Here is a 122,873-nt window from a genome sequence, read left to right as displayed (position 1 = left end):
TTTAAAGTGCCAAGTTGCTCTTGGATTTGTAATATTGGTCTAGAATATATGCAACTAGTTCAGTCGAGGAAGACATTTGATACTTTGATTAAACTATGTTTAATGGGTTTGAGCAATTTGTTACAAGTATTATTTTCAGTAGCTACAATTATGCATAATCTGTTTGTTCATATCGTGTCAAGAACCTATGAATGCATCTACATTGTGTAGAGGAAAAAAGGCAAAACAAAGTTCATATCTGTGAAATCTGCAGGAACTAAAATGGTACTTGTTTTATCCTTACTTGTATGTGTGGGTTACTGTCGGTGAGCATGTGTTTTGGGTGGAGGGAGAGGGTTATTTGTGTTTGATTTCTCTTTGGAATGTCGGTGAGAAAGGAACTTGCTCTCGTTGAGGCTCGTGTTATGCCACCACCAATGGTAAGTTGTTGCACATCTTTCTTGTGAGAAACCGAATGCCTCAAGTTGTTGCATTATGTTTTTTCTGGTTTCAGCAACTAATGTATGCCATTGTTGCAACTTAAATATCATGGAAGTGGTCGAGATGCGATGATTGGTCCGTTGATAGGGCAATGGAATATGATCAACAAGGCGAGCAACTGATGTATGCCATTGTTGCCTTGTCTTATTGATTTTCTTAATACTTACATGCAAAGATATTTATAAGCGTGTCTGTGTTGTTGGTCATGATCCTAAACATGTTGAGTCACCAATTGAGCCTAAATGGTCTCCAAAAGGTACTTTTGTCTTTTGGCTCAGATCAAAATTACTGAATGGTGCAAATTGATTTCTCATTCAATGGTACAAGTCCATTTGTCACCGGATGTTCTTTGATGCTGAAGAAATGTAAGATCTAGTATTACTATGTTGTGAATGAACAAAAGAGGAACCTGATCCCCGAAAATAATCGTCGAATGTAAATGGCTTATTCCCAATTCTAGCCGATCTACCTGAATAACAAATAAGGGTCACCTTGATGAATTTTTTTTATTATGTTGCTTTCATGATGATTTAAGCATGTTGGTCTTATTTTTAACAAGTTGAAAAAAATGACACTACAATTTTTTCTATTGGTACTTTCATGTTATAATGTCTCTTAATCATGTATTATCCATGATATGTATATGGAGTCATCTGGTATGTCTCTTCTTACTCGTGAGGTGATCTATATCCAACATTTTTGCGAATTTTCTTCTGTCTCGCTCTGCTTGGATGATTGAGTCTGGCTTGCTAAAGCTATATTACATTATAAGTTGTGGACATGTAATGTCTCAGTGAAAACGTAGAAAGAAATTTCATAGCGAAGTGGCTTGAAATTGTGCTAGACATCACATTGTGCTTTGAACACATGCATGTGAACTATTTTTCATTACAGATAGACATAATGGATTTTGGAATCTCTATAAGTGGGTAAGATCTTAACCCTGGGCCATTGCAGTTCATGCTTATCGACTTTGAATAGTCTAGATATTTTAGGTGCTTCATGTCATTGAAGATCTTTCCTAGCGATCATTTTTTTATGGTAACCATTCCAAAGCAGGTTTTCCACATGGTGATTTATACCGTAATTATGGTTAATCTCCATAATTTCCATATCAAACTCCATCCAGACTTAGACTGCATTAGTCATATAGTATGGCTTTTGGATGTCACACCGTGAAAATTATAAATGAGGATAAATTATTTAGTTATAGATTTTCTACAGGTGATTGAATAATCGTTACATATGTGAGCTCTTTTTTCAACTGCTACTTATACACTCATAGCATTATCAATGATGTGGTTGGAAAGGAACTGAATTGTATCTTTTATGTGCTTCATGATTCAACAGATTGAATCTACAAATGAAGTCCTGCCTCTTTATCCGTCAAATGCTGAGTTTGCTAGGCCATTATGGGTTTTCGGTATGAACTCTTATGAAGTTATCCAGAGCAACAAATAGAAGACCCTGATTGCTTGCAGCTACAGGTGAGCTTTCTTCCATGTGATGATCTAAGGTGTTAACATTATCGAAATACAAATTATTGTATGATTCTCCATATCAATTATTTAGAATTTGCTTGCAGGCAAAGGGGAAGGTCTCATCTTGCAATTATTGACGTTCTTCAGAGCTCATTATCATTGCTTGGCATTCCATTCACAAACATACAAGACATAGTATGTTCAATACCTTCTTTGTGACGAATTGCTGTTACTAATTTTTTTAAGCTGATGGATTGGTATATTGTGCACATTCTTTTTTTGCAGACTTCAAGAAACAATTGCCTATAGGTTGAGGGAGCATCAGGAGTACTTCCAATATCTGTGGCTATGGTGCTTGCAATACTTTACCATAGTAATCTCCTCATATTTAGTGAAGTGTGGACTGTGCTGCAGTAATTAGTGTTTCTCATTGTTGTTATAATTTCCTTTTGTTTATTGTCTACATGTGACTTTTAATGACGAAAAGTCAAAAGTCATTGATTTTTGGATTATATGGTCCTCTTCATCGGACAGTTTGAAGTACCAGTCTTATTTCAGCTTGCCAGAGCTGATTAAATTTCCAACTGAAGATCTTGGTCAAAATGCTTATGCATACTTCTATCCTCCATCTAATAATGTTTATCAAGCTAGTCAGGAAGAAAAGCCTCCACTGTTGTTAAAAAGCCATGGTACTTCAATAATTGCAGCTCAATTCTTGTCATATTTCAATTTTTATGCAAAACAGGTTCCAATATAAATAGGCTTAACCCTATTCCCAAATCGGAAAAACAAGGTGGGTCGGGAACAAGGTCTAATGCAAACAGGGTCTAATGCAAACAAGATCTGGTACAGGGTCCAAAAAAAGAGAATCGGTTATAACAGGGTCGAGTACAGGGTCCAGGTCTAGACCCTACCCACCCTGGACCTGATCACCCCTATCCGACGCTCTCTCCCCTATCCTACTCAAACTCCTTGGCCTATCTCCTCTTATCTAGCCTAACCTCCTAACCTCGCTCCGTCCTTTTTTTTGCCCACCAACTTGCTTTTATTTCTTTTTCCCCTTCGCCGCCTCTCCTTTGACCCCAATTACTGTGTCCCAACCTAACTTCTCTCTCGATTGAATTCCTCCCGCAATAGACGTGCAAATCCTCTTTACATCTATGTCAAACTCCTATACTTATGTTTCTTTTCTTCCCACTCATTCTATTCAGATTCGTGACAAATCTAGAACTTCTAAACCCAATTTTTTTTTATTCACTCTCACTCTTTCACTAAGGAACATCAATGTGCCACTCTATTGCCATTTTCTTTTGACCCACTATGAATTTTTGAATGCCTTGTTTGTCAACCATACATGGGATCTTATACAAACTAATCCTTCCAAAAGTTTAGTTGGTTCTAAATGGATTTTAAAGTTAAGGAAAAATTCAATGGAACTATCCAACGCTTCAAAACTCACCTCTTTGCACAAGGCGATATATTGAACATGTACATACAGTTCAGAACTAAATTGAACATGTACTAAAGTTTAGGAACAACATTAAACAAATTAAAAGTTCATGAACAATATTTCATATTAAACTAAAGTTCAATGACCATATTGAGCAAACTTAAATTTCATGGATCACATTGTACGTTAGATCAAAGTTCAAAAATCATTTGTATCATTTACCCTTACTTCTAATGTCAATTAGGAATTCTCTTTTACTTTATTGCCCAAAACCCAGATAATGGGAGGACTCCTTCCCAATACAAGCCCAGAATTAGTCAGATAACCCTCACAAACCCAAGAGCCAATAGGCCCAACCTTAAACCTAAATCATCGAACCCCAATGTCCAAAAGAAAGTCCCAAGCTGAATTACAAAGCCCAACACCCAGAATCCCCTTGCAAAATGGCTTGATGGCTCGAGTCCCTTTTTACATATTAGCTGAGGAGAAAAACTAATACTTCTACAAGAACAAGGAAATGCAAAGCACAAAGGCTCGGATGACAATCTAATCCAGGATTCTCCATTTAAAATATAGATTGTTAACTTCATCCGCTACTCTCCTTCCATCACTTATTAAAGCTTCAAAGGCAGGTCTGATCCATAAGCAAATTGCCTGCCAAAACCTTGTTTACATGGAGTGGTTTGCCCATGAAGAACCATATTTTGCTCCTTCCAAATGCTATATATAGTGGCACAACATGCTAGTTTTATTAGGACAATCTTTAAGCTTTTGCCCTTTAAGAATGGAAGAGCCCAAGAGAGCCCATATGGCCAATCCTCTACTTGCCTATTCATATGCAACAAAACCATGACTCTATCCCAAACCTGCCTTAAAAAATGAAAATACAAATAAAAGAACAGATGATCACAAGATTCATCGTCTTGCTTACAGAGCAAACCTACACCATTAATAGAACTCCACTACTTCATTCTATCTTTTGTTTGTAGCTTGTTTAATATGACAAGCTATAAACGCAAAATTATGGGATATTAGGGCAGCACAAAATGAGCCTATGCCACTGAATTTTGGTCCCTTCAGGTTTTAGCAGCTTCTGAGCCTCCTTTTGGTTAGATCTTCCATGTTAGCACCCAGGAAAATCACTTTTTCTTTTGTAGCTGGTGGAAGCACAACACAAACTGCGGCTTGGATTTCAAGCAATTCATTTGATCTTGGGGATGGTCATCTCCATTCATCCTCCTCTATTACTGCGGCAACCTCTGCATCTTTAATGAATGAAGCATCATAAAGTTGTGGTGTTTGGTAAAAAAATTTGAACCATTTTATCTCAAAGCTTGCATTAGCAAAAGCCCAAAGCTAAAGACAGACCATCCTTGCTTTGTCTTTACGACATTCTCCAAAAGCTCCTCTTAAGGATTAATGGATTTTTTTCAGTTCCCTTTCTTATCCTCAGAAACTAAAATTTCGCTTTTACTCTTTGGTTTTGCATTATTCATAGTCTCTTACCTTTAGACCTAGGATTCATTGAGGTAGCTTGGAGGAGCAAGAGGAAGTCTGATGTGCGATTGCTTAGGTTCAGGTGGCACTAGCGTCACCTTGCCTAAGGTCACACAACCTTGGTGGCCCATCGCCTAGGGCATACAACTTAAGTGGCCCTTGTGTGATGCTTGCATCTTGTCTAGATCTAGTTTGCTTGAAATTGTGCAACCTGTGCATTTTTTCGCTTGGGGTCATGTGACAAAAGGATTTGTTAGAGACTACGAGTGTAATAGGAGCATCCGTCAACAAAAGGATCACCCTAAGATGATCATCTCATGGCTATTGAGAATGAATCAAATCAGATGGTTCTATTTCTAAATCTTTCTGACTTGCTCCTATGGAACTAAGGTCAATAAGATTGGAAAAAAAAAAAAATCGACTCCAAAGATCTTTGACATCAATAAAGTCATGCACTTTCAATTATATATATATATATATATATATATATATTAAAATCTTAGTAGGTTTACCCTAAATAATATGTGACCAAGTTAGAGATAGGATTAGAGAAGAATACAAAGTGATCGAATACCTTATGATCTACTTTCATACGAAGAAATAGTCTCTTACGTTTGTAGATACTAGATAAGGAACACAAATGTGTAATGAAATCAAATTACAAAGACAACTCAAAGAAGAACAATCTTTTAGAAGTTTAGGAGATTTCTATGCCCAATACGACCCTTCTTATAATGAAAAGTCAAAATCAAAATGCAAAAGAACTTGTCCTTCTTAAAAGAAAAAAAAAAAACACTGTAACAAATCACAACTTCACAAAAATAAATGAAGACACCAAAATAGACCATAAACTAATAAGAAAATTTTTAAAGATCTTAAATGTTACTAACATGGTAGAAAAGGATATATTTCAAAACATTGTAGAATTAGTAAAAGATTAAATGAACTCTCATTAGATGATAATACTTTATACCAATTAAATGACATCCTTATAGAAACTGATGATACCTCTTATGGTGAATTTCTTGAAGAAGAATGTCTTCAAATAAATGAAATAGAAATCTCTTCAAAATCATAATATGAAGATGCCTCTCTTGATAAATCTAATCCTGAAATAAATATGTTGACAAAAGAAAAAGAATTCCTCCTCAGCACTACTGATGAACCGAAAGCCAAAATAGAATACTTAGATAGATTTCAATTTTCAATGAATATTACTTCTAAACCTAATACTTCTCATAATCTAAAAGCTATTCTTAATAGAAATAATAAATAAATAAATAAAACCAGTCTAGGCCAATAAATATTAATGATCTCAAAATTAAAATAAAACAACAAAATTAGAAATACAAGCCTTGAAGGCTGCACAAATAGAATTGAAACAAGAAATCTCTTATATAAAATCTCTCGTCACAAAGGGAAAATCAAAATTAGAAGATCAAAATGAAATCACTAATACTTCTAATCAAAACATTTTAATGCTATTAACAGAAATAACATCTAAATGGATAATAAACATAACGATAAGAATCAATAATGAAGTTATTATTGAAACAACAATACTCTTTGATACATGGGCAAATCTCAATTGTATCAAAGAAATCCTTGTTCCAACAAAATACTTCGATAAAACATTTGAATCATTAAAATCGGCCTTATGAGACAAGTTAAATATTAAATGTAAATTGTTAGAAGCCTTAATAATAATTAAAAAAATCAAATGTCTTACAAAAAAAAATCAAATGTCTTATAAAAAAGCACAGGAAGTAATTCTAGAAACACCCTTCATACAATTAATTCAACATTTTACAGTAACAAATGAAGGAATTGAAATTCATGCTTTAAATAGGAAAAGCACATTTGACTTTATAACAAAATCACAAATGAGAAACCTAAATATCTTATAAGAACATTCAATTTTAGAAATAAATTGTCTTATAAAAGATAAAGAAAACTAGCTTAAATTTTTAAAAGAAGACTCATAATTAAAATAAAAAAAATAGAAGAAAATCCTCTAAAACAAACATCAAAGATAAAATAACATCCCTACAAAAACATGTAGAGAAAACTATATGTTCCACCTTACCTAATGCTTTTTGGGAAAGAAAAAAAAGCATATTGTAGATTTATCTTATGAATAAGATTTTTCTGAAAATAAAATACCTACAAAAGCTCGTCCGACACAAATGAATCAAGAAGTTTTAAAATTTTGCCAAATAGAAATACAAGATCTTTTGAGCAAAAAAACTCATTAGGAAAAGTCAATAATCATGGAGTTGTTCTGTTTTCTATGTCAATAAAAATGTTGAATTAGAAAAATGTGTTCCCATTCCCAAGTTAGTTATTAATTATCAAACTTTGAATACAACCCTTAGATGAATAAGGTATCCAATACCCAACAAAAAGGACTTGTTAAACAGATTATGTAGATAAAAAATATTTTCAAAATTTGACATGAAATTAGGATTTTGGCAAATACAAATCAATAAAAAGGATCAATATAAAACAGCTTTTACTGTCCCTTTTTGTCAATATGAATTGAATGTTATGCCATTTAGTCTCAAGAATGCCCCTTCATAATTTCAAATAATCATGAATGAAATTTTCAATCCTTATTTAGATTACATCCTAGTCTATATGGATGATGTATTGGTTTTCTCCCCCAATTTAGAACAACATTTCAAACATATATCTACCTTTATAAAAATAATCATACAAAATGATTTAATAGTATTTCCTACTAAAATTGTACTCTTCCAGACCAAAATTAGATTCCTAGGTCATTATATTTGTTTAGGCACCATAATTCCCATAAAAAAGATCAATCTCATTTACTGATAAATTATAGGATGAGATTAAAGACAAAATCCAATTGCAAAGATTCTTAGATAATCTCAATTATATTATAGATTTCTTCTCCAATATAAATATTATTTATAAACCTTTACACTAAAGGTTACAAAAGGATTCTCCACCATGGACTTCAATCCATGCAAATATTGTCAAACAAATAAATATTCATGTTAAGGAAATACCATGCTTACACCTAGCTGATCCATCTACTTTCAAAATAGTTGAAACAAATGCTTCAAATATAGGATATAACAGTATTCTTAAATAGGTCAAGAATACTAAAGAACAAGTTGTCCATTTTGTCTTAAAACATTAGAACTCAACCCAGCAAAATTACTCAACAATCAAAAAGGAAATTACTTTTGTCCATATCAAGAGGAAGATCGTGTTGGCATAGGGGATTCTACTAGAAATTCCAAGAGTTTCAAGGGACGATGGTGAGGTAGAGAGGAAGCTTGTGAGGCTTTGTGAGATTGCCCAATTGTTGGTGTGCATGGAGGTGTTGGAGGATACGCTTCAACACAAGCGAGGACAAGAGAAAGAAAGGTGGAAGAGAAAGAAGAAATAAATTCAAAAGAGGATCCCACATGGCCCCTACATTTGACCATGTGGAGTACAACATTTAAATAAGGAAAAAGCGATGGGTAAGATGGACAATACACTATTAAAAAAAAAAGTGTTTGAGCTGGACGAGAAGTGCAAAAAGCGTGACTCATTGTCAAGTCACTTTTCTTAAACATAATTTTTCTCCCTTAAATCATGTCTATTTTGCTAATAATTATTATTATTAGAATGTAAGGTAACCTTCATTTAGGGAATCACCAACTTTTTTCTAGGTGCAAATTTCTAATGTGATGATTGCCCAACAATTTAAGTTTTGAAAAGAATGAACCAAGGTGCAATTTGGTAGTTCAATCCTGCATAATTCTACTTTCTTATATGCTCTTAGGTTGATTTTACGCTTTGTGGTCATAATTCCAAACTCAACAACCCTGCTAGATGTTCAATCATTGTCTAGTCTACAAGCTCTTTTGAAATCCAACACAAACAATGGGTGGAAGATGAAAAGCAAACTCACATTGACATGATACTTGGTAGCTCCTGATTTGCTGCAAATCTGACTCATTATGTGAAATCTTGATAAATCTGTCAAAAAATATGAAAATAAGAAGGAGAAGAAAAGTCTTGATTTTAATTGACACCAAACATTCCAAACGGATATCCCGACCACCTGATTGATTTGTATGATGTCTCATTTTTCACTCATAGTGGACATAACACTTGGGAACTCCTGTTTTGATGCAAATCTGACCTTTTTGGTGAACTTTGTAATAGAGGGGAGCTTTCCCTGATACTTTCCCGAAAAGAAGAGTGCTTATTTTATCAGACATAGAACAAACGAACTCACATAGATACAACCTAGTTATGTTGGGCTCTTTAACGATTGTTGTAGCTCACTGTTGTTGGATTAAATTGGGCTGAACCAACTGAAGAAAGTAGGTTAACTGAGGGATTGGAACACCGAAGCATGAATGCCGAATAAGTGGGCCCTACGCTTCGATTGAATGAACTAGTCCGCAACAACCCTAAAGAAGACCACCCTGTGCTTTTCTTTATGATAGACATGAGAAAGAAGTTCATAATCTATCTACTTGCTAAAGCCTTTTTGTCATTAAATTGGGATTTGGATCATGACTCAATTTTTTTCCTAGGATCACATAAATGAGTCTTTTTCCCAGAATCCAGCCAGGCATGTTGCTTTAGGTGATCAACTCTTGACTAGCCACCTGCCTTTCTATCAAAATCACTCTTGTGTACAACGATGACACCCAGTATTTTTCCCAGCCCAGACCCTTTTCTTTTCTTTATCTTTTTTTTAGGAATCTCGAAAAATATAGGCGAAAAATTCATTGAACTTCCCCCATCTCTAACCCTATATATGTATATGCCCAGTCCATCAACCATCTCAATAAACTTGTCATAGAGAGTTTAGAGGTAAAGAAAAGAGGAAGCGAAATCATGAAGATTCCTATTGTTAGAAGTAAGAAGGGTAAATGGGTCTTTACCACTTTTAGGGTTTATTTTGATGTGTGTGTGTGTGTGTGTGTGTGTGTGTGTGTATAACTTTATTGAATAATATGATGTACGTTTTCCTCACATGGTATCAGAGCCTAGGGATTAACCCTAGTCGACCGAGCAGCCACTCGCCGCCGTTGACTCGCCGGAATAGTCGGCCGTCGCCACCGTGGTTTGTCACCGTTGAGTGTCTCATTCTTTCTCTCTTTCTTGCACTATTCTTTCTTGACCTTTTGTGCGGCTCCATCGCACGGTTTGTGCGGCTCACGCAACTTGTGCAGCTCGCATAGCTCCATCGTGTGACCCACGTCGCTCGTGCGGTTGGTGCGGTACCCTCGCATAGTTGGTGCGGCACCCTCGCACAGTTGGTGCGGCACCATCTCGCAGCTCCATCGCTTGACCCACACCACTCGCTTGGTCGCTGATTTTGGTCGCACAGTTCCATCAGATCTCATACGACTTGCTAGGCAAATTTTGGTTGTTGACTTGCTTGATTTGCATGAGGACAGACAACATATAATGGAGCGCAAAGCACAGGCACTAGTGCCCTCATGCAAGAAAGGATTCTAAGGTGTTTTCTTTGTGACTGAAAGGAGAAATTATTTTTTGTCCCTTTACATTGATCTTCTAGAGTTTCTATGGCTTGTGTTGCTTCATCTTTGATGGCTGGGAAGTTTACTGACCATTTTCAGATTATACATTTGTTAATTTGAGGGTCTGTGAATTGGTGGTAGTCTCTATTACTTTATGTGGGTTGGGGAGATCTTGTGTGGTAATATTGGGTTATTAAATTATTGAGGCTGAGTTGTTTGACGAAAGTTAAGGTCAAAGTTTGCTTATTATTATTTGGAAAATGGGTGATCACTCGAAGAGTACAATTGAAGTAGATCCTGAGAAGAATAATACTATAGTGAGTAAGGTGATTTCCTCTTCGTCTAATCGAATTATTGATAAGAAGCTCGCAAGTAGTGCTAACTTCCACCAATGGAAGAAAATCGTGAAGCTTACTTTGACAGGCAAGAATCAACATAGACACTTAATTGAGTTTAGGCCCAGAGATGATGTAACTTGGGATGGTGTTGATGCACGTACTCTTGGTCAAATGCTGAATTCTATGGAGAATAATGTAGTTGACATGGTAACTCATATTGATACGGTTAGAGAACTATGGGAGTATTTGAATGTGTTGTATTCTGGCCAAGATAATTTGTCACGGATTTATGAGCTATCGTAAGAGTTTTATCAATTTGAAAGGAAGGGACACTCTATTACCAAGTGCTTTACAGACTTTAAGAGATTGTATGAGAAGTTGAATGCCGTTCTCCCTATTTCAACTAATGTTCAACAAATGCAACGTCAAAGGGAACAATTGGCTGTAATGGGATTCTTAGGAAGTCTTGGTTCTGAATATGAAACTGTTAAGTCTCAGATTCTTGGACGAGAGAATATAGCATCACTCATAGATACATTTGCTCGAGTTCTTTGAGTATCTCATGAGTCTTCTCAGGATACTACATCTATGGTGGGGAGTTCAGCTCTTGTGTCCTAGACTCGAACTGGTAGTGGTAATAGGAGTGATGGAGGAAACTGTGGTGGATATAGTGGGTGTGGTGTCCGACGAGGAGGTCGAGGCATAAGAATAGGGAAAGGTCAAGGTAATCAGCATCCTTATGGACAATTCCACATATCTACTGATAATTCGGGGACTACACGAGTTTGTCATTATTGTGGCAAACCTGGTCATATTCAAAAATTTTGCTACAAGCTACACGGGAGATCAGGGCAATAGAACCAGTTCGCTAATACAGTGTCTAATATTGACTCTACTCCACAGTCATCTGAAGACAAGGTTGTGGTTATGTCTAGTGAGGAATATGCTCGGTACAAACAATCTCAAATCTCACAACTTGTTTCTTCCACTACTACTTTGGCACAGACAAGTAATGCTACTGCATGCCTTTCGGCTACTTCTCATCCTTGGATCATTGATTTAAGGGCTTTTGATCACATGTCAGGTCTTTAAGGTATATTTTCCTCTCTTTCTCCATCTTTATCCATAGTCACTCTAGCCAATGGATCACCTACACATGTTAAGGGAATTGGCACAGTTAACGCAACTCTTTCATTGCCATTGTCCTCAATGCTTTATCGTCCACAATTTTCATTTAACCTCATGTCTGTTAGTAAGTTAACCAAAAACTTTCAGTGTTTAGTAACTTTTTATCCTAATTCTTGTATTTTCCAGGATCTGGTTATGAAGAAGACGATTGGTAGAGGACGTGAGGAAGGGGGATGTATGTCCTTGAAGATGCTTCTTCAATTGCTTGCTCAAGTGTTGCGTCCCCACATCAAATCCATTGTCATCTTTGTTATTGTCACGCCCCGATCCTCAAACGCGTGCCCATCCCTCACCTGGTCGATTAATAGCGACATCCCAGGACACATCGCCGACCCATTCATTTTAATACGCATGCGGAAGCATAAGATAATCCCTAGACAACATTGGGATAGGAAAGTAGGCCACGATTTTCATAATGAAATTCACAACCTTACTTCTATACATAGCACAACCCATAGTATTTTACAATACCATCAACATAGGTCTGACCTAACACCTATCCACAGAAACACAAGGTTCACACAAAACAGGATAGGATCTCAGTCCTCATCCGGATTGTACTCAGGATCCTCCTTGTGGTCATTTTCTTCTTCAAAATCTTCCTCCTTCTCAGGTTTCACTTTAGGGTTCTCCTCTTCAGATCCCTCCTCCCTAGGCTCCTCATCGGGGTCCTGAAATGGTTATTCAATATCTATTGAGACCATGTCTCAACAAGTTCTACCCTCTAAGACTCGATTAGTAAATCAATATGCTAACTGGGCTACTTATGCACGCACGGGTCGGAGGACTTACCTAGGCCTCAGATTCCACCTGCATATTAGCACAGTTCAATAGGCACCCAAGCAATCACATCACAAATCGATATCTCGATCAATCGACCTAGTTGATTACATGTCAGTCAGACCATTCACCGGTCATTTCAATTCAATCAATCAGCTCACGACATCATATCAAAGCAATGATCAATCGACTTAGTCGATTACATGTCATCTTGACCCTTTCTTGGTCGGCTCATCTCATACTATCTATAAAGTTTGTTCATATCATGACTACTCACTGCTAAGCTGATAAATAGATAGTATAGCTTGCTTCTGAGATGATTTGGTATATTGCTCTCTGCTAAGCTGCCATATCACCCTTAGGCTAATATAGTATACCAACAGTGCTCAATCTAAGCTGATAAAGTATACTGCTCTCTGCTAAGCTGCCATATCGCCCATAGACTGCTATAGTATACCAACATATTTCATCAAAACTAATAAGTTATACTGCTCTCTGCTAAGCTAACATATCGCCCGTAGGCTGATATAGTATACCAGTATACTGCTCTCTGCTAAGCTGACATATTGTCCGTAGGTCGATATAGTATACCATCCTAATCATACAACCAATTCCATCTTTTTATCATACCCAATAAAATATCGTGCATGGGCACATGGTTGGTCTTAGCTAAAATATAATATTTTGCTTTCCATAACTCCCACATTTTCTATAATCCACTCAAATATTTTTGGCATTATCAACTGATGCCCGGTTATCTTTCAATTAATAACTAAAGATTATCCAATTAAAGAATAATTCTTACTTTCACAAATAATTCAATTCAGCACGAAATAAAGCTCAATTAAATAAACGGACTGCACCACAACAATCAGTCATTTCTATAATTTTGCTAAGGAAAAAGTCCAAGTAATTTCTATAATTCCCCATCACCAAATGACTCGGTAAGGAGGCCAAAAATCCATTCAATTTGGGCCATCCGAATTTCCGATGTTCTTCGAATCGTTCGAAACGATTTTCCGTAAAAATCCCGAACTCAATGGAATTTCTCTGAAAGACAAGACGATGTCCTATAAATGAACCGTGACATGCTCGAATGTCCGATTTTCGAAACCGAATTCAATTTCGTGGTTAAAATAGATCGAACGCGATTTTAGTCTAATCCGACCTACCGAGTAGCTTTTAGGGATTTTACTGCAGTTATATCGCTTAACGGCTTTGCCCAATAGATTGGTTAACTCTTGAGTAATCAGCTCAGAGAAAAAAGACCATAGGCACGGCGACGAGATGCCCATTTCATATATTCAAGATGGGTCGAAAATTCAGGATGTCACAACTCTTCCTCTCTTATAAAAATTTCGTCCTCAAAATTTAAACCTTTACCAATCCTTAAACAAATAGGTGGGGGTATCGTCGTCTCATCTAGTCTCACTTTTCCCGGTTGCTTCTTCAGTCTCGTGGCGTTGTCAGACCACTTTGACGAAGGGAACTATCTTGGTTCACCGAATCCGAGCTTCTGATTTACAATTTGAACCGGGCTTTTCACATACGGCACTTAGTCGTCCACATCTAATTCTTCCAGATTTAGCACGTGGATCAGGCCAGGTTCATACGTCCTCAACCTCGACACATGAAAGACGACATGCACTTGTGCCTACCTCGGCAACAACACAAGACAATACATTAGGATCTTGATTCTTTCAAGAATCTCAAAGGAACCTACATACTTCGAATTCAATTTTCCCTTTCTTGACAAAGCATGAAGTACCCCTCACTGGTGATACCTCCAGAAAGATGTAATCACCAATTTAGAACTCTAAGGACCTTTAATACTCAACGATACAACTTTTCTGGTGGCTTTGAGCGGTCTATAATCTGATTCTGATCACAACAACTACAATCATTAATTGTTAAACTGACTCTGGGCCTATGATCTTTCTTTCTCTGATCTCATCTCAACAAAGCTGAAGTTCTGCACACCATGCTCTATTCTGCCTCAAAAGGAACTATCTGACTATTCTATTGAAACAGGGAACCTCGGCTCTAGATCTTATATAAGTTCGTCACCAGTACTCCACGCAAACGAACTATCTAACACACATACACTTCTGCATGCCCATTCCAATCAAGATCCTTCCATATGGCGATAAAGTGGGCCGACTTCATCAGTTTGTCGTCCACTATCCCAAATAAAAATCATTACCTCTCTGATTCCTAGACAAGCCCATCACATGTTCCATCATATACACTTCCACTTCCACTCAGGACTCTCGAGTGATTATACAAATCCTCCCGATTTGCATTACTGAACTTTCACTTATTAACACATCTGACACTTGCAACTTGTCCGGCGATAACTATCTTCACATCGGTCTACCATTCGAGCTAACCTCGATGCTGACTTACCTCGCACTATATGTCGAATATTGCAATTGCTATTGTGAATTCCTGACCACGTCTCTTCCCTGAGTGCTACATCATCAGGTACACTCAATCTCTCTCGGAACCTGAGTATTCCATCCTTAGAATTTTGAAGGTCAACCCCTCTCTTATCCATATCCTTTCACAAGACCTTCTGAACCTCTCGGTCAGTCAACTGAAGCGTCCGACTCCAACTTGAATATCCAGTCCAATTTTTATTTTTATTTTTAAGGGTAGCCATAAAATTCAAAGGTGGCCCACCTCAAATTTGAAAATCAAATTTCGACTTTCTCAAGTAAGGTCCATACTTTAACCAGCATATGCACAAATGAAGACTCTCAACTCAATGCATCGATGACTTTTTTCATCATTCTAGGGTGATACCAAATACTACCCTCTTATCCTTCAAAATTTCTGATTCACAGCTTTATCTCATGTTCAATCCATTCTGGGAGAATAAATACTGGAGACTTTGTTGGTCAGTGAAGATCCATAATCTTTCTTCACACAACTAACATCTCCAAGCCTTCAGCAAGAAAATTAATGTTACGAGTTCCAAGTTACGCGCCAAGTAGCTCAACTTATGGGGTATCAACTAATAGGATGTGTATGTAATACTCTACCACATTACATCTACACGCAACCCAATCCTATAAGTGACGTGTCACTAAAAATTCCGTATCCTCCCAAACCATAAGAAATTGTCAACACAAGTGCGGTAGTCAACTTCTACTTAAGCTCTTGGGAATTATCCTCACACTCATCTATCTATATGAACTTTTCTCCTTTCTTTAGGAATCAAGCTAATGGTGACACTGATGATGAGATTCCCTCCACGAACCTCCTATAGTGACTTGTCCAACTTAAATGGTTTTTGATCTCTAATACTGTTGCCGGTCATGGTCCACTGATAACTGATTCGGTCTTGACCGAGTTCATGGAAATTCCTTCACCATTCTCAGACATCTCTCGTGCTCCTTAGCATCCCTCGAATACACCAGAATGTCATTACACGACACGATCACAACTGACCTAGACATTCTTTGAACACTCGATTTCTCAAATCCATGACCGCAGTTGGAATGTCCGTCAGACCCAATGGCATCACATTGCACTAACAAGGGCCATATCGAGTACGAAACACTATACTTGGTATAACCTCCTTCCTAGTTCTCCACTGATGATAACCTTACCTCAAGTCGATCTTTGAAAGTATCGACACTTTTTGTAACTGATCACATAATTTGTCGATCTTTGGCAACTAGTCAAACCCAACTATAGCTAGCATTTCCCCTTTCTTCCACTTTACTTCAACCAACTGAAATTCTACAAACGCAATCCAAGGCTCTGTTGCGCTACTCTGATAAAATCCCCCCATGAACATTCTTCTTTTGATTGGGGCAGGGTCGATTCTATTGTTGTCCCTTTTGCCATCCTAGTGGCGTCCTAGTTGCAATAGCGGTGTCTATGCTACCTTAGACTTTCACCGACAGTCCCTCACTTGATGGCCATACTAGTCATCATCACAGCATGTTCTAGCCATACCTGGACATGGGATTTATCTATGCTCCCTTCCATACGTTTGGCACCCATCTAGTGAGTCCTCTATCTCCGGTCAAGTGACAACATGCACTTTTTCTGGTTGTCCCATCGGTCTGCTAGGACCACTCTTGTCCAGATATCCCTTTTAGCTACACTCCAAACAATTTCTCGTCCTAGGAAGGACATAAGATCGATCTCCGTCATCACGCTCAGAAACAACATGATACATTTGACTTGATGCTAACCTGACTATCCCACCCTTCCTGTTGGGTGGAATAGAACTTTTCTCTCGAAATCAGTCTTCTCCCTGACCGATTTCCATTTCTACATGTACTGAATCTTAACTCAAATACTAAAGTCTGATCCCTGACCACCAATCCAGGTTGGACCTCAACAGACACGGCAACAATAGCGGCTTGGTCCAAGGTCTACTGACTCAAACGGTTCCCAAGGAACACTAGTGCCTGAATGATCCCGTCGAACAAAGGATCGTTCGATGCCACTACACTAGTACTGACCTACAGCGGTACTCTTACACTAGTGCTGCTCTGAACCTGCGCTTAAACTCAATCGCCTTGGGCACTGATCCTCGTCGGTGTTCCACCCTGAGTCACAAAGGTTACAACACTCTTACCAGGAGTCCTCAGCTCCTGCTCACTCATGATTCAACCTTTACACCGAAACTTGTCTTCCAAATCCACACTGGATTAGAAGATGAGCGATTCACACACGACAAACAATTTTAGCATCCAGCTAACACAAACATGCACCAGCATGAATTTAAAGGCCTTGCTTATTACTATCCCAAGACCCATCGCTCCTTATTACTCCAATCTTGAACTTCGCTCTGATACCACTTAAACGGGATGTCACGCCCCAATCCTTGAACGCGTGCCCATCCCTCACCTGGTCAATTAATAGCGACGTCCCATGACGCATCGCCGACCCATTCATTTTAATATGCATGCGGAAGCATAAGATAATCCCCAGACAACAAAACATTGGGATAGGAAAGTAGGCCACAATTTTCATAATGAAATTCACAACCTTACTTCTATACATATTACAACCCATAGTATTTTACAATACCATCAACATAGGTCTGACCTAACACCTGTCCACAGAAACACAAGGTTCACACAAAACAGGATGTGATCTCAATCCTCATCCGGATCGTACTCAGGATCCTCCTTGTGGTCATCTTCTTCTTCAAAATCTTCCTCCTCCTCAGGTTTCACTTTAGGGTTCTCCTCTTTAGATCCCTCCTCCCTAAGTTCCTCATCAGGGTCCGGAAATGGTTATTCAATAACCATTGAGACCATGTCTCAGCAAGTTCTACCCCCCAAGACTCGATTAGTAAACCAATACACTAACCGGGCTGCCTATGCATGCACGGGTCGAAGGACTTACCTTGGCCTCAGATTCCACCTATATATTAGCACAGTTCAATAGGCACCCAAGCAATCACATCACAGATTGATATCTCGATCAATCGACCTAGTTGATTACATGTCAGTTAGACCATTCACCGGTCATTTCAATTCAATCAATCAGTTCACGACATCAGTTCAAAGCAATGATCAATCGACATAGTCGATTACATGTCATCTCGACCCTTTCTTGGTCGGCTAATCTCATACTATCTATAAAGTTCGTTCATATCAGGACTGCTCACTGCTAAGCTGATAAATAGATAGTATAGCTCACTTCTGAGATGCTCGGGTATATTGCTCTCTGCTAAGCTGCCATATCACCCTTAGGCTGATATAGTATACCAATAGTGCTATATCTAAGCTTATAAGGTATACTGCTATCTGCTAACTGCTAACTGCTAAGCTGCCATATCGCCCGTAGGCTGATATAGTGTACCGACATATTCCATCAAAACTAATAAGGTATACTGCTCTCTGCTAAGCTGACATATCGCCCGTAGATCAATATAGTATACCATCCCAATCATACAACCAATTCCATATTTTTTATCATGCCCAATAAAATATCGTGCGTAGGCACACGGCTAGCCTTAGCCAAAATATAATATTTTGCTTTCCATAACTTCCATATTTTCTATAGTCCACTCAAATATTTTTGACATTATCAACCAATGCCCGATTAATTTTCAATTAATAACCAAAGATTATCCAATTAAAGAATAAATCTCACTTTCACAAATAATTCAATTCAACACGAAATAAAGCTCAATTAAATAAACAGACTGCGCCACAATAATCAGCATAAAATTCCGGTCGTCAGCTTTCCTGCCTAATTTCCAGAAATTAAATAATTTCGAAAATTAATAAATAAATACTAAAAATCCAATTTATGCATGTAGTGCCTGATTGAAGCCCAAAACAAGTCAGGAAAAATCCCTAGATGCATTCAATAAATAGACGTACGTCTCTACTTGCTAATTGCACAATTCAATTGCCTAACATGCATCACAATTATCTAATAATCACTAAACTACTCTAATCTAACCACATAATTGCACTTAATTAAATCTAACCAACCCTTAAGCATAATTAGCAAACTAAGAAAGCATTAGTGAGTAAAACTCACTTGATTAAAAGCAAAGACCGAATCATCGCAACGACGGCGTGACGATGGTCGAACTTGGGCTCACGACAACACCAACAGGCTTGAACTAAGCTCGCTTGGCCTAACAAATCTCAGTCCAAATGAGATTTGTTATTGACTTGGACCGGGCTTGCTTTGCAGGTTGTTGGGCTGACTTTAAGTGGGCCAAAGTTGGATGAAGCGGGCTTCAAAAACAGGACTGCTGGACTTGAAACATTCACGTGGACTGAACTCTAAAGCCAAAGATGGGCTGTGGGCTTGGTTGAAGATGGCTGCTAAAATCCATTAGGTTGGTTCTCAACTTTACTGGACACAAAACAAATTCGCTGGACTAAATTTGTGCGGGCCAAGTTGCGCGCGAATAGATTGGCGAAGGAGCAGCAGTCTTCGTGCGTTGCTACAGGGGAACGGGCGTACACGGAGTCAACGTTGGTGGGATGGATCAGCTACTGTTGACTCGGTGGGCTGGCGTTGGGGCTTCGTGGGTGGAGGCTAGCACGCAGCAACTTGGGGAATTGCTTCGCCGCTGCTGGACTTCGATGGAGCTGAGGAGAATAAATCGTAGTGGAGTAGCCAAGGGGTTCTTTCGGTCAACCATGGGGAAGGGGTTTCGTTGGTTTGACTAAGGGAAAGACGTGGCAGCAAATGGTTTCTGTGGATGGAGAAATATGTGAGGCTGTCGTGAGGAAAAATGGAGGGATTCAGTTGCTTGATGGACAAAGAAACATGAAGAAAAATGAAAAGGAAACAGGAGCAGAGCTAGACATGGTGATGGAGGGGCTTCGCACAAAGAAGAAGAGGGCAATCAGTCGGTGGCTTGGCTTGCGAGAGAAGCCAGAGAAGAGGAAAATAAAAGTCCAAAAACAAATATCTAAAACCATCATTAGACTGTCCAATTAGTCTTCAAGCTTATCCACTTGTTCCCCAATACTTTCTTGCTCATTTAATAACAAATAATCCAATTTGATGACAAATGTTGCACCCCTCCATGCCTAGCTCCGAATTTCCCTTAATTTTTTTGGACTTCACTTTCTTCTCCAATTCTCCAATTTGATGTCCAATTTTACTAAGGAAAAAGCCCACGCAATTTCTATAAATCCCCATCACCAATCGACTTGGTAAGGAGGCCAAAAATCCATTCGATTTGGCCCATCTGAATTTCTGATGTTCTCCGAATTGTCCGAAACAATTTTCCATAAAAATCTCGAACTCAATGGAATTTCTCTGAAAGACAAGACGACGTCATATGAATGAACCATGACATGCTCAAATGTCCGATTTCTGAAGACGAATTCAATTTCATGGTTAAAATCAATCGAACGCGATTTTAGTCTGATCCGACCTACCGGGTAACTTTTAGGGATTTTATGGCGGTTATATCCCTTAACGGCGTCAGCCAATAGATTGGTTAACTCATGAGTAATTAGCTCGGAGAAAAAGGACCATACGCGCACTGACGAGATGCCCATTTCATAAATTCGGGACGAGTCGAAAATTCAGGATGTCACATCATCCTTCTCTATGTAGTCTTCAAAAGTTAGATTCTAGTTTTTAATCTCTTTCTAGTCTAGAATGCGAGTCATGCCAACTTTGCAAATTGCATCGTGTTAGTTACACACCTCGAGTCATCAAACGAACAGTATCTCCATTTTTATTAGTTCATTCAGATATTTTGGGTCCATGTCATATGGTTTCTAATTCGGGTTTCAGATATTTTATTACTTTTGTCGATGACTATTCCAGAGTTTCTTTGTTATATTTAATGAAAAATCGTTCATAATTATTTCCTATTTTTCGTGCATTTATATCTGAAATTTATACTCAATTTGGCATGTGTGTTAAAGTTCTGCGTTCTGACAATGCTAAGGAGTACTTTTCCACATCTTTTTCTGATTTTATGGCTCAACATGGTATGATATATGAATCTTCCTGTCGTGATACTCCACGACAGAATGTTGTTGCTAATAGGAAGAATAGGCATTTATTGGAAGTTACTAGATCCATGTTATTTGAGATGAAGGTCCCGAAAACCTTTTGGTTTGATGCTGTTCTAACTGCATGTTATCTCATTAATCGCATGCCTTCTTTTGTTCTGCAAGGTGGTATTCCTTTTTCCACTTTGTTTCCTAATGAACCACTATTTTTCCTACCACCTCGTATCTTTGGTTGTGTTTGTTTTGTTCGTAATCATCGACTTGGAGTATTAAAATTTGATTCCAAGGCAATCAAGTGTATGTTTATGGGCACTCAAAAGGGATATTGCTATTATTCTCCATTACTGAGAAAATATTTTATAACAGCTGATGTTTCATTTTTTGAATCCACTCCTTATCATAATGTTTCCATTGATGTGTCTGAGTTGGATGAAGACTTGTATGTGACCACCATTCGGTCTACTATTACAATTGTATCAACAGTATCTATAGAGAAACCACCTCCTTTCCAGGCTTATACTCAACGTCCTCGTGTCACTACTACTGCTCCCCTGGCTCCTCCCATCGCTACTACATCATCTTCTGCTCTAGATCCGCCATTAGCTAACCCTCCTCTTGTATCTGATCTTGATCTTCCTATTGGTCATCGCAAAGGTACACGTACTTGTACTCAACATTCTATTGCAAATTTTATTTCACACTCTTTTGTGTCTCCTACTTTTCGAGCTTTTTTAACTACTGTTGAACAATATCATGTCCCCAAGTCTGTCACTGAGGCATTACAAAGTTCTGGCTGGAGGACAGCAATAGAAGAAGAATTAAAGACTCTCGAGATTAATCAAACTTGGGACTTAGTACCACTTCCTCTAGGCAAAACTGCTATTAGTTGTCGATGGGTATATGCTGTAAAAGTCAACCCCGATGGTTCTCTTGCTTGTTAAAAGCAATACTTGTTGCCAAAGGGTATGCTCATGTGTATAGGGTTTTTTTTTTTTTTTTTTGGTCAGTCCTACTTTATTCCTACTCTACACTCACTTGCAGACTTGTGCCCTGCCTCATGTGTATAGGGTTGACTATCTAGACATATTTTCTCCAGTTTCCAAACTTACTTATGTTCGTATTTTGATCTCTCATGCCGCAACATATAACTGGCCTTTATTTTAGCTTGATGTTAAGAATGCTTTCTTGCATGACACTCTTCATGAAGAAGTTTATATGGAGCAACCTCCGGGGTTTGTTGCTTAGGGGGGTCTGGACTAGTTTGCAAATTGGAAATGTCTTTATATGGTTTGAAACAATCTCCACGAGCATGGTTTGGAAGATTTTCTGAGGTTGTACTATCTTTTGGGCTATCAAGATGTGGAAATGATCATTCTTTCTTTTATAAACAATTAGGAGGAGACAAACTATTCTTGATTGTGTATGTTGATGATATTATCATCACGAGAGATAACTTGGTTGATATAGCTGAGCTAAAAACCTATCTTCAACAATAGTTTCAAACTAAGGACTTAGGAAAATTAAAATATTTCCTAGGAATTGAAGTGGCGCAATCACAGAAAGGTGTTGTTTTGTCACGGTGAAAATATGTATTGGATTTGCTCACTGAGACAGGTATGTTGGGATCAAAGCCTCTTGATTCACCCATGGAACAAGAGGTTAAATTAGTTGCTGATGGAGAAGAAATTCTTAATTATTTTGAGAGGTATAGAAGACTGGTAGGTAAGCCGAATTATCTTATAGTTACTCGACTGGACATTGCTTTTCTTGTTAGTGTAGTAAGCCAGTTTTTGTCTTCCCCTCATACATCTCACTGGGATGCAGTTATTCAGATATTGAGGTATTTGAACAAAGCTCCAGGGAAATGAATTGTCTACCAAAACCATGGTCATATTAGAGTTGAAGGTTTTGTTGATGCTAATTGGGCTAGGTCTCCAGATAATAGAAGATCAACTATTGGGTAGTGTACCTTAGTCGGAGGAATTCTGGTATCATAGAAAAGTAAGAAACAAAGTGTTGTTGCCCGCTCCAGTGTTGAGTCAGAATATAGAGCCATGGCACAAGTGACATGTGAATTAGTGTGGATTCAACAGTTATTGAATGAGTTAGGCTTTAAAGATTTAGTACCCATGTCTCTATGGTGCGATAATAAAGCTACAGTGCATATAGCTTCTAATCTCATGTTTCATGAGAGAACAAAACACATTGAGATTGATTGTCATTTTATCCGAGAGAAATTGCAAAAGTAGAGTAATTCTTCCCAGTCATATTTGAACCAGCGAACAACTTGTAGACATCTTCACTAAATCCTTGGGTAATGGGAGGATAGAACAACTTGCACCACTGCCTTTAGCGGCGTAGCTGGCTCAAGCTCTCTCCCCCTCATGAAAGGGAAGAGTTCAAATCCCAGAAGCGTCGTTAGAGATTCTTACTTGGAGTATTGTGGTGGTGGGTCTTTCAGTTGCTCCCCCAGGATTTGCTCACCGGTTGTCGGCTTACAGGGTTCCCTGGGTTACCAAAATATATATATATATATATGCTCCAACTTGAGGGAGAGTGTTAGAAGTAAGAATGGTAAATGGGCCTTTACCACTTTTAGGGTTTATTTTGATGTATATATATTAAACTTTATTGAATAATACGATGTACGTTTTCCTCACACATATGATAGATTTGAGTAAGCTTGGTGGTGAGAACAGAAGCAAAACAATGGCAATACTTCACCATGCTTGTGAGAAATGGGGTTGCTTCAAGGTAACGATTTGTGATTCATCATCATCATCAAGGAACTTCAATCTTTTTTTATCAACCCAATTCACTCTCTTATCTTAAGAAATGATTACGATGATGATGCTTTTCTTGCATATTAAGAACCATGGGGTTGACCTTGAACTGATGGAGAAAGTGAAGCGTTTTGTCAACACCCACTATGAGGAGAATTTGAAGGCAAGTTTCTATGTGTCAGAAACTGCCAAATGCTTGGAACATGCCAATAGTACTACACCCGATCTAGACTGGGAATGGCCCTTCTTCATCTGGCACTGCCCGAAGTCAAACATCGAGGACTTCCTGAACCTCTCGAACGATTTTGGTGCGTGAGAAAATTAGTCCCAATCGCAAGTTTACAGCTCCTGATCATTTGAGAACTTTCATTATCCAACCTTGCTATAGTGACTAAGTAATCAGTAAAGAGAATAGCCCGGTATACTGAACTGATTTAAAAGGTGATTTGGCAGATTAACCGCTTAGAATTCGTAATATCGCATTGGAGACCAATTTAGTCCACCTACCTTAGTATCTATAATGTTTACCCGGTGACTGACTAATCCTCTGTGCAATATTCCTTTTGGGCGGTAATGGATGAGTACATCACTCAGGTGATAAAGTTAGCAGAGAAGCTCTCAAAGCTCATTTGTGAGAACCTTGGCCTAGACAAGGACCACATAAAGAGAGCATTCTTAGAGAGAAATGGGCCTTCCCTGGGGATGAAGGTGGCGAAATACCCGGAATGCCCCTACACTGAGAGACTGTGGTAACACGCCGATGCAAGTGGGATCATAGTGATGCTTCAGGATGACCGAGTCTCGGGCCTTGAGTTCATCCATGAGGGGCAATGGGTGCCAATCCTACAATCCAACTACGCTAGCATATGCGGCAACACCGAGGACCAACTTAAGGTGGTGAGCAGCGGGCAGTACAAGAGCATTTTGCACCACACCATGGCTAAGAAGAATGGGAGCCGGCTCTCTGTGGCCACATTGTACAATCCCGCGGATGATGCCATCATCTCGCCAGCAACAAAGCTCCTGTACCCAGAGAAGTACGCCTTCGGGGACTACTTCCATGCAACCGCAAAGTTTCAAGGGAAAGAGCTAAGGCTTGAATCAATGAGGAAACTCATGGGCAATGGATGCAGTGGGGCTACCTAAGATAGGAGCCGAGTTTTGTGGCTGTGACTAGTAAATAAGAGATGGTACTGAAGTCTCCTTGAGTAATTTCATAAGACTACTAGTTAGCTTGTGACGTCACTTGAGTATTCCTATTGGGGACTTGACAGTTGATCCTTGTAGAACTTACTGGAAAGTGAATGCCAATGATCTCAAAATCTTTTAGCCTCTTATTATCTATTAGAAATACCTAAAACCGACACAATATACGTACAACATAAATGACCCTTTTAATCAATAACACCAAAGTTGCCTTCTCTTCCTTCAAAATTTTCTCACCTACTAACTAGCAAAGTAGTAGGGAAAATTATCCAAAAAGTCATAAACATGTTACTCTTTTATCATTCAATTGTGAACCTTTCATTTATGTTAAACGAGTTTTAACCATTTTCAAGTATTGTCAATTAAGCTCATGTAGTCAATTTTAACTAGAAATCACTGATGTAGATGCTTATGATGTCTCATTGGACAACCCATGCTGTGTTAACAATATTTTTATAATTTTTTAAAAGATTGAATTTCTTTTTATTATTATTTTTTATTTTCTTCTTTCTTTTCCTTTTTATTTTCTCCAAGTCTCGATGAGGGCTTCACAGCAAGGGTTGGCCATGCGACCCGCTGGGCTTGGAAAAAATGAAAAAGAAAGAAAGAAGAAGAAGAAGAAGAAATAAATAAAAAAAATGCGAAAATATTATAATAATAATAATTGACCATTGGATGTGCCATGTAAGATGGCCGAGGTTTATATTAGTGATTTTTAGCTAAAATTAGCTAGATGGACTCAACTAGCAAACTATGAAAATATTAAGAACTCAATTAGTAAAATTAAAATGTTTATGACTAAATTGAAAAAAGTGTAATACATTTAGGATTTTTAGAAATATTTTTCTCAAAATAGTATTATTTCTTTCTGTTCGAAAGCAAAATAATGCTATGTTGAATGATATCTTATATAGTAGTTGAAGCAAACGTGTGATTTGATAGATATAACTAATTATTGTCATGAGCTAAATAGTACTCTGTTGAATGAATTAATGTCCTTGCATATTATCCAACTACTGGTCGAAATGTTAAGCATCATTTCACTTGTGCCAAAGGAAAGTTAAATTATTTACCAAGAAAAAAGAAAAGTGAAATTAGATCTAAACTATTCTACTAAATCATCAAATTTTTATAGAAGTGTCAAAAGAACAAAAGAACCATCCCATTAATTTTGCAGTCACAGTTGCAGCTTTTGTTGTCCTATACCATGGTTTTTTTTTTTTTTTTTTTTTTGACAATTGTCCTGTACCATGTTCACCGATAACAAAATCTCAAGCATATATTTATGTAATATATTTACTCCCACTAAAGTTTTGTTACTGAAAACTATTAAAAGATCTAACTACATGGATGTTGGAAAGCAAACAATATTGAATTGGCACCCATGTGGCTTAAATAAAATAAAAATAATGAGTTTAAGGTAAAATGAATAACAGTAGGCATAATTTGGGGTTTTTGATATCCATGATGAGGTTAAAATACATCAGCATGAAAAGGTAATTATTATCCTACATATCTGAACTTGTGATGTCAAACATCAACCGAAGTTCATATTACTCAAAGAGCTGCAAGTTCAATTCCTGCCAACTCAAATTTCAACTTTTATTCCTTGCTGAAGTTGAGTTCTTACTATTATGCTCAGCTGCTGCCATGAACTTCAAGTCATTATGTGTTGCCTAATTTTATCTCGAGACTCTGTCAATTGTATTGCGGTACATGTGAGATCAATTAACACAACCATCTAACGAAGAACTGGCATTGATTTTCCTGTTTTGCCGATGCTATATGGTTCCGTTTGATTCATGGACTTAGGCAAAGTGCTATCGGTCTCACTTGAATGGGTCGGTGGCCCCGATGCTCGTTTGACGAAAGGCCTGGCACTTGAAACCTGTTGGAGAAATTCCTCTTGAAGTGTTTTGAAGTTGACAAAGCATTTCCATCAGTCTAGTCTGAAGGCTTGCAGACTCTACTATTTAAAGTCTGAAGACCTCCGGACAGCCAGACTCAAGACTCAAAGTCTATCCCCATTGACAGTTTCTAATCCGTTGAAGAAAGACTATCCAGAACTGGATGTTTCATTAAGGATGAGGCCTTATCGACTGGAGAAGATCTCTTGGCTGGATATAACAAAACGGAATTCTTTATTTGATCATAATTGATTTGAAGATTAAGGATCCAATGATTGGCGAAGTATACTTGGAAGTTTCTACTTATGGAAATTGAGATCCTGATTGTATGGACGAACAGGATTGATGGGCTATCGACATGTTCCTTTAATAACTCGAATGATCTTCCTAATTGATTCCGTCCAATGGGTAGATTGGAGGAATTCTTTTGGTAAGTGCCAACGGGTATGATGGCATGAAGGAGTATATAAGGAAGACGTTATAGTTGTTCGAGAGTGTGCACGATAGAAGAATTCTAAAGTCTGAAGCTCCTTGTTTCTAGTCAATTCATTTGTTGAGCAAAATCGTGTAAACTAAAGAGAGTCTATATTCGTGAGAAACCTTGAGGAAGTGTGGTAGAACATTTACACTGTAGAATCAAGGAAAAGCTGTGCTGTAACTTCTCTTTTGTTCATAGTGAAATCCAGCCGGTGAGCTGTCAGTGCGGAAGAATGGACGTAGGCTTGGAATAAGCCGAACCACTATAAATCTTGTGTTCATTTCTCTCTTCCTTATCCTTTACTTTACTTTGATCGTATTTTTCTTTCTATCGATTGCCTAGAATTGCTTCCATATCTCGAGAATTTGTTTGCGCACCTATTCACCCCCCTCTAGGTGATTATACTAGCTATATCAATTGGTATCAGAGCCTGCGTACTCACTTTTGTTGAAGTATTTTACTTCAGAGTTAAAGATCCATGGCTAGTATGTTGGCTCCAGGGCTGGTAGAAGGGCAAAGCAATACCAGACCACCTTACTTTGATGGAAAGGTTTACAACATATGGAAGAACAAGATGAAAGCATTCCTAAGATCAAAGGATCCTCCGAATGGGACGTTGTAGAAAAGGAATTATTCCTAAAGCTGCATCTCTCTCGAAAGAGGAAAAGATGCCGTTGAGTCTAGCGAAATGACTCGGGGAAGAGAAAATCAAGAGACAAGCTCTTGATGCAAAAGCAATTTATTCTTTATATTGTGCTTTATCCCCTACTGAATATAACAGAATATCTTCTTATGTTACAGCTAAAGAAGTCTGGGATAGATTACATATTACCTATGAAGGAACCAATCGAGTGAAAGAGACTAGAATCAACATTCTCCTCGATCAATATGAAGCCTTCAAAATGAAATCAGGAGAATCTATAACTGATATGTTTAGTCGTTTTACGATATTGTGAACGGTCTTGAAAATCAAGGTCAACCAATTTCGATCCCATGAAAGTAAACAAGCTACCGCGTGGACTCTCCAAGGATTGGAATCACATAAAGACCTCAATCGAGAGACCCAAAGAATCATGCCTCTATCTCGTTGATGAGTTGGTTGGGACTCTTCGAGTCTTATGAAGTGGAAACGAATCAATGAAGACGAAGACCCTAAAGGTAAGAAATCCATTGCATTAAAATCTAATGATGATTCTGATGTTACGTTTCAAGACGATATGGATGATGAGGAACTTGCTCTTATGATAAGAAGATTGAAAGCTGAACAGAAAATGAAGAAGATTCAATCCAAAGAAACAAAGCTTTCAAAAGCAACAGACTAAGTCTATTGAGGATGATGAATCAAACAAAGATGTAGTCTGCTTTGAATGTAAGAAAAGGGACACATCGTACCCAACCGTCCTCTTCGAGGAAGAAGAAAGGAAAAACTGAAAAGTACCGAAAAGCTCTTAAAGCTGAAACATGGAGTGATACGAGTGTGAAGAAAGTGATGATGATTATGCCAATATATGTCTGATGACACGATCGGATTCAGATTCAAATTCGAGACAGTTCGACTCGAAAAGCAAATTTGAGGTAAGTAACTTCAAAATCCCTATTAAGGTTTCAAAGTATATTGATGAATTGTGTTTCAGTCTTAAGACTTTTCTTAAAAGAATTTCCGAACTCAAGAAAGAAAATTCTGCTCTAAAACAACAGGAAAATATTTTAAAAGAAAAAGTGAAAAGTTTAGACAAGAATGTTTCTTCTCTTAAAGAAAGTGAAGATAATTTGTTAAAAGAAAATGCATTCTTGAAAAGAGATATCTCAAATATTTCCAAAAGATTTTCTATAGGATCGAGAAACTAGAAAAAATTCTTTCTGTTCAAAGACCTTATTTTAATAAATCTGGTTTGGGAATGACTGATGAAACCATTCCTTTAATTGATTTTCCTAAAGTGAAAGAAAGAATCAAACAAAGACCCACAAGAGATGCTTACAAAAATCATTTTAAAAGAATCTTTGTAAAACCAGTAGGTCACAATGCTCTCAGATGCTCAAAGTGCAATAGTGCAGATCATTTTGAAAAAGAATGTCCTATGATTTGGAAACCTGTTAAAAAGGTATGGGCAAAAACCGCATATCATACTAACACCAATGGACCCAAGAAAATATGGGTACCAAAGAAGGCTTGAGTTTCTTTTTTAAATGCAGGTCACTATCAAGAAAAAGGTAAAATGGTATCTGGATAGTGGATGCTCAAGACACATGACAGGAGACTCAAATTACTTCATAAAGCTTAATCGAGTAAATGGTGGAAAAGTTTCTTTTGGAGGAAACAGCAAAGGAAAAATTGTGGGATTTGGATCTGTAAAGATTGGAAATCTCAATCAGCAATATTTCCTTAGTGGAAGGGCTCAATTACAATTTGCTCAGTATTAGTCAGCTATGTGATACTGGTTTCAAAATCAACTTTCAAGAGGGAATATGTTCTGGAATTAGTAAAGATTCTACTCAGTCATTCATGGGTCGAAGACATGGAAATATCTACATTTTGGATGTGAAACCAAATGAATCACAATGTCTAATCTCAATCCAAGACAAAGCAAACTTATGGCACAGAAAGCTTGGGCACGTCAATATGAAGCAAATAGCCAAAATCTCAGCAAAGAAGCTTGTTCGTGGTCTACCAAATTTATCGTATCAAAAGTCTGATCTATGTACACCATGTATATTGGGAAAACAGGTAAGAAATTCATTTAAGCCAATAAATCAAGTTTCCACTAACCGTGTACTGCAACTTCTGCATATGGATCTTTTTGGACCAACTAGAACGCAAAGCATTGGAGGTAAGAAATACTACTGGTAATTGTGGATGATTACTCACGATTTACTTGGGTATATTTCTTGGTAAGTAAGTCTGAAACCTTCTCTTATTTTGAAAAATTTGCTAAGAAAGTTCAAAATGAAAAAGGGTATGTTATCTCGAGTATAAGAACAGATCATGGAGGTGAGTTTGAAAATCATGATTTTACAAAATTCTGTGATGAATCTGGTTTTCAGCATGTATTCTCCTCTCCATATACTCCAAAGCAAAATGGAGTTGTGGAAAGAAAGAATAGATCTCTTCAAGAAATGGCTAGAACTCTTTTTTAATTGAAAGTAACATCTCTTCACGTTTTTGGGCTGAAGCAGTTTCTACAACATGTTACATTATAAATAGAGTCTTTCAAAGGCCAATTCGGAAAAAAAACCCTATGAACTATTCAAAGAAAAGAAGCCTATTGTTTCATATTTTCATGTATTTGGATGCAAATGTTTTATACTGAAAATGCAAATGATCGAGTTGGTAAGTTTGAAGAAAGTCGATGAAGGCATCTTCCTTGGATATTCAACCACAAGCAAAGCGTACGAGTCTACAACAAGAAGACTCAAACAAAGTGGAAGAATCAATGAATGTTAAATTCCAAGATTCTATGCAAAATGAATCCATTCGAGACTCATCTTGAAGAATCTGAACTCCGCTTCGAGACTCTACAAAGTCTAAAATAGCTCGAGACTTTGAAGGACCAAAGAACAAGTGATCGTTGAAGATTCAAGTGAAGGAAGTGACCATCAATCTGAAAAATTAACCAACAACTTGAAACATAAGTCCAGTCATCCCAAAGATCTTATTATTGGCGACATCAATGAAGGAATTCGCACAAGATCCAAGAGGCGCGAAGAGTCTAGTGCTGTGGCTCTTATTTCTGAAATAAAACCCAAAAGCATAGAAGAAGCTTTATCTGATGAAAGCTAGATTGAAGCTATGCAAGAAGAACTCGGGTAATTCAAGATTAATGATGTTCAGGAATTGACTCCTAAACCGAAAGGTAAATCTGTTATTGGAGCTAAATGGGTTTTCGAACAAGATGAACGAAAGGAAAAGTCATAAGAAACAAGGCAAGACTCGTGGCCAAGGGATACACTCAAGAAGAAGGGATAGACTATGACGAAACTTATGCACCAGTAGCAAGGTTAAAAGCAATTCGATTATTACTTGCTTTTGCTTGTTATAAGAATTTCAGGTTATTCCAAATGGATGTCAAAAGTGCCTTCCTAAATGGATTCATCCAAGAGGAAGTCTATGTAGAACAACCTCCCTGGGTTTGAAGACCCAAGGAAACCAGACTCGGTATTCGAGACTCAAAAGGCTTTATACGGCTTGAAACAAGCTCCTCGAGCTTGGTACGATTTGACGAGTAAGTTTTTAATTGAAAATGGATTTGTTAAAGGTAAAGTAGACACTACTCTTTTCATTAAAAGAGAAAGCAAGAGTTTTCCACTTGTTCAAATATATGTCGATGATATTATTTTTGGATCCTCTAATGAAAGTCTGTGCAAGAAATTCTCTAAGACTATGCAGGATAAATTTGAAATGAGCATGATGAGTGAGTTAACCTTCTTCCTTGGACTTCAAGTGAAACAACTGAAGGAAGGAACTTTTATTCATCAAGAAAAATATACTAATGATATTGTGAAGAAGTTTGGACTGGACAATTGCAAAAACGCTGATATACCAATGTCAAGCTCCTTGAAGATAGATAAAGATGAAGGAGGAAAGAAAGTCGACCAAAAGTTATACAGGAGTATCATCGGTTCACTTCTTTATCTTATTGCTTCTAGACCTGATATTTTTTTTTAGTGTTTGCATTTGTGCCAGATTTCAAGCAGACCCTAAAGAATCACATTTAAATGCTGCAAAGCGTATTATCAAATATATTGCATCAACTTCAAGCTTCGATCTCTGGTATCCTAAAAGGGGAGACTTTACTCTTCTTGGGTACTCAGACGCAGACTTAGCCGGATGCAGAGTTGATAGAAAGAGCACCTCAGGTACCTGTCAACTACTTGGAAGCAAGACAAAGACTGTCTTGGTTTTCAAGAAAGCAAAAAAAGAGCTCTTTCTACAAAGAGCGAAATATGTAGCTCTTGGAAGTTGTTGTTCACAAATTTTGTGGATAAAACAACAGCTAAGAGACTTTGGAATTGAAGATTCATGCACGGAGATTAAATGTGACAACACCAGCGCAATCAATCTCACCAAAAATCCAATTATTCACTCAAGAGCAAAGCATATAGAAATTCGACATCACTTCATTAGAGATCATGTTCAAAATGGAGAAATTTCGATTCAGTTTGTTGACTCAAAGAATCAACTGGCGGATATATTTACAAAGCCTTTAGAGAAAAAATCAATTTGAAATTATCCGTTCAAGACTCAACATTTTGAAGTTTGAAGAAGTTAAAGTCTAGAGACTCTCAGACTCAGACTATAAGGCTTTGACTGCAAGACTTTGTCTGTAAGTTATTCTCTCTCTAATCTCATTTTGAAAAAGTACGTTCATCAACCATGTTGATTATTGTTATCTCAATCGCTATCTTTAATTGACGAAATTATTGCATCGTTTCTTTTATAAAAAGAAGTTATTTTGATGTGATCATTTTTCGAAAAAGGCTGTTATTTTTTAAAGGCATCTTTTCACTTTCCATTACGACGGTTGGTATCCTCTCTTTACGACGGTCTTATATACGGTCGTTTTCTCCTCGCTTAACTCCAAAAACCCTAAAAAGCACCAATCCTCCATTCCTGTTTTCTTCTCTTGTTTAATCTTCGAAAAAAAGTTGTCATCTTTCTTGGGAAAGTCAAGCAAGGAATCTTTCAAAGACTAAGAAAGATGTCGTCTTCAAGAAAGTCTTCAAGAATCGCAAACAGGGGACCGCGGCGAATGAGTGAGGAGCCTACGCACTTCGATCTCACTGAAGAAGAAATGTCTCCAAATCGAGCAGAGCCCACAACATTCTCGTAGCGTCATTCTCCTCCATCTAGTCCTCAAGATATTGATCTTCATCAAAATGAAGAAATCATTGAAGATGCGAGACCCGTAAGAGTTCAAAGGCCCTCTTTATTTATAAGTTGTATCGTGCTTTAAAAGGGACCGGTACTCCATTGAACTATGTGGATGATTTTCTTAAGGACAAAGGATATGGAAATGAATACATCTTTTTTGCGAAAAATGGAAAGTTTGGGAATTGCTCATAAGGGTGTGGCAGAAGAATCCCTTGCGAATATCCCAAGTGACCCTCGTGATTGGGGAGTTAATCCAGTGGATGGAAATGATGATGACAAATTATACAGCAAATTTCAGCCAAGAATGGGAGTTGCGGCGGAAAATCGAGGAAAAAGGGGAGAGTTGTTTAGATCGAAGGAACAGATGAATCTATACTCAAAATTGTTGAAGCGTGGGGTGATAAACCCTAGGAGTGTGGATTTTGACTTTCTGGATGCTGTAAATGTGAACTTGAGGGAAAAATTCGGTCATCTTCAACTTGAGAAATTCTGCTCTGACTCCACAAAGGCCTATCCTCAACTAACTGCATATTTCTATTCAAATCTTAGTTTCTTGGATGCGAATAGATTCTCCTTCAGTGTCAAAGATCAAGACTTTGTTGTGGATATGGATATGCTAGCAGATGTGTTAGGAGTTGAGAGAGGAAAGTATCAACGGATGAAAGTTTCTATTGCTCGTACTACTGGAACTTGTTAAGGACAGGAGTACTGAGGGAAAGATTTCCTATTCAAGGATGAGTGCATTTAACATCTTGCTGCACAAAATTGTAATTAATTGCCTCAAACCGAAATCAACTTCCAAGACTGATGTCTCGAGTTCAGAGGCAAAGGTAATGTATGCTATCATCACAGGGAAAAGGTTTTCACTTCCTCACACTGTTATGTTCCACATGTATAGAGCTGTGATAAAGGACAGAGGACAACTTCCTTATCCAGTCTTGTGACGAGTTATTCCGGACATCCGAACATTCAGCCTCCGCAAATTCTTTGTGCTCGATCGTGTGATCATATGGTGGTAGGACTGAAAATGGTGACCAAGATGCGTCCGAAGGAACTAAGCAAGGCATTGGAGAAATTTAAGGAGAAGACTCCACCAAATCTCATCAATTCTCTTAGAAAAGGAAAGGGAAGGAGCCCATGGATGCTCTATCTAAGAGAAGAAGAGCTCTCCTTGTTGATGATGAAGATGATGAGGAAAACATCACTATTTCTGCTTTGAAGAATCTCAGTCGATCTATTTCAGAGAAAGAGTCAGAACATCAGACAGAAGAAAGAGCAGAGAAAGAAGCAGAGGAAAAGAAACGGAGGAAAGAGAAGAAGAAGAAGAAGAAAGAGATGCTGAGCAAGAGAGAGTTGAAAAGAAGAAGAAGAGAAAAGAGATCAAGAAGAATGAGAAAATCAGGAGCACTCTCCACCTCGAAGGCATGGACACGGGGAGACCAAGAGAAAGAGGAATGACCTCAAATCCTGCAACCAGTGAGGGAGTCAGTCGATCCCCAGCAGATCCAGAGGAAGTTTTTGCCTCTCAGTTTCCTGAGGAAGGTCATGAGGTTTCTTCGCCAAATCTGCGTGATTATGCTAATCTACCATCGTCTGCATTTACTCCATCAGATCGTGCTAATGCCAGTACGCAGACCGAAAATTCAGCAGACTTTCGCAGAGTGATGGACATTCTCTTGGAGATGCAAGGTCAGATATATGCATTGGGATATGAAGTTCAGAACTTGAAGAATGCAGGACAAGTCTCTTCGGGATCATTAAATGATCAAAACTTGGTAAGTGCCAACGGGTATGATGGCATGAAGGAGTATATAAGGAAGACGTTCTAGTTGTTCGAGAGTGTGCACGATAGAAGAATTCTAAAGTCTGAAGCTCCTTGTTCCTAGTCAATTCATTTGTTGAGCAAAATCGTGTAAACTAAAGAGAGTATATATTCGTGAGAAACCTTGAGGAAGTGTGGTAGAACATCTACACTGTAGAATCAAGGAAAAGATGTGCTGTAACTTCTCTTTTGTTCATAGTGAAATCCAGCCGGTGAGCTGTTAGTGCGGAAGAGTGGACGTAGGCTTGAAATAAGCCGAACCACTATAAATCTTGTGTTCATTTCTCTCTTCCTTATCCTTTACTTTACTTTGATCGTATTTTTCTTTCTATCAATTGCCTAGAATTGCTTCCATATCTCGAGAATTTGTTTACGCACATATTCACCCCTTTCTAGGTGATTATACTAGCTATATCAAAACCAACTTCCAAATCCATATGATAACTTACTCCAATCTTTGTAATTTTTTTGACAATTTTCTAAACTTTTCCAAATCAGTTTTTGTTACCATCTTTCATTTTTCTTCACGTTGTCGCCTCCACTCGTAAAGAAAAAAAAAACAAAAATGTAGTTGAAGCTTCTTCCTTTAGTTTTCTTTTTTGGTTTTAGTGTTAAATTGGTGTCTTGGCCAGTTTTTGTGCATTTCAATTGTGTTAGGGAAATCCCTTATGATGTTTTGAAGATGACAAAATAAATCAAAGGCTACTAACATGTTTGATGGTTAAGTAATAGACCATGCAGATAATAGAACATGTAAAGGATATTATCAAAGTCCGAAGACCGCGACTCGAGACTCAAAGTCGAAAGATCGCGGACTCGAGACTCAAAGTCTGAGACCGTCGACTCAAGACTCAAAGTCTCAAGACTGCCGACTCAAGACTCAAAGTCTGGAAGACGACTCTATGCTGAAGCCGAACCGGGTACAGACTCGAGATTGTAAAGTCTAAAGACCCAGTTGTAAAGTCTCAAGACTCATATCGTAAAGTCTCAAGACTCGTACTTTACATCCGCATTCGATGAATCGTAACTCAAGCCCAATCATACAACGGCTAGTGATCTGGTTTGGATTCCACATCAAGATTGATTTGATTGATTCAATCTATTTGATTGACGATTGGATCTTGAAGACAAGAACTTTCTATACGAAGAAGCTTTACTTATGGAAACCAAGATTTCGTTTGTATGGGCGATCGGAATCAATTTGGGATTTTACCTTTGTCACTCAACGGCTACCAAATCTTCTAGATACAGAGCTGTCCAATGGGTATATTGGAAGACGATTCTCTGGGATGCTGTCCAACGGTAGTTTGGAAGTGGAGGAGTATTTAAGGAGATCATGGACCGATGAGCAAGTAAGAGACAGAGCGTAGAATTTATAATTCCAAAGTCTAAGCGACTTTAGATCATATACTTGTCTCTTGAGAGCTTAAACGTTTGTAATCGTGAGAGAAATACCAAGAGAGTGACTTAGTGAGATAGTGTGATCTACTAAGTGTTTGCACTCGGAGTTGTAATCTCTTGTTGATTGCATAGTGGAATCCAGCCAAGAAGGCTGTTATCGGTGGGAGAGTGGACGTAGGCTTGGATTAAGCCGAACCACTATAAATCTCGTGTTTTTATTCTCTTCCCTAACTCCTTTATTTTGTTCATACTAGCTATTTCAAATTGATCCACCACTCCAAGTGATATTAAAGGAGGCACTCCCAGACATCGGCCTACTGCACTCAGGATTTTACTTCTGGAGCACTTCCAATAAAATTTGAACCCAAGACCACAAAGATGAAGATTTCACTGACATATTATTTGAAAACTGAATCAAGTTTTGTATGCCAACATTGTGGAAATGTGTTATTTGTTTTCACCACCACAGGTGGATAAAATTAATGCGTGATCATTGAATTTGTCCGTGGAGCCTAAGATTGCAATTGTCCATGGAGCCTAAGATTGCGGAGTTGTGGTTTGTAACCTTTAAGTTGAATTCCAACCGCTTAGGAGAGTTTACGTCTTACAATAGAGTTATATAAGCCGTGTTGAATTATTTGTACAAGGGATACAAGATCATCAGTACGAATTATGTGTCTTTTAATTTGTCGACTTAATTTTCTAGTTCCTGCATTTTAACTTTCCGGTTCTTGCATTTGCCTTCTTCTAGAGTAATTAGTTATGGTTCTTGGTCACACGTGCCACTTTCTATCCGAATTGCCACAGAACACGATTCGATAGAAAATCAAATATTATCTTTTGGTGAAAGGAATTTCATTGGGAGGATGGATTGATCACATGGGCTTAGTCTCCTCGTCGCCTAGAGAATAATGACGCTGGCATAATTTTTTGGCATTAATCTAATGCAGCCGAAGTAATGTAGTCAGACGAACAACGACACATGATATTCTTTGTCCTTTCGAAAAGAGTGATCAAATCACCAACCATCTTTTGAAAGGGAAAAGCTGCAATCAAGCCTTTGTCATTCTTTAGCTCGCTTTCATACCTAATTAAACTTGATTTTGCTAGAAACTTACATCTCTGGGTGATACCATCGTCATCATTAGATGACGGCTGATATGCCTTTTTTCCCATTAAAGGAACAAATTCTCTTCCCTTTTTTTATGAAAACCATTGAATTTTCTCCCATGTCGGGTCCACTCTTGCCATCATTGGTGGCTTCGTTTATTCTATGGTGTCGCTACCATTTTGCGCGTGTTTTGAAGTGCACACGGGAGATAGGACAAAACACTTCAGCTTCAGCATCTAGGGGCCTTTAAAAAGTCATCTATGGTTGCCACATTGACTTCAAAATCGAGAGTATCTTTCCCAGCCCTCTGTACCTGCTTCGATATTAGCCGATATAAGCCAATAGGCAAACCTCTCGACTTTGGACTTTGAACTTTGGACTTTGGACTTTGAACTTTGAACTGATCGCTTGCTTTATCAAGAAGCTTTCCCTAATCCTCAGAAGTGCACCCCAAATGGTGGTCTCTCCCCTGATAAAAGAGAGATATCAACCATAGGGCGAAAGAGGGCACGACATCCCCACATGCAGCGATCGCAAGGCCGGACGATGAAGCTACCCTGCCGGGGTTTCGATTTCACCCCACAAACAAAAATGAAATATCATCAAATTACCAGACGATCCATTCATTTAATAATGTAATTAATGAGTTCTCGCACAAAATGTTTCTTTCCTTTCATCTGATATTTTTAAAGATATTAGTGCTAAGATATATGAGAAATTAATTTTTTCTCCCTCTTGTCAAAACTGATACTAAGTAAATTAAAGGCCCTCCGCCTTGTCCCCATACTCTGTCACCACCACAAGGTAACGCTGCACCTAGAGGCTGGCCACTAGGAGGAGTAAATTGATCATCAAATTTCCTAATTGTGCCATTGATGATGACATTTTTTGACTTTCTCTATCGGAAAAAAGCAGGGTTGAACATTCCGTGCCCTCCGAACACGCAACGTAGATTGGATTTGAAATTTCCCTCTCTCACGTTTTACGAGGAAGCATGACCTAATGTTGACCTCCACCTTTATATTGTGAGCAACTCTGAATATAATATTTCATTAGACTAAATTAAAGGAGGAGATGTCGATGATGGATTCGTGATTCAAGGAGGAGATGAACCTACAACGTAGATTGGATTGAAGTTTTCCGTCTTCATCTTTTTCCCGAGAAAGCATAGCCTAATGTTGGTTTCCAACTTCAAATTGCGAGCAAAGATGACATCATGTAATGTTTTATTAGGCTAACTTAAAGGAGGAGATGTCGATGATGGACTCACGATTCAAGGAGGAGATGAACCCACGGCATAGATTGGATTGAACTCTCAATTTTTCAATTGACAAGAAGTAAAAAAGTTTAAAACTGAATTGGTAATGTTGAAAGCAAAAATACAATATATTTAGGATTTTTTGGACAATTTTCCAAGGATGAGCACACTTAATTAGAGTTTTTACGCTCCATTTGGAAGTCCAAATGGGAAAAGAGAAGGGAAATCGACATAGTGAAGGGACATATGTTAATGTCATTGGCGGGATACTAATAACATGACCTCAAGAAATATTTGAATGGGGAAATATATCTAGGAATCGGCTTAAGAGGATGACTTTGCAAATGAAAACCCACGAAATCGGGGAGATGAGTCCGGAGTTCTACTTCCCTAGACTAGGTTAATTTACGCCCTCTTTCAGGAAAAAGGGGCAGGAAAATACAGAGCAATCCAAGCCTGAAGAACCCGAAAAGGGCCAAAGAAAATGCCCGACGCATTTTCATGCATCGACGAAGATGCATGAATGTGGATTCCTCGTATAATGTGGCAAGGATGATAGTGACACGACCCAAGGCTATCCACATATAATGCGGCAAGGATGATCGTGACACGACCCAAGGCTATCATGCGCCGCCCGCCAAGGTCACTATCATAATTGAAAAGCTTTCTCGATTTTGGTTTTTTTTTTTTTTTTCTCAGACAGAAGAGATATACAATTTAGTCTCAAGCACCATCGGTAAAATTTAAGGTCAGAGGCAAGGAAAAGCCCTAAATTAACTAGATTTGGGCAATCAGACACACTCTATCACGGAAATTTCATGGATAGGAAGCTTTTCTCTAACAAAGCGCGGAAATCAACCCTTTAAAGTTGGAGAGATACGATCTGATGGATCTCGTATAAAACATGGACACAGAGTTACTTGATTAGGATTATTCCATAGAGTCGTCGTGGGGCTGGAACATATAGTTGTCATTTGTCAAAGCGGGAAAGATATGCGGAAGCCGAATATTCAGGAGCTTTGGGATTTAATTGAAGTACTGGATTGAAGTATAATGGAGAATTCCAAGAAAAGAGAAAGTGGAACGAGGAGTAGTTTGCATCAAAATTGAAGACGAAGACGAAGACGAAGACGAAGATGAAGTTGAATGAAAATGAAATCTTGTCAAGTCTCTATACCATTCCAAAAGAAGCAATGACTAATGGTAATGGTTCGCGAAACCTATCGTCAATCAGAGGATGATGTGTCAAGATGTTACAAAGGCGAGGGAAGAGTACCAAAATAGTCATAAACATTTTTGTATTGATACCAATTCAGTCCATCCGACTAATTTAAGCTCCGGTAGTCTTACGTGGCGCCACGTAGACAAATTTTATGATTATTTATAATTTTTTTCAGATTTTTCAAATTTTTTTCTTTTTTTCTTTTTTCTTCCTTTTTTTTTGTCTTTTTTTTTTTATCTTTTCTCCTACCCTTGGCCGGCGAGGTCGTCGGCCGACCGGCCAACCATCGCCAGCCACCGGGGCGGCTGGTCAGGCGAGGGCCCGCACCCTCATCGGCCACTGGCAAGGGCCAAAACCCTCGCCCATTGGCCGATGAGGGCCTCGGCACCCTTGCCCAGATCCAAGCGAGGGCCCTCGTGGGGGGGCAGAGTCTTCGAGCAGCGAGTGACGGAGAGAGATGCTGCGAGGAGAAGCGCTGAGCACGTACATGCCCTTGCTCGAATCTGGCGAGGCCACCGTGCCCTCGCCGCCACAAGCAGGGCTGCCGCACCTCGCCTATGGTCGACAAGGGTGCCAAGGCCCTCGCCTGGATCTCGGGTGGGGCCGACGCCCTCCTGTGGCCGGCAAGGACGCTGGGCCCTCGCCGACCAAGGGTAAGGAGAAAATAAAAATAAATAAAAAAGGAAAAGAGAAAAAAAGGAAAAATTTAAAAAAAATTAATTTAAAAATCTGAAAAAAAAAAATTATAAAAATCATAAAAATTTCATGTGGCACCACGTAAGACCGCCGACAGCCATATTAGCAATTTCCGGCTTAAATTAGCCATATGGATTGAATTGGTACCAATGTGAAAATGTTTATAACTAAATTACCAAATTGAAAAGTTTAGAACTGAATGATACCAATACAAAATGTTTATGACTATTTTGGTACTTTTCCTCAAAGGCAAAGATAAAGTGGTTGTCAAAATGTGGAGTGTGAAGCATTCGAGATATAATAGGCAACCATCCAAACTTTTGAGAGGTAATCATCCGTGCCTTTCAAATTTTTAAAATAACAAAAATGGGAGTATGTGTTTATACCAAAAAATAGCCAAATCTTTATAATCGACATGATCCTGATCCGAGCAAATATAACTTGGCATCAAATGTGGTGTGCTATCGACAATTAGCCAATTACGGGAAAAGCGATATCTCCCATATATCTCCCATATACCAAGACGACAAAGCCATATTTCCATATTCCAAAAATAATTTCTGGAGAAAAAATTGAGAAAGCGATATTTCCGTGTACCGTGTACCAATGGTAATCTCCGGAGAAAAGATGAGAAAGCGATATTTCCGTGTACACACCAATAATAATCTCCATGTGTGTGAGCAAACTCTCACTTGTATTATCCATCTAGAGATGTAGTGATTTTGGAGAAAAGATGAGAAAGCAATATTTTCGTGTACATACCAATAATAATCTCCATGTGCGTGAGCAAACTCCCACTTGTATTATCCATCTAGAGATGCAGTGATAACCTTTTAATCCAATACAACAACGAGAGCGGAAGTAACGTAGCCATATAAACAACTGACATATGATATAGTCTTTATCCCTTCCGATAAGAGGATCAAATCACCTACCATGTTTTGAAGGGGAAAAAAATGCGAACAAGCCTTCATTATTCTTCAACACGCTACTATAGCTAATCAAATTTGAGTTTGCTAGGAACTCAAACATATGTGTGTAATACCTATGAGGTTATTATTAGACACTAGAAAGACCATTGTCATTTTATCATTAGGTGACCTATGACATGCTTTCCTTTTTAATTAACCAACCAAATTCTCTTCCCATATTGTGAAGACCCTCGAATGTTTCTCCCACGTCGGTTCCCCTCTTGCTATTATTGCTGGCTACGAGTGGCCTATGCTCTAGATTGATCATATTGATAGGATTCACTAGGAAAATAGAAAAACGCAAATGAGCATCGATCTTTTGGCAACGAGTTCGAAAGACATTTTGCTGACTCCATGCCGACCTCACATCCTGTTTCTCTGTCCCTCCTTTACATCCTTGCATGCATGTCGACTTTCCACGATACCCAATTTTTCTTCTTTACGTGCATTTAGATGCAAACAATGCCGCTCATGTGCACTTGGATGAAACGAGACCTGTAGGGGTTTCATTTGATTCCAAACCGCAAAATCATACTTTTAACATGTCTGTGTTCCCACGAGTCCAGTTCCACGATACCAGCCCTCTCTTCTGAATTTTTGCTGTATATAACTCCATCTACAGCCATCCCTCAGGCTTCCCTGCACCTATCACTTCATTCTTCTCTTGGCCACTCTAACCACACCGACTCTAATTCCTTCTTCTCAATTCCATTATCCAACTCTCTCTCTCTCTCTCTCTCTCTCTCTCTCTCTCTCTCATGGAGAATCCAAACAACCAGATCGTCCATGCATCCATTGATGTCCCCCCAGAAGATGGCTCCGAATGCTTCAATGACGACCGTCGTCCCAAACGCACAGGTGACTTTATTTTTGTCTTCATTTCTTTCCTGAAAAGAGTGAAGTGAAAATTACCACGACTTGTTATGAAGGACTTGGGCCAGCTACCACAAAGAATCACCTGTCTTCAAGATCAATGGCATCATATCAATACCGCCAACAAACCAGGGAATAAAGCAACAAAAGTATGAGATATTCTTCACAGGAAAAAAAGGACTATTTCTATAAAACAGAGTCAGTGAAAAAAGAAATTTATCTCGCCAGTAGCCTAGCCCCGCAAGCATTTCACGTCAACCCGTGTTGTGATCTCAGGAGAGTAGCTGAAATTACGACCTTTTTTAAAAAAAAAAAATGCTTAGAGATACTTTCCACGGTACCCTCCTAATTATACATCTCCAAGTATGTTGTCTGGCAGTATATTCTATTAATAGTAAATTTGAAGATGTGTGGTGAGGATGGTACACTTTTCTTGCTTTAGCTAAAGCAGCAATTCTCTTCTCTTTTCCATTTTAACGGAGTAAATTAAAATGGAAAGCTAGAATGTTTAGTGACATGTTACATTGGGTGCATCATGTGATGATTGACAAATGCGACACATGTTCAATGGGCCCAACTTGTCTAGCTAGCAAACTTTAAGTTGAGCGTCCTCTTCCTCCCGCCCCGACCAAGAAATTATCCCCTCGCAAGCTCTCTCTCTCTCTCTTCTGTCGCCCTAGTCTCTCTCTTCCGCCAAGCCTTCGGAGGACCGACGAACCACCGCGCCGCCCCTCTGGTCCGGCGTCGCCTGCGCTCACGGCCGGGTCGCGTCCCTCTTCCTCGCTGGCAAGAACCTCTTCGGCTGCATCCCCTTTGAGCTCGGCCTCCTCGGCTGGCTCAGACGCCTCAACCTCACCGGCAGTGACTTCTCCGAGCCCATTTCCTCCCGCCTCTTCAATGTGACCTCATTCGTCTCTCTTCATCGATCGGCTGAAGGCTCGGTGGGGAAAGAAGGGGTGATCACAGTCCTTCTTGTTTGTCACGCTGGCACACAAGATGCACTGAATATTTTCTTGGCTTGTGTGTGAATAAATGCAGAGACGGTATGGACAGCGAGCGCTCTCATAATCACAGCACTGATCGGATCTGGAGGCCCGTCCCTGGCTTGGGCCATCGCGCAGCTTGGCTGGATTGCTGGCCCCACCATCGTGCTCCTATTTGCCTTTGTCACTTACTACACCTCCACCCTCCTCACCACCTGTTATCGCTCCGGCGACCCCACCACCAGCAACCGTAACTACGCCTACATGGGTGCTGTCCGTGACAATCTTGGTATGTCACATTTGTATCTGTGTTCATGTTCATATTCACATACTAATGTCCGAGTCAAGTCCAATCATGTTGTGTTGGGTGTTAAAATCTTATCTTTGATTAAATTCTCCAGGTAGCCTCAAAATCAAGCTTTTTGAGCTGGTTCTATACGTGAACCTCTTTGGGGTTGCCATTGGTTATACCATTGCATCTTCCACCAGCATGATGTGAGTATTTATGCAGTGAGAATTCTAGTGATTGCTATTTCGATGGTGTCAAAAGTTACGTGAGTTTGATTTTATTGGCTTCCATGGTCATTGCAGGGCTATCAAGAGGTCTAATTGCTTCCACGAGAAAGGTGAGAAGGACCCGTGTCACATCAACAGCAATCCTTACATGATTGCGTTTGGCTTCGTCGAAATCATTTTCTCCCAGATCCCCGATTTCGATCAGGTGTGGTGGCTGTCGATCGTCGCCGCCTTCATGTCCTTTACCTACACCATCATTGAACTTGGCCTTAGTATTGCCAAACTTGTAGGCGCGTGAAATTTTTTCTTGCTAAACTGCTCTATTTACGTTTCTAAGCTTTCTCCATTGGTGATAAAACCTAGTCGAATTATGAAGTTCTGATTTAGTGTTCTCTTCTGGTTTGTTTTATCTTCAGAGACAGGGAAAATTAAGGGAAGTCTCACTGGAATCAACATCGGGGCCTCGACCTCAACGCAGAATATATGGAGGAACTTCCAGGCTCTTGGTGACATCGTCTTTGCCTTTTCGTACTTCCTTCTCTTCTTAGAAGTTCAGGTGAACAGAGCTCTCTCAAATACATGACACAAGAAAGTACTAGTTATGGTTAATAGTTCTGATGAATTGAAATCATTGATATGATGAGTTTATATTTGTTTTAGGACACCATCCGGTCCTCTCCATCTGAATCAAAGACGATGAAGAAGGCGAGTCTTATCAGCATAGCAGCCACAACCCTTTTCTACATGATCCGTGGGTGCATGGGCTACGCAGCCTTTGGCGATGTGGCACCCAAAAACCTCCTCACTGGGTTCGGCTTCTACAACCCATACTGGGTGGTCGACATTGCAAACGCCGCAACCGTGATTCACCTCGTCTGCGCGTACCAATTCAACTGCCAACCCCTATTCGCCTATGTCGAGAAGACCTTGCTTGAGAAATTTCCCAACAGCCAGTTCATCATGAGGGAGATCGAAATCCCCATCCCCGGGTGCAGCCCTTACCAGCTCAAACTCTTCCAGTTGGTCTGGAGGACGGTCTTCGTGATCGGGACCACCTTCATCTCCATGCTCCTCCCATTCTTCAACGACATTGTTGGGCTGCTCGGAGCGCTAGGTTTTTGGCCCTCACGGTCTTTTTCCCAGTCGAGATGTATATTAAGCAGAAGAAAATACCCAAGTGGAGCACCAAGTGGGTGTTCCTCCAGATTGTAAGTGTGGTTTGCCTTATCATCACCATTGCTGCAGCCGCTGGTTCTGTCGCCGATGTATTTCTCGACCTCAAGTCCTTCAAGCCATTCAGTACCGACTACTAAACATCGTGCTACTGATAGGCATGTCGCAAGTAAGGAAAGGACCGAGTGAAGGCGCAAGAGATTATTTTTCGTGTTCATGTTCGCAGAAAGTTTATTGTGTTTGTGGAATTTGCTGTGTGATAAGTTTTAGGGTCATGTTTCAGTTTCACTGTATAATCTATGTAGGGACAGGAAGGGCTATGTTAGGTCATGTTGATCTTGGGGGCTATACACAAGCAGATTTCATTTATTAAAAAAAAAAAGTATATGATGACCGTTGAATCATGGCAAGGACAAAACCGACAGAGTTTTATTCCTATCTTTACCACCAAAATGTCGAAAGCCTCTCTGAGAAAGGCATTCGTTCGATTTAATTTCTCATGATCTTGATAGTGTGAATTCGACGGAGCACAAACTTAGTCTAGTTAGATCTTGAAAGCAAAGAAACTTGTTTTTTTTTTTTTTTTTGGGTCCATCCTGCCCCAAATCACCATTAATTCATGAACTTACGTATGGAATCGGTGATTATCCCAGAGTCGTTATGCAGTTTCTGGTCATGCATAAAATCTCATTTGCTTTTAGCAAAAATCAAAACCAACATAACAAGACTTGAACTCCTCTCTTATTTGAGGCTATCCCAAGGTTGAAGACACAAAGACTAGGGCATTGGAAAAAGTAAAAGAAAATGGCCCCGTTCACTCTAGTGTTCAAAAAGCTGCTCGGTGTTGAATAATTTTGTTTTAAACAATTTTTGTGTCGAGGGCGGCCTCGCGTTGGGCAGCGAGGGCGAGCCCCACCAACTCGACACAAGGCCAGCTCGGCACGAGAGTAGCTCCAGGCCGCCCAAGCCACGAGGGTGGCCTCGCGCTGGGCTGGCGAGGCTCGCCCTCGACCTCGCTTGCCATTGCCTTTGGCCGGTCGCCAAGATCCGACGACCGGCTAGAGGAAGAAGGAAGAGAAGGGAAAAATTAAATTAAAAATTAAAATTAAAAAAATTAAAATATTATTAAAGCTGTCCACGTCAACGCTGATCAAGCCACATCAGTTAGCTGACATCTAGTCAACAAAATCTTACCAAAATTAGTCAGAAATAACTAAATTGGCACAACATAAAAATGTTTAGGATTTAATTGGCACCAAAACAAGATTTAGGACTAAACCCCGGCAGAGGAGCTCCAACGTCTGGCCTTGCGTTAGCGGCATAGCCCTATAGTTAATATCTCTCTTTTACGCTCTCAGGTTCATTTCCTAAATCTGATCAATGGATCAGAACGCTTCCGGTAGAGGCCGCCCTTCCAAGAACGATCTGAAAAGGATTGCGGGGTGGCGATTACGTCTTCTTTTTCATGGTTCTGTCTACCTTCTCTTTTTTTTCCGGTGACTGATGCGAAGAACCCTACTCAGAATTCAAATTGGAGTTTTGGGTTTTTAAGTTTTACCCTTTTTTAACCAAGTTGCAAATTTTGGACAAAATTGCCTTCGAACCGGTGGAAATTTGGTAGGCCGACGCGTTTGAACCTCTGAGCGCCTTATTTAGAAAATGGCTCTATTTCAAGTGTTCATTTAAAATTTTCCCCCAACATAATATAGTAGCATTAAAATAAGAACTTAAAGTGGGACTGTTTTCTCAAAAAAAAAAAAAAAGACTCGTGCTTTTTAAATACATTGTATGGAAAGTTATAATTACTTTACAAAATATTATCAAGTCTTAAAATATTTTAATTGGTACAATCAAGTCATACACCCACGTTGGAAAAGAGTAACTTAAAGATTCCTATCTTGCCAGCGCGAAACCATAAGCCATTTCCAATAATGCTCGTCGAAAGAGTTTGATTAAAGTTCTAACGAGAGGTTTAGCACTTGATTTCACCAATTGAAAAGTTAATTGCAATTCACATGTAAAGTTTATGTATTTTTTAACCTACGATATGAAATAAAAAATTTGCCTGTTGTTCACTATCTTTAATTACATTCAGATCCATGAGTCTAACCTATAGATACATTTTTTGGGGAAAAAAAACTTGCGAATAATGCAGACCAACTATTTCTAATGCAAGATTCTCTCTCTTTACTTCCCCGACAATTTAAGTTTTGACAAAATTGGATTCTTAATATGGTGTCGGGGTGCACATTAGAGGTTCAAATCTTACATAATTCTACTACTTTCCTATCTGCTCTTAGGTTGATGATTTACATAAGGTCTAGTTTGATTGATTTTACCCATAGTGGTCATTATGCCAGACTCAACAACCCTACTAAATGTTGCATTTCAATTATTATCTCGTCTCCAAGCTCAACTGATTTGTAGGACAGAAAGTGGGAGGAAGATGAAGAACAAACATTTTGAAATAATACTTTGGAACTCCTGGTTTGCTGCAAATCTGACTCCTTATGTGAAAACTTGATAAATCTGTCAGAAAGAGGGGAAAAAGAAGCTTAGTCTTTGACTTTGATTGAAATTAAACATTCCAAAGGACACCGTTGCAAGACATAGAAGACGCTGAATCCCATGCTACTGAGACACTGATGAAAGAAGTTGGGCTCGGAAAGGAACAGCAATTCTTCAACCCAGGTTATGCTTAATTTGCAACTGAACTTATTTATATATATTTATCTAATAATGACATTGACCTCACAAATGTAAGCAAATAAAATCACTTAAGTTTCCCATTGCGAACCCTATAACCATCTCAATAAACTTGTCAGAGAGAGTTCGGAGCTGAAGAAGGAGGAAGGCAATAGCACGGAGATTACAATGAAAGATTTGAGTGAGTTTAATGGTGAGAACGGGAGCAAAATAATGGCACTACTTCACCATGCTTGTGAGAAATGGGGCTGCTTCAAGGTAACATTTTGTGATTCGTTATCATCATCAAGAAAGTTCAATCTTTTTTATCAACCGAATTCACTCTCTTATCTTAAGAAATTATATGTGGATGATGATGCTTTTCTTGCAGATTAAGAACCATGGGGTTGACCCTGAACTGAGGGAGAAAGTGAAGCATTTGTCAACGCCCACTGTGAAGAGAACTTTAAGGTAAGTTTCTCTGAGTCAGAGACTGCCAATGGTACATCTGATCTAGACTGGGATGCCCCTTTTTCATCTGGCCCTCCCGAAGTTAAACATTGAAGACTTCCTGAACCTCTGGAGCGATCTTCGGTGCGTGAAAATTAGTCCCGATCACAAGTTTAAAGCTTTACAAGACTGCTTTGGGCCTCCATGTCCTTTGAGTAAGTTGTGGTGTTCCGTAAAAAATTTTGGACCACTGTTACTCAAAGCTAGCATTAGTATTAGCAAAGCGTAAAACTCAAGGCAGACCGTCCTTCCTTTGTCTTTACTACATTCTTGGAAGGCTCCTTATAAGGAATAATGATTTTTTTTTTCTTTTCCCTTTTTTATCCTCCGAAGCTTACTGAAATTTCGCTTTCACACCTTAGTTTTGCATTATTTATCGTCTCTTACCTTTAGATCTAGGATTTGTCGAGGTAGCTTCGAGGAGCCAAAGGGACTCTGAAGTGGGATCACTTAAGGTCGCATGACACCAGCATCACCTTGCCTGGGATCACACAATCTTGGTGGCCCATTGCCTAGGGCATGCAATGTTAGCGTCCCTTGTGTGATGCTTGCCTCTTGTCTATATCTAGGTTGCTTGGAATTTTGCAACCTCTGCACTCACTTGGGGTTGCGCGACTCTAGCATCTTTGATGTCTATAAAGTTGTTTTTTCATGCACTTTCAGTTACAGTATTATTTCTTTTACCAAGTACTATTTGCTTGAAGTCCTATGATTTACCAAAAGGGTTTTCTAAAATGCTCTCCGAAACGCACCATCCCATTTTACTATACCAATTTAGTTTTGCAAATAAGCTTTGAGTGTAATGCAAATGTTGAGAGTTAAAGCTATTTGGGAAATGCAAATTGTGTTTGTTAAAACTCTTTGTAAATGGACTTTTGAGTTGAATGTGTGTTTTGCAATGGGCTTTACGTGTGTGTGTATATATATATATATACCGAACCCTTTGTCGGTCCAGTGGAGGGTTGTCTCCTTTTTTTCAATAAAAGAAAATTTAACCGGGGACAAAATTGGAAATTTGAAGTATCGTGAGAATATTTTTGGAAGGAAAAAAATAAGTTTTGGCATTTGACTAAATATTGAAAGCCCAATGCTAGTCCATACTAGCATTGGGTGTCAGTTTTTCCAAGTCTAGCATTTGACTGAAAGCTCATTCAAAATAATTGTCAAATCTGTTTGAAGATTTCTCCAAGAGATTTTTGGAAGCCAAAACCCCTTGGGAATGCTAAATGAAACGCACTCTTAAAAGGATGGATTAAGCTCTTAGAATTCATTGCATGGCTTTGTAGACCAATTTAGTCCACTGGTCTTACATATGATGGGGTGACTGACTAATACTTTGCGATATCCTTTAGGGAGACGATGGATGACAGGATGAGTACATCGCTCAGGTTATACAGCTAGCAGAAGAGCTCATTTGCGAAAACCTTGGCCTAGAAATGGACCACCTAAAGAAGGCATTCTCAGGGAAGGATGGCCGTTGTGTGGGAGGACAAAGGTGGCTCAATACTCAGATTGCCCGTTCCCCAAGAGAGTGGAGGGGCTCAGGGAACACACTAATGCGTGTGGGATCATAGTGATGCTTCAGGATGACCAAGTCTCCGGCCTTGAATTCCTCCTTGATGTGCAATGGGTGCCGATCTGGCCGTCCGACGATGTCATGTATGCGTCAACAGTGGGGACCAACTCAAGGAGCTGAGTAACGGGTGGTACAAGAGCATCTTGCACCGTGTCATGGTGGAGAAGAATGGGAGCCGGCTCTCCATGCCCCCGTTCTACACTCCCGATGCCGTCATGTTGCCAGCACCAAAGCTCCTGTACCCAGAGAAGTACACCTTCAGGGACTACTTGAAGCTTTATGCAGCCACGAAGTTTCAAGGAAAAGAGCCAAGGCTTGAATCAACGAGGAAACTGACGAGCAATGGATGCAGTGGGATTGCATAGGATAGAAGCCGAGCTTTGTGATTGGGACTCCTAAATAAGAGATGGCACAAAAATCTCCTCTTTCTTTCAAAGCTGGACTTTTAAATGAAATTTGGATACTGTAATTTCCATCCCACGTTATATGTAAGAGGCCTTCTCGAGTAACCCATATTACTAATTGGTCATTTTGTGAGGTGATTTGAGTATTTCTACTGGAGGCTTGATGCTTGATCCTTGTGAAACGGATCTGGAAGTATATACAGAGATCTTTAGCCTCCTATTATCCTTCAGAAACACCAGAACCCGGCACAATATATGCTCTACATAAACGGCCTTTTTAATCATCACCACCTAAGTTACCTTCCTCTTCTTTCAAAACTTCTCATCGCGAGTTCCTTGTCGAGAATTGATCTTTGTCATGTAACTTGCTTTTAAAACCTCCAGCAAGCAAAATGACACTATGTTGAATGATATTTTATGTATCATTTGAAGCAAAACGCGTGATTTGACTAGTCATAATTGTCATGAGCTATATAGTACTATGTCGAATGAGTTATTATTGTCTTTGCATATTGTCCTTGCATAGAATCCAACTACTAGTCAAATTGTTTTAACATCATTTCACTTGTCCCAACGAAAAGTTATATTAGATCTACATTATCTTCTATAAAGTTTTTCTGCCGACCATCAAATATATAGAGAGATGTACTAAAATTCAATGCCAATTGTAATTTTTGTTGTTTGAAATAACTTTTGTCCTAGTAATATATATCTGTACATGAAAAAAGCTACAACCCCCCTTGTTCAAGGCTATACAAGTTAAAAGGTCTGGATTTCATTAGTTAATGAGGCTTGCGGAAATTTCACAGGTCTCCAGTTGGTTGGCCAAGTCTCTCTTTGACCACCTTGGATTATCAAAAAGGAAAGAAAAAGCTACCATCATGAAACATATTATATTTATTTGCTGTAAGTATTTCATAAGTCCCAAAATTCATCGATCAAATCCTAAAATTTTAAAATAATGCAATCAGTTCTAAGACTTGTTAGAAAGTACAATTAATTTCTTTTGTTAACTCCGACCAATTTAAACGGTGGAAATTTTGATATGTCAGTTTGTAATATGTCATAAACAAATGGGACATTGATGTGGTGCCCAGTGCCCACGTAAAAGAAGACGCAAAGGATGAAGGAAAAAAGTAACGAATAGAAAAGCTGGATATAGAGAGAACGTAAGAGGATGAAAAGGTAGAACCTTATCATTTACGTTTGGAGGTGACCTATGATGGCGCTATCGTGAGGGCCAATGACCTGGGTCGCGGCGGACCGGAGGCCTGCAAGTCAAGTCCTTACCCAAACCTCCCATGTCGCGAGTTTTCTCGGGGTTGATTCTTGCATTGAATTTTCGAAGAGGTTTGGTTGAAGCGACTCACCGTTTTGTCCCAATTTCTCTTTTTCTCCACGACTCCATCGTCATCTTGTCATTCATCGCTGTCTTTTCACTCTCGACTCAAAAGACTTTTAAGACCAGATCGTCAAAGTCAATGGGTTGGGGAGGGCGGACTGGGGATTGAAGTTCTTTTGCCCTAAACAATAATATACAAGAGGAACACGAATAAGTTCTTAATTGATGAGTTCAAGTAGATGGACTTGTGTATTAAATTACATCCACGTTAATAACAAGGGCAAATAAATGTTCATATATTGTTCTAGAAATATTATACCAAATTAAATGAAATGATTAAGTTTTTTTTTATAAGGTAAGATATGTATTGACTTTTAACCAAAAAGTTATATAGCAAGGGGTCTCGATACCAAAAACTTACACTCAAGATGATAAACATGTCATAACGAGTGAAAGGATGTCGAGAAAAAAAATGAAACACAAACAACCAAACAACGGCAACCAAATGGCCAAACAATGGCAACCAACAAGAAAGGAAAGAGGAAAAAAGGAGGGAAACCAGACAGCGAAACAGCGGCAACCCTCATAGCATTACAAGGAGGAAACTAACACCTCTGAAAAGAAAAAGGTGGGAATAAGTCCTCAACTTTTTTAAATCCTCTTGTTCTTCGGTGTGTCCACAACGCGGTTGAGGGTCAATCAACGACAACCTCCAAAGAGAAAATAGCTGGATCTAGCCCCCAACTTCGCTGAAGTTCTCCTATTTCTTGGTGTATCAACAACCTAGCTGAAGGTGAGAGCCTTGTCCTTTACGACTTTGAAGAGATGATTTTTCAAAGCAGGCACAAAAAGAGCTTGGCCCCGAAACAAAGTGTTGTTCCTTGTCTTCCAAATTAGGTGGCAAAGGGCTCCAAAAGAAAATCTCACAATACATTGAGAAAAATCATTGCTTGAGAGACAATCTAAGGCCTAGTGTAAAGTGTCTATCCATGACTTATTTTGCCAAGTAAGATTGCATTTCATAGCCCAAAATGAAGCAAGGCTGGAAGTAATCCAACAACCAAAGAAAAGATGATCAATAGAGTCCGGCCTCGAATTACAAAAAACACAATAACCATTCACTATCCTACCATAGGAGAGTAAAAAAACTTGGATAGGTAGCCAGTTCCCAGTGATGAGCCAGAGATGGAACTGGTACCGTGGGGTAAGAGTTTTGTTCCAAACAAAAGAGAACCATGGGACCAAGTTTCTCTTTGGTCGAATGGCTTTTCAAGCCAAAGCAATCGAGAAGATAACTGAGGTGTTCTCTAGGCAAATAAATTGATCATGGTTCTACGAAAGGTTTGGGAGAGGGTGCCTCCACAACTCTAGATTAAGTTTTTCTTTAGTTAATGTAAAATAATGTGTCTAATTAATGTTAAGGGAAGTGAGAGCAATTTGAGTTTTGCATGGCTCAACCACGAAGTTCTATTATATCTCAACTTAGGTCTAGTCCCAATTCTACCTGATTTTTTTTTTTTTGTCGGATAAAAAAACTATCAATTTTTACTTGAGCCCATGATCTACCACCATTAGCCATTCATCTAAGATTTTTCTTAACAACCCAAGATGTTCAACGTCCCGAGCTGAGTATCTCGAGTGTGAGCTCTCTGACCACAAGAGATGGAAGACTCCTGAACATAAGAAATGAAAAACTGAGCGCAAAATTGAAGATCACTAAGTGAGAAAGAAGAAAAACTCTAAAGAATTGAAGAAAGCCAACCTCAATCACTCTATTTTTTACCCAAATTTTACATCCAATAAGACGCCGTTTAGGCTAATGTGGAAATTAATCTCAAGAAGACGTTTTATTGAATATGTAATTTGGGAAAAAAACTAAAGTAATGACAAGAAAATGCCACATCACTAAGGGCAATGTTGGACAAAGGGTTAAGGAAGCAAATATGGGATTCAAGTAAAAGTTAATGATTTTTTATAAAACAAAAACAAAAAAAAGGTTCAAGGTAGAATTGTGACGGCACCTAAAGTTAATAATTTTTTATGAGACTAAAAATAGTTCAAGGTAGAAATGAGATTAGATCAAAAGTTGGAGTTTTCTATAAGATTAAAAAAGTCTAGGATAAAATTGGAATCGGAGTTAAAGTTGTGATTTTTTTAAAGATATTAGGGTTCAACTTATTTGTTATTTATAAATATGGAAAGGATGCTCTCCTTTTTTCTTTTTCACCGACATTCTACGGGAAACCTGCCGCGACAGTTCTTGCTGTCTTAGCAAGACACTTGGACGGTGATGGAGCGACCGATCGGCGCCGGACCGTCGTGATGGGTCGAAGGAAACTAGTTTCTTAAGATTTGATGGAAGTCAAATAGCTTCGGTTGAAGAAAGAGTTGACCTCGAATTAGGCAAAAAATGGAATTTTTTATCTATCTATTTTATTTATTGGAATTACATTTCCCTGCCTTCAAGATCTTCATCCGACCGACCCAAAAAAAATATAGAAGATCTTCATCAGATTTTGTGCCCCTTCCCCCATCCTGAATTCAAGTAGCTTAGCTTAACCTGGACACAAGAAGGTCAAGTTTAAATTAGTGTTTTGCATCTAGGCATGTGTTCATATGCTTCCCCTCTCCTTTAAGCATCCTTCTTTAACTGAAGTTTCTTGGGAAATGTATGTCTCATTAAAATTGATTGTTTTTAGTCCACATGCAAGTCAGGTTTCTTGCATGAATATGCAGGATTCTGCAGAAGTTCCATGCATGTCTCCAGCGCCAAACACAGCACCTTCTGTTTCAAGTGTTCTGGTGTCAATTTTTTAATGCCTTGAAACTGTCTACAACAAGAAAAAAAAAAATTGATATTAAAAAAGGGTTTTGGCTTTACAAAACTGTTAGATGTCAAAAGGGGCTTTTTAAATGACAAGTCAGTTCATGAATAAAGTATAATTGAATCTTAAGTCTTACGATTGGTACATTCAAATTCTGCACCCACATCAAAAAGGGGCAGTTGATGACTTCTATTTAGGGATTTTTTTTAATACCATATGCAATTTCCAATGATGCTCATTGAAAGAGCGGATTGCATTTTTCACAAGAGACGTAGCACTTGATTCCACCGGTCAGAAAGTTGATTACGTTCACACGTAGACATTTGTTGTTTAACTATGATATGAGGTTAAAGTTTCGCTAATTGCTTACAATCTTATATATTTGTTTCTCGGAAGAAAGACTAGTAGATCACATAAACCGACCGTTTCTAGTGCAAGTTCCTTATGTGTCTACTTCCTTGACTTTTTCCAATGATGCTTATCGAAAGAGCTAGATTGCATTTTTCACAAATGACGTAGCACTTGATTTCATCAGTTGGAAAGTTGATCATATTCAAATTTAAAGATGTGTTATTTAACCTATGATCTGTAGATAAAGTTTTGCTAATTGCTCGCAATCTTTGATTAGTCATTGAGTCATTCAAATCTGTGAGTCTCTTGTATTTGTGTCTTTTGGGGGGAAAGACTTGCACATCACATAAACCGGCTTTTTCTAGCACAAGTTTCTAATGTCACGGCTTCCCCAACAATTGAGTTTTGACAAAATTGGATTCCAAATATGGTATTGTGTTAGAGGTTCAAAATCTTGCATTAATCTACTTTTGTATCTGCTCTTAGGTTGATGGTTTTACTTAAAGGTCCAGTTTGACTGATCTTAGTCTTAGGTAAGAATTCAAAACTCACCAACTTTATTAAATGTTGCGTTTCAGTCATTGTCTAGTCCATAGGCTCTACAGAACTCGAACACAAACAATGGGTGGAAGATGCAGAGCAAAACCGCTTTGACACTGTGATTAGGAGCTTTTGATTTGATGCAGATCTGACTTTATGAAGAAGACGAGATAAATCTGTCAGAAAAGAAAAAGGCAAGAGTCTTGATTTTGAATCACCTCATATAATTCCAAGAGTAAGGGACATCCCAACCATTTGAGCAGTCAAATCGCCCATTGGGAACTGGAAATGGCGTGGAGCTTCCCCTAGTTTCGATTGGGCTGTTTTGGCTCCAGAGAACTGCCCACAGATTCTTGTCACTACCCAATGATTTGCGGTTCAAGAAACCGTGAATGACCCAGAAAAGGGCCTAATTGGCATATTATAATTATAGTCCTGCGTATAGGTGCATATCTATGTCTGTCCATGCATCTGAAATTAGTCAGCTGGAGGGAGAGCTCATTTGTTGATTTTAGTGCTATACAATAATATCAATGATTTGCTTCTGCATCACAGATTGAATTTTAAAAAGGGCCACCATGCCGAGGGAGACGTAGATCTTCGATTGTCGACTTTGGATTTGTGTACCCCATTTCTGAATTGGTTCCAATCCATGTGTCGAGTTTAATGCGTGAAACTGGATCAACGTGAGATTAGCGTACTAAACAAGCACTCCGCGGAGGTTGTAGGTCTGTTTCATAATAAGTTGAACGAAGTAATGCTTTGCCAAAAGGACTAGTGCTTAGAATACAAGACATGGAAGACACAGAATCCCATGCCCCTGGGGCACTGATGAAATGAACATGGACCGCTCAGCTTTGCCTTTTTAAAGGAACAGCAACTCTCCAACCCAGGTTACGGTTAGTTTGCAACTAACCTTATTAATTAATTATATTTATATAATAATGGCATTGACCTCACAAAGGTGGGCAGAAAAGAAAAACCCAAATTTTCCACATCTCCAAGGCTATATATACCCTGTCCATCAAGCATCTCAATAAACTTGTCAGAGAGAGTTCAGAGGTAAAGGAGGAAAGAAAAAATGGAGATTCCTATGATAGATTTGAGTGAGCTTGATGGTGAGAACAGGAGCAAAACAATGGCACTGCTTCACCATGCTTGTGAGAAATGGGGCTGCTTCAAGGTAACAGTTTGTGTTTCATCATCATCATCAATGAAGTTCAATCTTTTTCATCAACCCAATTCACTCTCTTATGTTAAGAAATGAGTGTGATGATGATGCTTTTCCTGCAGATTAAGAACCATGGAGTTGACCCAGAACTGATGGAGAAAGTGAAGCATTTTGTCAACACCCACTATGAGGAGAATTTGAAGGCAAGTTTCTATGAGTCAGAGACTGCCAAATGCTTGGAAAATGCCAATGGTGCCACATCTGATCTAGACTGGGAATGCACCTTCTTTATCTGGCACCGCCCGAAGTCGAACATTGAGGACTTCCCGAACCTCTCGAATGATCTTCGGTGCGTGAAAATTAGTCCCTATCACAACTTTACAGCTCCTGATCCTTTGAGAACTTTCAATTTCCATTCTTGCTGTAGCGATTAAGTAATACCACTAGCGATGCTAATCCCAGTATACTAAACCGGTTCAAAAGGTGATTTGGCAGATTAACTGCTTAAGGGTTGGTCAAATCGCTTTGTAGATCAATTTAATCCACCGGTCTTTGTATATAGTGACTAACTCATTCTTTGTGCAATACTTTTTCAGGAAGACAATGGATGAGTACATTGCTCAGCTGGTTAAACTAGCAGAGAAGCTCTCAGAGCTCATGTGTGAGAATCTTGGCCTAGACGAGGACCACATAAAGAGAGCATTCTCAGGGAAAGATGGGCCCTCTGTGGGGACGAAGGTGGCGAAATACCCGGAATGCCCCTATCCGGAAAAGGTAAGAGGACTCAGAGAGCACACTGATGCAGGTGGTATCATACTGCTGCTTCAGGATGACCAAGTCCCAGGACTTGAATTCCTCCATGATGACCAGTGGGTTCCAATCCCACCATCCACAAACGACACCATCTTCGTCAACACCGGAGACCAACTTGAGGTGCTGAGCAACGGCCGGTACAAGAGCGTCTGGCACCGTGTCATGGCTGTGGAGAGCGGGAGCCGGCTCTCTGTGGCCACGTTCTACAATCCCGCCGGCGATGCGATCATCTCGCCTGCGCCGAAGCTCCTGTACCCTGAGAAATACACTTTTGGGGAGTACCTGAAGCTTTATGCTACTACCAAATTTCAAGAAAAAGAGCCCAGGTTTGAGTCGATGAAGAGTGTGATGAGCAATGGATACAATGGAGTTGTCTAAGAGCTGCCAATAACTAAATGGATCAGGCTCATTTGTCTCTGTTTGGATTTTGTTTTTACTTTTTCTTGCTTTGATAGAAACATGGTCTTGTGGTTATATATGCCAGTTGTCTCTTTTACAGTGAGTTTTGTGTAACTCCTAAAGAAGAGATGGTATAAGTCTGTCTTTATCAGCTTTCTTGGCTCTCTTTGTGCTGATGTTGAATGGGCTCCAATGAAACTTTGGTCCTTGTGTTCACTGTCCATTTGATTCAAATAAACAAAAAATAAAAAAATACAGCGTAAGTCCTTGTAATCACCGTCCATTTCGACTTAAATTGAGTGTTTGCCCTGGCTTTCATCTTCAGATTTGACCACCTACTTCCTGTGTTATGCCACAGTGACCCCACAAAATACATTTTCACATGCTGTGGTCTTTGATTGATTACTTGAGTACTTATTTAGCCATGTGAGATTCCAACAAACACATGGCCTTCAGCTCATTACATGATTTGATTTTTTTTCCCCTCCAATCAGATGGCTTTGTGCCTTCCAAGAAGACAGAATTGAGGAATACTTGAAGAGAACAAAACATTTCATTGAATTTGCACTTAAACAAGTGAAAAACGATCTTGAATTACTTAATTTCGGAAATATCTAATTTTAAGAACACTCACGATCCGGATAAGTAAGTTTCCTCAAGTCCACAGTGATGCCAATCATGTTAAAGGAGAGGAATTGTTAGTGACATGCAATAAAGACCTAACTGATCCATTTCTAGCTCCAGCCAGCTACTGAAAAATATTACCATAAACTTCACAATTCATCCCTTTTATGGTATCGAAAATTGCCATAGAGAGAGAGAGAGAGAGAGAGTTATGTCAAGGCAAGCATCTTTAATCGGTAGACCTTGCTCTGCCTTATCATGCGACTTGTTGAACTTTCTGGTTTGATAATGACTTGTAATTTACTCTTTTGGCACTCACTAATATGAAACCAATAAAGAATCCTTTGCCCCACCGCGTAGCCAATCCCAACATCAACCAACCAACGCATCCTCCTCACTCTTTTTCACACAGCACCCCTCTCCCCAAAGTTCTATTTCACATCCTCCTCAGAAAAATTCCCAGATCCCATCTTCTCAAATCTCTCACTCACTCCCTCACAATATTCCCAATTCTCTCAGCATCAGCATCAATCCCATGGGTGTGAGCAACAAACTCACAGCGCTGCTCAACTTCGTAGCCCTCCTCAGCTCAATTGTCATAATTGGTGCAGGCTTCTGGCTTTCCTCAAAGGCAGACAACCAGTGTACCCACTACTTCAGATGGCCAGTCCTCATCCTGGGCATTCTGCTTTTGCTAGTCTCTCTGTGTGGCTTCGTCGGTGCTTTCTGGAACAAGAAAGGGTTCTTGGTCTTCTACCTCTTCTGTATGGCACTGCTTATAATCCTCATCCTTATACTCCTGGTGTTTGCCTTCGTGGTGACAAGGCCTGATGGTAGCTACTCTGTGCCTGGGAGAGCGTACAAAGAGTACAGGCTTGGTGGGTTCTCTTCTTGGTTGAGGGACCATCTGACAGATTCTGGGAATTGGGGAAAGATCAGGAGTTGTATTGCTGAGTCTGATGTTTGTATGAAGTTGGATCAGGAGTACGTGACTGCTGATCAGTTCTTTGCTGCTCATATCTCCCCTCTTGAGGTGAAAGGCTCTGTTTTTGCCCTGTTTTGGGTGATTTTAATGACTGTGCAACTGCTTTCTTTGCCTTGAATCTTGGATTTCTAGGGTTTCGGCTTAGAACAAGAAACACTCTGATTTAAAGCTGCACTTTTGAAGTGCAGGTCATGGTAGATGACTTTACCTGCTGTTTTTCCTGCATTGCATGAGGATTGTAGATTTACATTGTTTCAAGATTTGACATTAGAGTAGCTGTAATTTTTAACCCCAAAGATGAAATTGTTTCTTGCTCATTCTTATCCCTAAAGTGGCCAGGAAAGAAAATGAGATAAAGAGACAAAAAGATGGGTGCACGTGGCATTGAGTTCTGAGGACACCAGAGTCAAGAGACACTGACACTACCTTCTAGTTGCACACAGCCACATAGCACCATGTGATTCAGTGAATTCTAGGTAACAGACTGTCCTTAGGAATCAAAACAGGGCCTACCAAAAGTCTAGATTCTAGCAACTGCAAGTGAAATTTTCACCTTTCTTATTTTAGTTAATACAAATCATGGAAACAAAAGAGATAACTGATTACTTGGTTTTTACCCCCTTCATGCAACCCTTTAGCTTCTCTACTGTGGATCAAGGAATAACAACAATCAGAATATCCGAAAGTGTGAAACTATGGAAATCATTTTACCTCACAATCACAAGTCATAAACAAGTATTCTGGGGGACCACTTGTGAAAAATATGGAGGAAAAAGAACGATATCAAGATAAGATTTTATTCCCCAAGTTTTTCCCTATTGACACTGTTTCTTTTCTTGTCCTTTTTTCTTTGGGCACAGTCTGGGTGCTGCAAGCCACCAACGGTGTGTGGCTACACATACACGAACCCAACAATGTGGATGAACCCGGTGAACCCCAATGCAGACCCAGATTGCTTCCTGTGGAGCAATGACCAGACCCAACTCTGTTACAATTGCAATTCATGCAAGGCTGGTCTCCTGGGCAACCTGAGGAGTGAATGGAGGAAGGCCAATGTCATCCTAATTGTCGCCGTGGTCATCCTCATCTGGGTTTACCTCATCGCCTGCTGCGCCCTCCGGAATGTGCAGACTGAAGAGCTCTTCCAACGCTACAAGATGTAGTTATGGAGTACTGTGTTGTATATTCTTGATCCTTTTCTGTCTAGAGTATACAAGCCAGAGCAGAAAATAAGCCAAGGATTGATTTCGACCGAGTCTGAATTTTGCCCTGGATAATGTAAAGCAAGAAATAGTGGCATGCCAATCGCGCAAGCTCTTAGTTTTACTGCCACATGCTAACGTTTCATGTCTGAACTCTACCATGGTTCTGTCTATAAAATCTATGCAAATGCACGCTGCAAATCGCGACAATCCGAAGATACTGCTCAACGACGCATTGTTTAAACCCTCTGTGATTCATCACTTGGGAGAGATCTTCGTGGTTTTTCCTTAAATCTTTTTGGGGGCAGAGCAATGAACCGACTGCTAACGTGACCTAGACTCGACCGGTTTGCTGTGTCGTTAGGACGACCATATATAGGCAAGTGGAGTACGAGACCTTTGCGCAGTTTCAGCTAAATCTATGTGGTTTTGCACGTTTTCAGCTAAACCTCTGCAACTTTGCACACCTTTCTCGCTCCCTCCCTAAAAACAGGAACAAAAATCCTCTCCCATCCTTGTCCCATTTCTTTCACTCCCAAATTCAGAAAAACAAATGACAACTTATGGAACCATACCATCAGCTTCGTCACCCCTGCCATCGTCCAACCTCGAGTTCATCTCCCATGCCAAGGCGCGGATCAGGACCGGCCTCGCCACCCGCCAGCCATGGAAGGAGATGTTCCGGCTCTCCGCCATGGCCCCTCCGGATGGCCTCGGCGCATCCGTCGGGCGGATCCAAACGAACGTCGCGGTCTTCCGCATGAACTACGCTGTCATCGTGCTCACGATCCTCTTCCTGAGCCTGCTGTGGCATCCCGTGTCGCTGATCGCGTTCATGGTGATGATGATCTTGTGGCTGTTCCTGTACTTCCTGCGGGATCAACCGCTGATCTTGTTCGGCCGGGAGATCGACGACCGGGTGGTGATGACCACGTTGTTCGTGTGCACCATCCTGGCGCTGTCCTTCACTCATGCGACCGATAACATAATCGTGGCGCTGTTTATCGGAGTCATGGTGATCGTAGTGCATGGAGCATTGAGGGGGACGGACGATCTGCTGGTGGATGACGATCGACAAGCCGCCGGATCCGGCGGCGGAGACGCCTTGAATCCGCAGTTTCGGGATCCTATGTATTCTTTGTCTTAGGAAATACTGATTATACTCTGCACATTTTCAGGTAGTCTCCGAGGAATAGTGTATGACATTTTCAGGTAGTCTCCGAGGAATAATGTATGATTTCCATAAATATAACTCCAGACTTTTTATTATGGTATTTACACGGAGTTCAAACAGGAATTATTGCAAAAATTATATGTAAAAAGAAATCTCTTCGTTTATTGATAAGGGGGAATTAGTGGTATGAGTTTTTGCAAGTGAATTTGAGGAAAAACATTAAAAATACAAAGATTCTCATTCTTCTTTTGATAAGCAAAATAAATGTCCCATCTGTCCATTGTTTTGTGATTGGAAAAAAGAATGAGATTTAATGTAAATAAAATTCTCATGAAAAATGTGAAAATTTCATAGAAAATTGATGATTTGAAAAATATTTTTAAAAAATGGTCGCTTATGTCGCTTATAAAAATGAATGAACAAAATATATTTTCATCACATACAAAAATACTTTATATATAAATTGGTCAATGATTTGAAAAAATATTTTTCATTGAAAAAATTTAGATGGACAACTAAAATGAAAATAATTTAGGACGGACAACTAATGTTTTTTCTTCAAATCATTCCTTCTTACATTGAAGAGGGGGCATTGTTTATTTATATAGATCAAAGAGTACTCGATAATCTCTTAATTATCCACTCTAGCTCCTTTTGTTTTGTCTCTCTAATTTTCAAAAAATAATAATATTATGATCATATGTTTTACTACAAATTAATCAAGATTTGAGAAAATTCAAAATAAAAATTGAAATATCCTTGTTTTTTTCTCAAATAAAAGGCTTGAAGAACTATATTAGTCTTAAAAAAAGTTATTGGCCCTTGCCTGAGGGCTGGCGACCTCACCGGCCATCACTGTTGGCCCATCGACAATGGGGCATTGCCAGAACCGGGAGGGAGCCTCCCTTCCATGCATGTTCATCTTTCTTCTTCTTTTTTATAGTTTTTATTTGAAAGGAAAAAAGAACAAAAGAACAAAAGGGAAAAAAAATTAAACAAATTTAAAAGATGAAATTGCCCTTCAATAGACAATGAGTTTGGGCCATTTTTTTAGATTGATATGACCACTTTAAGCCCTTATTTGAAATAAAATTCATTTCAAGTCTTTATTTAAAAAAATGAGAATAAAACAAGCATTTATTTGGAAAATTTTTTCTTATTTGGAATTTTCTAAACTAAAGGTGCCCGAGCGAATATCCCAACTACTTGAATGATATGAAATAGCCTGCAAGTCTCATAAACCAATTAAATCTATACTTTTGTCTTGTCCAAATGGTCTCGACCTAAAGAAGCCACCATCTAATTAATAAGATTCAAACATGTGACCTCTAATTTTTGAGCTAGAATTCCCCCAACATCGAATCAACCACTTCAACCCTAGGTGCCTAGAATTAAGAATTTCTTAGGCTCCACTCGTTTTTTGAAGAATGGATAATTTGAAAAAATATTTTCCTAAAAAATGATCACTTATACATTGCTTGTTATAATTATTTAATGAAAAATATTTTTGTTATTGCCAATGATACATGTTTAGTATTTTCATGAACAATAAAAATATTTTTCATCTATTTATTTATATAAGCAACATAAGTAATCACTTTTAGAAATATTTTTCAAAATATTTATTTTTTCTCAAAACAAACGTAGCATTGATCCACTCCACCGTCTCATGCAAAACACATTAGATTTAATTTCACCTTTAAATAAATTATTCATCCGTACAAAAAAATTAATTTGTTTTCTTTTTTTCGGTCGATAGATTAATTTATTAATTAGTAGAAAATATCGTTTCTTGTTTATCTTGCTTTTCTTTTGTCCAGACTGTTCCTCGTCCTCCTTCCTGGGAAGAACTGCCGCGCCTTCTTCTTACACTTGCAGGCAAGCATCCGTAGATCCCTCATCTCTTTCTCCATCGCTTTCGATTCATCGTATGTGGGTCGCTCTCTGTTCTTCGTGGTTTTCACTAAATTTTAATACCCAAGTGGACAATTCGACTCGTCCATGCATGTTTGTGGAAATTATTGGAAAAAGTTCGATCATTTCAGCCTGGAAAGTGTTGGGTAGATAGGCCTGATCGTGCAGGGTTGCTCATTTGATCGATTCGTTTGTCCAATCTGTGCCTGCCCGCATTGTTCGTCGACCGTTGCGGTGATGCTAGATGGGTTTCAATGAAGATGCACATCAAGTGTTTGACGAAATGACCCTTTAGGCAGTGATTCTGTGTTGACTGTGTTTGTAATTTGGAAGAAGTGTGTGGAGACTGATGTGTGCAATATGCTTCTTACTGTGCTTATCTTCAATTGCTATTCCTATTCTCCAGCTCGGTGATGATTAACGTGTGAGGCGGGTGAGCATGACGAGTTATCTATGGAGGAAGTATGCGGATTACTTGTACACCAAGTGGGAAAAGAACATCTTGTGGACCATGGTCGATCCGTATCGACGGCCTAAATCTTTCACACCTCTGGTCGCCATCTATACTGCTGCTTTTTATACTGGTGTCGTTGGGGCGGCAATAACTGAGCAACTGTACAAGGTGCTTCTCAACAGCCCGAAATTAGTTGTGCTGGAAATTTGTCATTAGCTTCTTGATTCAGTGGCAATTGTGCAATGAGTCGATGTTTAATTCTGAGTCCTCATAAGTTCTCACCTATCTTGTAATAGTAGAGTCAATGCTATTCTTCGACCTTAAACATAATTTTGAAGCTTTTAAAGAGATTATCAATTAGGCAAGATCTTTGGATGGCTACATCAAAAGTCTCTGGATTGAAATGGACATTGATGGACATGATTTTGGAGAGCAGGGAATTAGACTAGAAAAGAGAAGTCGCCGTTTTTTACCTTCTTTTTTTCGTGGCACGCCTGAGACTTTCTTGTATTCAATTTCTCTAGGTTTTGACTAAAGCACGTGTTATGATGCTGAACAGGAGAAGTACTGGGAAGATCATCCTGGGCAAGAGGTTCCTCTCATGATGCCAAAGTTTTACAAGGGACCCTGGAGGGTGTACAGAGGCGAGGCCATTCAGACAGACAAGTGAGAGAAGTTGGCAAATGCCTGGGTTCTGTGCTTTACATCTTCCATGCCACACTTCTATTGTCTCTCAAGTCCGATGATTTTACAGATATGGTTTCTGTAAATAATTTAGAGCATTGACGAAGTAACACCTGCTGTTGCTATGTTGGAACAGACTGAAGGTGCTTTAGTAGGAATTGGTTTGTGCATCAATAAACAGACTTATTTCTCCTTTCTCAACTATACCCTTTATCTTATATCCATTTATAAATACATAAGCCTAGCTCGCCACAGATAATGTAACTTGTATGTACACATGTTCCTGCTTTAAGATTATGATATCGATTAGGTTTTTCGAATTGTTGTATTTACTATTTAGTTTTTCTCTCATTTAAAGTTTAACTAGTAAAAACTCGCAGATATGTGCGTAGAGTTAAAACACAAGGCACCTTTCAAATCTCGATCCACCAAATGCGTAATAACTTGATAAATACTAGGAACTAAACATGTTTGCTAACACAATTAGAAAATGACTAACTGAACAGTCGTGAAATGAACACCAGATCTCTATCATCTCACCTAATCGTAGGAACTACACATGTTTGCTAACACATTTAGAAAGTTACTAACTGAACAGTAATGAAATGAACACTGAATCTCTATCATCTCATCTATTCAAAATCGTTAATCATTATATTATCCCCGTAATTGGGCAACCCCATCCAACGACAGAAAGACCTCACTCACACGAAATATACTTAAGATTGATTTCCTCATCCCAAGAGGTCATCTGTATGGTCGACTTGAGTTGTCACCAAAGGGTCTTCGAGATAGAGGCACAATTTCATTTTCTTCTTCATGCTAATTGTATATTAACTACCATAATTAAATAGTGGGTAATTTAATCAGCACTATATATATCAACGAAACGATGGAAGACAAAAATCTTCAAAAATGGTCGGCTAACAAATGGATTCTTTAGTTGAAAGCTGGTCATAAAGAACCAATAATACAGTTACTTGACTTCACTGCAATTCTCATAAGTCACATTCTTTATTTGCTCTTTGCTATAACCCTATAACACAGACAGATATATCACAGAGAATATTGAATGACAAAGGACTGCAATGCGCAGAATTTGCCATCAAGTCCTCTTACAAAGAGCAAAGACATTGTGCAAACACCAATCAAGAGTAATCCTTTTATGTGCAATATGGACAGGGAGGATGCCCCATATGGCTAAATAACCATTATAAAGTCCTAGAATGAACTAGATCCTGTTTGATTGTCCTTCAGAAGAGACCCAACTTCAAGATTGAGATCTCCAACTCCCTTTGGCGGGCCAGTGCTGCTCCAAGCTGCGCTGTGCTTTTCAACTGCATCCTTTATCTTCTGAAACTGCGCATTATCACACAAAGAAATGATAAAAATGTGAACATGAAAATCATGAAAATCACCACTGAGCTGCTTCAGTTGTTTTTACCATTATTCTAGCAAGTCGAAAGAAAAAAAGAAACACTATCGTTGATCCTACCATTTGCATACTCAACTTTTAAAAGTGTTAATTATTTTCTCCATATTTGCAAGAATCTTTTGGCATCCTTTGGATGCAAATATTTTAATCCCTGAAAAATTATCAGCCAGTCAAGGGCTCCGATTGAGCTCACCATCTAATCTTTTTCTTCCTTTCAAAAACTACACTGCTTTTTTCCTTAGATTTGTAACTCAACATATACCAAAACCATCTCAAGAAACGGTAGTGTTCAAATATTACAAAATTCATTACATAAAAAATATAAACATAAACTGCAACTTACCTTAGCAAGGGAACATGAAAAGGACTCCACCTGACAATTAGTGCCACGATAGAAGTGGAAATACGGCAGCACCTTAACATTCAAGCTCTTGCACATTGGCTTATTCTCATCGAAATTAACTTTCAAGAATAAAATCTCAGGGTGTTCTTGAGCTGTCTTGCAGAGCTGATAGACATAGACAATCAAATAAATATATCACAATGATGCTTGATTTATCAAAAGCAATTCCAACAATAGATATTTCTGAGGCCAACGGCAGTCAAGACAAATTTAATAACACAACTTTATGGGAAAAAGAAAAATTGCCCTTTATTTTCTTTCCCAAAACCAAGTGCCTACTTGGTTATCAAGAAGCCATCTTCATCTTAAATTCAATAAGTTCCTTAAACTTTTTTCAAGATCCCGAATTTTCAGAACATGTTTGTAGAAATAAAAGTCTGTCCACAGGTGCAGATCGAGAAGGCTATTACATCTTCATTCATTGTGCTCTGGTCATGAATGCTTAGAAATGCAATCAAACACCCCAATAAACGTTAGGGCAGAATGAATATCAAATGGCAAAGATCACCTTATAGTGTTAGCAGTCTGAGATATGCATGTACATGCACACCCCGCGCACGCATGCACACAACATGGTTACATGTATGTATCACCCATCAGACTTTCCTATCCCAATGCTATTTATCCAGGGATAAAGCAAAACAAATATTCCTCATATGCTGGCTGCTGGAAGGTAACTTGCGAATTATATAAAGAAGGAAAATAACAGAAAAGTTGAGAATTACCTTTGGAAATAATGCTCGGCAAGAAGCACACCAAGTTCCATAAAATTCAACAATTACTAGTCTATCTCCAGCTTGACTTAAAGCACTCAGAAATTCTTGTGTAGAATGAATATCGACCATATTTGGTCCTGCATTCTTCTCCCACCATTTTGGCTGATCAGTTTCAGTAATAGCAGCATGCACCTGAAGTGAAACCACAAAGGACAGAGAATGAGAGGAGAAACTAGGAACTGAAAAGTACTGGTTTTAGTGCTGGGCATCACTGTAGCATAAACAATCGAACCATAAGAACCAAAGATCATCAAAGATTGTCAACAAAGATGTGACACTAAAGTCTTACATGTCTCTTTTTTGGAGTGTCCCGTGTCCATAATTCTTTTGTTACAGACAGAAGCAAAATCAGGCTCCATCATCAAGAATGATATGTGATAACCATTGTGCATATGTCCTTGTTTTAAATGAAGCTTCAGTCAGCCAAGGGCTAGAGCAGAGTGAATTGGAGAATGGATTGGCGTGAAATGAAAACGTGAACAAGGAACATTGCTTGTCCTAGAAGTGGCACAACAGGGTTAGAGGCATCTGCGATCATTTAATTGGAAAAGGAGACATTCTGATTTACTAGATGCTTATGTAAATGGGTCGCATTCCATGCTAAAAAAAGAAACTCCTTTTGAAATCTACTTTAAGATCTAACGCATGTAACAGCATAAATCAGATACCATAACAAAGTGGTATGGGTGATTTCACTACTTGGTCACCGGGAGTATCGGTATAAAGATTCCAGATTGCCAGATTCCAACTTTGGAACAATATCCTTTCATCTAGAATCTGAATTTCAACTACAAATAACAACCCATCAACCCTTTTAACTATCATCGGTGAATTACAAAAGAAAGGCTGGATATTCATCTGAAACGACACGAAAAGCACCACTTGCAGACAAGATTGCAGAATCAGACCACATTATGAGCAAATGGCCCCCTACCAAATCAACCCAAAAGAATCCGAAACTGTCTCCACAAGACCAATCATTGACAGTCCAACAAAAACTGAGCGGGCAATAACACACAACATTAACACAGAAAGGCCAAAACCAAACAAGCAACCGAAGAGAACAACACGCAAAAAATGAAAGAGACCCTTTATACCTTCAAAGAGTTAAACTGCTTTCTGGGTCTGAACGCGAGCGGCGAGAAATCACCGATCGAGCAACTCGCGACCGACAAAATCCTCTTCGGTGGGACGACGGAATTAACAAGAGCCGGGAAAGACACCGACGGCGAACTGGAGAGCCGGCGAGTGTACAGAGACGGCGACCCCAGAACATCCGCCATCTAAAGATTCACAAACCCGCCCCTCCCCCTCAAAGGCGAGAAAGGCAAGACGGAAAATCGAACGGATTCCACAGAAAAGATTCCAACTTTGCCGGAAAAGAAAGCGAAAAGAGGTAAAGGATCGAACTTTCGGGTACTGGGATTAGAATGGGACGGCCATGGCCAGAAGGGCACGGATTATTTATGGGATTCGGAGATGGGTTTCGATTTTTCCGGGAAAATTCGCAGAAGAATCGGCCGAGTGAGCTTGTGGGTGTTCGGTCTTTGGCTCGTGAACCCGCAGGAAGAAGGGAAGAACAAGAAAGTGGGTGTCGTCATCGGCGGTTTTTATTTTTTATATCGGATTCGTCGTCGACGATTTTGCTTCTTTAACGTGCGGTCTTTCTTTTTTTTTTGGTCGGTTACCGTGTGGTCTTTTTTTTTTTTCTATTATTATTATTACTCATATTATATTCATATTCTACCTTTTACCAAAACTTTTGCCTTATTCCAACTCCACGTCTTTCTTCCATGTTGGAAGGATAACTATGGAACAAACTCAGTAGCTAACGTGCGTGCGGTCTTGAAAGTGAAGGTTTTTGTTTTGTTTTTTTATTTTTGAATTCTTTGAATCTTGGAAATAGGGCATCGATAGTCAAATTCATATGTATAATTAAGCCTCTCCGTCTCGGTCCTTTCGAAATGTGGAGAATCGAATTTTCCACCTACTAAAAAAAGAAATTTTGGTTTTTGGTCAAATCCCATAAAGTTTGGCTCATGGAAAATGGGGCGATTTTTATTGGGGGTTTGAATTTAATGTTTACCTAAATTTTGGCCACAAATTCCAAAGATTCAGCTCGTTTGATGTAGAAGGGAGCATTGGCATTGCATTGGTCCAATTTGGATCTAATTTTTTGGAATTTTTTTAAGGTAGGTTTCATTTCTAAAAATTGATTCAGGTTTGAAATTTCTTGGAGTTTGGAACCTATCTACCATGTAACTATTATTTGTCTGGATTGCAAATAAAGAGATATTTTACTAAATTCTATCCTTTTAAAAGATGAAATAAGAAAAAGGAATTGGGCGGTTCTTGGGTTATAGTTTCCAGGATGTATAGGATAGATTCCAGTTAAAGAAACAATAGGAACCGGTTCTACAGTGTGATGTTAAAGGAACAAATTTGCCCCCACTCTATTTCTATCTTTTTTTTCTCTGTCAAAGTGACTCCCCTCTTTTGATATTAGCTACACAACAAAGAAGAATTTCAAGAATATACTAAATATATTAGGAAAGAATCCATTATCAGTGTAACGAATTTATTCCACATCCACCCTTAGGCAGGCAACATGTTTACTTAGTGTAGTTTAATTAGGTTGCTTTGAAAATCCATCATAAATATACACTCAAGTAGAACCCAAATCAATAATACAAAATGAAGTGACTTTGGAGCATTTTACTGTGGTTTTTATTATTAATGCAAGCAAGAAACAGCTCAAGATAATTTAGACTAAGTAACGCAACCAGATAACCTGAAATTTTACGCTACATATATAATGATATACACACACCACTAATGATGTATAAATTAATTAATTAAAGAATTAATATCCGGCTTTTTAAAATAAGATTCACCCAAAAAGGGACTTGGTGATGATATCATACCTGTCTATTTCAAGTGAATATAAAATTGTTGGAGTTCCTTTTGGAATTTACAACATGAATTACTCACTGTGTGATCCAAGCCTTTACTCTGATCTGCGCTTCCCAATATTAGAAAGATCGGAGTATAGACAGATCTCCTGACAAATTCATCTTTGTGTCAAAGCAGAGACCGAGTATTAACAGACAACAGAAGAAGACAGTTCTAATGCAGTAGCCAGCACATCAGAAGCTGTGAAAATTCTCTGTGGATTCATGTCTTGGTTCATTGTCTCCATGAAGGGAGACACGTTTCTCTTCTTCTTTTTTTCCTTCTTCCACATGTTGAGTTGAGTTGAGTTGCATTATTAAGTTTATCCACGTCCAGAAGAAAAGCTGGATCAGCCCACCGTCCCCCCCTAAATAAACGGCCATGACTTTGACAAATGAGAACAACAATCGCGGAGCTATGTTAGTTTTTTGTCCCTTATATAATTGGTAAAAATTTCCTGATGACTGGGTTGCGTTTGCGTCTGGAGAAGTCGGCACCAGGGCACGTGGAAGATGTTCGTCATGTTTGCGTTTATCTCACTCATAAAGACATCTACTGCTGATTCACACAGAAATCTCGTTCAAGCACTCCCTTCGTAATGACAGATTTTCCTTTGCCTTAGGTGAAATCAAGGTCTATGAGCCATAGCCAATTGGAAGATCGATGCAAAGTTAGTCATAACAACAGAGAGAAAGATAACCACAGAAAGAAAGATAACCATCTAGGATCTGTGCGCAAAACAGGCGCACGGACATGGCTTCAAGATACGATTTCACGTCTAGGCCATCCGTCTAGGCTTTGGCTCAAGTCTTTTGCATTATCCATGATGTTCATGAGGTACTTTGTGGATTCGAGATTTACCTACTCTAGGTGGAATTACTCGCCATTGAAAATTTACGGCAGGAAAGACACGATGCAAAGAAGAAACCAAAAAGGATCGATCTTCCACACAAAACGGTTTTCTCATCAGAAAAATTCTGCAGATATGAATAAACAGGAAACGCTCCACAAGTTAAACAGTAACACATTTTGAGTTGTAATTTTGCCTTTACCACATCACCAGCAGCTGTGGCGCGACCACCCGTCCCCCGTTCAATTACCTCTGTCTTCACCTCCAGTTTTGCTCCCACCTCCATCAATACAGCCACTAGCAAGTCACTGTTGCTGCCACCAGCCCACCACCACACCCACCTCCACATGGAACCCCTGTCTAGCTCAGGCAACAAATTCTCAAAAAGCTTTTGGCGTGTATACGCATGAAATGTCGAAATTTATTATCTCAAAAATCTACCTTCCAGGACGGAGTACTTAAAACAAATTACAACCTGAACACAAGGATCGTCAATCGCTGCCACCAGATGCTGCTTCGGCAACATGTATCATCGGTGTCACATAAATCATTTACGTTCTTACAAATTGAGCTCATAATGAATGGAACTGACTTAGGCAAATTAAAAGCATTCCACTACTAAACTTATATGCCACATTACTAACCGATGAGTGATCCAAAGCATTCTAGAACCTCACCTTCCTAGTGAACCGCCCGATTTCTAGATACATGCCCGTTACCTAGGCAAACCCCTAGATACATGTCTTCCGCATTATATTACAATGCTCGCTTTGCTTCGCTGATGTCCTAGAACCGGTGAGGTGAGGCTGATCAGAAGCTGCTGTAGAGACAAGCATCACGGGCTAGGCAAAAGAATAGAGCTCGCAAAAGAAGCAGTTCCATTATTTGCAGCACCCTGTATCTTCAAAATTGAAGTGACCACGTTGTATATCTGAACGTTTTCAAAAGATGGGACTTTTTGCCCCCTAGCGAACTCAGGACCATGACCAATGAAGATTGTCCTCATGGAGAAGATATCATTGTCATAGCCGTGCGCTCCTCCACATTCCTGGTGCTTTGTTCTCTTCTGTTCCACCTTGAATCCCTCATCGATCAACCCTATTATGGGCGGAATCCGATCACTCGCCACATAATGAAGCCTACTTGGCAAGTCTTCCTTGAGATACACCTTCAAATACTGTCCATTCATAACTTTGCCCGATCTCAATCCCTCGTTCATCTTCTGAACGACATCTGCTGGTGACACACCCGAAGGCGGACGGATCGCCAGCAACGGAGAGTGAGATTGCACCCAATTTGCCGGGATATCAATCCAAGATTTCAAATCATCCAAGAAGATCAGCTTTTTATCACAAGTCCCAACCATCCCATGATCACCAACCATGATTATATTAACATCCTCGAAAACCCCTCTCTTCTCTAGACCCTCGATCAACCTCCCAATCATCCTATCAATATTAGCAACCGCCTCGGTGATCTGAGGATCGTCAGGCCCAACCTGATGACCCTGATGATCAGGATCCTCGAAATACAGGGTCATGAACACAGGCATCTCGCTACTAGGCATGTCGAAATACTTCAAAACTGTATCGACCCGCTCCTCGAACGGCACCGAGCCATTGTAAAACCGGCAGTAACCCTCAGGGCAAGTCCAGGATCCCTTATTAACCTCGGACCCTGGCCAAAAGTAAGTGGCGGCCTTCAACCCATGATTCACCACGGTCTCCCACAGCGGCTCGCCGAGCCACCACTTGGGGTCATGACTACCCATGTTGAAGGTGTCCCCATTATGAGGATCCACAAAGTGGTTATTGATGATGCCATGAAAAGCAGGGTACAAGCCAGTGACAATGGAGTAATGATTAGGGAAAGTTAGAGTAGGGAATACCGGAATCAGGCCCGCTTCGGCCTCGGTCCCGTTCGCGATCAGCCGGCCGATGTTCGGGGTCGCGGTCTTGAATTGGTACCCGAACCGGAACCCATCGGACGAGATCAGAAGAACCACCGGCTTCTGCAGCTTCTTGAGAGGGCGAGCCGTGGTTTCGATCGAATCGGAATCGGAACTCGACGCCTTCGACGCCGCAGGCGCCGCTGCCGCCGGCGCCGCAGAGGACGCGGCAGGAGCGGAAGGCGAAGGTCTAGAGAAGAACAGGAACGCGAAGGCGCCGGCGGCGGAGACCGCGACGCAAGTGACGAGGATGAGAGAGACGAGGACGACGGTGGCCGCAGGCCTCTGAGCCGCCGAGGCCTTCGGTTTCGTCGACTCGTCGGCCGAGTCGGTGTCGAACGAGAGGAGAGCGGTTGATGGGTTCGGCGGGTCTTCCTCCTGGTCGAGATTCGTGGGTTGCTTGTCGGAACCCATGTCGCAAGATCGAAGCTTTCCCTCCGGAGAGAGCTCCAGACCCTCTGCTCCGCCCAAGAATTGCAGAAATTTTTCAAGAATCGATCAAACGAGGCGGGCTCTCGATCTGGGTCTGCAGCTGGTCAAGAGATGAAGTGAAAACGAAGGAGGGTTTGGGCGGAGATCGATGGGCGGGTGAGGGGTCGCTGTCGGAGAAGACCAGACCGATCGTAGTCCTATCGATGGAGTCCGAACCAAGGAAGGGAGGTGGTGGTTTCGTGGTGGTGCGCTCTGAATCCTCCGCCACGTGTGTTTTTGGCTGTGATTGGACAGTATTTGGTAACGTATTTGACCTTGAAGACATTCGAGAAAGTTTATGTAAAAAATCTGTGGGAAGTCGTTGGAAGAACGGAAATGATAACGACAACCGAATTGCCGAACACTTCATCCACCAACTTCCAGTCATCTGGACAACTAAAGATTGGAGATCTTCTGGCTGAGATATACCAGTATATTCCCTCTTCTCCACCTACAAGTACACGCGTGTTTGAAGCTACTTTTCTAAAAGAAAAGCACAACCCACCAAGCAAACCAGAAAATTAAACCACATGCTTCAGATGAACGTTACAAATTCAGACTCTAAAGTATCCGTATGTGCATTAAACTTATGCCCATGCTTATGATAAAAAAATCTCTCAAGTTACCAAACATTCCAAAATATCGAGGATGGCCACCACGACCGAATTTTCTACTGAAAATTCCCAGAAACCTTCGCATGGGGAAAACATTACAAGGGCGGGACAACAAAGCTAAGCATAGCAAGGAAGACGAACCGTACAAACGAAAAAAAAAAAAAAAAAAAAAGACGCAACTCGCAGTTATGAGCACGATATGTTGCTGCATCATCTACTGTGTCAAACTTGCTCATCATTGCATCACAATGTACACAGAAATTTGCACTGCGGTTTGTGCGACTCCATGGTTGGACAGCCCTTAGGCCTCTGTTCTTTGAAAAATTAGGCCGGGTGTTGGGTATTGTTCGGTCTCGGTCAAAATTTCAGGCACCATCTGAAGGAAGAGTGCTCTGTATGTTCGAGGGCATCAGGATGTTAAAACCGTCTGCTGCAGTAGATACAATCATTCCTGGAATCTGAGCATGCCAATGCAGTTCTTTCAAGTCCTTTTGTCCCTGTTAACAAAGCAGAGACGGTTGAGCATGAGGAAACGAAAAGGGCTACTTCTAGAGAACACCTAATACACGTGCCCACGACATGCATCGTACCTGGTGAACAAAGAGGAGCTGCGGAGGTAAATCCTCTGGGGCATTCACTTGCTCTTTCGTTTTGGCTTTAAACTCTGCCTCCTCTTCCTCATCCTTTTCCAAGGAAAGATCCCAGATTCTGTTCATCAACGCTCAAGAAAGAGAGAATTCAGCAAGAGCATCAAATCATTTACCATCATCGCATTGAATAATTGACATTTTATGCTGCTTCTGCAGTCCCCGATATGCATATTAACTTACGTGAGCTGGCAGTCAGCCGATGATACTGCCAATGTGGAGGCTTCATGTGGGCTCCATTCGATTGAGGTAACCGGGTGTTTATGATACTCGAAATGAGCAACCACAGAATCACCTTCCTGCCGAAAGAAAAAAAGCCACAACATAGTAAGGATCTAAAAGTTTTCAAGTACTCGAGCAAAAATATTTATGATTCCCACTTGAAGAGATCCCTTTAAAGTCCTACGCTTTTATATGACAACGTAGAGAAAAATATGCCTGAATAAAACCATGCAAGAAGCAGTTAATAAAGAAAAAGCATCCTCATGGGGAACAGACCATCTTCACAAGATTAAGCACGTGTATCCACAAAATGCAAGTAAATGAGCTTTGATGCATACCAGGGCAGGAAGTTTCCTCTTGGAGGTTATGAAATAGAGAAGAAGAATTAAGAAGGAAGAGCAAAAGGCGAGAAACTGTTGTTAGCTAATAAAAAGAATCGAGTGCAGGCTAACTTGACAGGAAGCTGCCAACAGACCATCACATATAGGTCAGAATGCACTTCTGAAGAACTAAAAACATGATCATAGCAGATGAAGAAGAGCTACTCAACAGAAAAATCGCTAGACAAAGAAAAAGATTGGATAAATGTTTTCTGTTAAGGTGCCGCTTGAAAAGGCAATCAGTATCAAAGTAAGTAAAGCTTTTATCGAGGCTCATGCAGTCATGCTCTAAAGGGTTTCCACAACATGTCACCTCCTTCCGACCTATGAATTGAAAATGCTCCATAGATAAGAAATACCTTGAGTAATCTAAGATCATGAATTGAAAATGTCCCGTCATCACATCCAGATGCCAACATACAGGTAGCCAGCCTAAACAGATTCAAATCATTCCCAGGTCAACAATGAGATCAGCAAGGCAGAGGTATAAATGAGGGTGCATATAGGACATACTAAGGGTAAACAAACCTGTTCCATGAGATCACATTCACATCAGCATCATGTGCCTTAAAAGAAGCAGCTGGTGTCTTCCCTAAACGGGTATCCCATATCGCAATAGTTCCATCGACTGAACAAGAGGCAAAGACATTTTCTTCTGTGGGGCTCCACTGCAGGATTGATAGTAAGAAATTGCTTAATATTAAATGGCATGAAAGCTGGTGCTCATAGTTCTGTAGTTAACTGGAGGAAGTGTTCATAAATGTACTTGAAGATCTTCAACACTTGCAGCATGTCCAATAAATGGAGTGGAATCAACATTCCATGTTGAACCGGATGTCGGTTCCCAAAGATGGATGCTATTCTTGCAGTCCCCTGCAAGTGCAATTAATACAGAGACAACCAATCACACTTAGCAACAATAGATTAAAAAATAGATCTCATAGGAACTTGTATTGCCATTACCAGATACGAGCCTCCCAGGTACAAGAGGACTCCAATCTAAGGCATAACCTTCATCTTTGTGGCCGCCAAACTTCACTAATGGAGCCTGATTAAAAACTGAGGAAGCTCCCTGGCTGACATCTGCTTCTGATTCAGCCAATGCATTCAAGTGGGTGCTGAAGTCCCATATCTGCAATAACACAAGCATAGACAACTAAATAAGCATAACAAAGGTCACTGAGGTGTCCTTAAATATCTCATAGTCCACGTGAAAATCAACCAACACCTGCCCTGCCCGCACAACATACACACAAAATTCCACAACCAGAACGTGGAGAAAGTTTTCTATGCTGTTTAGAATAGTTCCAATAAGAAAACCTAGTCAATCACCATTTATTATGCCATTCATATTCTAGTGGGTGCATAAGATGATTGCTTAGATAGACAGTGGCAGGCTAAAGAAGGTGCTTAAGACAATGTCAACACTTTCATTTCACAGCAAAGATATATGCCAAGGCTCAACAGTGAAGAGATCTCTCAGCACGTAATGGAATAAATGAAGAAGTTATCCAATACTAGCTGGTGATAGGTGGTGTTATGTTCCTTATACATAAGAAGAAACTGGTGATCAAAATAGGCAAGTGTACATAAGGAATGATGGCCACATCAGCTCATGCTACAAATAATACCCTGGATCTGATAAATGAGAATATCTGCAAAGAAGAAGAAGAAGAAGAAATCTTCTTCTTTGTCTAGAAAAGTTTGAGGCTACCATTGATTTATCATTAAGAAAAAATGACCTAATTAAGCAAAGAGGAAGCATTTAAACCCATTGCACAACGCCTTCTTCTATCAAGTATCTCAATTGAGGCATCAAGCCAACAACCAATAAGAATCAAATGTGCAAAACCTACTCACTTGCACATGTCCAGAGTCTCCCCAAGATGCACAGATATGGGGATTTTGATTCATAGCTCTTATTCGATTAACACATCCTTCATGGCCTACTTTTCTTAGCTGCCAATAAAACCAAAGATCAAGAGTCAAAATCACTAGGTGAAATCACACCATATTTCCCAAAACAGTAAGCTTGTCATAAGGCTCAGGAAAATGCCCTAAGGGAACAAGAGATTGCCTGCAAAATTGGCGTCCCAGATCCACCAACTTCATCGTCGCTATCTTCATCACTATCACTGCTGTCACTCTCCTCATCGGCATCATCAGTAGGTTTGGATGGCACCAGTTCACGCCTTTTACCAGTAATGTTGCTTACTTTAAATATCCCAATTGAGTTCCAAGTAGGTTTCTCTGCCTGCAAATAACAGTAGTCCCGTGACGATGGAAACTACATAGCCAGTGATAAAAATACATAATGCTGTGAGTGACACTAAAATAGATAATACTCCTCTAATGGACCAAGAGCTTCATGAAGCAAATTTTCACCCTACCCACTAATGACCGATAAAGGATTCTACCGCTCCTAATAATGATATTTCTCAGGACAAACAAAAGCTCCAAGCAGAAAAAAAAAAAAAAAGGCAATGCCCAGAAAGACAGCATAAAAAAGGCTCTCGGACCTTTCCAAAGACCATATCTCCCATCCATACACAATAACCAAAAACTGAATCAGCAAAACCACTCACCTGAGTTCCAGCAACAAAGTAAACTTGATGTGGAAATTCAGTGCGAACCAAACCCAGTGTATCACGGACAATGTCAAAACTGCCACAAGAAATCAACTTTCAGCAAATGCACTCAACAAACAAGACTAAGTAGCAAATACAATCATCCGAGAATTTCCGTTTAAATAAAAGAAAGATTTTGAGAATCAATTCACATGACTCTCTATTTCCCAGCATTTGCAAGCGGACAGGGACAACATCCACAATCCAAAAGCACCTGAGGCAAGGCCAGCCAATGTGGAAGGCATGAAGGGAATTGTAAGCAGACGGGTCACACTGAAGCTCTTCTCCTTCCTCCAACTTGTCCACGCCTGGCTGCCACACCTTCGTAGGCATTGAAGGAATTGAGGAAGACGAAGACGACCCATCTCCGTTCTTTGATCCCTGCACTCCAAAAACCACCAAGGAGCAGCCTTTTAGCAACTGGGATCTACGAAACACTTTTTCTTGAAAAGGGTAAGCGCGATTCTTCCATTCGCCATCCACCCGGATGTCAAATTGAGACGATTCTTGCGAATTCGGGGAAAAGATCGGACCTTGTTCTTTCTTTTGGCTTTCTTGGGGTTCTTTATGCTTCGAACCATCCTCGTGGTCGTTCGATGGTACCCGTGCAGAGAAACGCGACTGGCAACAGTGCCGGAAGGTCAAAGAAGTTGGTGACCTGATGACAGGGAGCCGGCGACCGAAGCCCCGGTGAACGGCGGACAGTTGGTCAGATCTAGTATGGATCGTACATGGACGGTAGTTGGAGCCGGCGGCTCTCTTAGGGTTCCCGGGATCCCTGGGAAGAGGATCGAGTGGGTTGAGCAGAGAGGGTTTTTGGGATGTTTGCTAGGGTTTATGCTTCATCAACCGCTAAAGCACTTGCCAGCAGCTATCCATGGTTTTAAGAGTTTTACCCCCATCAAATTCACGGATTTGTAAAACGACCCAGTGTGAATTAGCTTTTATACACCATGATTTTTTTATTTTTTTTTTGACTGCCATTTTTGGCTGAGCTGTAATTAAAGTTTCTGTGAAGTATTCAAAAAAAAAAACATATTTGAAAGTTTTTTTTTCTTTTATTGAGATAGATATAATAAGTTTATATATTGTTAAGTTATATTAGACACAAATTTTTGAGGTGTTAAACTTTAGATTAAATTTTGATTGTTGAACTCTAAAGGCGCGCATGACAAAATTTATGTTTCTTAATTTGTATGTTTTTTTATTCCCAAAAATTGGAATAAAACTGTTTGGTAACGCATTTGATTTCTCATTTTCAAATATATTTATATTTCGGAAATAAAAAATTGAAGAAATCGAAAATTTTTAACTTCTTAGTTTAAAATAGAAATCGAAACTAAAATTTTTAAAAGAACATTGCACTTTCTTGCTAAATTATTAACCACAACTTAATTTCTTTTTCTTTTTTGCTTATTTTTTTTTTTTTTCAATTTTTTTTTAATTTCCTCTTTAGGATGAAAAGCAATTGAATGGGTCCCCAATTTTCAAAAACAACCAAAGTTCTTAAATGCTTACTTAAAAATAATGGGGCTATTTCCTTCTAGAAAATGCATGTGCATGGCTAGTTGAAGAAAAAGTTCTTACATAATAGGTGAATAGAAACGTGCCTAGAAATTTAACCTTATTTTTTTACAAATTCAAAATTCTTGCAAAATCAAAATAATTAGATTGTTACACAATCTTGAATTTTAATTCGAAGGCAAGAGATTCAAGAGAATCTCTCTCTTTGCTATGCAAGGGCCATTAAAGATTCATTGAGCAACAATAAAGATATTAGGGATGGACAACTAGACTGATTTAATTTGAGAATCAAAATAAACCGACTTCCCTCGATTGGTTCCTAACCATAAACGTTACTTTAAGGTAGAATTCTCATATATTCCTTTATATCATTAATTTTATTTTGTTGATAATCTTGTATAATACTTGTTTTTATAAACTCCATCTTATAGGCGCCATGAATGGCCCATATTCATACTTCCGCGCTCTTATCCGAACATACGATAAGCTTGCAAATGATACATTTACATTGACCGAGGAGGAAAACCAAATAAATACGCTTAGGAAAACAATTGCTAATAAAATGGCGCCAGAAATTTCCATGAAATTGTATTTTTAACTTTTGTAATGTATTAGTATTATTTCGACTATTATTTTGTATTTGGGGATTTTCTATGTTGTTTTAATATTATTTCGATTATTATTTTATATTTGAGGATTTCCTATGTTGTTATCTAATCAATTTCTATTCCTAGAAATATAAATTTTATTTTGTTATCAAACGAATTTTTGTTTCAGAAATATAAATTTTGGTCGTTATCAAATGGATTTTTTCTTTCGAAATTTGTCCTGGGAATAGAAATTAAAAAATTGATTTCTAGTCAAAAATTAATTTTTATTTTTGAAATTTTGTCACAGCCTAAAAGTGAGTCTTTCCCAGCATTTGCAAGCAGACAGGGACAAAGGGTGCGTTTGGGAACCACTTCCCAAAGCCCCTTGAGTCCAAAGTCCTTTGGGCAAAAAAAATGGTGTTTGGCAAAAAACTTTGGAAGGACTTAGGCAAAATCTTAGCATTTTTAAAAGTTTGGCCAGGTGGGGGGTTGCGCGGGCTTTTCAAAGATTTTCGGCATCTTTGAGGAGACACTGTTCACCTTTTTTTTTTTTTTTTTTCCAAAATTGTCCTCATGAATTTTTTTTTTTTCCTGGTGCGTGCCCTTGGATGAACACTTGTTCATCTTCTTCTAGGCGAACCACGGCCTTCTGAGGACGCCGCGACCTAGGTGATCTTCGTCGGAGAGTCGGGCGACCTCCGCATGGAGCTCGCCGGGCCGCACGACCCATCTCCTCGCCGGTGCCGGGTGGTTGCAACCAAATCAGGTGTCGAAGGCTCGAGCGGCGACCAGATCTGGGTCGCGCGACCTCACCACCCCCGGATCTGGGTCGCGGCGGGGTCGCCCGACCTCGCCCCAGATCCGGGGGCGGCGAGGTCCTCCTGCGACCTCGACGCCCCCGGATCTAGGTCGCCGGAGGTTGAGGCGGCGTCGCGCGACCTCGTCGCCCATCCGGGTCGCCGGAGGTCGAGGCCGCGCCACGCGGCGCGCGCGACCTCGCCGCCCCGGATCCGGGGTCGGTGGAGTTCGGCGGAGGTCGCGCGACCTCCTCGCTGCCCAAGAACCGGGTCCATTGGAGGTCGCCGGTGGTCGCGGAGGTCACCGACGACCACCGCCATTGCCGGTCATTTTTTTAAAATTTTTCTTTTGATAATTTTTTTAACCACAAAATTCCTTTGTAAATGTTAATTCCCCAAACACCATTTTGCTCAAAGTACTTCACAAAGAGCTTTCAAAGTACAATTTACCAAACACACAGCGTTTTGGAAAACACCTTTAACTCAAAAATATTTGCGTTTTCCTAAAACTTTCCCCCAAAGTGGTTCCCAAACGCACCCAAAACCCACAATCCAAAAGCACCTGAGGCAAGGCCAGCCGATGTGGAAGGCGTGAAGGGAATTGTAAGCAGACGGTCAAACTGAAGCTCTTCTCCTTCCTCCAACTTGTCCACGCCTGGCTGCCACACCTTCGTAGGCATTGAAGGAATTGAGAAAACGAAGACGACACATCTCCGAACTTTGATCCCTGTACTCCAAAAACCACCAAAGGAGCAGCCTTCTAGCAACTGGGATCTACGAAACACCTTTTCTTGAAAAGTGTAAGCGCGATTCTTCCATTCGTCATCCACCCGGATGTCAAATTGAGACGATTCTTGTGAATTCGGGGAAAAGCTCGGACCTTGTTCTTTCTTTTGGCTTTTTGGGTTTTTATGCTTTGAACCATGTTTGGCTCGTGGCCGTTCGATGGTACGCGTGCAGAGAAGCTGGCAACCGACGAGTGGGTTGAGCAGAGAGGGTTTTTGGGATGTCTGATTGCAAGGGTTTATGCTTCATCAACGCTAAAGCACTTGCCTTCAAGCAGCTATCCATGGTTTTAAGAGTTTCACCCCATCAAATACACGGATTTGCAAAACGACCCCAGTGTAAATTAGCTTTTGTACACCTTGACTTTTTTTTTTTGTGACTGCCAATTTTGGTTGAGCTTAATTAAAGTTTCTGTGAAGTATCCCAAAAAAAAAACATATTTGAAAGTTTTTTTTTTCTTTGATTGAGATAGATATAGTAAGTTTATATGTTGTTAAGTTATATTAGACGCAATTTTTTTTAGGTGTTAAACTTTAGATTAAATTTTGATTGTTGGACTCTAAAAGTGAGAGAAGTTCAAAGAAATTGTGGACAAAACAGCTATCGATTGGCTAGTCACGGGCCGTTCGATTGGATCGTGACCGCGCGGCAACTCGGGCACTTTAGGATCGGATTGGATCGCCAAAGCATCTAAGCCAAGCCTTACTTGGTCGAACGCTCACTTGCTCGCCTTACTCGGATCGTAGAGAGATAAAGGATTTAGAGAGAAGAGCTCTGGAAAGAAGTAGTGGATGTTTACAAATGAAGGAGGACACCATTTTTATAGTTGAGGGCCTCGGATTACAACCATTGATCTAGAATTCTACCGGCGGACGAGATCACACCGCCTCAACTATCGACATAAGTGTTCAACTACTAGATATAAATGCCAACTACTAGGCATAAATGAACCTAGAGTTTTCTAGAAACTTTGGGAGAAAGCTCGTTGGGAATTCGAGCGAGCACAAGAGGTCTACCACGGTCGACTCCGGGGAACCTCTCAAGTCGTCTTTCTTTTGTTTCGTGACAATTGCATGTTACTAAGGCTACATTTGTTTGCATTTCTTTTTTCTGTTTTTGAACAATTTTTTTTTTTTTGTTTTAAAACTAGGAAACGCATGCGTTTTTGTTCCAAAATTATTTTTTTGTTCCCAAAAACACATCTCAAATGAAATAAAAATTAAAAAAAGTTCTTTCTTGTTTCTGGAACAAAATTTAGAAATACTTTTTTTTCTTTCTTTTTTCTTTGGCCAGTCGCCAGCCTCGGCCAGGGCCGGCGACGGGCGCATCGTAGGGTCGGCGACCTCGCCGGCGTCACTGGTCCCCGACGAGGCCGAGCGTCGTCGACCCTCTGGCGGCTTGGCCTCGCCTTAGCCGGGCGGGCCGATGCGGTGGCCGGCGACGCCGAGCCTCGCCGATCGCCGGGTGAACTCGGCCTCGCCGGATTTAGGCGAGCTCGAGCTCGCCCGGCCAAGGCGAGGCCCTCATCAGCCGATCGCCGGCCATGGCCGAGGTCGGCAATCGGCCAAAAGAAGAAAAAAAAAAAGGAAAAAAAAAAAGAAAAAAATAAGAAAAAAATAAAATAAAAATATTAAAAAAAAGAAATAAAAAATTATACAAATTTACCAAACGTGTTTCTGTTCATTTTTTTCCCATAACAAGTTTACCAAACGCGTTTTTTTTTGTTGAAAAATTGTTCCCGTAATAAAAACACTTTTTTTTATTTACGTTTCCCTTAATTTTTAAACGAAATATTGTCAAACGTGTCCTAAGATGATAAATAAGACTAATATGTTGGTTGTAATTTGTAAATACTACTTCCTTTCTAATGACTTCAAGGTGTCCTAACATTTTAGCAATTGACCGGAATTTAATGAATCACAATACGGTTCTCCTCTCATTCCTTTGATAATTAGTAGGCAATGGACATTCATAATTAATCTCACACTGAATATCACAATTCAAACATAAAATTGTGCGATCTAATTGATATCAGTAACATGCTTAACATTTATGATTGTCGAAAGATTGCCACTGATTAACTGTATTGCATCCATTGGATCAATTAGCACGAAAGTCAGAGGAGAGATTTAGATGCAAACTTTAGCTTTATAATATCCCGTGAGGAGTCTTATTTCTTTCCTACAGCAGACATTTGAATTGTGCTGCGATCACCAGACAAAACCTATGGGGTATACCAGTGAAGATGGCGAAGAAAGAACGGGCTCGAGAAGGAGATGATCTACTTTCAAGATCGTCGAGTTGCTTCAAGAATGAATGTACAGTTGCAACTCTATGATGCTTACACAAAGATCTTTCACTCGTAAAATCAGGCGAGAAGAAAGACGGTTCTGATAACTTTGGCAGATACTATAGAATATGAACAAGCAGATATGAATCCATAACCAGACACTGTTCTAGCTCGATCATGTGATATTTTCCCCATTAGCTTCTTCGCCACCATGCAATGTTATCTGCAATGCAATGAAATTGGCCGACATCAGGAATCAAGACCGACAAAGCAGGCTGATAAAACTGTCATATAACAAGGAGACCCGTGAAATTATAAGACGTTTTCACAGGTTGCGGCCAATTGTCATGATCGTGGGATATTAGCAATATCTACATTCCGAAATTTTTCAGGGCAAACTGGCAAGGATAGATGAGCCTGGCCAAGGAGAAGTACGACAAGTACCTGTCTTTTCTTTGCCTGGTGAGCAGAACAAGAGCCCCAAATCCTACCATAATTGCAACTTTCATCACCTAGCAAGGAGGGAGAAACATTTAGCAGTTGACGGGATGGTTGTTCTTTCAGTTCGAGCTGTGTTTTTTTTGCTGATTATAATGTGCTGTTAATCGTTCCAGTTAATTCACAAGTCACTGAGCAATAACACATGCGGACTCACCACCAATCAGTCACAACCATTTACAGATTTCTCACTATTATTCGCCATGTATGAAGCAGAGCATTGAAAATCTCACCGAGAACTAATGATCCAAATTAGCTTTTTCTTATGAACATTCTAGTTGAAATAGTAAAATTCTGCAAATTTCCACCTGTCCAATCGGTCCTCCAGAAGGATTGGCGTCTGTTGAACTGTCAGTTTTTGGTCTAGTCTTTGTGTAAGAAGTCCTCTGGTCTTTCTTCATCTCGTTTCCATTTCTTTTCACCTTCATATGCTGAAAGTCATTAATGAGACATTCACAAGGCTTCAAATCCATCCACTAATTAATGCAGGTATGAAGGATTGTCAAAAACAGCTATTTTAGATCTTATATTCCGTAATGTAGTCTGTCAAACTCAGTCATGAATGCTTCTAATGCCAATGTGTACTTGCTAAATGAATCTCGTTCAACAAAGCTGGGATTAGCCATGCTTAAACATCATAATATAGACCAACCAAGCATAATGTTCCAATATATGAAAAATCTCCAACTTGATGACATGCTTTCATACCCTACTAATGAAGTAAAGCATTGATTTCAATCCAAACTCAACATTTAAAAAAGATGAACGGCACAAGTTGCTGCTAACAGCCAGACATAAATAGAAAAAGACTATCACAACCTTATAACTATTTACATGTCCTTATAAGGCAATATTTTCATTACAAAGTTCCCTCAGGCTCTATAATCTTTATCGTGCGAGGTGAGCTCAAAGCCTTTAATTCAGAAGTTGGACATACTTTAGTTTTTTTTTTTTTTTAATCTCTAGGATATGCAACCCCGTACGGACACACCCACAATCAAACTTTTGTTCTTGCAACTCTTCACAATACTGTCCTGCTAATAGGTTTGAACCTAAGAGTATGGATGATTACAGCCAATTTATGGACCAAAAGACTGGAAGCTAAAAGTCATAAATATACCTCTCGAGCATTCTCAGGCATCGAAATTTTAATCTTCCCCTTCCATTTACTCGTTTCAATACTGCAGCATCCCATCAGATGCATCGCCTGTTTCCCTCCCGTAGTAATACAAAGGTTTCTGGATTCGTCAGGGAATATCCACACACCTGACCTCTCAAATACATCATGTTCCCCTTGGTAGCAACTCATTGACTTCACTTTATCATTCGAAGCTCTTTGAAATTTGATTTTTTGTGATTCTATAGAACCTATTGCTTTTCCACTCCTTTCAACCACATTGCCACTAGAATCATGTTGCTCAGAAGCCCAATCATGTAAACTATCTTGTTGACTCTCCGATGCTGTTAAATATGACTGCCCAGTGTCACGAGAAGATTTAATACTGTGCAGTGTTCTAGTTGGAACAATTCCTGTTGCACTTTGTGCTCGTTGCGACTCTTCCTTAAGAAAAGGACTTTGGACCTTCCGTGGAATCAGCTCAGCTCCTTTGCTAATCTCTATCTTAATTTTTTTAAATTGATGGTTAGCAATATCTTCTGTTCTGGACATGCTTGGTTCTGTTTTAGCTGGTGGTGCTTTTGTATGAGGTTGCATATCCTGATTATTGCGATTGAGAGTAACATGTCATGAACATAAAATCTACTAAGCCCACAGCAACACTAAAATTAATTTTGGAAGTGGCACGCTAGATATACCTGAACTAGACTACTTTCAAACACACTTATCACTTTCCTTACATTGCTTGGAGTACTCTCGAGAGGATCTTGTGCCTCCATATTGCGAGTGACGCCTTCCTCAAGTGCAGGAAAGACCGAAGAAGTTTTCACAGTGGAGGAGGTTGACGTCAAGTGAGGAAACAAAGAATCTTTTTTTCCTTGAGAAGCTGCTGCAAGAACAGCATTATTTGGTGACTGGTTCTCAATATTTTTGAACATTTTCTTCGAACTAACTCTGGTCAGGCCTGAATCAATCCTCTGAAATGGAGTACTTGGTGAAGTATCTTCACTTCCATCTGTATGCTTCATGAACAGGCATGAAAACCATTAGAAAGAATTGATGCTTGAACTGCTCTTCATCTTGTCCGAACAATAGAAAAAACAGCTTACCCGGCATATGATCCTTAACTGGGATTATTTGCTTCTCACTAGGCTGAGTCAGTTTACAAATTCCAGATTTGGCATTGGCTACTTCAAAAGAATCTACTACTGAAGCGCCTTGTGCCATTTCTGCTTTGATCTTCTCAGATCCAACTTGAGGGTGTCCAAGTGATCCTTTACAGAGAGATGCGTGAACATCAGATAAACATGTTCTAAATGCTAAAAATCACTCAAAGGCTTCTGCTCTTCATAAAGAAATTAAGAGCAAACCTGAAGTTTCTACATTCCCTTCAGTGGCAACTTTTCTCCAAACAGCTGAAGCACTCTCGGTAACTTTAGAAGTGGGGTTGAGAAGTTCACCATGCTTCTTCTTTAGTGCAGATAGTCTCTAAATATTAAGCACACATATCAAACTACAATACACAATTAAGTAAATGCTGCAACAGAGATGATGCCATTTCTTTATGGCACGTAAACTGATTGAATTCCAGTGTATTGATTCAAATTCTTCACCGTGTAATCCCAAAACTGACAAATGAGGGGAGAGAAGCAAAGGGTTTAGTCCTGAATCATTAACGTTGCAAGCCTAGAGAGATGAAGTGAAGATTACCATCATTCGTATTCGATTCTGCTCTTCCTCGCTGAGGGTGAACTGGATCTTCAAATGCACTTCCCCACCCCCTTCAAAAGGGAAGAAATCATCCCAAAGGCCTTTCTCAACAACCAATTTGGTCTCAACACCTTCCTCCAAACAGAATAACTAAATCCCATTATTCTTACTCCACCAGGAAAGTAAAACTCCATACTCTTTTAAATCTAGAAATACCCACCGTACCTGTTCGAGACATCTCGTTTCCATCTGGGTCCAGTAGTTTCACAACCAAATTCTCACGGAGGGTAGTTAATGGACTGTACCAACTCAAAACCACATGTGGAATGCTTAATCAAAACATCCAATGGCAAAAACTCGAAAACCGACAAAGGGACAAAAGATTTGAATTAAATCTAGCATTACATTGAGAAATCACCATCATCTCCAATCTGATACTCCCTTTTCCCCATTGTTACTGCAACACCCAAAAAAAAAAAAAGAAGCTTAAATCAAGAACTTCAGAATCCAAACACTTCAATTTTGATACTTCAAGAGGATAATGAATGAGCAAAAGCAAGGAAATGAAGATACTAACCTTGGATGGACATGGAAGAAGGAGGTGATGTAGAGGGAAGATTAACAATATCCAGAACTGGAGCAAGAACTCAAAAGACCGACTCCTTTCTTAGCATGAAACTGAATGGAGCACCATAAAGTAATGAAGATCAATTTGCGTGATAGTACCTGAAATTTGAATTGATCCCGGCATTGAAAAGACACAGTTCTCACGAAAACTTCCAAGTGCAAATGGCTAGGAGCAATTGGTTTATGAAAATAGGGAATCCACTCTGTTCTGCAACTGCACCTGCCTGCCTGGAGGGGTAGAGAGGAGAAGAAAAAAGGAGTGGGGGAGGGTAGCGTTTGTGGTTGGACTTGGGGTAACGTTGCATGGAAGGGTCCCACGATTACAAAATTGCATTATTACCCACCTCAAAATCTGGAAATGAAAGATCTCATGTTTGTCTCACTCGGTCATTTCTTGAATCTTAGCCTGACCACGAGCGTTGTCTCTAAATGACAGTTACAGCAGTTTGGGTCGTTTGGTTTCAAGAACTTCAGCTGTTCTTTTCTGATCGCCAACGATGGTCAACCAAATATTATCCGAATTGCGGCTGTAGACTACTTCTGTATGATTACATCTGGATTTTAGAGGGAACCTCGACTCGTCAATCCCTTTTTCTCATTTTTCACATTTAGATAACCTGATCTTCTCCCCTCTCAAGATTTAAAATGTCGGAAATTCGAGTTCCCCATTAGCCAGAAATGTACCTCGACTGTAAGTTTGACGCAATGCCTGCGCTTTATTCCGGTCATTAAAGCCTAGTTACTTTCATTTGTATTTATGTCAAGTTTAGAAGATTAAGACACAGATTCCCATTAACACGAGCGACAAGAGTCTGAGAGAGTTTCTGATGTGTCCTGCTTAAAGTAGCACCTGAAAGAGAGCATAACACCATACAACAACGATGAAACAATTGTGAGGAGATAAAATTTCAACCTCACTAGCAACGCTCACGTGTGAGTTGATTAGTGGTCAAAGAAATAATGCTCTAATAGTTGTAAGGTTTCTCTTGGAGGAGCTTCTGGTGACTCTATATCAGCTCCCGTGCACTGTGTACAGCCCTCACATGACCGAAGCCGCCGATATTAAAGGCTTGGGTATTTTGCATCTTGCATGCCAAGAAACCACAAAAATGTGATGTCAGTTTCTCCCAGAGCTCAATAGAATTATTACTTTTTCCAGCTACAGCTGCAAAACCCGCCCATTCAAGGGAAGTGCTGGTCATGCAGCTCGAGCATAGCAGAAAAGCCTCGGCCGACCAGTAGATCATTAGTTATCGATCTACAAAAATGTGCATATCCTGAAAGCAGCTCTTGTAAGTAAAAAATGTTAACTAACCATCTATTGAGGAGGAATGGGAACAATTAGCTATAAATCCGGAATAGATTCTGCACGAATGAACTGTTTAAGGATGGCCTTTTCCTCGTCAATTTGCTTTTTCTCTTCACGGCTCTTGGGTTTCACTTTCCTTTTCTCTTCTAGAATCCATTTGTATAGCTCCCGTTTTTCTTCTTCAGGAATGGGCTGAAGAATTTTCACAGGCTCCCTGCCCAAGGACTGAAGGAGGGATTCCTCTGCATAAACATCCATATTTATTGGTGGAGAAGCAGACACTTCTTTTTCCGCTTTACTCTCTTCTACCCTACGGTCAGCAGTTTTAATCTTGTCCCTTTTCCCGGCTCGTGAGAAGATATAAGCTGCAATGTTCAAAGTCAAGAACTTCACAATCTATAACTATGCTTCATTTCTACATGAGTATGCAATGTCTTCTGCAATATTCAACATACAAGGAAGCAAACTTCTCGGAAATGCAGTCTACAACAATGAGGAACATGTCACTTTCAAGCTGCATATGTTACTTAACCTTTGCGTAAAAGGCGAAGATGGTAGAGTCAGACAATTTCATTCACCAAACACCCCTCATCTAAGCTTCAGGATTATCCATTAACTCCCTAGAGGGACTACAAGTCAAAAAATTGAAATTTGTCTTTCCAAAGACAGTTTACTCCAAAGCAATACACTGATGAGATGACTGCATATTTCCATTATTAGAATCATCATTGGGGGGCCCCTGTTGAGCCGGACTAAATATGAGCCAATTCATTTGGATAATTTCTCAACAAGAAGAGGTAATCATTCTTGGTGTTTTGATTCACAAACTTAAAATCAGCTGACACCAGGAAGACACTTTATGTCTATATTTGTTAAATATTGAATGAGATGAATTAAGTATTTCAAAGAGCAAGATAGCTGCAAAAAGAACCTACAATCTCCCCTGGCCTTTTAAGACAGCCCTAATGATCTCCACATCATTCACGAAAGCACCTAATAAACTAGAATGCAGGAGCCATGAAGCAGTAATGCTTCTTTCCACTTACCTTGCAACCTCTCTGAAGTGCCTCATTGTCAAGGTTGTGAAAGCAAAACATGAGCATATATGCAAAATAGCATTTCCATTATACCCAGATTAATGCCTTTACACATTTCTCATCCCAAAATTTTTTAGAGGAATTGATCAGAGTCCTCCTAAAACTCAGTCCCTACTTATCAAGAATGGCAATAATGACTACAAGATAAGAGTAGAGGATGTAAATTACCATTTTGCAATAAACAATGGTGCTTTGTTGCATCTGAGCTACTGGCATAACATGTGACTATTGTGAAAATTATTGAATTAGAAGAAGGAGACACTAGATGCGATAAAATTGACCAAGAGCCTCATACAACAATCAAAAAACTTTATACAAGATTACCCCCACATAGGAAGACACCCTCAAAGCTGAATCCCTTGAAGATACCTCACCAGCTCATCTCTGGAGTTCTTTAACTGACTTCCCTAGTTACCCTCAATGGGTGGAAGCGATTATGTTATGTATTTATAAGAGAAGGAGTGGACATTGAGAAGTGGTTGGTGAAATGAGGGATCCTCGTTCCTTAGTGTTGAATTTAGTAGGTGAAAATTATGGTGTAAATACAATTATTTTCATTTTTGAATTTGAAAGAACGGGGCTATTCTGTTCAGGGGGGATGAAAGACAAAGAAGTAAATACAATAAGAGGTAAGTTTGCTAAGTTTGCATAAAGCATGACCAAGATCCGCGATATGAAAGCCAAAATCAGAAACCTAAGTAGTAGTGATAGCCGCCCCTCAAGGCGAAACATATTTTCTCAAATTGGCCTCTTTGTTGTTTTTGGGTATTCAAAGTAGTTCTTAGGCTGCAATTTTACAGCCTTCAGTACCTGGAGTAAAGGGACTAAGTTTCACTAGTTTGCTACTTTGCTAGGTAAGAAAACTCTAGAGCAAGGGTTGTTAGGATTAGGCGCACAAACACAACGAAATAGAGTAAAGGCAAGAAAGAGAAATTGAAATGCAAGATTTATCCTAATTCACATTTAAATCAAAGCTACATCCAACAGAGAATTTCACTATAATTAGTAACTCCACCTCTCTGTTACAACTCTAAACTACAAGAGGAAGAGATTAAATATAAATAACAATAGCTATTCATGGGCCTAAGTTCAAATTATCAATAAAATACAAGTTCAAATTATAAAAGCCCTCTCACAGGGGTGCTGCCCCTAAACCCCCACCCACTCATTGGAAAACAGGACCCCCGTGCCTTTCTGTTGATGGGGAGTATGAACCACACTCTAACAAGAGTCTAGTGTCTATAAGCATAAATCCGGGACATAGAGAAGAATAAGAAAAGAGGAAGGTCTTCTCGCCCCAGAGTAAGCACACCTTTAACAAATGAATGGAACAGTTCAGCTAAACCCATCACACAAGCATTTCATCAAACAGGTAATGCACGAAACTCCAGGCCCACGATCAAGAACCGCTTTTTCCGCGCAATGCCGCGAAAAGATCGAAACTTGGACGTGGCAACACTTCTAACACGAGAACCAGCATGCCATAGCCACCTTTCCAGGTCGAATGCAACGATAGACCCTAACAAGAACGCGCGGATAGAAAGAGAAACAGAGAAGCGAACTGACCACCGAGGACGAAGTTTGAAATCAAGAGAAGGCGCCAAACGGGCTTGTAACGAGATGCTTGCGATCCCGTCGGAGAAGGCACGTCAGCCGCCGCCGCCGCCACAGCCGCCGCCGGCGTTGGCGGCGGCGGAGGAGGAGGAGGAGGTGGAGGTGGAGGAGGGGACTCCATCTGCAAATGGGTATACCCAAGATTTCAACTTTTGGGCTTCACTTGCGAGTGCGTGGATTAAACTCCGATTCAGACACAATCATCCGAGGATTGATTGTGGTTAACGGCTAAAACATGGGATCGAGCCTGCTGCTTTGCTGCGAAACAAGAGTTTCTTGTTGGGAAAGAAAAGCATATGTCTAAATAAAAATATTCCCTGACTAATGATATTAAAATAATAATAATAATAATAATAATAATAATAATAGATGTGACAATTTTCACCCACTTGCATGGTCAATGATATTCGTCTAGAGTAATACGGTGTGATGTTGTATGGCACACCGTTAATTATCGATTGTTGAACAACACTAATCGACAAAAAGATAAGTCAATTTATTAACGAATTTCATGTCGGTCAAAGTTTATTTCTATCTCCAAGGAAATATGGATATGTGATGATATTCCTCGAATATTGACCAACTTAAGCAAACAAGCTTCAGATCCAAAAAAAAAAAAAAAGAAAAAAAAAAGCAAACGAGCTTGTTCATAACCAAGGAATTCACTTCATGAAATTATTTAGATGGTAATTATTGAAAATCTGTTTTTAAGGGAAAGGCTTATTTTCAGGATTTCATTTTTATTCCCCATAGGCTTGATTAGTACTAATTCCACGCAACAACTTCAATTGCAAAAGGAATATAACACAAATAATTTTTAAAACTTTAGTTTAATGTGTAATGTGATCCCTAAAGTTTTAATTTATGTAATGTGATCCCTAAATTTTAGTTCAACATGTAATGTTGTTCATGAATTTTCAATTTATTTAATATAATTCCTGAATTTTTAAATATGTTCAATATAATCTCTAAACTATATAAAAATATTTGATTAACTTGAACATATACCGAAAAGTTTAGGGATCGTGTCGAACAAATTAAAAGCTTAGGTACTACATTATATATTGGGCTAAAATTTAATAATCACATTAAACAAATTAAAAATTCAAGAATCACATTGCATATTGAATCAAAATTCATGAACTATTTATATCATTATCCCATTATAAAAAGGATGCTACAGCTCTTTAAATCACAACTACAGCTACTTAAAAAATATGGGACTGACTTTTGGCAAGCTGTCTTACCCAACTTTAACGCGATTTTAAAGCATTTATTATCAAATGAAAATTACAACACTTCAATGTACAACTACAGTTCAACTATGGCTATATCAGATATATTTTTGGACCGTTCCAGCCATATTTATTCCTCGTGGCCCACAAGTATATCTTCAAATGAAGGAAGATTAAAGAATGAATGGAGAAAACCTCAATTGATCTTGCTTTACACCACTATAGGGGCTTAATGATTTGATCAATAGATTGTTGCAAGTGACTTGTAAATTCAGTTACTTGTACCAAAAAGTGCATACAAATTTGCAATTAGACCATCCATTGGGATTTTGACTCACCTCATCTTTAATCGATGCAATTAACAAAATATTTATTGGGCTCGGGATTTATTTATCTAGGTCATGTCAACTAGTATTCCCCCAATACTTGTTAAGACAAATATTTCGAAATAGTCCGATTTTCAAAACAACAATTCTAAAGATAGCCCAAGACATTTCATCTATCAGAAATTAAGGGTGTCATTTGTTCGTTGTTTAACAAGTGTCTCTAAAACGCTTGTCAATAAAATCCATTTATTTATTCAAACTTGGCCTCATACCAATAGAAGTAAATATGCTTATAAAGTGGTGATTTGCTAAAGCCCGTATAAAGGCGTGTAGCGAGTATCAACCTTTAAGGAGCATTTAAAGTTTTAGTCCTTGCTTTTTGTTAATGGTAGAATCCGTTACATAAGCTTTTCACGTAATTTACATTAGGGTCAATTATATAAATTGATTAGACTCCAAACCCCGATCAGATACCTCAACTAGTCTTAAATGAATTTATAAGATTCTCAAACGAGCCACCAAGACATTGCAATTTACAATATTCAAGGAGACTAAAACTCCAAATTTGATTGAACTCCCAAATGGTTCAACTACCTTTAAGCTTCTCTATGCTTATAATATCAATCTTTCATCATGTAACATCCTTCATTTATGTTACTTTGATAACTTAACTTTAGTACCTTAAGTTCCCATACCATCTTACTCGCATTCAAGAGACAGTAACTCCAACTTTGAAAGAACTCACAAATGGTTGAACTCCCTCCAAGCATCTCTATGCTCATAATATCAATCTTTCATCATGCAACATCCTTCATTTACATTACTTTAATTACCTTACTTTAATACCCTAAGTTCCAATACCATCTTAGTCGCATTTGAAACCTTTGTAGATTGGAGGCATGAAGCAATTAAGAAAATCCCGAAATCATCAAAGGAAGCTGTCATATGCTAGTACAAATTGAAACGCTAGTACAAATTGAAGTATATTTTCATCGAAGTGCTCGTCTTTAGACGCATGTTCCTTCTCAATGTAATCCTTAGGGTTGTTATTGTGTATTGTTGTATTATTAAAAGCATGAGGACGGAATAATATTCAAATTGATTGATTAGATATATCTTCAGTTGTTTGAAATTATGTGAAATAAAGAAAGGAGTGTCACAGTGACGTAAAATTGAAGTCTCAAAAACTCCAAAAGAGCTATAACAATTTGCTTTCTCAAGTTTACTTTGAAGTGTTACAGCTTTAAAAGCGTCGGGGGCCTACGAAGTGCGGTCGAACACTTTCAACAGAGCCGCAACATCGTCCTGGAAAGTCCAACCAAAGTCCAACTGCATTTCAAACGGGAACTTACTAAACTAGGGTTTCTAGCTCTCCTCGTATAAACGCGAAAAGATACGCCATGATAAAGGGTCGGTTCATCTCTTAAAAGCTTGCAACACTGCACGAGAAAAATCAAAACTTTGAAGACCCTCATCCATCCCCTCTCCCTTTTCTGTACATTAGCTTCTTTCTCCACAGTTATCGTACCTTTCGCAGCTTGGGACCATCTGGTTCTGAACACACGCAGACTCGTTATAAAGTGTAAAACAACATTGAAAAACACGGAAGGAAAAGCAAAAACATGGTCAATGCATTGCATGGCTGTTTCCCATCATGAGTATACAAATCTAGGCCCCTCTCTTCCACTTGGGACAACCGTAATTGAAGATTGCTGATCAGGCCCGAGTGCAGACAACGTCTGAGACAATGGATACTGCTTTTTTAGGTGCTTTTTCCTCTGAGGGCTCAGACCAAAAAAATTAAAAAAAAAAGTCAAAAAAAAAAAAAAAAAAAAAAGCTGTGATGGGCCTGCTCGAATTATCGCCATCATGATTGAATGTGATCCTCGGTCTCAGTTATTTTTGGTAAACTCGAAATTAGCTATAGAAAAGAGACTATAGTATAATGTACTGCTAGACTGGGGGTTCGTTTGTTGTTGCTTGTCTTTACTGCTTACTGCATCGTACTCCAGAAATGGCAAGACTCGAAGCCCTAGATGGAAAATCCAGCCACAAAATTTATGGACTAAACAAAAATTGCAAGAACATCCCAAAATAGAAACTCTTAGCTAACAATTACAACTTACATGCTTGTGTATCTTGGGGTAGATTTTGTTCATGTAAGACTGTAAATGATCATCTGGTTACATGAGTCATTAAATGTGTGATACTTGGTTGCATGTTCTGAGGATGAATACAACAATATCTAGGATCTAAGTACAAACATAAATTTGGCTTATATAGAAATAGAACCATGAATGAGCCTTGTCAGCAAACTGAGTTCACTTTCTTTTCTACCCATTCATCCCATTAGACAGTAAAGTTGCGATTTATAATATAATCAAGCCTGGGGAGGATCCTCATGTAACACTAGAGGATGCAATTCGAATTTGAACGAAAAATTTAGAAATGGAAAAACGGGTGCTTCATCCCAATTTATGGACCAGCAAGTAGCCACAAAATGAAGAATTCTAACAGGCTCCACGTATGTGCACCCAATGCATGTGAACATCAGATCATGTGGATATCATATGACCAATCTAATTTAAGAGAACAGATGTAGCGAGCAAAAAACTAAGTACATATAAGCGTGCATAGAATAACTGGATCTTTTAAATCAGTTCTTTTGTTAAAATCAAACATGTAAACAAACAGGAGATCCATACTTTGGTGATCAACCTGCTGAACTACAACTTCAACACAATGATACCACACCACTCAACACTTAATTTGTTTTATGCGTCATTATTATTATTATTCACTTCACTAATCCTCATCTGGTTTTGGTTGTTTCCCCTCCAACTCGACCCTCCAACCTACATCGATTCAAACAAAGTAAAACATGCCACTTCCTAATAATGCTGCTCAAATGCTAAACGAAAATATATGAATTGAACTGGTCTTGTAAGAAAAACTTTGTCTCTTTCTTCCAGACTGATCATCGTCATCTTCATCAGCCAGGAACGAGCCCATAGGATAAAGCCATGAGCAAGATCGCAGCTTCCTTCTCTTCCTGAGGGAATACTCGCTGGAAAGCCAAGTGCTTGCTCAACCTTATGGCGAACTCTTCCAGGCAAAGCTTTCTTCCACCAACGGATGCATGATTCTTATGTGGTTTTGCTTTACGCTTTGTTTTGATTGACTCTTGTCCACAAACAGTGGCCCTACTCGACCTTTTGTTCTTGTGCTGTTTCAACTTGCTCTTTGGAGTTAGCGTTGTGGCCGGAGGAAGATCTCCACTGTCTGTGGCGGCTGCAGCTGCAGCGGCAGCAGCCATGGCTCGTCTTGCCTTCCTTTGCCGGATCCCACAAGCATTGCAGAGAGACTGCACCAAGTTGAGAAATGAAAAATCGTGCATTAATTTTTTATGTCATATATCTAGTCGAGCAAGACATGATAACACAAGAATTAGTTGAACTCAACATCACAAAAGAAAAAAAAAAAACTCTGACTATAATTAAGATCTTTATGATTGATCTCAAACTCAAAGAGTATAAAATTCAAGTAAAAGAACTACTTTTGACAGCTATTACGATACGTGTATATCTAAACTATTCTGCTCAAGGCAAGCTTAGCTTAAGTTGACTATGGCAATATTCGTGTTACTCTTGCCAAATCCACACTAGAGAGCAACTTGAATTTGATGAAATTTAGTTAAAGCTATAATAGATCATATATCTATATATACCTTTGGACCTCTTGGGCCGCTCCTCCAAAGTGGAGTCTTGGTGGTGTTACAGTCTGAGCAAACCCTAATTGGGTTGGTGTCGTAGGAGGAGCTGTTGCTGCTGCTATCAGTCTCAAGAGAAGATGATGATGGTAATCGCTTGTGATCTTCTACAAACAACTTGTGATCACCACCAGCTGAAATTGAGCCACTAGTCATCATCGGTGTGTTGTCCTGTGATTGTTCATGGTGATCTGAGCTCATCATCTTCTTCATGATCCTCATCTTGGAAGACATCCACTTCACCGAATAATACTTGTCCACTTGGTCGCTCTCATCTCTCACTCCTCCTTCTTCTTTCTTCCACAAGGTTATGTTGAGTCCATGACCACCATGAGACTCTCCTTGTGAAACGGGCTTGTGATCAACCTGCACAGGTGATGTTTTCTAGATGTCAAAATATGACTAGAAAAATTTGTAACTGCAACTATATACATACATATATGTCTATGCGTATATATTTTGATTAATGGAATTTATATTTAGTATTTACCTCCTGAGGGTGTTGGAGCTTCTCAAGCGGATGATGATCTTCATATTTGCATGACCCGCCTTGATGATCTTGACCTAATAAGTTGTAGAAGATGGGACTTGGTGATGAGAGCGGGAAGGAAGATGAAGATGAAGCTTCAGATTTCGGTGGGCTCATCAAGAAGAGCTCATGGCTCTGATGATCCTCATTAAGGTCCAGAACGAGGCGCGAAGGTGGTATTATATGGTAATTAGCTGAATTCATTTAGAGAGATGAAACGGACCAGATCACAAAGAGAAGAAGTAAAAGGTATATGATAAACCTTTTTCAGGCAAAAGTGAAAGGAAATCTGAAGAAGAAGAGGAAGAAGAAGGGTTCAGAGAGAGAGAGAGAGAGAGAGAGAGAGAGAGAGAGGGGAGGAGGGGGGCAAAAAGGGCCTATGTTAAAGACTGTTCAGGCTCTTTTAAAGGGAAGAGAATAGGAGTGAACCCTACCCAAGTCGTTCACGTGAGTGTTCTTGTGTGTCCTGAAGGACCAAAGCGATGTGAAAGAGACAAAAAACACCAGAAGGGGGAGAAGAAGAAAACTGACCCTATCTTTTCAAGACTCTATCTTCCAAAATAACCCCCCACCCACCTTTTAGCAATAATTTAGCAAGCTTGACTTGATATGAACCAAATATAAGCTAAGCGGTAGGAGAAGACTAGCTAGTCAGATATTGATTGGCGGCCGCATGAAAGGTTCAAAAGAGATGCATATTCATCAATCATGAACTGTGGTCAAGGTCATAGTGAGTTTAGGGAGGAGATAAATTAAGATACTGTGGTTTAGAATTTTTGTTGAAGATAATTAGAAATGATAATCCACCTAAGAGATTAAGTTATTAGGAGGAGAAAATAAAGCGTTCAGATTAACTAAAACGCATCGAAAAAGGGGCGAGATCTTTTGTTGGATGTCATGATTTCATTGTGTTAAATTACTAGGGCAAAGTAACTTTATAGAAAATGCACACATATGTCAGTTAAATATTTGGAAGTAGCCTCAAAAGAAATTAAACTGTAGGATTATGACAATCATGAGAATGTTTAATTATCCTTAAAAAGTATTTCAAAATCAAAACATTCAGTCCGAAGGAACCACTAAAAGCCCATATTTAATCTTCCCAAAAAATCAATAAATAATGTTTTTTCCTGACCATTGAAAAGACAATAAATATTTTGTTTTCCTCCGCAGAGGAAGATCCCAAAACACATTAAATATTTATGTTGGAATGAATTGTTGGGATTCAATGTTTATACAAGGAATATTTGAGGAAGACGGTGGAGACAGATCAGAATAGCATGGAATATCTTGCCTCTTCCTATAATATTGCCAAATTCTATTCAATGCTTTGTGCAGGCAAAAGACGAGCGATGCACACACCCTTTTCCTTCGACCGTTTCATATTTATCAACGAATGGAATAAGGAGAAATTGGACAATTTTTTTACCTAATTAGCTGCGACTTTATCGATTTTCCGTCATTGTTGAATTGGTGAAAAAAAAAATCACTCTTCTCTCGCTAATTAATCCCGTCACTTGCTAAATATCTCGTTATACATCCAATGAAAAACACAAATGAATACAATCAAAGAAAGAACAAATTTGTTAAAATGAAAAGAAAAGGAAAATGCAAACATACCCAAGAGAGAAATGTACGAAAAGCAGCATGATCTTGCGTGCAGAACCAGTGTTGTTCTTTGGGAAAATTGTTTCTTAAGATTTGTCCAAAATGGTATAAGATCAACCTCAACTGGCGAATTGAATGACAAACGTCTGCAGAGATCTATTTTATTGAGCAGCTCACATGAAATGGCAATGATTGCTTTCATCTGTTGAAACATTATTGCTCTCTCTCTCTTCTCTCTCCCTCTCCATGTTGTACTTTAGTCGTCAAATTTTTTTACATATGATAATGACTCTCTCTTCTCTCTCTCTCTCCATATTGTACTTTAGTCGTCAAATTTTTTTACATATGATAATGACTCTCTCTCTCTCTCTCCATATTGTACTTTTAGTCTTCAAATTTTTTTACATATGATAATGATCTAAATGATTACATATAATAATGACATAAATAATTTATAAACTTTGACTTAATATATAACATGATCTCTAAACTTTAGTCCATGTGCAATGCCGTCTATTTCAATATGATCCCTAAATTTTTGATAAATATTCAATTTGATCCTTAGACTGTATGAAAATATTCAATATTATCTCTGCATTTAAATATTTTCACATAAAATGATAATATTGAATATTTTTAACTAAATTAAACATATATCAAAAGTCTAAAAATCATATCGAACAAATTAAAAATTTAGAAACAACATTATACATGGAGTTAAAGTTTATGGATCACATTATATATTGAGTTAGAATTCATAGACCATTTATTCAACACGACATGGTCCTTACAATTGTGCCGATGAGGGTTAGGTGACCTCATCGGCCATCTGCAAGCTCCACAGCACACTCACCGATGGACCTAGATGACATTGGTTCGTGTCCATTGACATTCATGTCTCCTTTGGAAATCTGACATGGTGCCAACATGGAATGTTTGGGCCGAATTCAACCGGCGACGAGCTCAAGACTTAATTGGAGTTTTCTTAAAACCTTAAGTCTCTTGTCGATCAACCGTCAAAATCTTAAGTTTCGAATATGCACTTATCTTGAAGAAAAGTTAGAGAGCCTAGATTGAATATGAGATAATACTAAGATTACCCTACTTTTATATAAGATCAAGTCGGTCTTATCAAAAACTTAAACGTACTAACAAAATGGGTAAACTTGATGTTAGGAAAATAGGCGAAAACCACCTCATGTATGGTATTCAAGACCGGCAAGAACCTAACTAATACACGCACCTCCTTCCTAACGAGCAATCAATGTCAACATATACTGCACCCGAAACAAAAATATCCGGAAAGCCAAAGAAAACATAATCCATTATCAACCAATTGAAATGCGCGTGTATCTGAGAAATTGAAGAAAGAAAGGCGCTGAATCAACAGGAAACATGAACCTAAGGAGATAACATATGGGAAACACAAACGTAATTATAAGCAGGAGAATATATCGTTATTTATTACGATGAAGGAGTGGGCTACGTATGCACTTCAAGAATCACAAACCCCAAGCGGAACAAGTTGGATGTGGACGTCGTGAAGGAAAATAGTCAGGCAAAGAAAGAAAGCGAGGTGGGTTTTTTTTCTTTGCACGATTTCTGTCGATTGCAATTCGAGGTTGAGTCCAAATCTGGTGTAGTTTTCAAGCGGTGCTTGCATATCAAGAGGCCATGGCACCTTTTGTGCTACACGACACTGTTCTCAATTGCTCACAGGCCCCACATCTCTCTCTCTCTCTCTCTCTCTCTCTCTCTCTCTCTCTCTCTCTCTCTCTCAGAGACATGTCTTGGCTAAGCTAATGTTAAGTTATGATTGTATGATTATATTTCGACGAGTCGATGTTAGGTTGACGAGACGAGGGTACTTCAAAGAAATCAAGATGATTAATCTTATATTTCGTCGATCTGTCATTAAAATTAGGTTTTCAACTGTGATTGATTGGGATTGCATTCGAGCGGTACAGCTTGCTCCTTGTTTTTGAATGTGCTCACCTTGACTACATCAAAATCTAAATTAAATGTGTGTTTGAGTGAAAGAATTTTTTATAAATTAGTTTTTTATACTTTCTTGCATTTGGTTTGTTGAAAATGATTAGTCAACGGAAAATCCAAAGAACATATGAATGCTTAAAGTGAGGAAAATGATTCCACGAAATAAATAAATAAAAGTCGTAATCAAGAAAAACGCCAGCTCACAATATTGATGTAGAGGACCATCGAACACTACTGGCCACGTGAATGGGTTAAATTAGGGATTTAACTTGCGAAGGTAAATCCGACTCGTGATTTTCGTGATTTTTGTGATTTGTACGTATGATCTTTGATTCTAGAATTGAAAGAACCTCGACGTCTCCACATCAACACCACCAAACCCGAGTGCCAAAATATCTGATTAGCCAACCCTGAGGGTCAAAATATCCAATTCATTCGGTTCTGATCAAGACTGTCTCTCTCTCTCTCTCTCTCTCTCTCTCTCACATCCATCCATATGGGCAAAAAGCTGGATACAACCAGTGAAGGGGTGCATGGGGAGGTGGACACCGGACGTGGAAGACCTGAGGGTCCATCAGGATCATGCACATATCTCTTCAGGGATAAGGCATAGCATGGGGATGCAGCGTGGGGGAGGGGACGCTGATCTCCTGCGCCTGTGCCCACGTAAAAAGAGAACAAAACGATCCCAGTGTGTGCTGCGCCCAAACTGGAACTTTCAGGTTCACTCGCTTGCTTTTCACCTCGACCATCAGCGAACAACCCACGGACAACACAATAATCTTGTGGTCCTGAGGAGTACATGGCCTTCCCTTGGACTCTTGTCGTGTGATGTTGTAATGGGTCGCGGTATTGGCTCGAGCGTCCGTGTGAAAGGGAGGGAGCGCTGTAGAGCATCATTGCATCGCTTTGTTCTGCATCGTTTGAATTCGAAGGGTTCAGGTTGAGATAATGCAAGTACGCAGCGTACTCTTGTCTTGTCTTAGAGGCCAGCTAGGGGCATCCCGAGGGGGCCGGGATTAGCGATTAAGGACCACACGCGTGTGGATTAGCCTCCCGACACCGCAGGAGTGGATTTAATGCGATTCTAGAACAGTAGGATGTCCGCAAACGTGATTGGGAATCAGATTTGCAGACGTACAAAGTTCACGCGATGAAGCGGGGAAAGGGGAGTGTTCCAGCTATCTATGGAATCCGATGACGACTGTTGGACATCCTCTTCGTAGGGGAAAATGAGTACTTGTGTTACAAAGCCTAGGTGACCACAGTCGGCGGATAAAATATCAAGTTATTAAAGAATTAACAAATGAGGTCAAAATACGTGGATAAATGGAAAAATTATCACAAAAATCTTAATTATATTACACTTATGTCAATTTAGTCTTAAACATTTTAATTGTGTTGGCGAAAGACGGGACAACCCTCGTTTGGCTAAATTTGGCAAGGCGCCGCATGCCCTCATAGCTAAAAGGGCGTCCTAGTTGTCGGCTGTGGCCAACCATCCTTGTTAGCCTTACATCTAGGGGGAAAGAGAAAAAAAAAATGAAGAAAAAAGAAAAAAAAGTTATAAATAAATTCAAAAAATAATTAAAAAAATTATCTACGTTGGTATCGGACATCTTATATCAATCATGTCATATAGGATGTCCGGTGTTCATGTCGGCAATTTTGGGCTAAAATTGATTAAATTGACTCAATTGACAAAATGTTATAAGGTTTAAGATTCACTTAAAACAATCAAAATGCTTATGATTAAATTGGTATGATTGTAATAAATTTAGGATTTTTTTTGTGATTCTCACTAGATAAGCAGGTGCAAATCGAAATAGAAAAGTACCATAAAGCACGTGAAATTAATAAATTAATTTTGAGGTCAACATTCGGATTATCACTATAGAGGAGTTCTCTAGATTGATATTGATGACCTTACAGCTATTCTTGGATATAAAGTGCTCACATATATACCGAAGGTTGTGCAAATTCTTGTCGGGAGCCGCCTTTTGCGTTTCCACTTGTTCTGAGCGCTTCAGTCTCTTCATTAGTCATATCTGCAACTAGACTAGGGGCATTGTCCACATTATTCATCCCCATCAAGTGCAAGCAATCTCATTTGTGGTCCGGCCATATATAGATTTCCAAATTTAGACAGTGCCACAGTTTCTTCAGTTGGAGCCGCTACCTCCACTCATTTCTTTTATTTATTTTTATTTTGGTATAAATGTTGCTTTTATTGAGAAATATTACCATGGTTTGCTATTTTCTATCGTTTGACCCACAAAAGCTCATATTATACTTTTGGGTTTGTGTCTTGTTTTGGTATCGGGACTTTCCTTAGAGTTCGGGCCGATGTTTAACGTTTCGTGCATTTTTTCAGATATGAAAATAACAAAACAATCTTGATTAATGAAAATTAAGTCTTATTGTTTTGTTAATGCATGGAATGTTAAGATGTTCTAGCTTCATTCCTGGCGATCTTTCCTAGTTTAAATACATGTGAAGGATATGTACCCACTGTTGGAATATGTCAACGCAATTATGTCTCCATTTTATTATTTTAAGGTTTCAAATGCATGCCATAAGTAAATCCATATAAGAAGAATATGCACTGGCATTATTGTTTTATTATAGATTCTATGCAAAAGAAATCTTACTAAGAAATCTTCTATTTTAGGGATCTTACATTCATTTCTTCCAAATAAATTGGGTGGATAGCACCATATTCTAAGTAAAATAGAGATATATAGTATTATTTAAATAAATAAATAAAAAACAGAACAGGCCTAAGCAATGAGCTTGTTCACTTGAATGGCTCCAGGATGAGATAGATCTAATTTGAGGTCATTTGGTACTAGTGGATTGACTGCATATGTTAGAAAGTGTCATCCAATGTCTAAGTGGTTAATAGGTCCGGCCTAAATTTACAAGGGCACCTACCATTGCCAACATGCAATTAAGTCCCGAAAGGCTCGTAAGAAGTCTCAGCTCGCATCTACAACCAGGTTTTTCCTCAAAGTTAGCTTTGGAGTTTCAGGTATTCAAACTATTTGTGATTTTTGAAATGTTACCAACTCAACGGACACCTTCAAAAGAGGCGAAAACATCCTTAAAATGAACTCTTGCATGTCTTAGTCGAAGAGGGACCAGAAGAACCATGAAGCGAACCCGGAAGCCATTGCAAAATCACTTGAACCAAGATGAGAACCGTTGTGTTTTTGTATGTTGTCCATGCGTCGGTTTAGGATTTTCGCAATGTGCAAACCCCAATCATATGGGGCAATTTTCCAGTGTTTTTGGACATTGACGAGGTCCTGAAAGGAGAAGCGATTTCGGCCCATTAAGGATCATTTGGGCTTAATCGGGCCTCCAAGGCATTCCCTAGAAGAGAGGTAAGCCTTTCAATTCAAGTGATGTCACTAGGGCTTGCATTCAATTGTCCACTCTAGTGGGCTCTAAGGGTTTCTTTTGTGGGATCACACTGTTCCTTCTTTTTTTTGGGTCGATAACAAAGCATATCATTCGTCAAACATCAAAAGGATTACATAGATTATGGGTTTCTAAATATTAGAAATCCCAAAGTGGTAAAGGCTGTGACGAAATCCGGTTTTGGGGAAGGGTCTTCTTCCGTTGGGTTTAAGCTATCCAGTCCGCAAACTGGTTGGACTCACGGGGGCGATGGGCCAACTAAATTGATTTGGAACCAGCCGAGCCTATCTTTGCACTCTTCAATGATGGCCCGCAACTCCCTAAGGGCTTGGACATGTTCCTTATTTGGCTGGCGAAGTCCTCATCCCTGGAGAGAAAAAGAGGCACCTTGAGGGCAAAATTCAACCCGAGCTATGGATGATAGCAGGAGAAGTTGAGTATTTCTTGACAGAAGGACATTTGGAATGTCAAAACTTAGCACAAAAAGACACTTAAGTGTCAAAATTTAGAAAAGTGACACTTAAGTGTTAAAATTGGAGTAAAATGGATCAATTAACCGCCAACGGTGAGAAAATCTATCCAAAATGTTGATGTGGCGATTTGCCGGCAAATCTAGTGCAAAATAACGTCGTTTTGTATGTTGATGTGGTTAGATAATGCCAAAACAATGTCGTTTTACTACTGATATGGTAAATTATTGATATAAAACTAATTTAATTTAATTTAATTTAAAACCAAATTTATTTATTTTTAAAAATGAAGGGAGGAGAAAGATGAACTCCTCCTCGTCGGCCCCCGGCCAGGGCTGAGCCCTCAGCCGCCACCTGCTCTACATCTTCCTCCTCCCTTCCCCCTTTTTTTTAAAAATAAATAAATTTGGTTTTAATTTAATTAATTTTTATATTAAAATTCAAATGTGCCAAAATGACGTCATTTTTGGGTTTATTTGCTAAGTCAGCCTTTCGGCGAGTCACGTGAGTGAAAAAAATTAATAAAAAATTGTCACGTACGATTTCTAGCTAGGTTCACTTGATGTGACACTCAAGTATCCATTTTTTTTTAAATGACACTTACGTGTGATTTTCCCAACTTTTTGTACTTAAGTGTCTACTACTTATCAAGTTTTAGCACTTAAAGGTGTTTATATCACAATTCAAGCTCAACCAGTAGTTTGTATTTCAGCTATCTTTTTATTCGTGGACAATTAACTGAGTACGTAAAAGGTCTATAGGATTTGTGACATGAACTCACAAACAGACGAATGAAAGAGTTTTTTTAATATTATAGATTTTTTTGTTGTGTCCATACTATACAAATTACTGAACATAACTGTGCCAATAGAAAGGAAGATGAGAGAACGAGACCTAATACACTTAATAATGACCTTAAACATCGGTCAAACTAACTTGAAAAGCATGTGTACATATACATAGCCCGATTGAATTTCGATCTCAATTTAAACCCACATAATAACTTCTTTCCAATTTGACATTCCAATTGAGAGAACGCCAATCATAAGCCGATTATCCAACCAAGAAAGTCCTTCACCGATCTCACGGGTGGGTTAACTGTCTCATCTAAAGCGTACGTAAATCACTTAAAAGATCCAGAATTTTTCCTCCTAACTCCTTTTGGATTTTCCACACGCTCCACGAGAGTCCCTCTTTTGCGTGCAAACTGATCGTCAAGAACCGGTGCCAACGATCGGATAACGTAGCTAATCGGGAAGCCATCATGTGTCCCAACCTGATCCGCAACGTTGTCACGTTTCGAATGGCGATGAAGGAGACATCATGCGACGCAGCCGCAGCTCCTTTGGAGAACCATCGGACGTGAATCGTCCCTTGTGTGTCAAGCTCATCCTCTTGCACGCATTGGTCTCCGTTGTCGAAAGATAAGGGGATTCGGTCCCGATTGGGTGACTCGGAACGATTTGAGCTGTCTGCTTCTCTTCTTATCCTTAAGAAAGATGAAAGAGATTCACAAGCAACCGCCGGTCATTCAAAAGCAAACCGTTGCTGACTAACTAATCCAATCCGATAACCGCCATGCTTGTCGCTTTCTGCATGCTCCGATGTGTCGGATGAGATTGATTCTGTCTGGGCCTGACTGATGTCCCACGTTTCTGCCCCAGCAGAACAACTTGGTTGCTTTGAATTCGCTTTCCTTAGCGTGGTCGCGTTTGGGTCAGTTTTTGCGTATCCTTTTCCGTGTTGGGACCGAGAGATTCGAATGAACTATTTCTCCGTGGTTGGATCCCACGCGGTCTAATCGAGTAGTAATCGAATTTGACACTTCATGCTTCTTGGACATCTGATGTTCAAGATATAAAATTAGGGGATTTTACATATCTCCTATGATTATCCATATCAATTAGGGATTATGAATAATCAAGGGAGATACGTACATGATCCCTTATAGACATGGAAAATTGAGGGAGACATGCAGAATCTTCTTGAGATATCTCACATTAAATTATATATTTTGTTAATTTTTTAAATGTTGGCAAAGAGAAAAGGGTTGGGAAGTTGGCCTAGCATGAAACCCTTGTTTTTTCTTTTTCTTTTTTCTTTTTAGGGGTGTGGAACCCCTATATTAGGGTGCAAAAATAGAAATAACTAAAATGGGTGAATTTTCGTTTAAAGAACTATCATTTTTTCGAGATAGATATCTTCTTAATAATATATATGAAGTAAATTACATTTTTGATTTAATCTCTAATTAAGAATGCATTAGTAAAGAGAATTTAAAATCTGATTTTTTTTTTTTCCTTCATATCAAATTGCAAATCTCAGCAACCACTCATTTCCTTGTCGATGTGTCATGTTTCCCTGTCTAAACAAGAGGATAGGTTCTTTTGAAAACAACGTAGGTATCTCAATCATCAGTACCAAGAGAGATTGCGGGCTCCTAAATTGCACTGCACTTTCTAGTTTTCACATTGCTAGACTGTCTGAAAACCCTTTTTTTTTTTCTCTCTGATTAGTCCAAGAGAATCGGGAGCTTTTTGTATTTCAATCCACCGCCAGCATTATTCCAACTCTCTTCAGCAGCCACAGCTCATAAATATGGAAGATGAACCATTTTGTCTCTTGGTGGTTGAGGAAGATATCAAACGTTTTCTTGGATTGATTGATATTTGACATGGGTTTGGTCTCGATGTCAACAAACAAAAGCAATGTTGAGTATGATGTGGGAAGGCTCTTAAAATTTGAGAATATAATTTATAACCACCAAGATGATTGATCTACGTATGCATTATTCTCGAGTAATTTGAAAAGTCTATGCTTCGCACTTGAATTATGGCGGGACTATTGTAATGAGCTTGTCCATCGCAATGGTTGTGGCTTAGTTCAAGCATTTTATAAGCGACATAAAACTCCCATTGTAAGGACCATAGGGTTGCCCAATGTTGATCTCTCCATCGTCCCTTTTCAAGCACATAAGCATAGAATATAATAATCATATTATGTTAATGAGATATCACCAAGTCAGTCCATAGCATTTCACTACGCGTGCCAGGGGATTCCTTTAGCACATTTGTTGAGCATACATCATTAGGGAATACTTTAACAACCCCACACACAGTTGGCACAATTGACTTGGGCATTGGGAGATTTCCAACCCAAAAATTGAAAGTCATCAATTCGAATTTTGCTAACTGCTATGGACCACCTACATGGTTTAAATATGAAAGTTTGTAATTCATACATTTAGTCACCCTCCACCTATCATTTTATGATTTTAGATTGGACTTTTAACATAGCATCAAAGTCAATATCCATCAACGTTACTCAAATTTTCACATGATAATCCTAATTCGATTTGCACGCAAAAAGGGCGTTGATAATACAGTTCATATCTCTTTATATGTCAATGTAGTTTTCTTTAAACTTTTAACTGCACTTTGTAATATATTCTCAACATCAGAAATTTCCTTTTAACTGAGGTCAATAACTGTCCTTAGGTTAATCATTAACACGATCCTACCTAAAGTATGGTGATACGACAAAGAAGGGGCCAGCTTCTCTCTCGTAAATGTTTCTTCAGTTGAGAAACTGGTTGGTGGACAAGTGCAATATTAAGTGCATCAATCTTGTCGATAGGTCACCAAAACTTATCCTCTTTATGGACCTTTGGGGAATGTGTAATTGGTGGCTAAGCGGTTGAACCAGAACAAAACCAAAGCCCGTCAGCTTCAAAGTCAACAAGAGAAAACTGCTGTTTACTGACCATGTAACTAATCCAAGATAAGCAATATTAAAGTAACTTATCTGTTGATGCACAGGTCAAAAAACATCCCCACTGAACTATAGTGTTAATTAAGAAAACTAGAGTTCGTTAAGGCTTCTGATAAGGAACCTATTCCCATTTTTAAAAGCACTAATCAAAAGGACAATGATGGTGTCACTCGCTAAGGCTAAACTTCCACACGAGCACATCCATCCGTTCATCAAATAATATTCAATTGGGTTACCCCGTAGCATGCCACATTTCTTAAAACACCATTGCGATCGTCACTAGCCGACCAATTTCACTTTTGAATGTGACTTAAGTTCCTAATCAATGAGCTTCTAGTAGGGAGAGACCGGGTAGACTATGACAAGAGATTCGGCGTCAATTTGATCATTTGTCCGTACCACGACGTTATGGGCATGACGATCAAGCCAAACCAGTCGAAAAGGGTCATTTTCCTTATGATTCATTCACATTTATCCGCGTCTTTGGAAGTAGACGTTCATCAGGTGTTCGTCACGGTAGATTCCTAAGCATTATCGAAACATCTTATTCTCTCTCATTTTGATAGATTAAATGAGTCTTCCGACAATAATTTTTTCTTTTGTTTCACTTATCAAATATATTTTCGAGAAAACAGAAAATTAAATAAATGATTAATATATTCTGAAGGCCAATAGCCCTCTCAAACAAGGGTGTAGCTAAACGTATTTTTTTTTCCCAATTCTTTTTTTTTTCAATGACAAGTATAGCCAACCATGTTTTGTTTTGCCTTATCCAACCGTTCGTATATCGGCCCCATCGACTGGCCATGAGTCATTCTGTACATTTTATCCAATTAAACATCTCAATCCGTTCTCCACCGAAACGTTGAAAGCCGGCCAACTTCAGACGGAGGCAACCCACATTTTTCTTTGGAGAATCTATTCTTTCACGTTAAATATATTAAAAAAAAATGAGTTTGAAAACTCTCAAATAATTCTACAGAATCGGCCAACCACGGACTTTTCACTATATTTATAATTTTCCTTTTTTCCTGAAAGACGTGGCGTGGCCGGCCAATATTTCTCCCTTTTTTTATTATTATATAATTTGTCTTGAATGTGTAGCTAAACTATAATTTGCCTCGTTTGAGAAAGGAAAAAGAAATTAAAAAAAAAATTCATATGTCAATATAGAGCCCAAGTTGTTGGGGACAGTTAGCTACTCGTGACGATGCATGTTGTTTATTTTAGGATTTCAAGTGACGGTGCAATGAACTTGATTATGTCTCTGTTGCATGGCAATGATCGGTTACCAAAACACATTTTTTATTTTATAAATCCAATAAGGAGAAAAATGATGTTGAAAACGACCTTTTGTGGGTCCAAATTAGAGAAACTCTCAAAAAAAAAGAAAAAGAAAAAGAAAGAGGGGGGCCAAATGGGGTTGTATCAAAAACAGCAAATTAATTTTCAAATAAGTGGAGCCACACTAGTATAATTTGAACAGTATTGGGTGCAATAAATTAATATGACAGTGATCCGTACACGTCTCCACACCCACCATAACGGAGTCAGTCTAATCTATAATACATAATCCGGGGAAATCATCAAATTAATCCTAAACATATTATATCAATATCAATTCAATTTTAAATTTCTAAAATTTAATCATAAACTTTTGCATAAGATACCAATTTAGTTTTTTTGACAAATTCTTATAGAAAATGACTAACATTGCAATTCGGTCATTGTCGGTCGTTTATATGGCATGTTGCTGCATCAGCTAGTTTCGCCAAAAATTGATTAAAATGATTATATGATCGCGTCACCAAAACTTTATCCACCAATGGGTGTTTGATCAGATTGTTATTTTGCTATCATTGTTAGAGCTGTGATTGAACACTAGCATGAGTCAAATAATACAAAACTTTGTGTCGTGGGTTGGATTTCAATCTTCTTCCAAGAGTTTTCAGCTGCATCCCATGGGTTCAACATCACCCAATGTTTTCCACGTTAACTTACTTTTATGGATGAATAATTCAAAAGGGCCAATCACAAAATAGTTAGGCAATCTTTTGACCCTTTTTTTTAAAGGGCCCTATTATTGCACTTAAATAAATTGTGAGTTGGGAGAGAGAGTTTGGATTAGATCAATAGCCAGTCAAGAAGTCACTTTTATCAATACGTGGCGCCCTCATCCATTACAATATACGCATTTTGGCCATTTTCCATCAATTTGGTCCAATCGTGATACTATTTCTCTATAGCACGAGGACATCATGGAAAGATGGCTGGAATCGGTTGTTCTTTCCGGTTGCACGTTAGCAATTGGTGCGAGAAAGATGGGGTCGACATTCGACGTATCCTCGTCCCATTTCGCCGATGGGGCATCGGAATTGGATCGGACTAAAATCAATCGAAAAGATGACCCCTCGCTCTCCATCGGAATTCATCTGCATCTGCTGCACGATAATCTCTACGTCGTTTTCTGAATGGTTATGCGGAGAAATTGGAGCCATGAAATTTGCATGTGATGATGGCACCAGCTAATAATTGAGCTTAAGGAAAATGAAATTAGAGGCTTTTTGAAGATAAGCGACGTCCACTCGACCGGCCAATTCAAGTGGGATGGATGATACGTGAGGTTTTCAAACTTTTCGCGGGCTGAGGTGGGCCCACTTCCCAACGAAGGCGATAGACTCTGGAGCAAATGGCGCCCTTCTTTTTATTTATTTATTTATTTATTCTTTTAAATACCACTTTTCTATTAAAGACCAAAAAAATTAATATCATGAAAAACTCAAAATGATATATTTATAATTAAATTTATCAAAAATTAATTTTTTATTATTAAAAACATCAAACTGGTACATTTATGATAAATTTTTAAACCACATAAAACCTTAAATTGATTTATTTTGTGATAAAATTATCATTTATTAATTTTTATTAAATTATATTAATATTAAAAAAAATCATAAATTGTACACTTATGAAAAATGAATAGTAAGTTTGTTATAGATATACTATTTTAGGGTTTGATAGCTAAAAAAATATTTTGATAAATTTGTGTATATTAATTTAGGGTTTTTCATGAAATTAATCCAAAACAAAAATAACAATTTTTTAAAAATTTTCTAAACAAAATAAAATGAATTTGGTTTTTGTTTTTTTTTTTTTTTTTTTTTTTTTTTTCAGTATGAGCTTAGAGATTTTAAATACTCCGTCATGACTAAAGGTGAGTCCGATCCAAGTAAGGACTGGGACCAACCAAACCAGATAGATTTTTGATGAGTGGAAATAGTTTATCGTTTCAAGTTGGTTCTGCTGAAAATCAATCTCCGAAATTATTTTGGTATGGTTTGGAAAAGCGAAGAAAAAAATTAACTCTGACAATTTGAAAAAAAAAAAAACTATTAGATTTGTCGTTCGGTTTAAGTACTTAAATCATTTCTCATCTATGGTTTAGTCAAATATTATCGAAAAAGTTGGCCATATACCCAAATCCGAATTTCCAAGGAAAAACGGATAATCTCCGTTTTCGAGTCCAAAACCACGAGATTTATCTTCTAATACTGCTTTGACGATCAATATAACCGTCTTCCTACTCATCATTCCATCGAAAACCCAGAGGAAAATTCAACATGCCTTGGTGAAGAAAATTAGTTAGGTAAAGTTGCATATCATCTCTCGATTGGTCATGTTTGAAAATATATTTATATTTTTTTAAGTACTTTTCTTTTTGTGTTTTCTTACTTAAAGTGAAAAAAATATTTTGAAACGGAAGACTAAGAATTGCCAAGAAGGTTTTTGACTCTCCACGACACAAATGTCCTGCCTCACCCACTTCGCCCGTGGCCAACGAGGACTTGCTAGTGATGCTATTCAAAAGAAGGAAAAAAAAAGAATAAAAATTTCTAATAAAATATATATGTTGATGTCGACATGATATATAAGATGATTGGCGTCTACATCTACATTAATGATTTCAAATCGGCCGGATGCATTGAATTAATATTGATGCAAAAGTCTTATGATTAAATTAGTTTAATTGAAATATTTATAATTGAATTTATATTAACACAATAAATTTTAAAAAAAAAAATTGGTACTTTTTTCCGTACAAATGCAATAAAAACCCGTGAGAAATGATTTTTCTGACCTGGCCAAACACATGCCGCGCGGGACCCACTTTTCTGCTGACGTGAACTAGATGTCTGTCCTTTTCAAATGGCGGAGGATGAGGTTAGGTTTTTATTCAATTTGTGCGGTTTAGGAATTAGGGTAATGAGATAATATTGTTATAATCATTTCATGGCTTGGTAGTTGGTGGAGACGCACCGCATTTATATTGTAATTCGTTTTTATAATGTATATGCCGAGAAGAGAATTATATAATTAGAAATCGGGTAGCATTTTTTGAACCTAACATGATTTAATTATAGTTTTTTACGTGCTTTACCTGCATGGCAAGAAAGCAGGAAATGGGATAGATGTTGACTGATTAATATATAAATCAAAAGACAAGAACTGGGCTATTAACACGCCAATCAGCTTGAAAACGAGATAAGATGAAAAGGAGTGTCATTACGGGAAAACGGGATCCTGCCGACACGTTAGTCAGCTTCTGAACGGGGTAAGAATTTGAAAAATGAGCTTTTGATTAGGTGAAAAATGGGATCATTCCTCCAATTCACTGTTGCATCTACCTAAACCCAACACACGGGATTTTCGCGATAATTATCATATCTTTTGCTTGATATCATATAACAAAAACTCAATTTATTTCGTATATGAAAAGTGCTATACTGACATGTCGAATTACTCTAACTTATTTGTCATTTTCCTTCGTTGGCGGTTTGTTTCGATAAGAGATTCTAGGAAAGCGATGTAGTCGGATAGTATCACAAGTCAAATTAGCTTGACTTTTGTATCTCAAGTTAAATTATCGCTCTTCTTATGATAAATTTTAGTCGTACCTCATCAGGTCTCGAGATAACTAGGAATACAAATATGAAAGCTTGTAGTTCATCTGCACGAGACATTCACTAATGTTTTGAAGAAATCGAATGTAGCTTTTCTAAGTGAGGTTAATAAAGGTATTTAGGATGATCATTAACATGATCCTACCTACCAATCAAATGCCTATCAGCTTCAATGTCGACAGAGGAAACTGCTGTTTACTGACCTCGTAACCAATCGAAGATAACGAAATTAGATTGGCTCGTCTGTTGTTGGGTCAAAAACCCCAACTAAGGAATTGTGCTAATTAAGAAACTGGAGTTCGTTAAAGCTTCTGTTGAACCTAATCCCACTTTCAAAGCACTAATCAAAGAAGCAATGATGGGGTCGTTCGCTTGACAAAACTTCCTTGTGCACACATTCATTCATTAAACAAAAGTTTATTTGGCTACCACATAGTGTTACGGTTGCGTAATCAAATTAATTCTACCTAAGAACTAGGCCGGATAGCTCGCGTCTAGTAATAGGTTTCCGTTGAAATTGGTCTAGTTCCTGGTTCCGAGTGAAGAACTACCTAAAAAATGAACCGATCGGACCAAATAGGAACTGGTTTCATAAAGCCTAAAAACCCTAAATTTTCCCTTGACATCTTTTTCTCTATCTCTCCCTTTTTTATCTCTACATTTCGTGACTCTCTCTCTCTCTCTCAACTCACCCTCCTCCTTGCTCGCTCTCGATTAGCCCTTACTCGTTCAAGCCTTGCAACCCTCGTTTGTTCCCAAATCACCTTCACTTACTTACTCCTGTCCATCTTTTACTTTGTAACTGTTGTATTGCTCATATTATTTTAATGTTAAAAATGAAACCAAAGAAAAACAAATTCTCATGTAGACCCTAGAACGGGACTGAAAAAACAAAGTTTCTAGAGTTGGTTCTAAGGCAAATAAAATAGGATTCAAATTCCAAAAATCGAAAATCGATTACAACAATTTACGTACCCTAAAATCGATCACCTAGTATGACCCATTATGCTCAACCGATCGTTCCTAAGTAGTATGACACACGACGGGCACAACAATTGAGAAAACAGATCGAATGAGGGTCGTTTTCCTGATGACTCATTCGCGTTTATCCGCGTCTACGGAAGGAGACGTTGGTGGATCGGTCACGGTCGATTCCAAAGACTCCGTTTTGAGAACAAGATTATTCGGGAGATTGACAGAGTTCGGATTAGATCAATAGCCAATCGAGAGGTCACTTTTATCATTACGTGGCGCACTCATCCGTAGCATGATGAATTCCCGGCCTTTTCATATGAATCTAGTGAAAACATGATATTGTTCTCCTTTTATATCGGGACATGATGCGAGGCCTGCCAAAATCAATTGGTTATTCTTGCGTGAAAGCAATTGTTGGGAGAAAGATAGGCCAGATATTCGCCATGTCCTCTGTCCATTCTATCAATTGGGCATCAAAGTGATTGGACAAAAGGCTAGTTGGTCGGTTACAAATCCGAAACCTGACCACTCCATTTTCACACAATCCGAGAACTCTGTGTGTACATGACGAACGACCATCTAATCTCAATATTGAAATTCATCTTTAACGTTTGTGCAATTCACATACGATGATCTCTATGTCTTTTGCTTATATGATGTGCAAATTATTATATGGTTCTAGAGGTGCACGTCGCTTCTTGTATCTGTGCTATGAAATGGGGAGAAAATGGAATAATGCATGTCGCCCTTTTCTCTCCCCCTGCAACAAGCCGATTAAGCTCTAGCTGAATTGAACATTTTCTTTCTTTTTAATTTGTTTTAAATAACACTTTTCTATTTGAAGCAAACAAAAATATGATTAGGTGTTTGTCATTGTCAGCTTAGAGAATTCTTCACGGTCAACAATGTTCATTGAGTTTTAAATGCTCCATTATGATTAGGGATAAAAAAAACAACCTGAGTAAGGACCTAGATCTCGAATCAAATAGATTTTGGGCTAGTAGGAGAACCGGCTGTTCTAAAGTAGAATTGATCTTTGCTATTTGATATGGTTTGAAATGATAAGGACAATAGATGAAATTGGTCCAAATCCATTGATCGATTCGATTGTTTTTATCGTTTTCTCATCCGTGGTTTAGTCAATATTTTTTGAAAAGGTTTGCCTATACCCGATTCCAAATTTTAAAAATTTATTAGGTCCGAGCAATATTTTTGATTCCATTTGGAGAGCTGGACCACCTAACTACTTATTAAGAAAGGATTGTCTTCACATAAGAGTCAAAAACTGCGAGATTTAGCTTCTAATATTGGTTAACAATTAGCATCAACCATGTTCCTGTTCTTCATCTCATTCAAAACCCAGAGGAAATTCAGGATGCATGGTTGAAGAAAATAGTTAGGTAAAATTGCATATTATGGTCATCTTGAAAATATATTTATCTATATTGTATTTTTCTTACTCAGAAGTCAAAGTGGTCTTTAACATGGAAGACCAAGATTGTCACACGGACCGGCCGGTTTTTGACATAAAAATGAAATAGCATTTCATGAGGATTGATTTGTCCAAGTGGCCAAATATTTCGTAGAGCGGGATCCACTTTTTCTGTCTGACGTAGATTAGGTGTATGCCCTTCTAAATGATCAAGATTAAGATAAGATTTTTTAATCAATTTGTGATGTTTAGGAATTAGGTTAACGAGATAGTATGCCTAATCATTTCATGGTTTGTGAATAAGTAGTGGATGATATTATATAATTCATGATTATGTATGCCAAGAAGAGAAAAAGATTATCAATATAACTTTATTTGATCTTAATTGACACAATTAATATTTTATTTTCGACGCGCTTTGGCTGTATGACAAGAAAGCAGGAGCCTCCCAATCACTTTTTGGAACCAATGGACAGATACTGACTGATTAGCGAATAAGTCAAAAGCAGGAACTTTAGGCCATCGACACACGCTAATCCGCTTCTAGACGAGATGAAAATTGCAGACTGTTTTCATCAGGTGAACACAGGATCTAGGGCTGCTAGCACGCTAATTTGCTTATAATCGATATAAGAATTGACGACAAGTTTTACTGGGAATTTGCCGTCGTGTACCTACCCAAACCCTAATCAAGCAAGATGGGTGGGATTGCATCGTCCCTTTTCCTTAACGTTGTACCAGCAAAACTTTATTATTTTCGTGCATGAAAAGCACCATACCAGACATGTCGGTCGAGTATTCATGTTAGCAACAAAACATGGAGATTTTTCGGTTGATTGAAGAACTGCAATAAGGAGGTTAATTCTTGCACATGATTGTAGTAAAAAAGAGTTACAATTAAGGAAATAATCCATCCTACTGCTAATTAAGCTGCCCTAATGTTGATAATAATCTAGCAATCTTCCAAATTGGATAAGATGTATGATAGACACGCCAAGCAAGGAAAAATTCAATAATTTAATGGTTAGGATGAACTTTTGAACTAATTGTGGAAAAAATTTCCTTTTAAGTTTTGCTAATTAAGCCACCATAAAATGCCCTGGAAATTCTTTGAAAGATATGATTGTGCGAGATAGAGATGCTTAGTAAGTACAATTATGAAGGCTCATACTTACACGTGGCATGATTTCAAAGCTAATTAGGAAAACGACATGTCACCAAAATGAACATCCTCTAATCAAATACCCCAAAAGATTAAGAATGTGAGATCAAGAATTCAATTTTAATAAAATCATGTAATTGAGAGAAGTTAACCTTGTAATTTGTTCGGTACAAGGAGACATTCATTTCAACAGGGAGAAAAAGAAAAAAGATGGAATGTTGTAATAATAGGAATCGATCTTTTAAGGAAAATAATCCATCTTCTTGCTTAACTAAGCAACTATAAGATTGATAATGATCTAGAAATCCTCCAAATTTTGTAAGAACCACTGGAGATAGACATGCCAAGTGAGCAAAAACTCAATATAATTTAATGATCTAGATGAACTTTCAAACTAATTTTGGAAAATAATTTGCTTTAAAACGCAATAATAAGGATAGTTATAAATCTCGCCTCAACTCAATATAATTTAATGATCTGGATGAACTTTCAAACTAATTTTGGAAAATAATTTTCTTTAAAACGCAATAATAAGGATATTTATAAATCTCGCCTCAAACTCAATATAATTTAATGATCTGGATGAACTTTCAAACTAATTTTGGAAAATAATTTTCTTTAAAACACAATAATAAGGATAGTTATAAATCTCGCCTCAACTCAATATAATTTAATGATGCGGATGAACTTTCAAACTAATTTTGGAAAATAATTTGCTTTAAAACGCAATAATAAGGATAGTTATAAATCTCGCCTCAACTCAATATAATTTAATGATCTGGATGAACTTTCAAACTAATTTTGGAAAATAATTTGCTTTAAAACGCAATAATAAGGATAGTTACAAATCTCGCCTCAACTCAATATAATTTAATGATCTGGATGAACTTTCAAACTAATTTTGGAAAATAATTTGCTTTAAAACGCAATATAATCTCGCCTCAATAAGGAAATAGGAACATCTATAATTCAGTAATATTAACATAATAAATCTAGCCAATTTTTTTTTTTTTTTTTTAAGATGGGCATGCCAACAAAGGAAACTAAAAAGCCTAATCTTCACGAGCAGCAGACTTTAATGACCGATCACGGGGTGGGGAAAATTGCCGTAAACATGAAAAGTAATTAATGGGAATTAGGTGGATGTTGAGATAATTTAGACTTAACCCTAGGCGAATCTTTCACCGTGGATCTTGCTTTCGGCGACGGGCGGTGCATCCTGCCGGGGGCTGACGTGGCGGGCGGCGACTGGGCAGTGAGTGGCCATTGCTTGGAGTCAAAGGTAGTAACGTCAGGTCAGGCCAGGTGGAACAGGGGGCTCTGCCGCGGCGGATTCGTTGACTTTTCTGCCAATGGGGAAAAAGGTTGGGGCGATTGCAGTTGCCCATACTCAAGGGTAGTTGCATTTCGTGGTTCCACAAGAAATATACTCTTTAAGTCAGTTTCTTCTCCCTTCAAAGGCATAAATACTTCTTTTTTCTCCCTTTTCTTCTAGTATAAGTGAAGATTTTTTTTTTTTTTTTTATAAAATAAAAAAGAGGGGGCGGGGCGGGGCCAGGGGAATAAAGATGTAAACTTTGATTTTCTAATTGAAAACTCCCTCCATTATCTGACTAATTGACTTTGATACTCAAAATCAAATTCAAATGAGCTGTGTGAATTGATAGGAAGTTTTCGACTTATAGATTATGGCCGGCTCGAGATAGTGGAAGCCGGCCTATGATGATGCGCTTGAGATGTATAAGACGTCAATATTAAGTCCTTAAGATATGGCGGGAATCTCAATACCTTAGTAAAACATTCTCTTAAAATAGTTGAACATAAATGACTTCTCGGATGCTGGAACGTGAATCTAACAAGCACGTGTGAATCTCATGGTGGGATTCTCTTTTCAAATTGGTTTACCCAAAAAAAGACGATCACCTTCCTCAACCAAAGATCATCTCCCTCTTGTCCTGCCAACTAATCTCAAAACTTGAAATCATATTTAAATGAGTTGTACGGATCGATAGAAAGTTTTTGGGTTATAGATGGCCGAATTGAGATAGCGGAAGCTGGTTTTAAGTCCTTAAAATATGGGAGGAATCTCAATACCTTAGTCAAACACTCTCGAAATAGTCGAACGCGAACAACTTCTCACATGCCAGAACACAAATTGGACAAGCAAACGTGAACCTCATGGTGGGATACTGTTCTCAAACCAGTTTTACCAAAGAAAGGAGAACAGCTTCCTCAGCCAAAAGCAAAAGGATAGAAAGAATACACTTCAAAGGGTGCGTGAATTTAGCAGAGAGACATGTTTGCAGAAAAAGAACGGCAATTTCAAATTGACCGAAATTTTGCAAAAAGAAAAGAAAAAAGCAAAAACTACAAGGGTCTAATTGAATGCTTTTGCTTTAAACAGATGTCAATCTCAAACGCCAATTTTCTTGCCAATGCCAAAGTTACCGTGGCAGATGATGCAACGAGAGCCCTTCCATAAAGGCAACCAGAAATGGACCCACGAGAAAAAGCAAGAAACTGAAACCTCCTCTTCAAAATCTTTATAAATTGCCAGGCTTCCCACTCTCTCCACAACACACCAACCGAACTCCCCACCAAAACTCTCCCTTTCTGTCCCTCCGTCTCTCTCTCTCTAGCTCCCATTGCATGCTCAATGGAATAAAGGAACGGCTGACATTTGTATGACCAAATCCAAAAGCCCCCAAGCATTCCAAAACCAAACGCCATCGACACGTCGACACACCCTACCCTCATACGTCCCCCCTCTTTCTTGATATCAGGAGCAGAACCTTCTCACTGGTATTGGGCAAGAAAGTCCATCCCTTTGTTTCGTTTTGAAGAGGGAGGGTCACGGGTTCGAAACGTTCGAACGTCGGAACATGGCTGGACCCAAGCTGGTGCTGGCATTGATTCTGCTCTCGTGGGCATCTTCAGTGTCGTGCTCTGTTTCTTATGATAGAAAGGCTATCATCATCGATGGCAAGAGGAGGATCCTCATCTCCGGTTCCATTCACTATCCCAGGAGCACGCCTGAGGTAGCGACGATCCCAATGCGGCTCACGACATGTCTCTTTCTATACTTTTTTCTTTTTCTCCGAAAAGTAATCGTGTTTTACTTGGTCTCTGGGCTTTCGCGTGGTTGCAGATGTGGCCTGATCTCATATGGAAGGCCAAACAGGGAGGGCTGGATGTTATTCAAACCTATGTTTTCTGGAACGGACATGAACCTTCTCCCGGAAATGTAAATGCTACTTGTGATCTTCTTTGGATTATATAACCATTTTGATTCACCGATTATATTTTCCTCATTTTTCTTCTTTAAATTAATGAATTTTCTTGTTCTCTCCTTTTCTTTTTTCTTCCCTTTGTGCAGTACTACTTTCAGGACAGGTATGATCTGGTAAAGTTCATCAAGTTGGTGCAACAAGCTGGTCTTTACGTTCATCTCCGGATTGGGCCTTACGTCTGCGCTGAGTGGAATTTTGGGTACCTATTTTCTAGCATAAAAATGAAAACGAGTAGTTTTTTTTTTCAATTTATTTTGCTATGTATTTTGAAACTCTTGTGCTCTGTTTTTTGTGCTGGTTCGTGATGCAGAGGATTCCCTGTTTGGCTGAAATATGTCCCGGGGATCGCTTTCAGGACAAACAATAAGCCATTCGAGGTTGTCCATTTTTCTGAAACAAATTTCCCTTCTCAATCTTTTTCATATTTCTAAACCTTTGACTAACAAAACATTTATCAATCATTTAATGAAGGACGCAATGCAAAAGTTCACGCAGAAGATTGTCAACATGATGAAGGCAGAGAGGTTGTTTCAGTCCCAGGGAGGTCCAATAATATTATCTCAGGTGAGAAAACTTCCACCATTTCTACAACCCCTTCTAGAAGATGGACCATTTCAATTGGTTTTTTTCCTCAACAATAAAGAGAGGGTTTTTGACAATAAAGGACATTATTTTCTATACCTGCTTGGAATTTTTATTGAGATTTTTTTGTTTCGCTCATGAGCTTGGATTTTTGTGTTTGTTGACAGATCGAGAATGAATTTGGACCAGTTGAATGGAATATTGGAGCACCAGGCAAGGCGTACACAAAATGGGCAGCAAGTATGGCTGTGGGACTGGGCACTGGTGTTCCATGGGTTATGTGCAAGCAAGATGATGCTCCTGATCCTGTGGTTTGTACTTTTCTGGATCTTGTTGGTTAAACTTATATTTATTTAAGAGATATGTACATATTCATGTAAGTTGGTTAGGACGTCATCTGTTTTGTGATCACTGAGGGCGTCCTAGGCTGGTGGGGTCTCTTCTACAGTTTGTTTTTCTCAACTTTAGGTGGCCTTTATGGTCCTAAACTCGTCCCTTTTTCCGTATGCCATGTGCTTTTAATTTTTCCTCTTCCTTATTCTTTCTTGCTCTTCATAGTTTCATATTGAGTCTGGAAATTTTCCCCGTAAGTACATAATTCTTGTTTCCCGAAACGATAAATATGCCTCAAATCTGGTTTGGCTCAACTTTGCTTGTTTGCCTTCGTTTAAATGCCATGGCATGACAACGTCGTTCGAACTTAAGCAGGATGGGTTTTTCCGTTTCACGGTTGTTAATTCTTGACTTGTTTCGCAAAAGTTATTTAAGGTTGGAGTAAGACAGCTTCTAGAAAATAATTTTTCCTGTCTTTGACTTGTGCTGGTTCGTTATCTGACAGATTAACACCTGCAATGGCTACTACTGCGAAGGTTTCAAACCAAACTCTAATAATAAACCCAAGATGTGGACTGAAAACTGGACTGGCT

At 39.0% G+C, this 122,873-nt stretch overlaps 11 protein-coding genes and 3 pseudogenes across 21 annotated transcripts in view; 8 read left to right on the top strand and 6 right to left on the bottom strand.

Annotated features, from left to right (window-relative positions):
- The first annotated feature begins 23,853 nt into the window (after positions 1-23,853).
- LOC104440283 lies at positions 23,854-25,139 on the top strand (annotated as a pseudogene).
- A 17,553-nt stretch (positions 25,140-42,692) lies between these two features.
- Positions 42,693-45,817, top strand: LOC104440365 (annotated as a pseudogene).
- A 2,536-nt stretch (positions 45,818-48,353) lies between these two features.
- LOC104440372 lies at positions 48,354-50,615 on the top strand (annotated as a pseudogene).
- Positions 50,616-56,741: 6,126 nt separating this feature from the next.
- On the top strand, positions 56,742-58,368 carry LOC104438309 (1-aminocyclopropane-1-carboxylate oxidase 1). The gene is made up of 3 exons (XM_010051422.3): positions 56,742-56,895; positions 57,006-57,232; positions 57,480-58,368. The coding sequence occupies exons 1-3, from the start codon at positions 56,794-56,796 to the stop codon at positions 58,072-58,074; spliced, it is 924 nt and encodes a 307-aa protein (XP_010049724.2). The 5' UTR covers positions 56,742-56,793; the 3' UTR covers positions 58,075-58,368.
- Positions 58,369-59,062: 694 nt separating this feature from the next.
- On the top strand, positions 59,063-61,097 carry LOC104438310 (tetraspanin-2). Its single transcript, XM_010051423.3, has 2 exons — positions 59,063-59,752; positions 60,565-61,097. The coding sequence occupies exons 1-2, from the start codon at positions 59,255-59,257 to the stop codon at positions 60,865-60,867; spliced, it is 801 nt and encodes a 266-aa protein (XP_010049725.2). The 5' UTR covers positions 59,063-59,254; the 3' UTR covers positions 60,868-61,097.
- Positions 61,098-61,459: 362 nt separating this feature from the next.
- Positions 61,460-62,053, top strand: LOC104440373 (PRA1 family protein F2). Its single transcript, XM_018870385.2, has one exon. The coding sequence runs from the start codon at positions 61,460-61,462 to the stop codon at positions 62,051-62,053; it is 594 nt and encodes a 197-aa protein (XP_018725930.2).
- Positions 62,054-63,859: 1,806 nt separating this feature from the next.
- On the top strand, positions 63,860-65,371 carry LOC104438311 (uncharacterized protein At4g29660). Of its 2 annotated transcripts, none has more exons than XM_010051425.3 (3): positions 63,860-63,958; positions 64,401-64,616; positions 65,008-65,371. In XM_010051425.3, the coding sequence occupies exons 2-3, from the start codon at positions 64,434-64,436 to the stop codon at positions 65,116-65,118; spliced, it is 294 nt and encodes a 97-aa protein (XP_010049727.2). In that variant the 5' UTR covers positions 63,860-63,958; positions 64,401-64,433; the 3' UTR covers positions 65,119-65,371. The 2 variants fall into 2 exon arrangements, with proteins under 2 accessions (XP_010049727.2, XP_010049728.2); XM_010051426.3 differs by having other exon boundaries at positions 63,876-64,008.
- A 669-nt stretch (positions 65,372-66,040) lies between these two features.
- On the bottom strand, positions 66,041-69,367 carry LOC104438312 (thioredoxin-like 2, chloroplastic). Its single transcript, XM_010051427.3, has 4 exons — positions 68,844-69,367; positions 67,696-67,878; positions 66,911-67,075; positions 66,041-66,491 (listed from the first exon to the last, which is right to left on the bottom strand). Exons 1-4 carry the CDS (start codon positions 69,027-69,029, stop codon positions 66,354-66,356), a joined length of 672 nt encoding a protein of 223 aa, XP_010049729.2. The 5' UTR covers positions 69,030-69,367; the 3' UTR covers positions 66,041-66,353.
- A 2,570-nt stretch (positions 69,368-71,937) lies between these two features.
- On the bottom strand, positions 71,938-74,228 carry LOC104438313 (venom phosphodiesterase). Its single transcript, XM_010051428.3, has one exon. It carries the CDS (start codon positions 73,908-73,910, stop codon positions 72,384-72,386), a length of 1,527 nt encoding a protein of 508 aa, XP_010049730.2. The 5' UTR covers positions 73,911-74,228; the 3' UTR covers positions 71,938-72,383.
- Positions 74,229-74,477: 249 nt separating this feature from the next.
- Positions 74,478-79,317, bottom strand: LOC104438314 (glutamate-rich WD repeat-containing protein 1). Its single transcript, XM_010051429.3, has 12 exons — positions 78,991-79,317; positions 78,672-78,838; positions 78,416-78,494; positions 77,908-78,084; positions 77,691-77,789; positions 76,794-76,962; positions 76,597-76,703; positions 76,359-76,498; positions 76,190-76,262; positions 75,412-75,527; positions 75,172-75,289; positions 74,478-75,078 (listed from the first exon to the last, which is right to left on the bottom strand). Exons 1-12 carry the CDS (start codon positions 79,036-79,038, stop codon positions 74,947-74,949), a joined length of 1,425 nt encoding a protein of 474 aa, XP_010049731.2. The 5' UTR covers positions 79,039-79,317; the 3' UTR covers positions 74,478-74,946.
- Positions 79,318-84,405: 5,088 nt separating this feature from the next.
- Positions 84,406-88,868, bottom strand: LOC104438166 (hypothetical protein). Of its 9 annotated transcripts, none has more exons than XM_039308000.1 (12): positions 88,496-88,868; positions 88,347-88,403; positions 88,175-88,226; positions 87,995-88,068; positions 87,770-87,900; positions 87,430-87,547; positions 87,169-87,333; positions 86,758-87,074; positions 86,063-86,659; positions 85,251-85,364; positions 84,889-84,956; positions 84,406-84,667 (listed from the first exon to the last, which is right to left on the bottom strand). In XM_039308000.1, exons 1-12 carry the CDS (start codon positions 88,518-88,520, stop codon positions 84,664-84,666), a joined length of 1,722 nt encoding a protein of 573 aa, XP_039163934.1. In that variant the 5' UTR covers positions 88,521-88,868; the 3' UTR covers positions 84,406-84,663. The 9 variants fall into 9 exon arrangements, with proteins under 9 accessions (XP_039163934.1, XP_039163935.1, XP_018727053.2 ...); XM_039308001.1 differs by having other exon boundaries at positions 85,251-85,373; positions 86,800-87,074; positions 88,496-88,866; XM_018871508.2 differs by having other exon boundaries at positions 85,251-85,373; positions 88,496-88,864.
- A 410-nt stretch (positions 88,869-89,278) lies between these two features.
- LOC104438317 (protein STRUBBELIG-RECEPTOR FAMILY 3) lies at positions 89,279-92,698 on the bottom strand. Of its 2 annotated transcripts, XM_010051439.3 has the most exons (3): positions 92,369-92,698; positions 89,712-90,070; positions 89,279-89,481 (listed from the first exon to the last, which is right to left on the bottom strand). In XM_010051439.3, exons 1-2 carry the CDS (start codon positions 92,535-92,537, stop codon positions 89,742-89,744), a joined length of 498 nt encoding a protein of 165 aa, XP_010049741.2. In that variant the 5' UTR covers positions 92,538-92,698; the 3' UTR covers positions 89,279-89,481; positions 89,712-89,741. The 2 variants fall into 2 exon arrangements, with proteins under 2 accessions (XP_010049741.2, XP_010049739.2); XM_010051437.3 differs by having other exon boundaries at positions 89,279-90,070.
- A 3,909-nt stretch (positions 92,699-96,607) lies between these two features.
- Positions 96,608-98,646, bottom strand: LOC104438318 (GATA transcription factor 21). The gene is made up of 3 exons (XM_010051441.3): positions 98,237-98,646; positions 97,705-98,112; positions 96,608-97,341 (listed from the first exon to the last, which is right to left on the bottom strand). Exons 1-3 carry the CDS (start codon positions 98,477-98,479, stop codon positions 96,970-96,972), a joined length of 1,023 nt encoding a protein of 340 aa, XP_010049743.2. The 5' UTR covers positions 98,480-98,646; the 3' UTR covers positions 96,608-96,969.
- Positions 98,647-120,634: 21,988 nt separating this feature from the next.
- LOC104438321 (beta-galactosidase) overlaps positions 120,635-122,873 on the top strand; it is a 5,731-nt gene continuing 3,492 nt past the window's right edge. Inside the window, exons 1-7 of the mRNA XM_010051444.3 lie at positions 120,635-121,113; positions 121,224-121,319; positions 121,452-121,564; positions 121,676-121,742; positions 121,837-121,929; positions 122,115-122,258; positions 122,786-122,873. The exon at positions 122,786-122,873 is cut by the window's right edge and continues 1 nt beyond it. Coding sequence (XP_010049746.2) covers positions 120,958-121,113; positions 121,224-121,319; positions 121,452-121,564; positions 121,676-121,742; positions 121,837-121,929; positions 122,115-122,258; positions 122,786-122,873 — 757 coding nt within the window. The 5' untranslated portion in view covers positions 120,635-120,957. The remainder of the gene's footprint in view (positions 121,114-121,223; positions 121,320-121,451; positions 121,565-121,675; positions 121,743-121,836; positions 121,930-122,114; positions 122,259-122,785) is intronic.

This window comes from Eucalyptus grandis, chromosome 3 (assembly GCF_016545825.1).
Source record: "Eucalyptus grandis isolate ANBG69807.140 chromosome 3, ASM1654582v1, whole genome shotgun sequence".
NCBI lineage: Eukaryota > Viridiplantae > Streptophyta > Magnoliopsida > Myrtales > Myrtaceae > Eucalyptus > Eucalyptus grandis.
This window is presented reverse-complemented; position numbering and strand designations above follow the sequence as displayed.

Excerpts from the sequence above, each read along its gene's own strand:
- LOC104438309 (XM_010051422.3), top strand. The coding sequence starts at position 56,794 with ATGGAGATTCCTATGATAGATTTGAGTGAGCTTGATGGTGAGAACAGG. Across the intron at positions 56,896-57,005 it reads AGAAATGGGGCTGCTTCAAG|ATTAAGAACCATGGAGTTGA; the intron begins GTAACAGTTTGT and ends CTTTTCCTGCAG. Across the intron at positions 57,233-57,479 it reads AACCTCTCGAATGATCTTCG|GAAGACAATGGATGAGTACA; the intron begins GTGCGTGAAAAT and ends ATACTTTTTCAG.
- LOC104438310 (XM_010051423.3), top strand. The coding sequence starts at position 59,255 with ATGGGTGTGAGCAACAAACTCACAGCGCTGCTCAACTTCGTAGCCCTC. Across the intron at positions 59,753-60,564 it reads CTCATATCTCCCCTCTTGAG|TCTGGGTGCTGCAAGCCACC; the intron begins GTGAAAGGCTCT and ends CTTTGGGCACAG.
- LOC104440373 (XM_018870385.2), top strand. The coding sequence starts at position 61,460 with ATGACAACTTATGGAACCATACCATCAGCTTCGTCACCCCTGCCATCG.
- LOC104438311 (XM_010051425.3), top strand. The coding sequence starts at position 64,434 with ATGACGAGTTATCTATGGAGGAAGTATGCGGATTACTTGTACACCAAG. Across the intron at positions 64,617-65,007 it reads TAACTGAGCAACTGTACAAG|GAGAAGTACTGGGAAGATCA; the intron begins GTGCTTCTCAAC and ends GATGCTGAACAG.
- LOC104438312 (XM_010051427.3), bottom strand. The coding sequence starts at position 69,029 with ATGGCGGATGTTCTGGGGTCGCCGTCTCTGTACACTCGCCGGCTCTCC. Across the intron at positions 67,879-68,843 it reads AGCAGTTTAACTCTTTGAAG|GTGCATGCTGCTATTACTGA; the intron begins GTATAAAGGGTC and ends GTTTCACTTCAG. Across the intron at positions 66,492-66,910 it reads TTTCATGTTCCCTTGCTAAG|TTTCAGAAGATAAAGGATGC; the intron begins GTAAGTTGCAGT and ends GATAATGCGCAG.
- LOC104438313 (XM_010051428.3), bottom strand. The coding sequence starts at position 73,910 with ATGGGTTCCGACAAGCAACCCACGAATCTCGACCAGGAGGAAGACCCG.
- LOC104438314 (XM_010051429.3), bottom strand. The coding sequence starts at position 79,038 with ATGGTTCGAAGCATAAAGAACCCCAAGAAAGCCAAAAGAAAGAACAAG. Across the intron at positions 78,085-78,415 it reads ACTTTGTTGCTGGAACTCAG|GCAGAGAAACCTACTTGGAA; the intron begins GTGAGTGGTTTT and ends TGTTATTTGCAG. Across the intron at positions 75,528-76,189 it reads ATGATCTTAGATTACTCAAG|GAAGGTGATTCTGTGGTTGC; the intron begins GTATTTCTTATC and ends TTCTTTCGGCAG.
- LOC104438166 (XM_018871508.2), bottom strand. The coding sequence starts at position 88,520 with ATGCCGGGATCAATTCAAATTTCAG. Across the intron at positions 88,227-88,346 it reads TTCTTCCATGTCCATCCAAG|TAACAATGGGGAAAAGGGAG; the intron begins GTTAGTATCTTC and ends TGGGTGTTGCAG. Across the intron at positions 87,334-87,429 it reads AGGGAATGTAGAAACTTCAG|GATCACTTGGACACCCTCAA; the intron begins GTTTGCTCTTAA and ends CTCTCTGTAAAG.
- LOC104438317 (XM_010051437.3), bottom strand. The coding sequence starts at position 92,537 with ATGGAGTCCCCTCCTCCACCTCCACCTCCTCCTCCTCCTCCGCCGCCG. Across the intron at positions 90,071-92,368 it reads TTCAAACTTCGTCCTCGGTG|CTTATATCTTCTCACGAGCC; the intron begins GTCAGTTCGCTT and ends TGAACATTGCAG.
- LOC104438318 (XM_010051441.3), bottom strand. The coding sequence starts at position 98,479 with ATGAATTCAGCTAATTACCATATAATACCACCTTCGCGCCTCGTTCTG. Across the intron at positions 98,113-98,236 it reads AGCTCCAACACCCTCAGGAG|GTTGATCACAAGCCCGTTTC; the intron begins GTAAATACTAAA and ends TCACCTGTGCAG. Across the intron at positions 97,342-97,704 it reads GCGGCCCAAGAGGTCCAAAG|TCTCTCTGCAATGCTTGTGG; the intron begins GTATATATAGAT and ends AACTTGGTGCAG.